We start from the raw sequence: 105,000 nt of genomic DNA on the forward strand, positions 1-105,000 counted from the left end.
AATAATATGGTAGCTTTGACGTTGAACAAGCGTTGAGTTTGATGAATTTAGAAAAATTGAGCATTTTGGGAGAGAAGAGCAAAATTGAAAATTTTATGAAAAAAGGTGATGACACAATGTAAAAATGTGGTGACAAATTAGAAGCGAGTAACTAATTAAGAACCATCTCGTCTTGCATGAGACCATTTCACCATGATATAGACCTATATAATTAGCCTATTTTTCTAAATGATCACTTTGAAATTTTATGTAATCATTAATGGACTAAATGTATGTGGGCCAGCCAAATAAATAATAATCTCACTATAAGATTGTCTTATTTAAGAATTTGTGATTAAGAAATGATAAATAATGAATAATAATTAGGACATTCTAAAAAAAGATTTTAAAATAAATTAGATAAAGTCGCAATTGAACTAGGTTAAGTCGCACATTTTCTAAGATTTCACCTCGCACATTTTGTGCGACTTGCCTCGTTTACCCCATTTTTTTATACAAACAAATGAAAAATTAGGATAGAAAAAATCTATTAATGTAGTTTACATAGTCAAGTTCTTAAATTTCCAAAGATCCTATGACATGAAATTGAAGTTTAAGCAACAAAAAAAAAAAAAAACAGTATCGACACAATTAAAGCAGCCTATCTTATATGAGGTAGTCGCACAGTAAAACAAAAAGTCCATAAGTTAAAAGTCTGTATTATTAGGTTAAATAACCCAAGTATGAGACTGTCTCATATAAGAATTTGTGCTTAGTTAACACTACAAGAAAAGTTATTTTTAGGAACAGAAAAAGTCGTTGCTAAAAACCTGATTTCGTTGCTAAAAATGATTTTTGCAACGAATTCCATTGTTGCGGGTACAGCCGTAGCTAAAGCTTTTAGCAACGACTATGGTGGTTGCAAAATGTATCTGTTATTTGCAACGAGTTCTATTGTTGCAAAAGAAGTATCGTTGCAATTCCTTCCAACGTTTTTAGCAACAAAAAAGCTCGTTGCCAAATTTTCTGCATTTTTAGCTACAACTGTTTTCGTTGTTAAATATCTGTTTTTCACAACAATTCAAGTTGTTGCAATACATGATTGTCAATCTTTTGCAACGACTTTACTGTAGGGAATACAATTAAGTAAAATTTGTTATTAATGTTTTTAGCAACAACTATTACCGTTGCAAAAAACATACACATTTTTCGTAACGACTTTGTTATCTTCTGAAACAACCTACAATCTATATATAAACTAGACAATTAAAATAATAAATAATTTATAACCAACTAAACTAATATCACCGATTATCATTATATATTAATTCGTATCCCAAAATATCACACGTCCCAAATATTATCGTGTGTCAAAAATATACGTAATTCATATACATGTAACGGATAACCAATTTTCCAAAATAATTCTCCTACCATATACAAGTTTTCATGCAAAAATTTACAAGTGAAATGCACTTTGATAAAGTCCAAAAATTTACAAGTGCACATATAGCTACTTCATAACCCAAAACATCGCGCATCTAAAATGCTTGTAGCTATCACCAACTTTGTCATTGACTACAAAAAATTTCCAACGAAGATATGTTTGCCTACACCAAATAATTTTGTTAGTAATTAAGAATCAAATGAGCCCCAATATTGAGTACTTTATAAGGAAAGCATTTAGCATGATATTCACAATCAAACCATCCCTACACTTTTTGTTGAGACATAATAAGCAAAGCATTTAGCATGATATTCACTAACAAAAGCATTACGTGTATAGGGAAAGCATTTAGAATTTAGCATCAAATTCACAATCAAACCATCACAATTTCAACTCAAACATAGCATGAAGCATATGCCAAAGACTAGAACCCATGACAACAAAATCCAACATAAGCAGCAATACTTCTAATTGGACTAAAATGCCAACCAACTAATGCCATTGTAACTAAAACCACAACACAAGCCGCCAATACTCCTAATTGGACTAAAATGCCAACCAACTAATGCCATTGTAACTAAAACCACAACACAAGCCGCCAATACTCCTAATTGAACTAAAATGCCAACCAGCTAATGCCATTGTAATTGGACGCAAAAGAAAGGCCAAGTATATATTAAACACATGTCTTTTTAACATGTTGTAAGCCTAAGTATATGTTAAAAAAATGCAAAAGAAAGCATCATTTACCTAATAAGCATTCATGACAATCATTGAACTTCTTTATTCTGTAGCTGTTGTAAGATGCTTTGTTTCATCGATTCAATTGCTTCTTGTTATTGTGCCTTATATTCTTCAAATTGTCGTTGTTGTAGCAACTGACTTTCCATCAAATCTTTAATTTGTTGTTGTTGCTCTTGAATTTTCTCTTGTTGTTGCTCCATAATCTTACGTTGTTCTATTTGTGCTTTGTCTTTAGAATATGCACGTACCCTTGTCCCTTTTCCATGTACATGCCCTGACTTTTGGCCCAGAACTCTAAGCAAAATTTCATCTTGTGTCATTGAATCCCCAGCTGATGCAACAACATCTTTCAACTTCACCTATTACATAAACAAGATATATATGATTGCATATTATAATAAAAAAAACCATACAAGGGTAACAAAAATATAGTTATAATGGGTTGTTGTACATACATGGATTTCTTTTGACCGCCTATCGTGCCATTCTAGTTTTCCTTGATCATTCTTACGAGTGTGTTGGATAAGCCAAACTTTATCAGCAGTTAGCTTCACATTAGCATTCTCTTTTGTCTATTGAAATAATACAACGTTATTAATATTATTTCAGACTACATTCAATAAACATAATAAAATAGGTTTGTCTTACCAATACATCTTCTGATTCAGGAAATGATAAATTTCCAGTCGTATGCTTAGTTCTCTTGTTAGAATTCCGATTTTTAGAGTCCCTCTCACTTATGACCTGCATGATGATTACAAAAGTTGATGCCAATCAAGTTCTTGCTATTATTGGTAATTCCTAAATGGCATCATTGACGAGAAGATACATCAAAAACATTTACGTTTAAACAAATGGATGTATCTATGCACGTTAGTTTTACATATACATCGGCTCAATGTTGAGTTGTTTACTTACATAAATAGTTCATAAATAGTACATAGTTTAATTAAAGAAATACCTTAAATTTGTCAGATCCGTAATACTTGATCAGATATTCCCATTGAGGTTGGGGTAAGTCAAGAGGAGGATTCTTTTTGCGCTCCTCGTTAGTTTTTCCGCATCTTGCACTTTTGTAGTAATTGTGCAACCTACACTTGTACAATATATATAAATGTTGCATGGTCTCTAAGACAAATGCATACATTCGGAAGTAGTCACTAGACTTATCAATTTCAAACTTCTCCTGCACAAAGAAGGTAAGATGATAAGTACAACCAAAACCAGAAAACTATAGTGCTAAATAACTGATATTAATAAAGAAATTAGTAACTAACATAACCTGTATTTCCTTCAACATACTTTCTCCAACTGCCTCAAATGCTTCTTTCCAACTTTTCACATTCAAGGGAGCTTTTGTCCTCACAACATGCCCACACTCATAAATCAAGTGACGAGCATTTTCTCCAATTGCTCGGTCAATTTCATCAGGTATTGTGATCTTCAATTTCGATCCTCTCCCTTTAATTTTCATGTCAACCACGTAACTCTTATACATTCCTCTCTTACCTCTTCCTTTGATCTTACTAGTTTCTAAGATAATACAAATGTTAAAATTTATCAAGTATGCCTACAATAATCAATAATCAATAATCAATAATATCTAAAAAAGTTGCTCCATCTCTCTTAACTACCTGTATTTCTATCTATCTCATCACCATTAACTTGCTCCACTTCCTTTCGAGTGATAGTTTGCGTTGGTTGCGGATCTAAAGCTTCATTCACTTGCAAGCCCACTTCAATTCTACTAAAAAAGTTGCTTCTTTTCTTTCTCTTACCATGTATGCCTACAATAATCAATAATCAATAATCAATAATATATAAAAAAACCCATAATTACAAACTAGAAACGTGAAAGTTGAGTTTTCAATAATGTACTTTCATCCATTAAGGTAATGACGCCTTCTGATGCTTGGTCATTCAAGATTGGTGTAGCAGTTTCTTCATAACCTTGAAGATCGTCTCCATGAATCAGTTATGGTCATTCAAGGTCGGCGCATCAGTTGTTGGCGATTTAGTTGTTGGCAATTCAATTGGTGCTGCTTTGTTTATATGCGCTTCATAAGTTGTTCGTTGCCTCTCCAAATCTACAAGGGTAAAGACAATGAAAATCAAAGTGAATTCAACAAAATAAAATTTAAATTTGTTGAATTGAAATAAAAAAAAAACTTACTTTTGCTAACTGCATGAGCAATCTCATCTGTGATGTGTGGGTTAGAGCTATTATTGAGATGATCAGCTACATTTTGCTTGCTAAACAATTGCGTCCGACTAGCTTGAACACGACTCATAAGTTTTCCGGGGGCAATACTTCGACTGCATATTTTCTTTCCCCCTCCTCTCCCAACCATCTTTTATCTATTCAGATATTTTAGCAAAATTATCAAACAAAAGGTAGCTTCAACAATAAACAATATATTTCAAGATAGAGCGGCAAAAATAAACAATAGTAGCCGAATTGTTCATATAGAAAACAAGAAAGATAATACTGAATGTAAATATTGTACAACATAACATAATCAAGGAGAAGAATCAAAATCAAATTTCTTCTTCAACTTCACTCGATTCCTCAAAGACTTCAATTTCACCATCATTAATGAAATTGTCATCTTCCAATATTTGTGTAACCATTTGCACTACATGTTCTCCTTTATAATCCATAAACATATTTGTAGCCAACGACGAACTAACTCTGAAATTGTCAGTATGTACGCAATTAGTACATTCAGCTTCAATATTAGCTTCCACCTCTACTTGTAGAAAGGCATCTACATCTATACCCTCCTTATCTAGATCACTAGCACTCATATTATACAAATCCCTTGGTTGTGCTTTTATAACAAATTACCAATTCTCATTGTTTTCATCTTCTATGTAAAATACTTGCTCCACTTGGGATTCTAGCACAAACACATCATCCGACTTTAAAAGTCTATTCTTATTCACACTAACCAAACCATGCTCATCTACCTTATACCCTCTACTAACGCTTTCTACATCAAACCAAATGCATTTGAACACAAATGCATGATTTTCTCCAGGATAACGCATTTGATATATATCTCTAAAAACGCCATAGTATTCCTTATTTGAAGCATCATCACCACGCACCATGACACCTGAATTTTGTGTTTCCCTATTTTCTGACCTATCACTGGTGTGGAAACGGAAACCATTTACAATATATGCTGTGTAATGCCCTACAACTCTAGAAGGACCACAAACCAAATTGTACAAGTCTTTATCACAGCGTCCAAGTTTATAAATTTTTTGTACCTAAATTAACAAATGTTAACATACTTTATTAGCAAATAATGAGCTCTGTTGCTTCAATTTGAAAAGAAAAATCTAATTCTACCATGACATCAAAACCTTACACCGTGAAATCATAGGCCATAAACGTACTTTTGCTTTAATCTTATCATCTAGAACTTTAATTTGAAGTAACTCCATCAATTTTTCTTAGCATTACTTTGAAAGAAGCTCACATTTTAATAAATTATCCATATAAATTAAAAGCAATCTCACCTTATTCAAGAAACGGCGTTTTATCCCCCTAAAGCCACTGCTAGCTAATTCCACATGAATTGCACTGAAAAAATAATAGTAATAAAAAACCGCAAGTAATTTCCCAATACAAAAAAACACACAAACATAAACCCCTAAAAAATGCAAGTAATCAAGCCCTCAAGATCTAATTGTAAATCCTCAGTGGCAAAGAAAAAGGTTAATCTATGTCATGAAATAGAACCCAACATTTCAAAATCATGAAATACGCATACATAAATCTGATAATTAGAACAAAGCCTAAGAAAAACACGAATTCCTGTTCCTTCACTGCCAAGAGGGTTAAAATTTGCACAACCCAACATTTCAAGCTGACAAAATACACATACATTAATCTGATAATTACAACAAAGCTCAAGAAATTCAAAGAACAACCCATAAATTGAAAGCAACAAGAAACAAGAACAAGAAATTCAAAGAAACAAAAAGGCAAAAGAAACAAACAACCTGTCGTGGGTTATTCGAAAGGCGTATGTGCAGAAGGCGGTAGCACCGGTGTGCTGAAGGCGGCTGGAACTCCGGTGTGCAGGCGGCAGAAGCTCCGGTGTATAGGCGGCAATCGCTAAGCTCCAGTGTGCGGGAATGGGGTTTGTGAGGGAATCGGGTATGGGTTTCTGAAAATGCGAGGGAGGGAAATGGGGATTGTGAGGGATTGAGGTTCTGATTTGAGAGGGAAATGAAAAAAAAATTATTAGTATAAGGGTTTTGCAATGACTTTATTGTATCTGTATATTTAAATATTTTTTGCAACAATACATACAGTTACGAATTATTTATTTAATTTTAACAACTAAATTGTTTGTTGCAAAAAATTAGGTTATACCGGGAAATTATTTTAAGGGGTGGGGAAGTTTTTTTTTTTTTTTTTTTTTTTTTTATGGCAACGATTATTTAGCAACAACAATGGATTTTGCAACAACTTGTATTTTTCGCAACGAAAAAATTATAGTCGTTGCTAAAACTTGTTGCTAAAAACAAGTTTTCATGTAGTGTAAAAATGGACGGCAAACAAGAAATGTGAAAAAAAATTAATCTAATAGTATCTGGCAAAAGGTTAATGTTTTTTAACAGTTTTTGTGAAAAATATTATGGAAAAATTGTCCTGAATAATACCATCTATCGTCCATCTGATGTAAATAATCCCAACCGTTGATTATTTTTAAATAATTCAATCGTTGTATATTTTTACTGACAACACTCATTGCCACATGTTAACCGACTATTGTAGATATCTACTAGTTGTTACACTCACTACTTCTTCCTCTTTATGCTTCTTGGTTGGTCTACCCCTACTTCTCTTTGGTACATGGGCGAAGCTACATTGGAGCTGGGGAGGCTCTGTCCCTCTAGCCCGAAAATGTGGTCCTTTGTATTTTTGGCTTTGTCCCCGTTACTAATACAATATATAGCTTAAAGAGTGAAAAATATAACAAATATTACTATAAGTCAACAGTTGAGTAACATATGTAATTAAAAGTTAAGGTATCAAATCCTAATTAAAACTATATTTTTATTTACTAATAAATTTATATTAAAATGCCATCAATCTTTATATATTTCATACTTTTATCTTTTGTTATTTACTAATAAATTTATATTAAAATGTCATTACTCTTTAGCTTTCATACTTTTACGTTTATCTATTTCAGTGTGTGTGTTTCTATTATCATGGGAAATTATCAATGGTATCCCTAAATTTTTGCACTTTATCAATGGTACCCCTAAGTTTTTTCTATTTGCAATGGTGCCCTCGTGTTATTGAACATCTTACAACCGTAGCCTTTTCTAATATTTTCTGTTCAAAATGGTCAAAAATCGTTAACTTTTTTTTCCTTTATTTTTCAATTTAAAACATAAAGGAAAAAAGAAAAAAATTAACGATTTTAGATGATTTTGAACAGAAAAAAATTTAAAAAGGTTACGGTTGTAAGACACTCAATAATACGAGGGTATCACAGATAATCGAAAAAACTTAGGGTTACCATTGATAAAGGGTAGAAACCTAAGGGGAACTATTGATAATTTTCCTATTATTATTATCTTAATTTTAATGGTGTTTTTTGGAGATTTACTAGACATATATGGAGTCAAAAACAATTTGTTCTTTTTTAAATGGATAATTATTGGAAAGCTTCAACTCCGTTTTAAAATTAAATTTTTGCTATGATTCAAGTTCGTCTCAGTATACATGGTTTTAAAATTTTCATAGTTTAACTAGTCAACTAAAAAGTGCTTTGGTGGTATGTATCTTCAATAACAATTAAAAAAGTGTCAAGGGATATTGTGAGCAAAAAATATATTCAAAGATTGAATTATTTAAAAATAATCAATAATAGAGATTATTCACAACAAATGGACTATAGATGGAATTATTCATGACAATTTTTTTAAATATTATTATGTGTAATTTCTGACTTTAAAAAAATCATTTTTTAAAGTTAGTTTTTGACTATTTTAATTTTAATTATAAAATTTACATTGCCCAAACTTCTTTAAAAAAGCACAAATGTGAACTACTCCCTCCTATTCTCTTTACTTGTTCCATTAGAGTTGGGCATGGATATTAAGAGTAGGGAGGAACGTGCAACAGCCAAGCTACTGTTGGGCTGATTACTATGATGATGATGGTTAGGAAGGATTGATTTAGAAGAGAAAGAAGGGAAAGACAAAAGACTGAATACATAATAAAGAAGATAGAGGAAGATAGAGTTTAGAAAGAAGATATGATGATTGATCTTATTACTTACTTATCACAGTACATCAATTGGGTATATATAACCCTTACATTACAGCTAAACAAAGGGAGGAATAATAACAACATTTCCCGCCCAAAGTAGCTAACTGAAAAACAGAATACAACTGTCATAACAAACAAACTAATACAAGACATCAAGGCACGAGCTGCTCACGTGACTAAAAACCAACTAACTCCAATAACATTCCATCCCCCTTAAAAAACTCTTGACCCAAGAGTTGGAAAACAAAATACAGACTCAAAGAGGCACAAACTGAGGGTAGTGTTGCTCCAGAAATGCAACAGGCTCCCATGTAGCTTCTTCAGGTGGAAATCCTTGCCATTGTACCAGGTATTGTCCCTGAGCAGCGTTTTGATGTTTCACCATTCGTTTATCCAATATGGCCGCTGGTATAAGCTTGTCATTATGCTGTTTATCAAGGAACCAAGGTGGTACATGAGCTAACTTTGGCAAGACCCCACTGAAAGACTTGAGCTGAGAAACATGAAATACTGGGTGAATTTGTGCTGTTGTTGATATCTTTAATTTATAAGCCACATGACTAATCACTGCTTCTACTTGGAAGGGCCCAAAATATCTTGGAGATAGCTTTTCATTTCCCCTCTTGTTTTTGATAGTCAACTGCCAGTATTGTTGTGCTTTAAGCCAAACCCAATCTCCTCCCGTTTTTGAAGTGATCTATCCACTGCTTTAACTTTTGTTTCCCCTGGGAGGTAAGGCATATGGAGGGGTGGAGGCTGATTGTATACTATTTCATATGGTGTCACTTGAGCTGAGGAGTGAAAATTATTTTTGTACCACCATTCAGCAAGTGGCAGCCATTTGTTCCAACTACTAGGACAATCCAGAATCATGCACCTTAAATGTGTTTCAAGGCACTTATTTACTACCTCAGTTTGGCCATTAGTCTGAGGATGATGAGCTGAGAACAACAATAAGTCAGTACCTTGAATTGTGAACAAGGCTTTCCAAAAATTCCCAAGAAAAATGGGGTCTCTGTCACTAACTATGGATCTTGGCCACCCATGTAATTTGTACACATTATCAAGGTACACCTGAGCCACATCAACTGCAGAGTATGGGTGAGAAAGAGTCATAAAGTTTGCATACTTACTCAGTCTATCTACCACCATAAATATCACATTACTATGACCAGCCTTTGAAAGTTCTGAAATAAATGCCATTGAAATGTCTGTCCAAACCTCACTAGGAATTGGCAATGGTTGCAATAAACCTGGTGAAGCTACTGCCTCAGATTTGGCAGCTTGGCAAATAGGGCTGCTTCTCACAAATTGAGTGATAAATGTTGTAAGTCCCTTCCATGTGAACAAAGATTTAACTCTCTTTAAGGTTGCATCCCTGCCAGAGTGCCCCCCTTGCGTAGAGGTATGTAACCATTGTAACAATGTGTATCTTAGAGTATTATCAGGTCCCACTACAATTCTTCCCTTTTTTTTTATTAGCCCTTCATCAAGGGTGTAATGAGGGATGAGGTGCCCCTGTTGTAGCTGCTATAGTAAGGTTTCCAAATGTGTATCCCCTATATAACTTTGCTGGAGCTTAGAGTGTAAATCAGATTGTATGACTGAAAGAGTGAGCAACATAATTTCAGACGCTGAGATCCCAGAGAGAGCATCTGCTACCCTATTTTCTATCCCACTTTTATACTCAATCCCATATGAAAAACCCATTAACTTGGATAACCACAACTGCTGGAACGGTGTGGATACTTTCTGTTGCAGCAGCCATTTAAGGCTCTTTTGATCTGTTCTAGTGATGAATTGTTGAGCACACAAGTATTGTTCCCATTTCTGAACTGCAGCCACAACTGCTAAAAGCTAAGCCTCTCAAGTTTACACCAAAGTAATTTTTCCTAGTATCTAATTAGAATTTTACTAAGTTTATGAGTTTGGTGTTAATTTTGTATGATTTTCATTGAATCTTGTTAAGGATAAGAATTTGATTGATAATTTGAATGTACTTATGAATTGAGTTTTTGAAAATGAATGAAAAGTGTTGAACTTTGTATTATTTTCATTGAATCTTTTTATGGGTAAGAGTATGTTTGATGAATTTAACATATTTATGACTTAGAGTTTGAAGTATGAATGAAAATAAGGATTGTGTGCTACTTTGATGGTGTCTTAGTACATGAGTAACTTTATTTGTGTTGAGTTTGGGAGTTTTGTTAGGTATGGTAATCTTAATTGGCCTTGTTGAAGTAAAAGAAATTGTTAATGTTGATTACAAGTACTCTTGTTAGGTTATCGAAGTTATAAATAAATGATATTAGTAAGGCTATGAACATAGTGTCAACTTGTTTAGAATTATTAAAGTTACTTTTTATGATGTCTTGATTTTAGTTCTTTCTAACCTTGGAGAATATAATAAATGATATTGCGATGTGATAACCTTAAGATTCGTCCTTGTCATATTAGCAATACATTAACATTGTGAGACTTAAGTGTGAATCGTCGTTTTATTTTAAGATAATGTGAATCGTTATAACTCAAAGTTAGTTGGTGTAATGAAACAGTTGACATAATCCTTTTATTCTTTGTCGATGGAAAAACTTGTGTTATTGTTGAATTGACAATTATGCTTGGTATTGAATGAGATGCATACGTGCTAGAAGTAATTGAAAACTTGTAGTTGTAACACCCCAGCCTCTCGGACCGCCGGTGACTACTGAGGGAGACTATAGACTAGCCCCACAACCCAACACAATTCTTTCCAGCACACTTTGGCCTCACTCGTGCGCGCCCGGGAAAACTTTCCAGGAGGTCACTCATCCTAAGATTGCTCCACACCAAGCACACTTAACTGTGGAGTTCTTAGCAAATGGGCTCCCATGAAAAAAAGATGCACCTTGTTGTTGTTGTTATTATTATTATTATTACTATTATTATTATTATTATTATTATTATTATTATTATTATTATTATTATTATTATTATGTTTATTTATTATTAGTTTTATATATTTATTTATTTTTATCTCGATTCATTTTCTTGCGAGACCCAACTAAGAGACTCACCTTCGTGGGTTCACACATTTTAATAAAATAATCTTTTTGATTCGAACCTCTTTATTTAAGAAATCGTAACTATATTTTTAATATATGTATATAAGTTAACATTTAAATTCGTATATGAAAGAAGTTTATTAAAAATAATTCAGAAATATTTTAATATAATTGTAAAATCTTTAAAAGCTATTAAAATATTAAATAATTACGTCATTAAAATTTTGGAGTATTACAGACTACCCCCTTTAAAGGAAGTTTCTTCCCCGAAACTGGAGTACCCAAGGTACAATTCATGAAAATTTATATTTCTAATAACTCAAGAAGGTGTCTTAACAATTTTAAGCCTAAGGAATTAACTCAAAGATCGTGACTTTATTGACGCTATTAACAAAAGATACTCAATCTATCTTAATATTCTTACATATTTCGTTTCGAGCATTCATAATCATCTAAATTAACTCAACACCCAATCGAAACATGTAAATGTCACACAATTGACTTAACACCACCAATCAAAAGCATGTAAAAAATCACACAATTGACTCGACACGATCAATCAAAAGCAAATTTGTAATAGGTCGGTATCATAGAGGAGAAAATACGTGCAAAACGCGCGAAATTTTATCGCATTCTACTCCCCTTAAAGACTTAGTTATGACTCTGTAAATTACTAACCTCAGGAAAAAGGTGTTGGTATTTCTCACGCATGGAATCCTCAGTTTCCCACGTTGCTTCCTGTGTGCGTTGGTTAGACCATAGAACTTTCACCATCTTTATATCTTTTCTCCTCGTACTACGCACCTTAGAATCTAAGATCTCGATAGGCTTCTCTTCATAACATAAATTCTCATCAAGATCTAAGGGTTCGGGATCTAGCACATGCGATTTATCGGGAAACCGCGAAATGTGAAACACGTTATGGACCTTACCCAACTCATTGGGTAATGCTAGTCTGTAAGCGACCTTTCCTACCTTCTCTATGACTTCATAAGGTCTTATAAACTTTGGACTCAACTTACCCTTCTTGCTAAACCTCATGACTCCCTTCATCGGTGAAACTCTCAATAACATAATCCTCTATGGCGAACTCATCAGGTCTCTTCTTAAGATCTGCGTAGGACTTTTGTCGATCCTGGGCCGCTTTAAGTCTTTCTCGAATCATTTTTACTTGATCAGTCATCTCCTCTAACATAGCCGGACCTAGAGTGACAGATTTACTAAAATCGTCCCAACATACTGGATTACAACAACGACAACCGTACAAAGCTTCAAAAGGTGCCATCTGGATGCTTGCCTGGTAACTATTATTGTATGAAAATTCCACCATGTCTAGGCACTCATCCCAAGATCCTTGCCTATCCAAAGCTACCACTCGCAACATATCTTCAAGTGTCCTATTCGTGCGTTCATTTTGCCCATCAATAGCCGGGTGAAAAGATGTGCTCCTAAGAAGTTCTGTACCCAAAGCTTTCTGAAATGCTTCCAAAAATTTCGACACGTATCTAGTATCACGATCAGACACTATAGATCTAGGGACACCATGATATCGTACAACATTCTTAAGGTAAGCTCGAGCCAATTGATCCATATCCCACTGATTATTCATCGGGATGAACTTAGCACTCTTGGTGAGTCTATCCACGATCACCCATAATCATTTCCCGACCTAGTCCTCGGTAAACCCAAAACAAAGTCCATGGATATGTCATCCCATTTCCATACAGGAATATCCAAAGGTTGGAGTAAACTTGAGGCCCCTTATGCTCGCTCTTTACTTTCTGGCAGGTCAAACACTTGGAAACAAACTCATCAATATCTCTTTTCATTCCAGACCACCAAAATGTTTTCTTCAAGTCTTGATACATTTTATCTCCTCCCGGATGCATAGAGTACTTTGAGCTATGAGCCTCTGTCAAGATTTTATCCTTAAACTATGTGCAAGTAGAAGGTACACACCATCGACCCTTGTATCGAACGCTACCATCCTCGAATATCGTGAATCCTTCAGTTTTTCCTTCTTTAACCTGTTCTCTCGTTTTCTCCAATAAGGAGTTACTCACTTGATTTGTTAAAATTTCCTCAAAAATTGAAGGTCGGATGGATAAGGCTGCTAATCGGGACTCTAGCTCCCCATGCTGTACAATCTCGAGATTCAATCATTCCATGTCTTTCTAGAACTCTCTAGGAACAGTCGAAGAAGCTACGTAATGATTGGTTTTTCTACTCAAAGCATCGGCTACCACATTGGCCTTACCCTCATGGTAATTAAACTCCACATCATAGTCATTAATCAACTCTAGCCACCTTCGCTGTCTCATGTTCAAATTTTGTTGTGTATACACGTAACGCAAGTTTTGATGGTCAGTATAAATTTTGCACTTCGATCCATACAAGTAATGTCTCCAAATCTTTAGAGCAAAGACAATGGCTGCTAGGTCTAGGTCATGAGTCGAATAATTGACTTCATGTGGTTTAAGTTGTCTTGATGCATAAGTAATAACCTTTCGATCGTGCATCAACACACACCCTAACCCATTTTTCGAGGCATCATTATACACAAGATATTCAGACGTGCTGTCTGGAAAGGTTAAAATTGGTGTAGTAGTCAATCTCTCCTTTAATGTTTGGAAGGCTCTCTCACACTCCTCAGTCCACTCAAATTTCTTGTCTTTCTTCATCAAATTGGTCATCGGTCGGGCAATCTTCGAGAAATCCTTCACAAATCGTCTATAGTAACCAACCAAACCCAGAAAACTTCTAATCTCGGTCACATTTTTTGGTGTAGGCCAATCCCTCATCGCCTCAATCTTAGTTGGATTCACAGTAACTCCCTCCTTGGATACAAAATGCCCCAGAAATGATACTTTTTCAAGCCAAAACTCACACTTAGAAAATTTGGCATACAATTGATACTCCCGAAGTATCTGCAATACTTACCTCAAATGTTGCTCGTGCTCTCCCTCATCCTTTGAATACACCAAGATATCGTCGATGAAGACCACGACAAACTTATCAAGGGATGCACCAAATACTCGATTCATCAAACACATGAATGCTGCTGGTGCATTTGTCAGCCCAAATGGCATCATTGTAAACTCAAAATGCCCACAGCGAGTCCTAAAGGCCGTCTTGGGTATATCTCTCTCCGCTATTCTCAATTGATGATAGACAGATCTCAAGTCAATCTTGGAAAACATTCCAGCTCCCTTTAGTTGGTCAAACAGGTCATCAATTCTCAGTAGAGGGTATTTGTTCTTCACAGCAATCTTGTTCAACTCACGGTAATCTATGCATAGTCTCATACTCCCATCTTTCTTGCGAACAAACAACACAGGTGCCCCCCAGGGCGAAACACTCGGTCGTATGTACCCTTTCTCCAACAACTCTTCTACTTGCTTTCTCAATTCTTCCATCTCTGCTGGTGCCATCCTATAAGGTGCTTTGGTTATGGGTTCCGTCCCTGGTACTAAGTCTATGGTAAATTCAAAGTCCCGAGTAGGTGGAATTCTTGGTATTTCGTCTAGGAAGACGTCCATAAGCTCATTTACGACGGGAACGATCTCAAGAGCCACAACCTTATCCTCTATCATGCGAATGTGACACAAGTAACAAGGTAATCTCTGTCTCACTAATCTCTTCATTCTCAAGGAAGATACCATTCTAGCCCATAGCCCCAAAGTACCCTTATTATACTTTACCCTTTTTTCCTTAGGCCCCACAAGCCTTAGCTCTTGTTTGTCGCACTCAATCTCTGCCTTGAAATGGCCTAACCAATCTATCCAGAGAATGATTTCTAAGTCATCTATGTCGAGCTCATAAAGGTCACTAGGGAAAACAACTTCTCCTATGGTTAAAGGAACTCCTCTATATAGCTTAGTACACAGGAACAACTCTCCCGATGGAACCGCTACGACATTAAAGGTGGATTCAGGGTTCCTTAATCCTAACTTCTCGATCTTTGATGTGCATACAAAAGAATCAGATGCTCCAGTATCAAACAATACTTTAACAGGTACAGAATTCACAAAGAACGTACATGTCACCACATCGCTCGCCAACTCTGCCTCCTTGCTGTTGATAGCTGTCAACCTCCCAGTAGTTGGATGAGTTATAGTTGTACTGGCTCCTCCATTGCCATTCCGGGTGTTGTTCCCATTCAGCCCTCCAGGCTTGAAGCTACTTTGAGGTGTGCGGTTTCCGTTTCAATCCCTCTGGTAGTTCAGCTTCCTACCATTGTGATCGTTCCCATCCTTGTTATTTCTGAAATTCCCCGGTCTGAAGCTTTGTTGCCCATTATGTTGTTGTGTTGGATGTCCATGCTTTGCAAAGCATTCATACTCTCGGTGTCCCAGTTTGCCACAATATTTGCACTCCACCAAATTTCCACCGCAGTCTTTCCGCGGGTGATTGTTGGGACACTTAAAGCAAAAAACGACTCTCTCCTTGCCATGACGTTCCTTGATCACCTTCCGATCACTGGCACCTCCCAGCTGAGGCTTGCCATTTCTCCCATTTCCGAGGTGTTGGTCATTAAAGCTTCGATGTCTCTTGCTGTGGTGAAAACTGTGTTGTTGATGAACATTCTCCTTCCTCTTTTCCCCACTAGGGGTTGCCCCACTACTAGTCTCGGGCCCTTTTCCCTTGTCCATCTTAATCAAGCTTCCGACTTGAGCAGTTCTCTGATACATCGCATCTAATGTGGTGTATCTGTCGCTATCAATGTGAACTTGCACCTAATTCACTAATCCCAATTCGAATCTTTGCATCTTCTTTTCTTCGGTGGGGACGTCATCAGGGCAGTATTTGACATATTCTATGAATTCCTTATAATATTCATCCACGGACATCTTCCCCATCTCAAGCGTAGCAAATTCATTAGACTTCTGCTTCTTGGTATGCGGTGGGTAAAACTTTTCTCGAATCATCGTCTTGAGATCCTTCCAACTCAGCGGATTATCGAGTTCACTCATCACACTATCTCTTGCATTCGACCACCAATAGTCTGCCTCTTCTTGAAGGTAGAATGCAGCCTGGTTTACCCTCAAGTTCTCAGGGCATTGGACCACGTTGAACAATTTGTCAAATTCTCGTAACCAACTTTCCAAAGCTGCAGGTTCCCCAGTCCCTGAGTATGTAGGAGGTTTATTCTGAGAGATTCTCTTGCTTATAGAGGAAGCTATCTCTGCGGTCGGCTTGGACTTTGACCTCCTTTCCTCAGCCAGTTCCATAACCAGCTCACGTAGTGCCTTGTTAGAAGAGCGTTGTCGCAAACGTTTGCTAGATAGAGGAGGCATTTCCTGTTAGCATCATATCCAACACGAATATAAGTTTATTTCTCCATCTATGCCAAAAAAGACGAGAAAGTGTGGTGTCAAAGATTTAACTCACAATATAACTTATCTACATGTGTACTCCTACCTCTATGATAATCCACCTTAAATAGTACTACGCTTATCTTCCTTTTCAATTGCAAACACGTACTGTATAAGCTTGGTTCAAAGAATTTCGTAAATGAACAGTAGAAAAACGGAATTCACATATAGGAAATGAATATTGTCATATATAGATTCTCAAGCACCCAATCACGTAACGCATTAACCTTCTCATACCAATAAGGTTCAAATTAACATCACATTTAAGCATTATTATACAAATTTAGTAGATTGTACCAAAAGCTTTACTAACACTAAATAATACTCAATATTGCAGAGAACGTAAGTAGCATCTGTTAAACAAACCCATGTTCATAAGAAATTCATAAGTATGAGCAACTTTATACTTATGAATCTAATATCAAATTACTTAACTTAATCTACTTATGCACATGCAATAATCACCACAATGAAAAATATAAGTCGTATATCTATCCCAAATCTACCCCAGATCTTACGCGTAACGTTAAGTTTAAACAATTCCTTAAAGACTTTAGAGTACGAGCGTCAAAGTAGGAACCACTGGCTCTGGTAACCACCTGTAACACCCCTGAATTTCCAACCCCTTAAACGAAACCAACAATCATGAAGGAATGGAGGAAATTTGGGTGTTACATAAAAAGAAAGGAATGAGATGTGTGTATGCTAAAGTAATTGGAAACTTATCTTATATGGATGATAGTGATTATTTGACATTTAGTTGGTATGACAAAGCAGATAACTGGACTTATTAGTTCTACTCATAACTTATATAGGTGCCCACTTCATAAGAGGAAAGTAGAACCTTAGTTGGGTGATTTTTGTAACTTTTGGTCGTGCAGTGACGCTTGCAGGTACGTACACGCAGTAACTAATTATCATATTCATCGTTTCAAAGTATTATCAATATTTCATGGTTATATGCATCGTATTATAATTATAGAGCGCCAGAAAGTAAACTATGCTAGCGAATAGTCATAATAGTGATATAGGCAAGTAGAATGAAAGCATTAAGAGACTATGAGAACATATTTCTGAATATTAGAGAACGCACCATGGTTGTGTGTGGTATCGAAGTGATTTCCTACTTATTGAGCCTTGATTATGATTAGTTGGCGTGACTCAACTGGATTTGTAACCGCCTCGAATTATGAAGGCAAACACTAACTGGAATTTAGTATTAATCAAGCGGAAGCTTACTTTTGCCAACACAATTAAGGGGTTACTTAAAGGTCAAACCAATGTTCAAGTATAATACTTGAACCAAACCAAAGCAATATAACGGAAGTTTTAACTATCCAAAATATAGGAAAATTACAACCAAATCGAAATAAGTCCAAAGTTCAAATTACATCCTTAAATTAGTCTAAATCTAAACTAATAGTCTCTCAAATACAATAAAGAGATCTAAACAAAAGGGGAGTCATACTCCAACTCGGGTTCATCTTCCGCTCGCATATCCATTCTCCGTCGAGGTGCCATAGGGGTTTACTCTAAAAACGAAACCATTGGAAAAAAACATACAAAGCATAGTATCAGCAAAAAGGCTGAGTATAAACACACTGGTGTCCGTCAAACAAGTTATTAAAACCTTTTTTTTGAGTAAATTCAATTTGAAATATGCTTTTTCATTTGATAAATCATATTATGATTCAAATCCAGTTCAATGGCTCTATAGTCATTTCAAATTCTCATTTTTCATCATAAATCATAAGATCTCAATGGATCCAAATCAATTTCAAACTCATATCATAAGTTTACATGGGTACTCTGTGAGTCATCCTGTGACTTGTTTGGTAGTCGGTCTACCGTTCGCGACATGTCCGGCAAGTGTAACACAATGGTATTGTGAGCAATACGCACTCAGCATTGGTGAGTCGTTTAATCATGCACACAACATTTGCTGTGGCATATGTACCCGCCATTTAGGCTAAAACATTTTTTTTTGTACATAATATATATCTTGTAATTTTAATAGCATTTGAAAGTCAAAAAAAAAATATTAACTTTTTCCATATAATAAACATCTTTTATTTGCACATAGCAAAACATACTTTATTTGCAACTTAGCAAAATCAAATCATAATATTTCCCACATGGGTAAAACATGCTTAGCATAATCATATCATTAAAAATAACCTTTGCACTATATTGGGGCATCACTAGCATGTATGGAAATGCATCGTAACAAAAAGTGATTAAAGTTCAATACGATTTTTTTTTAAGGAAACCACTAAAATGTTTTGTTTTAATCCTTCTTAAAGTAAATATAACTTAAAAGGGTTTGGAATTCATTCAAAACAACTGGAATATGATTCATATGTCTATAAAATCATTACGACAGAAGATTTCATAAAACACTATTTTGTTAAATACGAGATAGTTTTGCCGGTAATAAAATCGATAATTGATTTACAAAGTACATATTAATTCTCCAACAAGGCCCAAATTAATCAAGTCATTATAATACCTTATTTAAAATGAATTTAAGGTTGTCCTATCAGATTATATTTGGTTATGCGAATTTATAACGATCTTACAACTATTTTCGACAATTTGGGTATTTACCGTTGTTTAAATGGTGTCTTAAATCCGTAAAATTTATAAACCATCTAATTTAAACTTAATTTATACTATGAGGCAGTAGGTTATTAATATAATTATAAATTTTCTTATATAGGTCTATTTTTACCCAAATTTAATTAACAATATTACACTTTTTAATAAATAAACATTTTCTATTAATTTGATACATTAGTAAATAATAAATAATTTATTTTGTAAAATTATACCAAGGTTCCAGAAGTCATATAACATATTTATCAGGCCATTTGAACTTATAAAAATCATGTATGATGTTTTATTATTTTGTATAGATATTTTATCGATAAATAGAATAAAATAGGTTTAAAATTATTTGAGTTCGAATAAAATATTACAAAAATCATATGATATTCCAGAAGCTATTTTAAGGGGTATAAAATTTTAAATAACCATTAAAAATCATGTGGGGTATTTTTAATAATTAATATTGTTATTTTACCGATAAACCGAATAAAATTTTTTTAAGTCCATATATGGTCACGAAAATCCTTATAAATTTTTGAACATGTATCTACTCTTTATATAACTGTCTCATAAAATTTTCATGTCCAAAAGAAGTCATTTAGTATTTATTTTATATTTTACCGTTTTCCAACTTACCGATTATTAATAACAGAGTAAAAATTATTAAGGTCCTTAAATGTCAACGAAACCTTCCCAAACTTTTACCAATTTTACCTACCTTCCCAAAATTTCAAGTCCATATGTCTTTGTTTGGTAATTATTTTATATTTTACCATTTTACAATTTACCGTTAAACAATTTAACGATTATTCAAAAATAATAAAAAATTCCAAATTAAATATATTCTGGCCAGATCTTGTTGGAGACATTATAATATGTTTTTATTAATTATTTTTGATGATGAAGAGTTCATCTAATACCATGTTTTATAATAAGAGTATTTAACACCTTAAAATCCATTAAAATATCAATTTAACGAATAATCTCAACAAAAAAGTATCCAAGAAATTTTCTTAACATGTAGCTACTGAAAATTTCTTTTAAAATGAATTTCAAATATTTTCAAATTCATATAATCATTTCCATCACAAATAACTTTCACAAATTAGTGTTAAACATGCCGTTAAATATACAATAATTTATAAAATCAACATGCATGATACCCACAATAATAATACATGTAATAAATTATTCCATACTCAAATTTATCATTTTCACATCATTTTTTAAGATTTAAGAACTTCTCTTTGGAAATTTTATTTTTTTTTTAAAAAAAACAAGTTTATACACAAACTTTTCCAACTTGTTCTTAAATCCTTTAAAAATCACCCCATGTGACATACCTCGACTCCAAGCCTATATAATTATTCTGTAAGCTCCTACGCGTTCTTAGAATTGGTTCTAACTTCGGTTCCTTGCCCTTCAAGCCTCAACTCCAACTCTTCAACTTAACATATTGCATTCATCCAAAAATCAATAATAATTTTGGATTTCTAACATGCACTTAATTTTTCCTAGTTAGAGTTGTTAGACTAATACTTGTGATGATTTTAACATGTTTGGAGTATACTTATTATGTTGAGCAACATACTTAGTTAAGTCCCATAATTTTACTTGAATCCTTTAAGTAACAAAATTTATATGTTTGTAGAAATACATCTTCTTACTTTCTATTATGGCCTATTTTTATAGATTTATAAATGACGATTTAGTTTAGAGATAAAATACTCATTTTATAATGATCTTAGTTTATAGAAAGATTCATGTAAGAAAAAATGTTTTACATGAACAAGTTTTAACAAAAACTAGTGGAATAAAGAAATGAGCATAACTTACTCTATACTTGGTGGATTTCTTCAAGTTTGGTGTCTATGGAAAGCTCTTAAGATGAAGATTATTTTTATGGGAGATTTGAGTTTATAAACATAAATTTTCAGAAGTTTTAGATGGGCTTTTGAAGAAGATTTGATGAGAAAAGAAGGTGTTTTTGCTAGGAATTGTAAGATTGAACTTCAACTATGCTTATGGATGAAATAAGGAGTAAAATGAAGAGTGAAAGAAGGTTGATGGAGCTGAAAATATGGACAGAAAATATGTCTTGATTTATTATGTTTGCATGCTTGTTGTGATGGTGTTTTTGGGTAAGAACAATAGGGGCTTTGGGTAGAGAGTTTGGTGGAGTGTGCAAGTGAGTTTTGGGGCTAAAAGAGGGCTAGTATGGCAGCTAGGGGCTGCTGTTTTGAGGCTGATTTGAGGTGATTTATATCCTCAATTTGGTCTAATATGGTGTAAGAAAGGTTTATCTAAGATAGTTTAAGGTTTGGGTAAAAATTGTTGTACATGTAACAAATTATGTAACTTGTACTTCATGTTTAAAAATCACTTGTATATGTGTGAAATATTAATTTACTCCCATCATGGTTATATAATATGCTTGGGTAATAATTAAAATTTTCTTGAACTGTTATGGGTAGTTGCTCAACTTTAAGTTTTACCTCCAAAGTTTACGTTACTTGTTACGGTTCATAATCACGTTACGAATTAACAAGTTTCAAATCATTGTAGAGAACTTTCAAATTACTACCATCAATAATTAAATTATAATTAGTAGCGAACAAATATATAAGAAAAATTAGGCGCTAAAAACGACTAATGAAATCTCCTAATAATACGATTGTTTTAGGATTATATCCGGTTGATTTAGTAGTCCCCTAGGTGAGATCCGACGGGATCACCATAAGGGGGGTATGAACATACTTTTGTCATTGGGCGTCGGATGGCCGATACCTCCTCTTGACCGAGGTGTTACCATGCGATCCTTGCAAACTACAATATGGTAGCCTCTTCACTGGTTTAGTACTCCAGTGTGTTAGTTTTTACCGAAGGTAGGACTTGAGAGGGTCAGTTGGAGGGGGTATCAGCTCATACTTTGCCATGGGCGCCGGATGGCCGATAACGCCCTTGGCCGTGTCACTATGCCATGAATAGAGAAAAGATCCACTACCTTTGAGTATACTTCGAGAGATTAGTAGTTTGAAAGAGAAATTTTGAGTAAATATAGGTGTTTAGACAGATGAGTAGACTCGTTATTGCCATACTATATCGCTGTCTATAGTTTTGTTCAATGACTCTAATTGTTCTAAGTTCATTAATTACTGACGTGTTTGTGTTTGTTGTTGTTTGTTCATTACTCCCTATGATTTTCCTGTTATGACACATTTGACTATGATCATTATGTTGAGCAGCAGGATAGGTATAGGAGCTTCTTTTCCTTTGCATTGGGAGAAAAAGTGGAGTACGATCGTAACAATTGTATACAAGTTGCCTAATGCTTGTAGCTTCTATATTACTTGTAAAGTTTTCTTTTTGGGATTGCATAATTCCTCCGTATGGAGCCATGTGACTCATTGTATGATCAATAATTCTGCGGCATAGTTTCTGGATGTATAGTAGTGAGAATACTTCTTTGATATTCGTCAAACCGATGCGTTAACACTGGAACCACGATCCTCGTTAGAGTTGATGATTTGATAAGCCGACAATGATTCATTCCTTCGTGACATATTTTTGAAAGACATTAGAGGCCTTAAATTAGTTTAGTTATGTTATCCATTTATATATCCTTGTCACATCCTCAGTTTTTAGCAGAGATGCTGCCGAAATTTCCACTTACCCACCTTTTTAATTAATCTTTAGCGTTTATTTGAATTATTTTCCCTTTTCTTTTATGTAACACCCGAATTTCCTCCCTTCCTTCACGATTTCTAGTTTCGTTTAAGGGGTTAGAAATTCAGGGGTGTTACAAAGCTCTTTCTCATAAATTGATAATCTTTGCCACCTAGGCCCAGGGTTTTGCTTAAGTAAGCCAATGGGTGCCCCTCCTGAATCAAAACAGCTCCTATCCCAAAGTGAGATGCATTTGTTTCCACCACAAAAGTTTTCTGGAAATCAGGTAAAGCTAGAACTGGGGCTGTGCTCAGTGCTTGTTGAAGCTATTGGAAGGCTTCTTGTGCCGTTTCATCCCACTGGAAAGCCCCCTTCTTAAGCAATGAAGTTAGAGGTTTACTGATTAGGGCATAATGCTTGAACCTTCTATAGTATCTAGCTAGGCCAAGAAAACTCCATAGCTGTTTGATGTTGGTTGGTGGAGGCCAAGTTCTGATAGCCTCAATCATTTGAGGATCAGTTTCCACTTCTTCCCGCGAGATAAAATGCCCAAGGTATTCTACTTTACTCTTCCCTAAGTAACATTTGCTCATCTTAGCATACAAACTATGTTGTTCCACTAATTGAAAGACTGGCTCTAATAGTTGTTCATGGTCCCTCAAACACTTACTGTACAAAAGAATGTCATCAAAGAAAACCAAAACCCCTTTTCTCCGTAAAGGTCTGAAAATGTGATACATCTAAGATTGAAAAGAAGCGGTTGCATTAGTTAGGTCAAATGGCATAACTAAAAACTCATAGTGCCCATTGTGGGTCTTGAATGCAGTCTTGTAAACACCATCCTTGCATACCCTTAATTGATGATAGCATGCTCTTAAGTCTATTTTGCTAAACACCTTGCTCCCAGCTAGTTCATCAATTAATTCTTCCACTACAGGTATGGGAAATTTGTTCTTGATAGTTTTACCATTCAAAGCTCGATAATCCACGCATAATCTCCAAGATCCATCTTTTTTTCTCACCAAAACCACTGGAAAAGCAAAAGGGTTGTTACACTCTTGAATGATACCCTATGTAAGCATTTCATGCACCAAGTTCTTAATAATATCCCTTTTGCTAAAGGGTACCTATAGGGTCTTATGTTGACTGGGTTTGTTCCATGCTCCAAGGGAATCCTATGATCAAATAGGCCTCTTGCAAGGGGTAAAAATTTGGGTTCCTCAAAAATTCTCTTGTACTTGTTTATTAGTTTAGCCACAGAGTTAGGGATATCTGTATTTGCTCCTTCTAATTTCAGAATATGTAACTCCACTTCAGAACAACTCTCTAGTTCTTGTTCACAAAGTTGTAACATAAACAGCTACCCAAACTCCTGCAGGTCCTTCAAAGGTATACAAGAGCTGATGGTCTGTACTCTCTTGGCCACTGACCCTTTAAGCAGCTACACTTGTCCTTTATACTCAAATTCCATAACCTGATTTTTAAAATCCCATTTCACCACTCCTAATCTTTTCAACCATTGGATTCCTAACACAACATCACAACTTTCAAAAAGGATAACCCACATATCAGATTTGTAAGTGGCTTGATGAATCTTCCACTCAAATTCTTTGCATATGGCTAAACAAACCATTTGATTACCATCAGGTATGGTGATGCCCTGTTGAGGCATGTGCTCCACCTTTACACCTAGCCTCCTGGCAGCCACCGTGTCCAAGAAGTTGTGTGTGCTCCTTGAGTCAATCAAAATATGGATTGGTTTGTCCTTATAATATCCTACCATCCTCATAGTTCTGTACCCCTGACTACCACTTAAGGCATTCAATGAGATATAAGGTTCAGTGTCCCCCATTTTTTCCTGTATATCTTCCTCCTCATTCCCCAAATCGTCACTACTTTGTTCCCCCACACCAGGAATCTCAATGCAGAATAATTGGGTTTGCTTCAATTGGCAACTATGTCCCCTTTCATAGGGTTGATTACATCCCTTTTTTTGCTTTAATTTCCTTTCTACTTCTGTAAGGGTGACAAATTTTCTTCCTATATAACCCATTCTTTGATACCCTCTAGAATTATTTCCCTTAATTCTGTTTGTTATAGGATTTAGTTGGTTGTCAGTCACGTGAGCAGCTCGTGTCATAATGTCTTGTATTAGTTTGTTTGTTATGACAGTTGTATTCTGTTTTCAGTTAGTTACTTTGGGCGGAAAATGTTGTTGTTATTCCTCTTAATTAATCCCCCATTTAATCTAGGCTTGTTGCCCACCATTGCCTTCTTGATAAACCCCCCTTAAGCATGTCTATAATTTGCTTTCATAGCTAAATTATTTGACTCTTTGAGTCTAGCATACTCAACTGCTGATGCAATGTCCTTAGGATGGAAGGCTCTTACAAAGAGCTTCACTCTAGGACTCAACCCACCCATAAAACTATCTAGGAAATATGAATCAGGAAGTTGAGGGTTTCTTTGTATCATGAGGGACCTTAAATGCTCAAAAGAATCCATGTAATCATCAATAGACCCGTGTTGTTCTAGTTTATTAAATTCCTCCACCACATTATCTTCCAAATGTTCCTTAAAACGAGCACAAACATCAAGAACAAAATCCTCCCACTGTACCTTTTTTCTAGCAAGAAAATAAGAGTTAAACCAAGATTCTGCTTTGCCTACCAAGTGGATTGATGCAAAGTATACTCTCGATCATCAGGTATTTTACACAATGAAAAATACTTCTTTGCTTTCTTTATCCGCATTCGAGGATGACTACCATCAAAGTGAGTAAATTCAAGTTTTGGAACATACCCAAATTGTTTTTGGTGAGTATTTCCCCAAATGAGATGTGGTGGTGTGCCCAAGATGTTGTTCTTCAAAGCTCCACGTTCCATTCTTGACTGTTGGGCCATATGTTCCTCCAACTTATGCCCTAAAGAAGTGTGTTGTTCTTCAATCTTGCGCACTAAATCAAAGAGTTGAGTATAGCGCTCCTCCAAATTCTTAACTGACTCGTCCATTGCACGAAATTTTGGGACGGTAACCACTGGTTTGTTCTCCGCCAGGACTGCTCTAATACCAATGCAATAGCCAAGCTATTGTTGGGCTGATTACTATGATGATGATTGTTAGGAAAGATTGAATAAGAAAAGAAAGAAGGGAAAGACTAAATACAAAAGATAGAGGAAGATAGAGTTTAGAAAGAAGATATGATGATTGATCTTATTACTTACTTATCACAATACATCAATTAGGTATATATAACCCCTACATCACAGCTAAATAAAGGGAAGAATAATAATAACATTTCCAGCCCAAAGTAGCTAACTGAAAAACAGAATACAACTGTCATTACAAACAAACTAATACAAGACATCAAGGCACGAGCTGCTCACGTGACTGACAACCAACTACTCCTATAATAGAACGCAATAAAGTTGGTAGTTGGGGTATGAAACAATTTCTTGAAATCAAAAGAACATAAACTTAATACTAAAAACTCTCGTGGTGGAAGGTGTCGATTGAGAGGAAGATGTGCCTTTTTTTCAGCCGAAATCTGCGGTATTTCTCCCTTCTTCGAATCTTTCCCTCTCTATAAATTTCTTTCTTTTGTTTCATTGTAGTGAAAACATGCATTTCATGGAATCTAATCCCAGGCATAAACCCTAATATTTTTATCATCTTAATGATCATTTAGATTCATTACTTATGTACTATTGCTGATTTTAAAATTTTTGCGAAAACGTGTAAATATCTGTATCAATTGAATAGACATTAGGGTTCTTTTGTGTTTTGTATTTTGATTTGAAATTGATTCAAGTTTTATTTTAATTTATTGGATTGAATTCAATGATATATGTCTTTGTTTTTTAATTAGATTTCCTTATAATATTTTAATTTTTTTTTCATGAACAGTTGATTTACTTTTACATGTCTTCTTAGGAATTTGTTGTTAGCGTATCAAAAGGCCGACCTTAGCTTAGTTGGTAGAGTGGAGGACTGTAGTTGGTTAGCAGATTAATCCTTAGGTCACTGGTTCGAATTCGGCAGGTCGGATTTGGTTTTATGTTGTTAATTTATTTCGTTCCTTTTCCTTATAGTTTGCCCTATTTCAAATTGATGCCCTTCCAAAAAAATTTGTTTTGTGTAGGATCTGTATGAATGGACCTGGTAAATTGGTGGGATGGTGTGGGCTGGGCTGGGCTGGGTTGGAGACTTCTATAACCTAACAACAATCAAACATGACCCAATCCTTATCTGTATGAATAGACATGCTAAATGGGTGAGAATATTCAGAAAGTATGCAATTGATTCTTTTGGAATACTGTGGTGAGTGGTGACTTAATAAGGCACTAAAATGAACTAAATATTCATTCATATTCAATATGTTGATGGGAGTAGTTTTTTCATAGTCACCTGTTGGCATTGAGATAATGGAAATATGGAATGTGGTATTTATCTTGAATAAGTTCATCTCATTGGATGTACCTGCACCTACTACATCTGCAATCTAGAGTTATTACGTGATAGGCTTGCTTATAATTTGCATCGACATTTAGGTATTTGAAAGTTATACATATTGGTTTGTTCCACCATAATCTAGTAGGTCAGATTTCATAATGACTGATGTATGGATTTTTAGCTCATCATTGATCACTGTGAAGCATCATTAACTTATATCGTTATATTCCTTTCAAATAAAATGATATCGGTATGTGATGGATTTTCTTGAGTAAACATACCAGAACTGACCTAGCTCAGGAGGCAGGATTGTATTTTATTATAAGAATAGATTATCCTTAGGTTGTTGGTTCCAATTCGACATGTTGGAGTTTTTAGTCTATGGTTATTTCATGTTTGTTAGACATGTTTCTTGTCTTATTTGGTAACGTTTGACTTTTGACAACAATAACTATGCCTGATTGCAACTCTTAAACTCTTTCTTATATCTTCGTTTCGAATTTTATACTTGAAAGTATGCTCACTCATTCTTTGAAGCATTCACATTTTTGTTACTCCCTTCTTTTTACTATGATTATTTCTAAAAGCTCAGTATTCTGATTTGATCTATATAGTAGCGCCAGTGCAATAGTTGTTCGGTAAAACTTTCCCATTAACATCAAGGGCACACCTCGATCGCATAATGTTTCATTTCCAGGAGCTGCTCTCCATTTCTACCACCGACACTTGTTGGATGTACCCACTACTTTGCAATGTGGATCAAATATATTAATGTTTTATATATTATATAATATATTAATGCCATTATGATTCCATGTTGGGATATCATGTCCTCTTGAAATATCTTTCTATTGTTATATTGTAAATTTTATGTAGCCTTGTCTTAGCTCAATTTGTACTGTAGCTATTCAAATAGATTATCATTGCTGGTTCTTATCCGGAAGGTTGAATTTTGTAGTTGTTATCTACTTGCTTAGAGATTTTTGTTGTTGCAACATTGACCGTTGTTGTAATCAGTGGCGGACCTACCTTAGGGCGTGGTAGGTCCGCTGCCCCATCATTATTCGACAAAAGTTATTTTTTTTCTTTTGTAAAATTTATAAAAAAAAAAAAATCAAAAATTATATTAATAGATATACTTATGACAAAAAAAATCTAGATCTGCCTTTGGTTGTAATTTATTATTGGAATTATGGAACCATGTTGGGATATCATGTCCTATTTATTGAAATTTTGAAATGCCTTTTCTATTGTTAATCGTAATTTTTTGTACCCATTGTACTGTAGCCGGCCTTTGCGATTGGAGTTTGGTTATTGATGTTATATATATGTATTAGCTATTACTTTCTAGGGCATTATTGTTTAGGATCAAGGCGTTGGCAACGTAGTTATAGACATTACTTTTTTTTTTTTTTTTTTTTTTTTGATCAGGCATTACTTAATTTTGTATGGCTCTTAGTGTATGATTGACCACTATGATGCAACAGTAGTATTGTCTAGTTATGTTTTTGGAAACTAAAATTATATGGTTGTGTTATGAATTTTTCGTTGTTTTATCCCTGCCAAATTAAATTCTGTTGTTATATGATGTTTTATGTTAAGCTACAAGAGATGACCTTTCCACAAATTTTCTTACTTAGGCATACTTTTCATCTGATCTGGTGATGTTTACCTTGTAATTTGTTGCTTACAATACTGGAACCATATTCATTCGGAAGTAGTTTTGTTTTTATTTATATGATTTTCTGTTGATGTACATAAACCAAACTTAGCTCAGTTGGTTGTGCGGATTCTTAGGTTCGAATCTGGCAGGTCCAATTTGTTTCTCCTGTGATGTGGTAATGTTGACCATTGTTATAACTTATTAATTAATGAGAACTATGAATCCATGTTGGGGCAATGTGTCTCATTGAAATGGAGTTCTATTCTTATATATTTTTTTTTCTGTGTATGGACAGAAACCGATATTAGCTCAGTTGGTAGAGCGGAGGACTGTAGTTGGTCAAACAGATTATCCTTAAGTTGCTGTTTTGAAGGCAGCAGGTTGGATGTTCTTTACATTTGATTCTTTTTTCCCACTTTCTGCTCATGGTTGTGTGACTGTGTCGCATGCAGCCACCACAAGCCACCCTATCTATGCTGCTGACTTGAGGTATGTAATAGATTGACTCTGACCCCGTCCCAAACAGGAAGCTCACAAAAGAAAATTAAATGCAATTAAAATGAAACCATCAGTAGGCTGACTTTGAGTGCTGCTTTCTCCTTTGATCTGGTAATGTTGACCTTTGTTGACCTTTCTTATAATTTATTAATTATTATTCAGAGCTATGAAACCAGTTCAAGGCAATGTCTCATCCAAATGGACTGATATTCTTATTTTAACTTTCTTTTTTTTTTTTTTTTTTTGAGCGAAGGATTGTAGTTGGTCAACTTAAATTAATAATTAAAGTGTTGAGATATTTTATAAATCCTACATACCCATGTATTTTGTTATGCTTGCTTTATTTTGAGCTATTTTTTCAAGCTATAATCATACTATCTTTTCAATCTCATATAGTATAAAACTTGTTTTCTCTTCTTTTTCAACTAAAATTAACATTTTCTCTTATTCAAACTAATTGTTCCATATATTTATTCGGCATTATCCATCCAATAGCATTTGTCTTTATTTATTCTTAATTTTAAGTTTAAACAAAAAACAATGTTCGAAAGTGCTTTCTCGATCGTCCCACAAATTTTGCTACACTTATCTTTTTAGCCTGTCTCATTAAATTTGCCTTTTTTTTTATGTCATTGTCCATATTCTTTTTTTACTTTCATTTATACATTGAATTACTTTTCTTAAATCTGCACAATTTTCTTATTACTTCACAATGATTATATTTGTCTTGATTTCCACTATAAATATCTGTAAAATAAATATCTATAAAATAATGTTGACCTTAGGTCGCTGGTTTGAATCCGGCAGGTTGGATATTCGTTACATATCTTTGTTCTAGGTTTTAAATACTCCTTCCTATTCTAATTAAATGTCTTATTTGCTAATGCACGAATTTAAGAAAATGAGGAGCGAATCATATGGAACCACATGTTACACGTAAGGAAAAGTAACAATTTGATGACAATAGTGTAAGTAGTTGGATTCTATGACGGTATACGCAATAAGAAAATGAGATAAGAGAAAATAAGCATTACATGGATTTTCAGGTGATTTGTTGCCTTATTTTTTAGGCATGCTTCATGTTTGTCCTCTGATATGGAAATGTTGACCTTTGCTATAAAAGGTTTGACTATTTTTTTAGGATTTTCTGAGTTCTCACCTGAAACCAAAAAATTGCTCTTGTTGAGAGTCGAACTCAAGACCTCCCGCTTACTAAACGGGTGCTCTAACCAACTGAGCTACAAGAGCACATTGTTCCATATTATTTTTCTGCCTTTTCTAATTTTGCAGCTTTATGAATCATGATTCACCTGCCTAAAGGTGTTTATTCAGATCAACGGATTGATTTTGGGTCATGTGTTTTCGGGTCCGTTTAAAATGGGGTTTGTAGGGGTGTAAGTAATTTGGTGGAAAACCGAACACCTAACCAAACCAAATCGAATAAGTAATTTGGTTTGACTATATTTTAATTTTGGTTTGGTTTGGACTGAATATTAATTATAATTTGGTGTTCGGTTTGGACTCGGTCTAGGGTCCAACAAAACCGAAATGTTAAAGGCATGTTATATCTTCCATTTGATTTGTTTGAATTTTTGCCCTTATTTTTAGATTTTTGTTAAAAGTTTTTTACTTGTTCAAAATAAAACCCTAAAATTATTATTATCTATTTAGGAGCTTTAGAAAGAATAATTTTGAAACAATACATGCAAATTTGATTTCCGGTGCAAAATATTTAAATGGTGCAATTTGGTCTATACGGTTCAATTTGGATTGATATTTTAAAAATCAGTTCGGTTCAATTTGGATTATATATATTATGGTTTGGATTTGGACTGTAAATATCAAAACCGAATTTTATTCGGTTTAATTTGGATTTGTATCGACCCCAAACCAAAATCAAACTTTCACCCCTAGGGGTTTGTGTATAGTTGGTTTTAAAAAAATTGTAAATTCATTGTTAAGTCGGTTTGAATCGGGTTCGGTTATAAAATCGGGTGAATATTTGGTTATCACTTTTAAGTCTTGCGCTGGTGTCTAGTACTTGAGGTGATTCATCCTCAAATTCATGTTCCAAGGTGAAACAATAAGCTTGTGGACTTTGTGCGAGCATTAATGTTAACTTTTGCCTTAACTTTTTATCATTGTTTGGACTTTGTTTTATTTTACCTTCTTTTTGGTTTACTTCTTAGGCATCTTTTTGGAAAGAATGACCTCTGAGACTTTAGTTTTCCAAATAGTTTTGTGGGTTCGGATTTATAATACTGTAGTATAATTTCTTATTAAATTATTAAATTATGTACATATTTTATTTATGTGAAAAAATAGATAATGTTTATTATTAAAGGTTAATCGAAAATAAACTCTTTCTTAGCACTAATAAGTGTACAACAAAGATAAGATTGCGTATATAGGATCTTCAAAATGCACTCTAGGTGGGAGCTACTTAATGACAATGGAGCAATGAAATGTAAAATTTTAAGTCCGTTAAAATTACTATTTGATGTAGTTTATTGTAACAAATAGGAATGAAAAAATTTTATTATTATGAAAATTGAATAATGAAAATAGTGATAGAATAGATAAATTTGTAAATATTTGTTATTCTTTGTGTTAGTGCCTTTGTAACCCTATGTTAGGTTAGCTAAGGAAACTCTTATTATTATTATTATTATAGGAACTGGTTAAGCCCGAACTGTAGTCATGACCATCGTTAATTTATTATTGTTTTTAATAATTGGAAACCAATTGCATAGGTGTCTAGATAAGTGAAGTACTTTTTCCGTTTTGTTTTATCTGTTACATAAGAAATTTAAAATCAGTATCTTTGTGTTAAAATGACTATTATAACTTATATGTAACAAGCATTTTGAAAGTGTTAAATAAAGAAAACTTTATAATAGAATGCAGGAATTACATAAGAGTATAGTGTAATCTTCTGACACTTGACAGCAAATTAGCAAAAATTTATTTCTTTTACTAATATGTCAAGTTGAAATTAAAATGGATTTTAGATAAAATTTAATTTACCTATTGCTAACATCATAAAGATGGTGTCGTGGTGTAGTTGGTTATCACGTCAGTCTAACACACTGAAGGTCTCCGGTTCAAGTCCGGGCGACGCCAATTGTTGCTATTTTTAACTTGTATTTTTTTAGGGTTGTAGAATGTGCTTTAGGTATTTTATAGGCTCAGCATTTTGTTCATGCAATTTCAGCTTATATAGATTATAGACTAATATTAGGTGCTAACACGCTTTTTTTTTTTTTTTTTTAACTTGATTTTAGAGGCTTGTTGAGAGTTGGTCAGCCTTTTCTGCAAGCAATTTTAGAATTCAAACCAGTAACCACTAATCTATATCATTTGATTTGCACTACACGAGATAATTTGTAGTTGGTGAAACAATTAGGATAGAGAATTGAGTTGAAGACAGTGCCGTTTCTAATAATTTTTGGGTCTTAGGCGAAAAATAAACAAATAACCTTTATTTAAGTAAAGATTCGGTTATTTTTTTCTCCAGTAGTTCAGTGGTCATACGCTTAACTAAAACAATCAAATGCTGTAAGTTCGATCTATGATAGAAACTACTTATGCAGATACTAATTTTTAATTAATTATAAGGATTAACTTAATTTGGGCCTCTTCATGGGCACTAGGCAGTTGCACCTCAAAACTAATCTCAGGAACGACTCTAATTGAATTCCATTACTAAAAATAAAAAGGTGTAAAATAAGTAATAATGCTAAATAGAAATTTGGTGCAAGTTAAATGAAACGGAAAAGTGAAATTTGAGCTCCGAGCTGTGCATTCTTTATTAAGCTTGTTCATTAGAAGGACAAAAATTCCATGCCCAGGTTTCAAGCTTTTTTGTACATTCTATAATGTTATACTCCTATCACTTTAATTTAATATGTTAAGCATTTATCATTGTTTTTAAAAATTTGACAATATTGTAACATTTGCATGGTTTGTAATATAGATTAAAATGATTAAATACTGACTGATTTGATTTAGTGTAATAATCAAAAATAATAATTTTGCTCTTGTTGAGAGTCGAACTCAAGACCTCCCGCTTACTAAACGGGTGCTCTAACCAACTGAGCTACAAGAGCTTTTTGTTAAAAAATTGAAAGTTTTTTAACTTCATTCAATTAAACTGTTTTATTGGATCTAAAATTGGTTGTATTGGTCATTTTTTTTGATATATATATTTGAAGTCAAATTAAACTGTTTTGATATTAAATGTTGTACTAATAAGTGAGGAGAGTAGTATTTTTAGAAATTAGAGCTGTGGGAAACATGTATAAATGAGATGAAAATGTAAACTAAATGTTTAGATGAGAATTAATGAAATAGTACATGTTATAACCAGAAATAAAAATTAAGTAAAACTTATAGAATATACTAAAATGAAAAGTGATGTGAATTTAACGAAAAAGAGGAGAGTATATTAATAATTCATCTATAGGAAAATTCGCAACTATTCTAAAGTTTTTAATAATAAAGAATAGCATTAGGAAAAATGGAGGAATTATGACTTTTGATAATTTAAAATGAAAAACTGATTTATTAGCAATGAGTGACAATGTGAACGACTAATGAGTATTAGTTTTAACTTTTATTAAATGTTTTATCTCATATTCATCCTAATGAATCTATTATTCTCAATACATTTTTTTCTTCACAGTTTTTCATTATCATCAAATATTAATTTTTTAAATGGCAATAAATAAAGATGAATTTTGATGCCATTTTTACAATTTAATACAAGATCGATTCAAGTGGATTGCCATGAATGGACAAAGTTGCCTTCAACCGATAATTTTGAATTAAATATTAATTATGCCATTTTAATTTTCAACCCATTTGAATATTCATTTATTTATTTGGAAAATCCGATCCATTTAATATTTTGAATTATATATCTACATAACCAAAACCCACAACAACCGACCTTAGCTCAGTTGGTAGAGCGGAGGACTGTAGTTGTTGAAGTAGTTAATCCTTAGGTCGCTGGTTCGAATCCGGCAGGTCGGATTTTTTTTCCTTTTTCCAATATTGTTTTTTTCCCATATTACTTGACAGAAGCTTATGTTCAAAGCTATGAATATACAATCCAATAATAATATATTAATAGTAGTACGTTCTTATGTTTCACTAATTAATTTATGTTTTTTTGTTCCGTCTGGGCTCTCGAGAATCCCTAACGGGAAGACAAGAGGAAATTAACGCTTCGTATAAATGATGAGAATCAAACCCGTATACAAACAATAAAACATATATGAGGAACATTGGCACATTGCACAACTTACAAACACAATCCAAGTACAAACGGTTTTACTAAATTACACCTTATTTAGCAGGATGAAAAACATTCAAGAAACACAATTTAACCGACTTAAAAAAAAGACGTACATTGAGATGACACTCGCTTTATCGTATCCATTCATCGGTAGCTGCGGTAAACAGGACTATACATACAACTCTCAGCATACTTGACGAGGTTTTCAGGACGAGGAAGCCGACTTGCTAAACCTACAAAAGAACACACATTTGATGTAATATTGCCCACTTAAACATATTCAGTACCAAAAATCTGTCCGAAAGATAATTGAAAGGGTGGCGACTGACGAGAAGCTCACCTAGATCGTACGCTTTGGCAGCAACATTAGCAGCAATATGTGTCGATATCTTCCTAATATCGGAAAATGGTGGATATATCATTCCATTCTCATAATTTTCTCGTGTAACTTGTCCAGCCAAAGCTTCCGCTGCCAAAAAAATGAAGAGTTTACGTTATTAGACAAAACGCAACAATGAATTATTGTAGCCCGAGAATCTCTACTTCTAACTCAAATTCTAACAATGCGAAAGCTATATACACCCTTTGGCTCGGTTCAAATATATTTGTACCTTCGGAAAATTCTATTTTCGAAAGGCGAAAATTATGTGTTTACTCTTTATTTATACTAAAACGAGGCACTAATACACTTAAAGAAGTAATAAGTATCAATACTCACAAGCTGCTAGAAGCATGTCCTCGTGAGCTCGGATAGCTCCAGATATGACTAAACCGAGGCCAAATCCAGGGAAGATGTAGGCATTGTTGGCCTGTAAATGATAGTTAAAATATTCTGTCATACTCTTTACAATTACTTAATTTCCAATAGCACAAAGATAATGTTGTTTACCTGTCCCGGAACAAAAGTTTTTCCCTCGTACTTAACTGGGTCAAAGGGACTGCCACTCGCAAAAATTGCACGACCCTTTCATAGAGAAACAACAAAGAAACCATTCATAATCTATGAATCCCACATATTATTGGCAATGGGTGGATTTATAATCAAACCCCGGCAATACGTAAGACTGCTCAATATATGTTACCTTGCTCCATGTATAAGCCTCTTCTGCAGTGCATTCTGATTGCGTTGTAGGGTTAGAGAGAGCCATTATAAGAGGTTTCTAGATCATATTTGCATAAATAATTAGAGTTATATATAACGTAATTCAAATATCGGTTGCTTATCCAAAAAAGAATTAAGTAAAAAAATGTGTGTTAAAACTTCAAATCTATATTTGACTTATAAAGTGTGTGTGCACCTCGAGTTTCCCCGATAATATGTTGGCATTCAAAATAGGTCCAGTCTAATTTAACAAAACATGTAGACTCTTTTGGCATACATTAATTCTTATGCAATATTTAAAATTTACTTTCGGTGACCAATTAAGTGAGTACGATGATATTTTGTACCTCATTATAGGAGGCCATGGTCTCCACTGCTTCTTTTGTAAATGTTTTCCCTACTCCAGATGATCCAACCAATACGGTTGGCTTGATTACCTATAGATAAAATACATACAAGAAAAAATCCCCATCAAAAAGTAGAAAGATAAACCGTGAAAGTCGCTCGTTAAGTTAACATTTGCACCTTCACGGCACTTATGAGATCACCAAGAGGTTCATGTTCATGAGCCCAAGGCTTCTTAAATTCTTGAAGTGAATTCTTTCTTGAGCCAACAATCAAGCCCTACAAGAAAAATCTCACAATTAGTAAATAAACAGATTTCTACAAAGGTGAACAAGTATCTTTTATCAAGCTTCCGCAACCTTAGAGTCAACCAGCCAAATCTTCTTGCGCGTTTCTTCCAATGGTGCCTTTGTCTACAATAAGAAATGTCATCGCTATGTCATAATACGTCTTCCAAATGTCTTAAAGAAAGTGAAGTTTGCTTCCGTAAATTCCATACCTGTTTAGACATCTCTAGCGCAATAAGTTCAGCTATACCTGTTCCTGCCTACAATGTGTAACACAAGAATCACATTGATATTCATGGTAATTGCTAAGCCAGTCCAGTTTAACATAATTCGCTAGCGAAACTTTTTGAATTGTGATTCGCTCAAATTTGCCCAAGAGTAGGCCCAAAACCGAACATAATTTGCTTTTTTTGATTTGTGATTCGCGAGGAGATTAGCAAATCATGTAACACTGAGCCATGCCATAAGGTAGGATTCCATTAATGAATACGAGTAATGAACTAAAAGCACTCTCCATTGGAAAACCTAATATCTCGAGTTGTTAATCGAAAATCTTTCGAGGTCTTTCTGGTTTACCCCGCTTATTTGTCAAGTTTGAGGAAATGAAGTACAAACTAAGTTGCAACAGGTTATTATTCTTACTTCCCCTGCTCCAAGGAATAAGAATGTGTGTTCTGCCAAGGTTCCACCAACTAATTTCAATGCCGCAACAACACCTGCTAGAACGACGGATGCAGTTCCCTACATGGAAAACGACAAACGGAGCAAATTAATGTTCTCAAGGATCAATCATCAAACGGCGACACAAAAAATCTCGATATATACCTGAATATCATCGTTGAATACAAGATGACTAGTTGAGTAATTTGAGAGCAGCTTGAAGGCATTATGGTTTGCAAAGTCTTCGAACTACATCAATATATACAAGAAATACAAGTGTCAAGACAAAATAGACTGCTTCAGTAACAAAATCATCATTGGAAAAAATTTATAGATTGTAAAAACCTGTATAAGAACTTTTTCTCCATAGTTTTGTTTCACTGCACTCATAAACTCATCAAGAAGCTCGTCATATTCCTACAAACATTTGGTTTCTCGTAGCTTCAGTAATTGGAAACGAGTCAACACGGGCGAGATATTCTAATAACATATAACTGGAGTAACATTTTTACTCCTATATCCTTTGTACTTCACAGTCAAAACATATATTAAGTAAAATGGCTCATTAAATTATGTGCGCTTCTTATTTATGTGAAGCTGCAAATGATGTTGGCTACCATGTATCAGTCAGACACAACCTCTTTGTTATCACAAACAAGGGTAAGGGTGCATACATCTTATCCCCTCAAACCCCCATAGGTGGGAGCCATTTAATGGAATTGGAGGAACAAAATGTGGTATTACCTGCCCAGTTGCTCTTTTTTGTTTCAGACCAATGTAAAACTCATCTTTCAACAATTGTTCGTTGTTAGTCCCGACATCAATTGTTATCGGCAAACACTGAAGCAAGAAAACAAAGATGGATTCTTCTCATCTTCATTTTTGAAGAAATAGTTATCATCAAAAGACATAACGTAGAGAAAGCTTACAGCTGAAGGACGAACTCCTCCAAGTGCTGTATATAAAGCCAGTTTTCCCACAGGTATTCCCATCCCCTGAAACCATGTCATGTTACAACTACTGTTAAATCACATGAGCTCATCATGTTAAGATATTACTCTTAGGGAATATTCAGCACCTGACAACCAAGATCACCGAGTCCCAAAATTCGTTCACCGTCAGTCACAACTATAACTTGAATGGTTCTTTCAGGCCAATTTCTCAGAACTTCAAGAATTCTTCCCCTATGAAAGCCAATCATTTCAATTTGAGCTAAACATCCAAATATAAGAAGCTTAAATTTTCAAGAATTTAGGAAACAACCATACTTCTCTTTCAGACTAATATATAGACCCTGTGGATGCCTGAAGATACTTCCATATTTCCGACAAGCCTCGCCAACTATGGGTGTATAGACAATTGGGAGTAATTCTTCAACATTGTCGATAAGGAGCTTGTAGAACAATCTTTCATTTCTTTCCTGCACATAATGAGAAGGAATCAAAGAAAGAAACGATAATACAAATAAGCATCGAACATTTGAGGTCATTTTCGAGCTGAGGATCTCACTGGCTGCAACCTCCTAATTTTTTTTTGTAAGGATATGGTTTGCTATCGAGACCCTAATTATAGGGTCTATGGACAAGATATTCTAGAGTCCGGATATAGAGATGATGATGATGTAGAGGTTTACTTTGTTATTTGTTGTGTGAATGTACATCTTTTATCATTCTTGACTACGAATGCAACATCATGCAAGTCTCACTTACTAATTAGCTCGATTTAACATCGTGTTTATGATTATTTAACCAATATAGAAAAAACTATGGACAAATACCTGCAGGTCCATCAATGCCATGTATTTCTGCAATGGAACCTGATACTGGCGAATGTTTTGTAGTGTTTTCTTCTCCTGCAAGGAGATTATAATTAATTTGATGCACACAATATAAATTAACAATGTATGGTCTATTTCGATTAAAAAAATTGCTCAGCACAACCTGAAGATGTAGAGAGAATTCAGCTGGAGGTAAAAGACCGCGTAAATAGTGAGCATCTCTCTCTTTTTCGGAGAAGGCGAGTCCTTTGTTGAAATGTGGGTCCCTCAACAATGAATATCCACTACACCAATAGACAAAGAAAACATCTAAAAAATCTTTTAAGCATACAAGTTTGTATAATTCAGATTCCGAAAAAGAAAAAATTTCCAGTTCATATATTTAAATGGTTTGCTAACATATCTAATTGGCCAAATGTTCCATAAACAGAAAAATTCACACTCTATGCACAAAGACATATACTTTGTTAGAATGAAAATAAGGTTGTAATTGAAGTTATTAAACACGAAAAAGAAGAATTCTAAAACATAGTCACAAGTTCAGGCATGCACGCTTATCAAAAGTGAACTTTGAAGATCATTGATGATCGGATGTCTTGTTCAAGACACTTAGATATGTTAGCAAAAATTATTAAACACCAATAGGCTCTCCTTGTGCACTTCTTGCCTTGTTCAAGACACTCTGTTGGGATGAGTTATCCCACATCGATAAATTAAAAATGGTGTGCACGCTTTATAAGCTATTAGAGACCTTCTTCCCATTGCCATATGGTTTTGGGATGGTATATATCTCTTTGGCTTATGAAGTGTGTGCACTTGTGTCCCCCGTTAATATGCTGGCATTCACAATAAGTCCAGTCTAATTTAACACACTCTCTATGGACCACATTGATCACCTCATGAAGTGATCCAAACATCAATCCCCATGTCCCATTGCACACACTTCATCTTTTTCCAAAGTGCAAGCCATGAAATGGGCTATGAGATGATCAAAATCTTCTATACTAGAAGAATTGGCGCTTGCACTAACATAAAAAATGATAGTATGATATAGAATATCCATGAAAATTGAAATCATAAATCATAAGTACAACCAATAAACTCAAGGGAACATACTAAAGATGACAAAGTAGATTCTTACTTGACATCTTAGAAAGCATGGAATTAAAAGTATTCTATCAAAGTAATGCATCTAACTTATCTACTACCACATGCAACCCCTTGAAAATATTTATTATAAAGTTTTAAACTTTACATCTATAATATTCATACTACAAATAATAAAATTACCCAAATAAATAAAAACAATCACATACTTAAACATAAGAAAAATCATGATGATCACAAAATTCAAAATAAAAATAAAAATAAAAATAAAAATAATTAGGTAGTATACCTTGCTACAGATACTGTCCAAGGAGTGACAAGCTGATCCTCGGTGGCACAATCTTCACCGTACACGTCTCTAACACCACCACCAACGGTGGATTTTTCATCAACAATATCCTTAACAGAGGTATGTTCCATCGTCTAAACAACAAACACTTTCCAAATTCAAAGAACAGTTGATCAATTTTAAGTTTCTGGGTTTTTTTGTTTCACCAAATTCAGTACATGAATTATAATTAATTAAGTATAACAGCATGAAGAAGCGGTGCACTTATATAGGCTCTATTTTTCTGTTTCACATCATTAAATGACACAAGAAACAAACCCAAATGATGAACACGTCATGAGACCGTATATCATATTGTATTCACAATCTCATTAGAGACAAATTTATATAATTAATTTATTTCTTAGCTAATTACGTTAAGAGGGGATTTTTGAGGGTGTTCAAGGTAATTTATTGTTTAGGCTCTTTTCTCTCTTTTGTATATGAAAAAGTTAATAAAAAAAGAAATATGTCAAGTTTATTAATAAATATATATATGTATATATATATATATATATGCTATAAATAAGGCATAGAATAAAAGTTTTACACAGGTCCTTTATATTTTTTAAAACGGCTCTGTTAAAAGGGTGAGTAATCATTTAAGGTTATTAGTGATCATTTTTAAAATAATAAAAAGTGATCACTCTAATAACAGTGTAAAAAGTTATTATGTCAAAATTGTAAGTGATCGCTTTAAAATTATAGGTGGTCATTTTAAGACATTAAGTATTTTTGGTCGATCTAATAGTAATAATCTGACCGTAAAACTGTCCCATTTCAGAATTTGTGAATGATTAATAAGGAGAATGTATCATGTCAGGATATTTAATCATGAGTCATCTCATCACAATGTTTATTTAATTAAGGATGGCTAAGCCTTAAGTAACTACTTATGTCATAGAATATTCGTTCATCAGCCTAAAGTAAGTACTTGGGTACGATTTTCCGTATCCTCTCTGGCTCTTGGCCAAAACAAATTTCTACAATTCTACATGTATTTTATGAAAATTATATGATGATAATTGAGATTCTGATGGTTAAATAAGAAACTACCTAATTTATATGTTTTTTTTAAAAAATTATCTTACGTAAATTTTTTTGCAAAAAACTACCTTAAAAACTACCTAATATAATACAAATGTTTGCAAATGACAACCTGTTAACAATTATCGTTTGTTGACTGTTACCTTAACCCTTTGACCAGCACGTAAGTGTCACGTGACTAATTAAAACACTCCTTCTTCAATAACCCTTGATTTTCAGAAACTTTCACACAGCTAAATTCATCAATCTCCCATCAAAACATCCTTATTTCCCTTTCTTCATGATTTTCCTAATTAAATCCTTTAAAAAATCCTATTTTTTTCGACAATCATTCCGTAAAGTTTCTGAAAAATTGAAGAGTAATACTAAGTCTACTAAGACTTTTAAAAAGTTATTTTTAATTAAGGCAAAATTATAAGAAACTACCTAATTATTAGAAATGGATCGTGAAACCTCCAAAAGGAGTGATTGAGACAATTGGGTTGAATTCAATTGATTTGAATGCTGGGTTTTATTTGAAATACTTGCAAGAGATTGTTTAAGGCTTGAAATGGAGGTTTGAGATTATGGGTCATGTTGTTCTATTTCTACCTTTTGTTGAGACGTTTTAAGATTGAGAGAAGGAAAAGAGTGACTGAAAGGAGAAAGAATGAAAGAAGTAAAGAGAGTAAGGAGAGTGTAGGGAATGGTGGATTCTTTAAACAGGTTCAACAAAATGGAGGACATGAAAACGAAGAACAACTATCAGAAGAAGCCGCCATTGATAATCTTAAGTATTCCGGACTTTGGAGAAGATATTAGTTGCAAGAAAATTTGCTTTCTTTGAAGGATAATCGTTAATAGGAAGTAAAGAGGAAGATGGAGTTGTCTTTGATTTGCCTGTGTGAAAGTTTCTGAAAAATCGAAGGTTATTGAAGAAGAAGAAGAAGGAGTGTTTTAATTAGTCACGTGACACTCACGTGCTGGTCAAAGGGTTAAGGTAACAGTCAACAAACGATAATCGTTAACAGGTACTCATTTGCAAACATTTGTATTATATTAGATAGTTTTTTGCAAAAAAATTTACATAAGATAGTTTTTTAAAAAATGGCATATAGATTAGATAGTTTCTTATAATTTTACCAAAAATTATTATAATTAAGATTGGTTAATCACATCTATAAAATATTATAACAATAACTGTTCAATCATCATGATTTTATCCAAATAGTTTTTATTATTGTCGATAATTATCTTGACTGCATTTAAAAATGTCTTTAAAATATTATCTATGTTCATTTTTATTATTGAGCAACTGACTTTAATTCTTAATTAAAGCTTACAAGAATGATTTTATATTCTATGCGTTTATACTTATGGAATAATTAAACAAACTCTGTAAAGATGGTAATAAATTAAGTAATAATGTGGAAAATTCAATTTGTACAAATAAGACATGATATACTAATAAAAATGGTGAAAAATAATAAATATTATCTTAAAGAGCCTTAACAAATGAAATTATTTTAACGGATAATGATTAATCGCATAATAATATTTACCTAATTTAGAATTTAAAATTGAATGTATATAATTGAATCATGCATATATCATCAATAAATGTTCAATCATCAATGATTTTGCCTAAATAGTTTTTGATATTGTGATAAAATATCTTTGACTGCTTTAAAAAATATCTCAAATTATTATTTACATTCATTTTTATTATTCAGCGATCACTTTAATTATTAACTAAAGCTTGGAAGAATGATTTTATATTTTAAGTGTTTATATTTATGGAATAATCAAGTAAAGATGGGAATGTATAGAAAACTAATGTGGAAAAATCAATACTAACAATAGTGCGTCAGAGCATAATTTCGTGAAATATTTTTTTTCTTTTTTATTTTGACAATGTTTTTATTATACAATGTTTGTGTTGTTTGATTGTTGTTTAATTTTACACATTTAAATTGAATTAAGAGTTAGGATTCCAAATTAACCTTTTTCCTAATTCAATTTTAAGACTCTAATCATTAATCATAGTTATAATTAGAATTTTAATCCTTCAATTTTCGATTTATGAATTTTATGTTGATATAATATCTCTACCTACTTTTGAAAGTCTTAATAATATCTCGATTAAAAAGGTTTTTAAAGTTGCAAGTTCTTTTAGAACGAAGAAATCTTAAGATAAAGTCTAATAAAAGAGAGAAAAAAATGAGAAACGAAATTGACGAAATTTCCATTCTATTAAATTAGACAATTCATATCACAATAGAACTTGATTGTGATCACAACACACATTCAATTGGTTGAGCATAATTTCAAAAATTGCTTCAACTCATTATTTTGAGCATTAGGAACTCGATAAAACATGTTCATAAGTTGAGCTTACATGATTACTACATTTTACATTAACCTACTTTTGTAATTTGCAATGCATTCTAATTTCTAACGCATCATCTCCGAAAGAAGAGAAGGCGAAACTAAAATAGGTTTTTCACCCTTACTTTGCAAAACGATCTTCCATAAGACATCCCCTGCAACTTTCCAGGCAAACTGGCATTTCTTTGGGTCATTTACTTGTTCAGCAAAGTCATAGCAAACATGAGATATATTGCTATCGCCTCAAGTTGAATCTCTTTCCACGGTTTTTCACTCTCATCCAACGAATCAACACCGCCATAAAGTTCCTAGATATGATTTCGATTCACAAGCATAGATAACTAATGAGAGCAAAGCATTACAGAATATGCAGGCACGAAAAAACAAAAATCGAGTATGCACAACCTTTTGGTATTTCTGATAAACAGCATTTGCATTTTTAGATTCGGTTAAAGCATTCTTCACATCTGTTCTATAATTGTTATAACGAATTGTCCATGACTCCATGTAAATTTGCGGAACCTCCTCTTCAAAACATTTCAGCTTCCAAACTGACAAGCCAGATAAATCACAAAAACACAATTACCATCCAACCTGATTAGTCAATGCCTTCATTGATTCTTTTGAAATAAATTCAAGAACGGGATATTTTTCTACGTTAATCTCTAGAAAACTAGAGATAATCTAAGACTCTCCCACAAAACAAACCCCCTCCCCCAAAACATGGTATGTCTCGGAGGTTGTCCATAGTAGAATAGGGAGCGCATTAGAAGATCAAGAAGTAAAATCTAGCTCCAAAATGACACTTTTCCGTTATTTGATTACATGCAAATTGCAATGCTTTCCTTGTGCAATACAACTTTGCTTTGGTTTGTAGTCCCTTGCTTTCCTCTCATTACATGAGGCCTTTTCTCATCTCATACTCTCATAAGAACGGCTCCTATAACTTGAGTTCTCCTCCCGACACTCTAGCGAGTATTGAAAAACTTAACTGATGCACTAAAAATCAAATTCCTTTCTAATCGACCTTTAAAAATAAAGGAAATTAGCTCAAAAAGCTACAAAACGATTTTACATTTGATTGGAGCAGTTAATTGCTCCACTCTGTCATGAATTTCACCCAAATTAGATTTGGATTTATATGTGGAATGCTCTCCTCTTCCCATATGATGGGGAAATGTTTCTGGAATCAACTGTTTTGGAACCTCAACCTGATACCAAGTCACATGTAAAAAGAAAAGGCAACATCGGAGAGCAACAGAACACACATACAACAATTTATACTAGCAAAGGATGGTGTCCATCCCATAGGAACAAATAGAAAAATAAAATATATAGGTCATCAACTGTTGGTGGTCTAACAATGCGAAAGCGATAGCCTAAAGGTGCTAAAGAAATGTTGTAATCATCACTTAAAAGTGCACTGATGAACTTGACTAATATGCAAGCAATAAGATGATTTAAGCATGAAAAACTAATGCAAACAATAACACAAAGATTTATGATGGTTCACCAAATTATAGGCTACACCATCATCAAATGTAATGCTTCATGCATGAAGCGGACCATCATCAAGCATGAAAAACTAATGCAAAAAATAACACAAAGATCTAATGCGGAGGAAACTGACCTTTATGCCCTTTTTTGGTGCGTCCAACGCATCATAGTATATATCGATCAATTCGTCAATTTTTTGTCTTAAAACTGCTTTCTCATCTGTCATTTCATCTCCCAGTGTCAACAATCGATCCATATACATGAGCCAATAGTCTGCCGCTATACACATAGCCTTACTGATAGAATTTCTCAACAAGGCCAAATATTCAGACAGGGCAGATGGAACCCCTTGGTTGAAAGTTCTACAATCGGGGAATTTGAACAGCGATGGCAAGCGATCGTGAGTAAGTGGTTGGTTAGGAACAAAAAGGTCATTCGGTATCTGGCTGGAACATGGATTCCACTTAGAGAGAAATTTGTGCGTGCGTGGATGAATGATTGTTTCCACTTGGGTAACCAGACTACTAGCAGAGTTGAAAGCCAACACTCGTCTTTCAAGTATTACCTTGGTAGCGGTAATAGCTCATTCGATACCCTTTTTAAAAGGGCACACGCACAGATTACAAATCAGCAAGCCAGGATCCGACAAGCGCTATAGGAATCCATGAATTCTGTAGCAAGGTCGTTGCGGCAGTATTTCTTTAGACCTTTATATCGCCACGTATCTATCTATGCCTTGGAGCTGCTCCAGCTTGAGTATAATCCCATGTTAGAACTAGGTGATTTTGTACTAAACAAATGCGGTTGTGTACTTCAACAAACCCATGGATTATCGTGTGCATGCTATTTACATATGTGCATCGGTTCACATGGTGCTTTGTATGTAGATGACATTCATCAATTCTGGAGTCTTTTGAGGTACACAGAGGTAGGAGACGAGACCAACGAAGGAGTACGATACGCAAACGCCAATGATAAGGAGTACTTTCAATCTCTGGTCGATGAAGTCCTTAAATCTGATCCCGCTGTTATACGCCGAATGTCTCAGGTACTTGAAGCAAAGGTCACGGAGTAGATGCCGTATGCCGGTCGGAGAGCCTTGGCTGGTCTCATAGGAGCGGGGGGAATAGCCTGCACGAACTTGATCTATCACAAAGTCCGCTCCGGCAAATACACCTCGACGATATCAAAGCACGTGATACCCCCGATGATGGTGGTGCGTGGGTGCTCATTCAGCAATGCACTAGGAGCAGAACTGTACGGAGTCCATTCCGCCTGCATGCAGGCCAAGTTAACAAATAAGAATAATGTACCATTAAAAACACATGCATAACAAAATTAACTTTAAGTACAATACCTGAGTCTCCGTCATTGAGTCAAGAACCTTGCGGCAGTCCCTCAGCCTGTCCACCTCACGACATGGTTTCTTCGTTGACGACATCTCCGCCCTAGTCATGTTTGGCACATCTTCTCGGCAAGGATGAGGGCGAAAAGCGGGAAAGTACTGATAGATCCATGTCTGGAGCAATGTCAGGCATCCCGCAATGGTCTTGCATCCAGCCCTAGATGCCATTCCAAGCTGCCTATACAAGTAGGCCAAAGTCACCGCACCCCAGACCACCTCCTGCTAATCGACGTTCACGGTTAGTATCGGGTGAGGTCGCATGCCAATTCTGGTCTTATCCGCCAGCAAGGTAGAGCCGACGATAGCCATGTAGTACGCTGTCGTTTGGGTATCAATGGCCTGCGACCTATGACACAGCTGCATCAGTTCAGCAACGTTCACGCAGCCGCAGGTGAACGCACCCCTACACCGAAGCTCAGACATAGGCTCCCCGAACAGATTGGTGATACCAACGTGCCACTCCGCCTCAGAAGGCTCAGCCGGCAGAGAACCTTCAATAGAAATGCCCAGTATGCGTTGCACGTCGTGCAACATAATCGTCATTTCCCCCCATGGCATGTCGAAGGTGTTCGTATCCGGCTGCCACCTCTCCACGAACGCCGATATCAAAGCATAGTCGATGTGCTGGTGCATAATGTTCAGTAGTCGGCCGAGGGAAGTGGCAGGTAGAACATCGTTTAGCGCATCGGACATATTCCTCAGTCGGATGATGCACTCCACCGGCCTCTTTCTAATACGGCAATACAGAATCGGAGGCATACGCTCGAAGCCGTCGAAAATAAGTTTAGCTATGTGCCCGCCATAGCTAGGGATCAGTCGCGTATCTGTCGGCCCCCCAGGCTGCGGTGATGTGACTAACCAGTCCGTGTTAGCGGACTGTGAGGGCTTGCTCTCTCGTGGCGGCTCATTATCGACGAAACTACGTCCTGCGCACTCAGATGCGGCAGAAGAACTAGGGCCGCCATGTGCGAATTTTCCGTCGGGCCCCCGAACAACAGTCCAGTCTAATGGCGAGAATCGGGAGCTTCGTATTGAACATCATCAGCATCATTATCATCATCACTAGAAACCCCCCAACTACTCTGGATGCTGCTAGACTGGTCATCAAAAGGGGTTCTGACTAGGTCTAGCGCACTCGACCTTTGGGCAATACTGTGTCTGGCAGTGTCTTCCTGCCTAGCCCTCCTAGGAGAACCCGTTACCCCCCTCTCATGCGGATCCCCTCTGAGTAAGGTAGGCCTAGAACTACTACCTCTCAAAAATTATCTAAAAAAATCCTTTCATTTTCCGTGATTACCAGCCATTTACTACAATTTTTGACAATTTCATTAAATATTAATAATAAATGAACATAATCAAACATTACGTTACATTAACCAGATGAACAAAAAACAATATTAATTTTCTAAATTGACAATAATCATAAAAATAATAACAACATTAACAAAAGTAATAACATTAATAATAATCATAACAATAATAACACAAATAATAACAATAATCATAACACTAATAACAAAAAAAAATAATTATGAATAAAATTAAGGATAATATAATAACAATAATAATAATAACAACCACTATAATAATAATATAATAATAAAAATAATAAGAAAAACAATAATAATAATAATAATAATAATAATAATAATAATAATAATAATAATAATAATAATAATATAAATATAAATAATAATTGTTATTCTAAAAAACAAAATAATAAATGGAAAAAAAAACAAAAAATAAAACCAAACAACACCAATAATAAAAACAATTTTCAACACAACATACAAAGTTTATTAATAATAATAATATTAATTATAATAAACATATTTAAAATAATAAATTAATAATTAAAAGAAAAATAATTATTTAATTATAAAAATAATAACAATCACAAAAATAATAAAAAAATGAATTAATAATATCAGTAATAATAATAATAATAACAATAATAATAAAATTAAAAATAACAATAATAATTATCAAAAACAAACGAAAAAAAAAATTAAATGAATCGCCCAGATTTGGGCGATTCATTTTACTTTTTTTAAAAAAATTTAAATAATTTACATTCCAAAAATTAAAAAAACCCACAACAATAACAATAATAATAAAAACAATATAAAAAAGTTATTAAAAACAAAACATAAAAATATATTTAATGATAAAAATAATAACAATCACAACAATAATAACAATAATAATAAAATTATTAAAATAACAGTAATAAAAATAATAATAACAACAATAATAATAATAATAATATAATTAAAATTTATAATAATTATACAAAAACAAACGGAAAAAAAATAAAAAATTTGAATCACCCAGATCTGGGCGATTGGACCCCCGGTTCAATCACTATTTTATAGGCAATTGAATTGGGGTCCAATCGCCCAGATCTGAGCGGTTCAACTTCAATTTTTTTTTTCGTTTGTAAATTTAAATTAATTACATTCGAAAAAAATTACCTCGATTAATTTTTTGCGGATTGAACTTAGTTTTTTCTCCAACAATTTGCTTTTGTAAGTTGGTTTTTAAGTGTGGTAAGAAAAATTTTAGTGAGACTGTGAGCGTCTGCTCCCCCGTGGCGACTCATTATCAACGAGACTATGTTCGGCACGCTCAGATGCACCTGAAGAACTAGGGCCGGCACGTGCGAATCTCCCGTCGGCCCCCCGGACAACAGTCCAGTCCACTGGGCGAACAACAGCGCCTTGGTAGTCAACATCATTAGAAACCCCCCAACTACTCTGGAGGCTGCTAGCCTGGTCATCAAAACGAGTACGCACTTGGTTCAGCGTACTCGACCGTGGGGCCTCACTGTGTCTGGCAGCCTCTTCCTGCCTAGCCCTCCTAGTAGAGCCCGTCACCCCCCTCTCATGAGGGTCCCCTCTGAGTAGGGTAGGCCTAAAACTATTACCGCTTAACAAGTGTCTAAAAAAACCCTTTCATTTTCCTTGATTACCAGCCATTTACTACAATTTTTGATAATTTAATTAACTATTATTAATAAATAAACATAATCAAACATTACGTTAAATTAACCACATGAACAAAAGACAATAATTAATTAGCAATAACAATATTTAACTAATCATTATCAACAAATATAATGTAAGAACATATTTATTATTATTATTATTATTATTATTATTATTGTAATTAATTTTCTAAATTGACAATAATCATAATAATAATAATAGTATTAACAAAAATAATAACATTAATAATAATCATAACAATAATAACACAAACAATAATAATAATCATAACACTAATAACAAAAACAATATTTAAAAATAAAATTAAAGAAAAATTTACTAACAATAACAATAACAATAACAATAACAACAACAACAACTACTACTACTACAACAACAACAACATCACCAACAAAAATAATAAAAATAATATTTAAAAGAATATAAAAAAGTTATTATTATTAATAATAATAATAATAATAATAATAATAATAATAATAATAATAATATAAAAAAATTTAAAAAAAATAAATTAAATATAATAATTAAAACAAAAATAAAAATTTAATAATAATAATAATAACAATCACAATAATAATAATAATAATAATAATAATAATAATAATAATAATAATATAAATAAAATTAATAATAATTCATAAAAAAACGAATTTAAAAAAAAAATAAAATTAGGAAGTCGCAGGAAAACCTCGAGCCAACCGCGGTCCAGTCGCGATTTTCCTGCGACTGAACCGCGGTTGGCTTGCGGATTTCCTGCGACTGCCTATTTTTTTAAAAAAAATAAAAATAAATTTAAACTAATACGATTCGAATAAAAATTACCTCGATTAATTGTTTGCGGATTGAATTTCTTAGTTTTGCTCGAAAATTTTATGTTGTAATTTTGTTTTTTGAGTGTGATAAAGGAGTTATTTAATGTGATTGGAGTATATATAAGAAATTTTAAGTCTAATGGAAAATTTGTAATTTTTTAAAATTTAGAGGTAAATTCGTAATTTTATTGAGAGGTGGCAATAAAATGAAAAGGTGACAATGTTTAAAGAATGGGTTTTATAATGGCGCGTGTTGTACAATGATCACTGCTACAAAATCTTATGGAATCTTTTGGCTTCTCGAAGCTATTTGGATTGCATTCTGTGCACTATTGGTGTTAGGACGTACTACTACTATTCAGTATTGTTACATGTAATGTAACGAAAAATTTGACCAAACATTTACATGATTGAGGACTTTATCTTTATCTTTATTTTATTTTTATCTTTACTTTTATTTGTACTTTATCTTTATTTTTATTTTTATTTTAAATTATTTATACGATATTTTATTTATTCTATTTGTAAGTTGCAGGTTTCTCTCTCTTTAAAGACCAATCTTGAGCTGAGGGATTCTTTAACCGCACTCTTTCTATGGGTATGAGTTGTCGTCGTTCTTCCCTCCCCAGAACCTGATCATAGTTTTCTATGAGCGGGATACACTGGATATAATGATGATGATGTCTATCACGAGGCAATGTTAAGTTTAGATGGACTTATTTTTAATGTTAGGTGATTGAGAAAATACGAGATATACACTTCATAAGCCAATAAAATACCATTTCAAAATCATATGGCAATGGAAAGAAGGACTCCAATAACTTATAAAGTGTGTACATCATCTATCATATATTCGTCGATGCAGGATAAACAATCCTCTCACATGCGAACCTCCGTTAAGTTTGCATGTGGGAGTAATTAATTAGAGTAGGAACGTTATTCTTGGTCGGACTGTAATATCTGTAATATTTTCAAACAAAAACAAAAAAAAATAAAATTAAATAAAAATACAAAAATAAATAATTAATAACTTAAAAATCTAGAAAATTGAATTAAAAAATCATTGTTAAAATAAACTAAGTTATACATTTACAAAAATTTTAAAATTGTTGAAAGAAAATATGTTATTCATTTTTCAGAAAAGAAAAAAGAAAATTAATTTTAAATAAAATAAAATAAAATAAACCAAAAAATTGAGATTTAATATAAAAAAATTAATTAAATTTAAAAAACCAAATTAAACGATTACTACTAAAATCTCAAAACTTCGCTCACCAATGATTCATCCACGTCTTCACACTCTTCCCATCTAAATCTATTAACTACCTCATTTTATAACTATAAATTAAATAATTTTTACTCTAATTCTTTTACCACTTTCACTTTTCTCTTTTCTCCCTTTAATTCTTTTTCTCTCATAATCCTTTTTTCTTTACATCTATTATCAAGTTTTTTCTCCTTTATAGTATTTTTCTATCTTTAGACATTTTCTATCTACAAATAACAAACAACAATCACACTTCAAACGTCATATCTGTAGTCGAAGGTTCATAAGAGTGTCCATTTATATTTTACGACCGTTTTCACAAGGTAATTCTCAATGTCCATTCAATTATGACTATCTCGTTAGAATTATGTGCTAAGTGATAATTAATATTTTTAAACAAGATGCATAGCTTTGTTTTATATTATATTTTATATACTTATTACTTAAATTATTTTAAATCTACTACAACCTTTGTTTCCTAATGTTCTTCCCGTTTAGAATATTCTATTTTGGAGAGAGAAATTTGATTTAGAATTGTAAGACATATATAGATGATAAAATAAATCTATGTGAGATCTCTTTACACTTTTTATTATATATTTTTATAATTTTTTATAATGCGTATTTAGAGATATTAAGACTCAAAATTTACTTTGAAAACTGTGCAAAAAGTAAATAAGAAGAACATTTGGAATCAAAGAGAGTATTACTTTTGTTAAAGGTTTAATTTATAATATTATTTTGATGAAATTTATATTATTTTTTTATTTAAATAACGATTTAAAAATATGGTTGAATTTGAAAATGAAATATTTATAATATTAATTCTTATTGCCATCAATTGAGGTTAAAATGGTGATTTGACAAATGAGATTTTGATTTGATATTATTGAGATTTGTACTTGGATTATTTATGATCATAAAATAAAATACTCCCTTCTATTCATCTTAAGAGTAGCATTTGACTGTTCACGAATTTTAAGGAGAGTCAAAAGTGAGACCCTAAGGGTAAGAAAGAGAGTGATATTATGAGCTTTTAATGTAAGGGAGGAAAATTAGTATGGATAATGAAGGATATAATTGAAAATAGGATAAAGCTACTAAGGGCATAAAAGTCAAAAATTCATACCAAAAATAGAAATGGGACAATTAAGATGACTTGACCATAAAAGAAAATGGGACACATAAGCTGAATTGAAAATGGGACACATAAGCTGAATAGGAGAGAGTATATAATAAATGTTTGATTATATGTTTGTGTGCTCACGGCTGATTATTAAAATATATTAAATCACGTAAAGTGTAACACGAGGGAACTGAAGCTGTTATATTTGTTGTGATCTAAGTTTAAGAGTGATGAGCAGGTTACCCTATTCGGTTAGTATAGTTGCCGACAAGTTATTATTTCTGCTACGTGATATGATATTTGGTGTTCCTTCTATTTGTTGTGATTCATGTAGAAGGGGTGTGTACACTAGGGTTACATGAGACTACTCTGCTGGTCTTGAATTATTTGGGGTGACGACCTCTTGATGAAGTACATATAGGGGTAAAGCCTCAGCCTACTAGCGTTCTCGTTCCCTCAAATTAATAATTGGATATATGTGTTGTTATTATTAACTATCAAATTAATTATTGCTTTATGTGATATTATATTGTTTTCACAAATTGATTTTTAACTCAACTATATATTATTTCTAAAATTATTTTCAACTTGATTATACTTTTTTTTTTTAAACTATTCTTTTTAAACTTAACTGTTTTACGGGATAAAGTTGCAATCACTCAATTTCCTGATTTTGGGGGTTATTTCCCTTATTTTTCTTGCATTCTTATTTTTGCAGGTTATTGATCATGTGGAGATCATGGAGTAAGGATCACCCAGAAACATAGTTTTTATTAGAGTCATTTTTCAGTTTAAATTTAACTTCCAGTTGCTTAAGTTTTATATAGACATAAATTGAGTTTAAGTCTTTTTTATGTTGTAAGACTCTTTAGTTGATTTAATGTTATTAAGTTATTTCTTAGTCATTATGCCTTATATCTATTTTCTTAAAAATAAATGTGGTGGTAACACTCTGATACCATGTTGGAATAATGTTTCCGTTGTCTTTTTCCTATTGACAATGTGAGTATATATATATATATATATATATATATATATATATATATATATATATATATATATATATATATATATATATATATATATATATATATATATATATATATATATATTGTTGGCCGACTTTTTTAACTTAGTTTAACTACTCGCCTACTGTTAGTAACAGCGAACAATACCATATCTTAGGCTTGGACTCAAAGACGCATATATTGGAAATAAAAGTTCCTCAAACGTCTTGCTCTCTCGAAGTTACAATTTAGCGATGCCTCTGGAGGCTAGAACCCTGCAAATTCCCATTTCAACTAATTATCAATTCATTCTATCCCCTATTATAGAACAATAATTCACAGATATACTACTATAAGCCAATTCCATCACCTTTAAGAATTTACAATATATCAAAGGATTACATACGAATTCTCAAAAATTTTATTTTGTAACTTCTACAAATGTAAAATCAAATAAAAGAATCCATCGATCTAAAACAAATTTAGTTATATCAGTGTCGATAATAGAAACGAGTGTAGCAAGTATATAGTTCAAGTTCCACTTAGAATTATACGCAATCTTCATCACATCCTAGTATCTTCGAAAAAGCATACCAGGCTTTTGACAACCTGCAAGACTATGTATACATCCTTGAAGTACAACCGTAGAATAACGTATGCTTCGTCACTGTACAATGGTGCGATTTGCTGAATGCCATAAGAGATTGAGTGTTGCTGTTAGTCGGTTTTGATGGGTCAACTGTCGATACAACGAGAAACGCAAATAATAGTACACAACTTCTAGCACTCACCGTTCATTCTGACAGACGATATACAAGACTAGTAACTAACCAAACCAGTATTTTTCCACATTTTAGTTACTGGAGTAGCATTGACAGAGATTCCAGCAATTGAGCTCACACTATAATCATGGCAAGTTGGGTTGAGAAAGTCCCATTGATTGAGCGACTTCTCGAGCAGCAAAATCATCAGCTTGAGCCTAATAATTGACCAAAAGAAAGTAAGAAATCATTTGCATTTATGGTATCAGAAATGTTAAAACTGGAATCACAACTCCAATTCCAAATTGCCGTGAATGAAGTAGATTTGGGTTGTTGGGGGATGCAAGGAAGCCAACTCCGTTATGACCCTTTTTTCCCCTTGATGGGAAATATGTCGGGGTATTATTTTGCCATCTCTTCTTATTCACTTGCCCTTCGATTATAGAATTTGCCGATACAAAAGGCCGAGTCTAATCAAATTTCAGGCAGTTTAAATTCTTCAATGTAAACTAAAAACAGTGAACTGACCATGTCACATGCTATAACAGCCTCATCTTGTTTGGGGTAATTGTATACTCATGTCCTGACTCCTAAAACTGGCTATTCAGAAAGAGAAGAATTCTGAAAACATGGACATTAACCTTGAACGTCATATCCCCTTTTTTGAGGATGTTTATCATAATTTGGTTCACCCTCCTCATTTATGCTCAAAGTTATGCGTTGTAGAATTAGTACCCCGATATAAAAAAAGATAGGAAATAAATCTAAACATTGATACATTCTTTTGTAGGAATCAACCCTTCCCTGTTGACCATACCTGAAGACGGTGCAACAGATACATCAAGAACAGATGCACGAAAACCTGAAGATATATAGACGGCCATCAAGAAACTCATAAAATTGCAACCCATTAATGGACACACAGATATATCAAGATTCAAGTCTTACTAGATAAAATAGCAGGCCGACACGAGCTCTAGGATGTCGCCAGAGAATCCTCGTAGCACTGACTGCACCTGTATCCAAAAATTTTGCTGCCTTCCGCAACTGCATAGTTGATTCAGGGGAAAGAATGAGGAGAAAACCAGAAACGATTCAAGGATGTGACAAAAATATTGGTACAGCCAACAGGCGAAAAAGCATCATAAAGCAAAAAGAAATACCTGTATACTAGCGCCAGCCAAGTGACGTTGGTGTAATGGAAGAGGCCTACAAAGTACAAAGCAACTATGTAAGAAAATATTCTTAAGTACGCAACTGTGGCTTCTAGAAAGAAACGGGGCAAACGCATTCGAAGAGGACAAACAGAGAATAGAAATCCTGGCCTGTTTGACCACCCTCCAAAAGATATAGAGAGAAATCATGGTATCAGCCTTTTCGTGATCAGCACACCAAAGGTAGAAAAGAGTCTCCTAAAGCATCAAAGTTAGGGAAATTCAGGTATCTAATAAGTGGTTAAACATGGCTATATGACCCACTTGAGACTATAAAATTTATTTAATAGATTTGACATTGGAGAACTGTTACTATGGGGACTTTTGGACAGCTGAGGGAGGCCAAAAGACAACTTGGATGGTGGGTCTGAAATGATACGGATAAAATGGGCTTGCAATAGAAGATTCCATATGACATGAAAAGTAAAAAGACAATTTTTCTGGATCATCATAAGAGATAAAATCAAGGATCATGCAACTGAAGGATCTTTTAGATCAAACCTTTGACATTATCATTGTTTATATCATTATAACAATGAAGGAAATGTTCTTTTACGGAAAAATAGCATAACTATGTTAGCACAAAGAGGCAACATTGGTCCACTAGCTGAAAGATAATGCTAATATACAGCAAGCAATATGCTCAATAGCACATCAAAGAATACCTAACTTATCTCAAATGATACAAAGTACACTAGTTAATTCTTTGCCAAAACAAACATTCGACCCTTAAAAAATAAAAGTTTCCAAATGATTTCAGTCTACTCAATAGACTAGAGATATGTCAACAATATTACTCGCTACGATTAAACTCTTTCAGAGATGGATCCAATTTCACAACCAAAAAGAAGAAAGACAGAGTTTTTGCCAACTAACATTAACAATCCTCAATGCATTAGAGTATTTAAGCATGTCGAATGTTCTTGAGGGTTTTGATGCGTGGATCACTTTGCAAAGCTGTAACTCAGACAGTGAAACCTTTTGTTATTCAAAAGAAACTTCTTCAGGATTAGAATTGCTAGGCAAGACTCGTAAATGATCAATCCCCCCCTCCTCCCCAAAAATCACATGCACACATGAAAAAACAACGGTGCAAATGTGTTTTAACGGTGAAATACCATGCATAATTAACTTATTAGTTATTAGTTAATAATTTTGTTTAACTGAAATTATGAGTAACTGTGGTTTAAGTGATCTTATTAATTAAAGTTAATGGCTATTAATGAAATTTTTAACGGGGAGACAAATAACGTTGTAACGGTGAAATATCATGCATCGTTATATAGCATGATTTAACATCGCGGCAACTCTCAAACATGTTACATAACGGTCGATCTGTAATGTAACAGGGGAGTTTATGTTCCATGCACGCACACCAAGATATATTTTGTCCAAGGCAACCAAAAATGAAGCACATAGGACAAAAAACCATACATTATTCTTCTTATTGGACTACTTCAGAAATCAATTAGAAAAACCTTTTTCAGTGGGAAGAAACTAACTACAAACTAGAGACCTCATTAGCAGACAATAAGATCGACATAGAGAATCCTAGGGTATCAACACTTTACACTTCCTTTGATGATATAACTAGCACACAATATTGAGTAGGCAACCACCACCAATAGGAGTGGTTAATGGGGTGGGCGGGTTAAGGGTTGAGTTGAATTTCAAGGATAGCCAGGTGGGTCATTAACATACTTTTCTTAAGAGATTGAATAATTAAATTGGTCATCAAGAATAATGGGTCTTTCTCTATACCCTTTTCTTTTTTCCAATACACTTCATGTGAAGCATACCATATTACACCAACATCAAATCACCAATTCACCAGTATGTGGACACTCCATTATTGTTTCACCAATTTACCAGGGATAAAGCTTCGCAACTACTCTGTTTACCTCTCTTCTTCCTATTCATCCTTTCCCCAAGTTCTTCTCTATTTCGAGTATCCCCAAATTCTTGGGTTTTTCTCATTTTCTGGGTAAGTTCTATTTTCTTCCAATCTATTAGTTCATTCGTTTATTGCAATGATTTTACTCTAAAGCTTTTAAATACTTCAATTTAAAAATTTTTTTATTAGTGTTTATATTGTCAGTTTTTGGGTTTGTTGGGTTTTTGTTGAAATAAGTTGGGTAAATGTTGAGTAATCTAATGTAAATTGTTTGAATTTATGTGTTTTAGAGAGGAAGTTGATGAATTATTGAACGCATTTTGTATTTTTAATCATTTGGAATGTTAAATACTTAAATCTTTGAAAATGGCACCACCAATCAAATGAAAGGAAAATTCGTTTGTTGATTACTACATTTTAGCTCTATTTTAGAAAATGTAAAACAGAGGAAAAGAACGATTGACATCCCATCAAACGGCATTGTAATGGGTAAAGGCAGAGGATTTAGGTATCTTGACCCATCAATGACCCGCTCTAGTAATTATGACCCACGACATGCCCTGCGACCCGTGACCCACCCCTGACCCACTAAGATAGATTGCTGAGAAACATTGCTGAATCGCATTTGTCTGCCCAAACTCACCCGCCCCGCCCAATAATGGTTTCACATTTTGGATTACGTAGTTTTAGTAACTATCAATTTGGCGGTTTTTGTTCAGGCACATATATGTAACAAACATAATTGCGTCCAAAAATCTGGCAAATTGAGCATCAGAAATTGCAACTCTAGTAAACATAACAAAGATGAGTAGAGGCATACCCAATTTCCAAAATCATAGCAAAAATAAAGGCTGAGGAGATGAAAAATAACTGGGCATCTAAACATCTGATAAGCTGTTGATTATGACGTAAAAATGTAAAAATTTGTAAAATTAGAGAAGACATACTCAAGTTCTCTCATGTCTGTTTCATCATCCCATGTTGATGATGCGCGGCGAGAAATCTTGTTTCTTTCTGCTTCAGCCTGTTGACAGAGAGACATCATCAGATACAGATATCAGGGAGTTGAAAACAAAGACAACTAGACATAAGTACCTAACTGTGAGAGACCAACAGAAATGTGAGAACAAACCTGTGCTTCCTGAAGACGCTTGATCTCCTTCTCCAACTGAAACGCTGCAGCAGCTTTTTCACTTGCCATTGTTTCAAGCTGTGTTTGCTTGTAGTACTAAATTCAAGATAGTTTAGTAAGCTTTTCAATTTTCAACATTGTTCTACATGGTTAAGAAAATCAGGCACAAGATGTTAGAAATAATATACCAATAGATCAGTTAATTCCCGGTATCTCTTTTCAAGCTCCATGTGCTCCTGAAATCATCAGTCACAATACTAGGTTCATAAGGTCTTACTGAAAAAACATATCCAAAATCAGTAATATTAGAAATTTACTTGGATGATTACAATTATAAAACTTCAGCGACCATATTTACTCATGAAAAGCCACAAGAGCTGTTATTGAGATAAACAGAAAAAAAAAAAAAAAAACTATACGAAAGAGGTTCAAGGTCTTCAATTTATATCAGATTGGTGTATACTAGCATTAACCATGCAGATTCAATATCTTTCCTCCTAAAAATACAAACATTAAATTTAGAGGTCCAAGTCTGATTCACATACAAGGTACAGCCAAAACAAAGACACAACTTGCAAAGTAACCAATTATAATTTTCTATCTTAGCTTTCACTCATGTGTTAACCAGACAATACTTAGATTCAAGGGAGAAATATGTTCTCAGTTCATGTACACTATTCCACTTCAGTGAGGAAAGAGTAGTATTCTTGATCAATGTCCAATGATAAAGATTAGACTTACATTCACCACCAATACCTAAGGTTCAAATAAAGTTCAATTGATTTTGATTTTTGAGTGTTCATGACTTCATGTCAAGTAGAGAGCACAATATTGCAGCAGGAAATTTCACATCAACTTTACGCCTATGAATGAATCAATTTTAATTTTTAAACTATGTGAGAAGGAAACATAAAATCTAACCGGAAAAAAAGAAAGAGAATCCATTTTTAACTTGATTTTTATTCTGTAGAACTGTAGAACACAGTTCTTACTTCTTGCACTTTAAAATCAAGGGTCGGTGAAACAGAAAAAAAAAGGTAATGGGCGGGGGACAGCACAGAGGAACTAATGAAGTACTATAACGTTTAGAATTGAAATATGAAGTGCTGAAATAAACTTCTTGCTCCTACAGAGCTGCTGTAGAGGCTAAAAAATTTTGTGCCAAGACAACTCTGAGAGACGATCCAGATCAACTATCATTTGTTTTGTATAGGAGGTTCATTGCAAGAACTAGGATACAAAGGCACATGCACCAGCATTACAACTTTGTCATAAAAAATGTCAGTTGTCTACTTTGCTGGATTTAGCATGTCAATTTAACATTTTAACCACAAGATAAGCATCTGCAAAAGTTATGAATGATCAAATAGCTGACCTGACGTGAATAATGCTCAGCATCCCTTTTCATGGCAGCCATTTCAATTCTCATCTTTTGTAATTCAGCCTTAGAAAAAATAGTTTAAATTTCAATATGTGAGCATTTGAATGATAAAGGTAAATATATAAAAGAAAAAGCACATTTACAATTTAAAACAATGTGTTAATGGGAATGACACATCATGTTTTTGAGTGATATGTTGGCAACACACCTCAAGAGAAGAAAGCTTGATTTCTGCATCTCTTTGACCTTGACGTGCACGTTCTACTTCCTGTTGCCATGTCTGTATCTGGATTTTTAATAATTAATGCTAGGGTAAGGAGTCGAATAAACGAGGACATTAAGTGCTTAATAAATCATTGGCAAATTGTGCAAGCATATAGGATGCATCATAATTGAAATAGTAGAGCCTTTTGAACAAACTAAACAAAAAGTTACAGGTCCATTGTTACTTCGATTTATGCTTTCCGTAAAGTTCACCAGTATTTTAGTTCTTTTTACATGAAAGTGTAAAGGGTATTAGGCTATAAAAGAAACAAGCTACTTCAAACTGTGAAATTCCCCTGGTATAAGCTACTTCAAACTGTGAAATTCCCTGGTATGGTTTTTGATTACTACCTGAATCAACTGATTTGCATCTTCAGGCGACTTCTTTTGCTCACGACGGAGACAACCTTCCATGTCGTGCAGTTCTTGACTTAAAGATGCACATTCAGCCTTGAACAGATAAAGTTAATATTATATAGCGTATATGTATATATATATATATATATATATAAATATATATATATATATATATATATATATATATATATATATATATATATATATATATTTCAAAATACAATATTTTCTTCTAAACGAGTAAGTTATATGTCCTTTGATGAAATTGCATGTAAATAGCCATACCTCAAGCAATGCCACCTTCTGTTCAAGTTCACCTGCCTTCACTGCCCTCTCATCTGCCATTCTCTTAAGTCATACAGTAATCAGAAACTTCAATCAGAATCATATACCAACAGCTAATACACAAGTACGTATGTGAAAGCTAAAAAACATCCTTAGGTATCTGCATTATCAATAAATAAAAATCTGGGTGAATGAGCCATACAGATCTAAAAAGCCTAAAATATGGGAGCCTACACATACAGAGAATTTCCATCTATAAGAGTGTTGAATGAAAATGGAAACACAGCTTCATATAATGTACCGAACGAACAAATGACGATATAATCAGGAAATATAACAAATACTGAATATAATTCAAGTAACATAAAATATCCAAGGGCCAATGGCTCCTTTTTCCTTAGACTCAATTTCTATAAAATCTCGTTTTGGTAAAACTTGAATGCTAACTCTCCCCCGTACTTGCCTTGCTTCATCCACTATGCCTCCCCCACAATTATTTCTCTCTACTCAAAGCCTAAAACACCATAAACTCTACCAACTACATTCTCTATCCTTCCATGACACCAACTCAAGTTTCTTCCTACAAGACCACCATACGTTCCTAGTCCTCACGAATCACTATCACCATCATCAACCCTACTAGTGCAACACATACTCAATAGAAACCATCATTAATCAAAAATTAACATCCTCATACAAAACCACTACCCCATGCTGGTGGCCCCTCCTCAACTAATTGGAGTTCTTTATCATCTACCCACTCCATTTTCGGCGACTCTTCTTGCAGTTCCACCTCGTTCACAATAAGAACACTCAACACCCTTTCTTGCAAACATGCCCAATCCTCCATTTTTCATCACAATGAAAACACAATCCCCTTTCTTTTTGCTCTTTTCTTATGTAAGATGACGGGTTTGTATTTTTTGGGTTGGCTAAAAAATTGGGTTGGTTTATTTTTTTGGTAGGTTTTTAGGCTCCTTTTTGGTAGGTATATGTGCGAGTAGGGGTCTGGTTTTTTTGGGTAATTTTGTAAAAATAGTGGGATGCAAAACTACATACATCTTCGGGCCATTTGCAGCAGCCAATTTCTCTTCTATATGGCCTCCTCCTTATTACTTGGGTCAAGTACCCTTAACTCAGTCTGGATCTTCCGTTCTAATCCTCGAATGAAGTTAGCCAACAAAAATTCTACATTAATATCTTCATCCTTGAATGAAGTGTTTGGAATCTCAAATCCTCCTCCTTCCACGAACATCCCTGAATCCCTGGTTATGGAACCGTCTCCGGTGACTTATCCAAAACCTCTTTCTTGCGGTAATTGTTCATTACTCGCTCAAAGCCTTGACCTCTGCCATGAACTCATGGAAGCTTTAAGATTTACCTAATATTCCGAGATTTTTGCTTTTGTTTTTATTGCTCTACCACAAATTTCAATTGAGTTTCCTTGAAATAGTGCGTCATATTGGTAAATCTGTGAAGTTTGGAGTTTAGGGATTGAAGCCCGCAATGCTTACACATTTTCCTCCAAATTATCCAACCTACAATTCTGGGTTGGTGCCATGATCGATTTTGCTCTCATACCATTGTTATGATAGTGGGTGGATAGAGGATAGTTAAAGACAATTAGGAATAAGGAAGAAGAAGAATAAATATTAATTGCTGAAATCGGATGAAAATGAAAGAAGTAGAGAGAATAGAGTGCTTGTATTATGTATAGAGAGCAGTGTACTCCATGAGCTCTTAGAGTGGCTCGGTAACTCCCATGGTGTATAACCAACATACTAACTGATTTAAAATTTTTTTACAATGTATCACAATTTTACTCATTTCTAACTGATTTCTTTCCTCTTCTCAAATATACAAGCTTGATGTTGGCCATGGGCCTAACTTCGTCCATGGCATGATGGTGAGCGGTACTTCTAGCCTTCTAGGACATGGCATTTGGCAGAGGGGGTGGATAGTGTGGTGACACTGACTACACTTATTAAACCCACCTGCGTAATACACCTAAAAACTTGGCTAGAATTCAGTAAAAGTCAAAATACTTTAGCATGTGTGGAAACACATATGAGACAAATAAAAAGAATGAAGTGAGTAGCTCTTCTAGGAAAAGAAGTACAATTCTAAGATCACATATTGCTAAAATATTCCATTACTAAACAGAGATAGAACCATTCTTCTTGTAAATGAAAACAAAGTAAGAAAAAGTAACAAAATCATTTCCCCTGCCTATTCATTTCCATTAGTCAACAAAGATAATACAATTTTTTTTTTTGGAAATTAACAAGATTTTTTTATTAATCCCAAAACAGTTAAAGAACAAGGCAACATCCCATAAAAGGCTAAAAACACCCAAAAGCCTTACAAAACCCACAACAAAAGCCTAACAACCGGCCAATAACAAGGATCATCTAACAAAGGTAATATAGTTGACTTAATTAATAGCTCCAGCTCCCATCATTATTAACCACTCATGCACCCATCACTAGTTTAGCCAACCTCGAATGAGAAAAGGTCTGAAAAGCGCTCACCTCTATTTCTCCAGTCAAGAACAAGGAGTTTGGGTAGGTTACATCCAATATTCAGAGACCAACATTAGCTAAAGTATGTACTCTACTCCACATCTTAGAGTTTAACTTCCAACATTTTCAAAAATAATTAGATTAATACATGAGGCTACGTAAGCTGAAAATGGAAGACATGTGCACTTGTGGAAATTTCTATTTCCCCAATTTTTCATCCAATATAATTATAGCCTTGAAAATACAAACTCAAATAATCGGAATAGATACATGACTACTTCACTTAGCCAAAAATATAGACAATTATAATAATAGGAGTACTCAGGAGGCTTAGGACTTATGAGAACTCCACTATCACTAAATAGACATTTAGCATTGGAAATAGTGAAGGACACATTATGTCATAAAAAAGGAAAGGATAACCACTACCATGTGCCTTCTCTCTAATTACTTTACTGATTTGAAGTACACATACTCACATTAGAAGGGCAAAAAGTATTAAAAAAAAAAAAAAGTTAATAGTGCACAGCTTGTGAATGACTGAATGAGGATGACCACATCAATCAACAAAGAAAAAAAGACAAAAACAAAAATAAATATTACAAAAGAAAAAACTTTAGGAATAAGAAAAAGAATCTTTACTCTTTAACAGAAAAGAGAGGGGAGCGAAAATAGGAAAAAAGAAGAAATAAAGAAGAGAAAAAAGAGAAGAAAGAAGAAAGGAAAATAAAAAAACGTACAATATATGAGAAATAAAAAAGAAAGAAGAAAAGAGAAAACTTAGGTTAACTGTAAAGAATGTCGACACTTGAAGAAGATTCAGGATTGGTGGCACTTGAAGCTTGAAGATGGCAACACTTGAAAATGGCTAGTTTTTGTCTTCTAAATTAAGTAGATAGGCTAACTTTGAACTTTATTGGATGTTATTAGGCAAAAAGGCTTAATTTTAATCAAAAAAATTTTACATAAAAAAGGCACGTAAGGAGGGGGAGGCGAAAGGCGCATATAAGGTGTGCATTTCCTTCGCCTCCGTGTATGCGCTGCACTTGGACTCATTGAGGCACGCCTTTTAAAGCAAAGATGATAAGATCTTCATAGAGACAAAAAGTCTCGAGCTCTCAGCTTTAATGATTCTTCTGCCCAAGTCTTTCTTCAGTATTCATCACATGAGGTGTATTTCTTACTACTATTCATAATGCCTAATGAACTAAATATTAAATGCTTAGATGTTTGCCAAAGTTTAGGCAAGATGAATTCCTAAAGAAAACATCATTGCAGCAGGTCTTTCGTTTGACAAAATTCGAAATATCTGACAAAGACATACAATTCTCGCCATACCTGGAGTCTAGCAAGGGCAGTAGAGGCATCAACAGCTCGGTGTTCTAATTCTACTTCCCTTTCCATAGCAGCCTGTTGATTCAAATGCATAGTATTCAGCATTAGGCTAGCAGATCAAGCTAGGGGATAGGGGGAAGAAAAATTGGGATATAACCTATAAGAGTGATGAACAAACCTTTTTGGTGGCATTATGAGCTACACGCTCTTCTTCTGCCCATCGTTCAGCCAAAGCAAGCTCCTCCTTTAGAGCCTGGTTCATTTGCATGGAGTTTATGATTAATATAGGGTATATACAACAGAACAATGCCAAAGCCTTAAACCCAACAATATGGGGTCTGACTACATGAAACAAAATATATCAACGTGTAATATACTTTATTCGGCCTTATGTACTACTCATCAATTCCAATCATATAAGGGTAAATAGAGATGCCAAATTTATCCTTACATGTGATATCAATGAATAGCAATAAGAAACTAAATACATCATGATTCATGCTATCGAAATGATATCATGACAATCAAGTTTGCCAACTTACTTGCATCATCCGTGTTTCTGTTAGTTCCCTGTTTCTCATCAAAGTCTCCATATTTGCCTGACGAAAAGTGGAGTAACGAGTCAAAAAACCTTGGACAAACTAAATTAGAAAGACATTTTTCCAGCAGAAACATACAAGGACAGAACATAACAGTTGCTCAGAAAGATACAACTCAAATTAACAAATGAGCTATGACCTCAATCCCACACAACAGTAGTGATGAGATAGCAAACCAAAAGGCTTAATATCCAGCCTTTTCAAATTCTAAAGTACTATGTGCCAGGCTAAATTTTGAGCTGTAACAGGTACATTGACACCATACAAGAAAAAGAAATCTTAAATCTCAAAAAAAAAAAAAAAAAAAAAAAAAAAAAATCAAACCTGCATAGATGCGATATTCCCTTCAGACAAAGCAGCCTGCTTCTTCAGAGCATCAAGAGAACCAACAAGTGTCTCAATTTCAGAATTTTTAGCAGTTAGTGCTTCAGCCATAATTGACTCAAGCCTGTTTGCTTCAGCTTTAGCAGCAGATAACTCTTGCTGCAGTTGCTTTATGCGACCCTCAAATGATTTGCTGAGCTCCCTCTGCCATGGAAAACTTCAGAAATATAATAATACATTGTATAACATATCTAAACAAAAAATTGTGTTGAGCCTAATAAAACCTAAGTGGAAAAGGAGAAGTTTTACTTCAGCAGTCAGAAGCTCTTCTAACTGAGCATTTTCAGACTTGTATTCCTGAAGACGGGATGAAAGTCCAGCACAAACCTGAAAAGAAATGTCCCATTTTAAACAAGTGTCCAGTTTCTAAAAACTATATACATAGAAATGTTACTCTGCAGTCAGCAAAAGTAAGGTAAGGATGTGCAGAAGGCGGCCATGATTTTTAAAAAGTTAATCATGCAAAGTGTACGGAAAAAGATGTACAAAATTGCCAGTAGGAATGCATTTTAAAGCTAGTTTATTCCTGTCAAACTAGCAGTTCAATCTCCACTGCACAATGTTCAACATTTGTCACGATTTAGCAGTATTTGAAAGCCATGAGCTATAGTTTTGGGTTCAAGCATTTTGCTACCTTATCTACCTTAAACCACTTTAAGCACAGTGCAACCTTTCTGTTACGGATCGACATTCAAAGATGATTTAACACTGTATTAGGCAGAAACTGTAGCAATATGTAGCCATGATTGAAGAGCAATGTATGTAAATAGCAGAATGTCGATGTCAAACGTAGATGATGGTATGTAAGAATGTGTATTGAATGTAAATGTAAATCGTATGATGAACTGTAACCTAAAAGGATTACAATGATAGTATAAGCTTTCAAAAGGCTTGTGACTCTCCAATGCGAGTAAAGCAACTCAGACTAAATCTGTTACAAAAAAATGCATCCATTCTCTTACCCTTCTCCTATTTATAATACAGTCTCTCTAAATCTTAGTCCTCCAATTAACTAATTACTAGATATTAATTACTAAGTAATTCCTAAATTACCTCTATTAAGCCATTCATGACACTTTCACCCTAAAGGACGTTGATATTGCAGGCGCAACGCAAGCCTTGAGGATATCTCAGAACTATGCAAAGAGATTTTATGGCTTGTAGTGCACCAAACCCTGAGTTACAGCCTTTTTTGGCTTGGGTTCTTGAAAGCCATTCTCATTCAAAACTATGCTTGTCCAGAGGAGGCTTGTAACTCTGTTTTATGATGATCAGGGGTGTCGCACAGCCTTAATATCTTTATGAATTGGCACGTGAAGCCTTCCCAGGTCATTCAGAAATCAAAGATCACTCCAGGAAACACATGTTCATTCCACTCTAAGATTAATGATCCTTGGACACAGACCCTTGAAGGATAATTGGTGAACTTTATCCTTTAGCTTAGGCATGTGGCGTAACATTGGCATATTTCCACCAGTGCATATCTATGGTCATGGCAGCTATTTGTAATCGAAGATGACCAAAAGTTCAGCCTGTTTCAGCGTTTTCCCCTGATGGTCCAAGACAGCCTTATATAAGTGAACTACATAGTTTGTCAATTAGGCCTGACATAAACAGTCTCTAAACCCAAAAGTTACCGAGGATCAAGATGGCCTTTTAAAGACTGCACATAGCATACATAAATTCAAGATCCCTACATCCTAATTGCGTTCTCAAGTTATTCAACCAAGCAAGTCACTTTAATTCGAGAAGTAGTATCTTCTTTTGCCAACGACAAAAGTCTACACCCACAAACTTCTCCAACTTCACGATGTTATATATATGACAACAAGCATCATGAAGTTGGATAAGTTTGTGGGTGTAGACTTTCGTCGTTGGCAAAAGATGCTATTTCTTAGAGCTTCAAATGTGGCCTATGTCATAAGCACTCCAAGACCAGAGGAATGTGAAGGGGAAACAATGGAGGAAGTCTGCAAGCGTGGCAAGTGGAACAATGATGATTTCATATGTCGTGGACACATCTTGAAAGGTATGGTTGACTCTATGATGTTTATCAACTCATTGAATCACTAAAGTACTTTGGGATTTACTAGAGGGTAAATATATGGCCGAAGATGCAACTAGTAAAAATAGTAGTTTTAATGACTATAAGATAGTGGATTCAAGGCCAATAATGGATCAATTTCACGAAATGCAATGTATGTATAGTAACTTAAAATAACATGATGTAAAAAATGGACGAAATTTATGTAGTTTTAAGTATTATAGACAAACTACCACAATCTTGGAAGGATGTTAAAAAGAATCTTAAGCATAAGGAAGAAGACATAAATCTTAATCAATTGGGTACTCATCTTCAAATTGAAGTGAGTATCCGGGCACAAGAAAATGGGGGAAACAAATTCCCAACACTTCTACCATCAACATTGAAAAGATGCTATATTAGAGTTCGAACAATGTGTTTCAAACTCCAATATTGCCAAGACCGAATGTATGAGGTTTTGTGACAAACAAATTAAGCTGTCAATGATGTAGATGTTCGTAGGAAAAAGTAATGCAATAAAACGACACAAAGATTTAACGAGGTTCACCCAACTTAGGCTACGTCCTCCGGTGTGTAGTATCTCTTATATTATCAAAGGAGTTCAAAGAACTCCCAAATATGGAGAATTACAATAGAGAATAGATATAGGCTAGTGTTTGGCTTGGGGTGTATTTTGTGGATGTGTTTGGATGAGCAAATGAGCTCTCTATTTATAGGAGAGATCACATTAAATAACATTGAGTACATTAAAACTATGAATAAATGACAATGAAACAGCCCTAAGCACTTAAAGAGTCAAAAACAGCATCCTAGGAGCATCAGAGACATCGCTCGACCAAAGCAGAGGCTCGCTCGGTCGAGCGGGCTACAGGAAGTTTCTGGTTACATCTGTCTGCTCGCTCGACCCATTCTAAAGCTCGCTCGATCGAGCGAGCTGGTCGAGCGGCACTTCAGAGAGCTTCTGACAGTTTTGCTCGACTTTGCATTATAGAGCATCTTGAATTAAACCTTTACACTTCTTCATTAAGTCCCATAACTCCCATGATTAACTCATTAATTCATACTTTAATTATCATCATAAATGACAAACATTAAGACAAAACTTAATACACCCATTCATGATATCCCTAAGATTCCATCCCATAAGTCACCACATGAAAGCACCCATCAAATGTGCACTCAAGTCACACCATTCATAACAAACATGGTGGAGAAAAAGTCTGTCAATCATGGTACAAAGCATAAGAACAACCATGCTAGTCGTTCTTATAAAAGGAAAGTCTGCAAAAAACACAAAACCCGACAACAATGGTTATTGAATATGTGGAAAGTCGGGGCGCCGTAAGGATTGCTTCATTTACAAAAGGAAGATGAAGGCTTATGAAGAGAAGCAAGGTCATGCTTCAACAAGAAAAAGGTAATTCTACACAACTTGATTTACATCAAAATGATTCATATGTTAATGTTGTGTTGGATGTAACTTCTTGATGGATTGATTCGGGGGCTTTGAGACATATATGCAAATTAAGATATTGGTTCAAGACCTTTAACAAGGTTGTAAATGGAATCACTTTAGATGGCAACAATGGCCTACTTTGAATCACTTAGGCTATAAATTAGTATTTGAAGCCGATAGGTGTATTATTTCTAAGTGTGGTGTGTTTGTAGGACATTGTTATTTGGTGTGTAACCTATCTAAACTATCATTGAAGCATATGTATGATAATAGTGTGTTGAATCTTAAAGTTAAAGTGGATTCTAATTTATAGCATAATAGATTAGGTCATGTGAATTTTGTTATGATGTTTCATATGTATAAAACAAGAAATTATTCCTTCTTTTGTTATGATAATGAGAGATGTCACACATGTCTATTAAATAAAATAACAAGAACTCCATTTTAAAGTGTAGAAAGATAAACAAGTTTATTAGAATTAATTCATAGTGACTTAGTGTTTTCATTCTACTCTTAGGAAATAACAGATACATGATAACATTTATCAATGATTATTCAAATTTTTGTTATGTGTATCTTTTGCATTCTAAAGATGAAGTATTGGAAAATTTTAAGATTTATTAACGTGAAATTGAATTGAAACTTGATTTGCATGTTAAAAGATTAAGAATGGATAAAGGAGAAGAATACTATGATCTAAGTCATTTCCAGTCAAATGGTATTATACATGAAACCACTACAGGATACACACCACAATCAAATGATGTAGCGGAAAAGAATAGAACTGCTCAAGAAATGATTGTTTCTATGTTATCTTACTCGGATGTGAGTGAAGGATTTTGGGGTGAACCCATGTTGACCGATGCCACATATTAAATAGGGTTCCCACAAAAGCTAATAATCATCTTCTTATGAATTATGGTACAAACAGAAACTAAACCTAAATATCTTAGAGTTTGGGGTTGTAGGGCAATAATTAGAGTGCTTTGGTAATAAAATAAAAAAATTGGTGAAAAGGGCCTAGAGTGCATATTTGTAGGTTATGTGGAATATAACAAAACCTATAAGTTCTATGTTATTGAACAAAATGACTTTATATCGGTTCATTCCATAATAGATTCAAGACATGCAATCTTTGATGAAAAACGATTTTCATCAATTACTAGACCTAATTTACACCCACGTACCATAACTAAAGAGGTTGATTTTTCTATTCAACCAAGTCCTCATAATGATCACATGACTTTTAAGGAAAGGAGGAAAAGGAGTAAGATACTCCTAATTTACGTAGGAGTAAGGGACAAAGAAAAGAAAAATCTTTTAGACCTGATTTTGAGGTTTATTTAATTGAAGATACAAGAGATAATGTTTTCTCTAGTGTTCCATATTTATATGGTGTAGAAGGGGATCTGTTGACTTATAGTGAAGCAATGGCTTCACAAGATTCGAATTTTTGAGATTAAGCTATTAATAAAGAGATGGAATCCATCATGGGAAATAATATATGGGTCGTAGAAGATTTACCTCCAGGATGTAAGCATATTGATTGCAAGTGGATTTTCCGAAAGAAAATGAATGTTGATGGTACAATTGACAAATTCAAAACCTAGTTAGTGGCTCAAGGCATTCAACAAAAACATGGTGTTGATCATTATGACACATGCAACAACAGCAAGGTTAACCACAATTAGGCTATTGAGGCAATAGTCACATCGTTCAAGCTAGTAATTCATCAAATGGACGTAAAAGCAACATTTTGTATGGAGATCTAGAAGAAGAAATTTACATGAAACAACCCGAAGGGTTTATCATTAAGGGACAAGAGGAAAGGGTGTGCAAGTTAGTAAAGTCTCTACTCTCTATATGGACTAAAAACAAGCATCAAAGTAGTGGCATCAAAAATTAGATGAAACAGTCTTGTCATATGCATTTAAGTTGAATTAATCGGGTAAACATGTATATAGAAAAATTGGTAATTAAAGAAATAGAGTTATTATTTGCGTATCGGAAAACCTATCTAAGTAAGTTTGAAGATAGCCACTTTAAGAAGTCAAGATGGGCATGTAGACTTTGGTGAACTTCTGAATAGACACTGGCTTTAAAGTGTCAAGTCGAAAGAATAAGTGAAATGATTTTGTATGTACTTTTCTCTTGGTGGATGAATATATTTCTTTGATTCAATCAAAAGAGACATCATTGAAATATTTCCATTTGTAGTGAGTTGTACTAGGTGCCAATTCAATCTATAAAGACATTAAGCATTGATGTACAAGATAGAGTTTAATATTAGATTATGTAGAGATTTAATGATACTCTTAATAAGGGAGGATTGTTGGACATTTAGAGTATTGTGAGCCAAATATTCCGAGTTACGAATAGTTATCCAAAGTATTGCATGAGGAATGGTTAAGCAAATATTCCTTGAGGAGATGTAATGAAGGGATGTGTTGCTTTGAGGAGATGTACTGAAGAGATGTGATACTTTATTGCATTGTTTCAAGTCTTTCAATAGAGACATTAGGCCTCATTTGTAGATACATTTTTCAAAATTCGTATTCCTATTTTCTGAATTTCTCATCTCTTCTTTACATGTTTATGATCTTAGAATCTTGCAGACTCTACTTTGAAATTCTGAAATTACTTCTCATACAAACACATTTGTTTCTTCACATTGCTACTTTATACAGTGCTTATATTGTAGTGCAAACAGTTGTACCTATATAGCGTATTGTCGAAGTTCAACCCAAGCACCATTGAGGGCAAAATATTGCTACAAGGAAAGCATCTAGATGTGCCTCGGTTTGGTATGAAGTTTTTGAATACTTAGTGTCTAAATGAGTTTCCGAATAATGTTAGTTTCATAAGCTTAAGTGTTGTAAACATATAACAAGCTATGACAGAGGTATGTCTTCATCACTAAAATTTCAGAGACAGTGAACATATACATACACTAAGCATAAAAGGATTAAGCACAAGCAATTACTTGTCTGATAAATAAACAAATCATGTGTAACATATAAGTCCTAAACAGATTATTATATCAAAGACTGCCACATTCCTTTTCAATGCTTACAAAAAGAACAAAGATTCTGATTGTCAACCATTACACAAAAACATACTTAAAGGCATCGTCAAGGCAACCAACTGTACAACAAAAAATAAGGAAATAATAACATTATTTGTGTGGCAAGTTGAGAAGGTTTGTAAAATCTTCAAACAATGAAGTTCAAACTTCCTCCACACATCAGCTCTTGGTGGTACACAAATTAGAAAGAAAGGGGTGACAACAAATGATGGATATATACTATATATCAAGGGAGGGAAAGGTGGTCGAATAGAATGGAATGTGATACTGTCGATATGGACAAGTTTGTCAACTAACCAAAAAACGCCACCCAAAAGAACAAAGCATGCATTTGGGAATTTCCTGAAAGAGAACATAATGCACACAATAAAGAATAAAGTATATGATACGAAGGTGTAACCTTACCCGCGCTAACCTCGCCTCTTTTGATTGACCAGAATAATTCGTTGACTTGAGTAGACCTTGAGCCTGTATATTTGACAACAATAAGTTCAGTCGATGCCAATTCCTCCATCAAATGTATAATAGAATTGATTTGTGCATGTTAATCCATTTTACCTCCTCGAGTTGCTCTTGTACTTTGTTTGAAGATGTTCTTGACTTTTCATCCCCCTGTTTCGAGGACTTGGAGATAGGTTCAGGTGTGGCATCAACAGTGCTTATCTTTTTCTTGTCAGCAGACACTGGAATGGGTGTAACATCAACTACGGATGATGATTCATCTTCAGTACTCTTCAAAGAGTTATCTTCATCTTTTGAACTGATACTTTGGCCAGAATCAATTGGATGATTGTCAAGGCTCACCTCAGACCCAGTGACACCAGATTTGGTAGCAGGAACCATATCATTATTAAGTTCACCATTTAAAGATGAAATGACCACTTTATCACTTGTATCAGCCTCCCCCTGCCTATCACCAGGTTTGCTCACTTCAGATGATGAGGGTTTAGATTCAGCACCATCCACATAAGAATTATTATCAGTCCTGCCAAGCATCTCAATGTTGGTTTGGGCTGTTGAATGACTTCTGATCAGCCCAACATTGTCAACTGCTGTGACCTCCATCATTTCATCAGTTATAGAATTTGATACTGATAGTTGTAAGCTACTTTCTTCCTGCACGGTGTCCTTCTTTTTCACGTGTTCCTCCACAGAAGCTCTCTTCTGAGATCAGAAAGATCCTATTATTGAGATGAGTACTAAGAGCGCGGTATCCATTGATGAAGTAGAAAAGCTATATCAATGTCATATGATCAAAGGAATTACCTTTCCCTTTGGCTTTGACCTTTTCCCTTGAAGACCCTTTCCGTTAGAAACTGACAAAACATTAAATGACATCAATAATAACAATATATTTATGAGAACTTTAGAACCGAAAATCACGAAGATTGCTTTTAAGTATTAGACAACGCCATAACCCTATCTAGAGGATCTTCAAAGGTCCACATCCACCAGTCAAGGGCTACTAGAGAGCTGCTTTGGAGCAACCCACAATGAAAGGAAATTCTTTAATATAGGACACTGTACTTTGTAAGCGAGATCTTAAATTGCTAAAAAGTGTATAATATTCACAAGTAGAAATGTAAACTACATATTTTCCATGATTATAGTGGTAATGGCTATAGAAGCAATTAGCAATAATAGAACAAAAACAAATACTATGAAGTTAATAGGCTTGCTATACAAGAGCAGTCAGCCACACAGAAAAACACAATCGTAGAATATAATGGAGATCATGAGAAAGATTAATATATCGAATCACAAGTGGGGAAACACGAACAGAGAAGCACATAAATAAGGGGTAGCGAAAGAAAATACACCTCATCTACATAGCCATCCTAGGAGGAAGTTTGACAGGATTTAGGTGAGGGCGGGGGGCAAAGTATTTCATATGGATTCACAAAAAGGAATTCATGTGGGTTGGAGAAGGGGAGGGGGGCAGAAAAAATGACAGGATTCAAGAATACGTGAGCAGTATTGTTATGACAGTGAAACCAATAGGTATTGTGAGTTTAACATGGAGTTGAAAAAAGATTTGACGACCTAATGGACCAAATGTAAAACTTACACTAATTATTTAGGGAGGGTCGTGGCTAACCATGGCCCTAAGGCTCCCCCTCTGTCAAATAATGACCTACTTTAACAACCACTCAGTCCTCATTAAGGCAATGTCACCCATGAACTTTAAATCAATCATATCTTATCTTAAAATCGCAAACCAATTCCTTGTAGGCCAACCTCTTCTTCTACAATCCAATATGAATTATTTCCACATCTTGTCATCTCAATATCTAAATCCCTTGTCAAATGTCAATATACCCAACCCATTTAATAGAAGTTCCTGCCCTCATCTCTCTCCATTATTCGTAATTTCTCACTTATGGTCTAGCCACACATCCAAAGAATCATCCCCATCTTTGCTCGAGCAATTCGCCCCAAGCATTTATATGATGAGCAATGTGTCCGGTCTTCGTTAAATTGCATCACTAATGTTTGAAATACTTTGACCTCAATATAGGTTATACTCGTCCTAATCACGATGTTCACACAATAGTTGTTCCAGCCTTCCTAACATATTATGAGTTTGTCATTTGATTTCACTCACGTCAAAGCCCTTCATCTCCTAGGTATCTCCTCCCTTTAATTACATATTTTGTCACATGCACAATAACGTAAAGCACAAAAAGTCCATATTGCCTTGTTTTGGCCAAACTCGTTCATAACAATTGCGAAAGACACTGAACATGGAGTTGATTTTTGGGTAGCGCTACAATAAAGATAAGGAGCTCCAAAACTACAGCCCATTTTACACTAGCATTGGCTTCCCCGATAAATGTAATTGCTCAAATATAAGTAAAAAGAATCCCAAGGCCTTCAAAATCTCAACAAGACCTCTATACGAGTTTCTAAATACAAATCATAAATCGTCCCCATGTCTAGGAAAAGCATATGTAATTTCTCATGAGATGTAAGGCTCCCATTGCAATCTCATCAGTACAAACTGAAATTGATGAGCTCAAATAAAAAATGAGCTAACATCTTGCTTACATATACTGCTATGCTAACAAAAAATTATTGTACACGTTTTTTTTCCAAAAGATAAGATCATATATGCCTGATGTAAAGAGTGCAAATAATCACGAATAGAGCCATGCATCTATTGCATTAACAAAACATGTTCTCATATTGACTGCATTCAGCTTCCAGTCATACAAAAAAATGAATGCTACATTTTTTCTAAATAATGGCCAAGTAAAGGTGTAAGGCCTTGAAAACAAGCTCAAAAAAGAGGGGAAGGGGGGAAGAGTGAAACGGCACCAACATATATAGGGCTTATCCTTCTTATGAAGGGGACATAAATAGAGTAGAGTAGTAGACACAACAATTTTCTTAATCATCATACGTCGATAACATGAAGATAAAGTCCCAATCAAATTCATTTTCATCTAACTTGAATGTCTTCCTAATCCTTAAATAGACACACAACAAAAGCTAACAAAATAATATTGATTAACTAGATTGGGCCCTCGTGATAATCTTGCAAATACCACTGCCAAAATATGGATTTACCTTAGTACTTCCTTTTTGCTACAAGGAATTAAACCTTGATAGTAACTTGACTTATTGAATATACAATCACATGTCAACCATATTACACTTGACATGACTTCATGGACACTTAAGGAGAATAATTTTTAGCAATTCTAATAAAATGACGCTAAGGCATCGTCGCTGACAACGGGTCACTTTGATTTGTTTTTATCATGTAGTGCGACCCCATATTGTTGTGATTATACTGTGATCATCCATCACAAAAAAATAATTTAAACATCTTCTTTGTCCGATTAACACACGGTTTATTTCAAATTCTGCTGAAAACCATCATATACAAAGGAATATTAAATTTGGTATCATTACTTTGATTTGAAACCAACGAAATCAAGTTCCGACCTTAATAGTGTGGGTCCAAACCTCACGTCTTTTTTGCACTTAAGGCTTTAGTAAACGTAAATATTCATTATTACCTTAAACAATGCCTGTTAGGCAGTTCCTATGCGTACAAGCATAACATTCTAGCGTCTCCGATAACAGCAAAGCTATGAAAAAACGTGAAACTTCTATACCCTCCCAAGCACCAAATCCTCATCTTCTACCTGTCAAAATAAATAATCAAACCCACTTCTATTCTACATAAAGTGCATCGAGCAGGTGTTCTAGTTAATAATGAATTCAATCCCCATAGCATTTTCCCATAGGTCATTTCCATTCTACCCAAAGAGAGTCATGCTCATAGTTCCATACTTTTATCATTACAAGAAACTTCAAATTACATCCCTTTTAATTTCCCCAAGCTTTAATTTTCCACAAAACGCTTTTAAAATATTTGCCCACATTCACAATACCACATTCCTCTAGGATAACTTCTGTCTCCCTAAGCCAAATTGTCTTCTTTTCTTAATTTGCATGTCACCAAGAAATAATGCACTTAAAAAGCATAGGAGGTGCATTACAAATTTAACCAATAGATATCACTAGTTTATCAATAATAAGGAGTCAGCATGTCATATTATACAAGGAGTGAAAATGCATAATCCTTTGGTGCCTTTTGGTACACTATACACAAAAAGTTCACTTTAATTGCGCAGTATAGCAAATTCAAGGGGACAGGGAGTAAGAATTAAATGGATAAAGATTTGAGTAATTTAATAAGGAACTCCATACCTTAAGACACATGTGCCTCAAAAAATAGGCATGTTAAACGCTTTTAAGGAAATCAATGGCTAATTGTGAGTGTAGTCACTGTGCGTCAAACAACATGCACGCCTTAGCTATAACAAAAGTGTTTCTAAACCTGCCATTACTTTGGTGAATGGTGACTCAAGTCTCAACTCACCCACCACATGCAACTACAAAACCAATCTAGAAAAGCAATAATTGTAAGCTATAACAGAAGTGTTTCAAGTGCACTTTGCATATATATACTTTATGTTTGGTAAAAAAGATTAATATGCCATGGGCCCATGACTGGTGTAATGCAAGCTGACTTCACGAGTTTGCTCACATTTCTTTCTCTTACATTTACAGCAGCTACTGAAAGGATAGCTACATATGCCTAACACAGTTATAACTTATAAGCAATCGATTAGTTTACGATCATAAAATTTAAAGATAATTGAAATCCATACCTGCTGGGAGACTATTGGATTGCTCATCTGTAAGTTCATTCGCAACAAGTTTTGCCCTCCGATCAACAACTTCAAACAAATCTAGTCCACAAAACAACACATTTATAAATAAAGTGAAAATGGAAACAATGACACATCATGAAGAAATACAACTCTACCCATTCTATTTGAAACAATAATTTAAAATGTTATAATCGTAATATCATAGGTGAAAGAAGTAAGTATTCAAATCGCCATTCCATATTTGAAAGTAGCCCCTTCCATCAATTACCGAAAAAAAACCATGAAAATTCAAGAAAAGGCATAATTTCCCTTATTGAGGAATATACGAAAACCATTCTTGTTCAAAAATGCAAACAAGCATACTATTTTTTATTCTCCCACATATAATGTCTCGAAGCACAAACAACTATCATGAAACACAATTACACTGAGTGCTTGTTTGGTATAGAATTTTGGCTCTTTGGTAACATAATCAATTAAAGTTATCTATTACCAATTGTTTGATTTGATGTGAAAATACGCAATCTCATTTCTAAAGGTTAACTCATTCCTCTACATTGTTATCGCTCACATGTGAATGGAAAAAAAAGACATTTTCTTTACAGTATCTGTATCGTGAATGAGTCATGAGTCACGACCTTCTCTACTCAATTCATCTCTCCATTCTCAATTTGTCTTCTTCACCTTCTCTACTTATCTCATCTCTCCATTCTAATTTTTTCAATTGATTTTGATCTTTTCATTTGCGGTGAATGTGAATACAAGAGAAAACAAGGGCGTTGTGATTGTTGCAAGGTTGTTAGGATTGGGTTTCTAAATAGGATCGATGAAGGGGTAGGATCGAAATTGGTAACATCAAATCGTAGAATTCTACAAATAAACATTAATACGCTCTAGATAACTGATTATCAATTATATTTGTTATTTTTAAAAGCTCTAAGGTGTAAAATCAAAATTTATATGACTTCATCTATTGTTAAGAAAAATAATACTTTTAATAATCATTTAAACTGCAAATCAAGAAATACTTAATTTTATAGTCATATAGCTATGATAATTTTACATAATTTATATATAAGTGACATCTAGATTATAAGATATTTTTTACAATCGAGACTAGCCTTGTAGGATTAGATTGCTGAATCCTAAGATGGTGGAATTGTATTATGATCCTACATATTCTTAACATAAGTAGGATCGTACGATCCTACCAAGATCCGGATAGGTCGCCTATTTTTGGATCGTAGGATCGTATAATCATAAATCAGGATCGAGATTCTAATAACCATGCTTGTTGCTAAATAGCGATGATCATATCTGAATTTTATGTTTTCAATTTTTTTATTGATTGATGATAAATTATGAATTTAGATTATTTTTTCAATTTTTATGATAATTTTCTGGTGAAAACATAAACAAAGCAAGGGACCCAAGGAGAGAGTTGATAATGGGTTGAAACATTATTTGTTATTAGTCCTTCCACCTTTTTCAAACCAAACAACTGATAACAATAACACTTTTCATTACTCCTTCTCTTCCTTAACAAATACCATTCCACTACATTTCCGCTAAACATACCAAACGCCCCTTAAGTGTATAGAGATAAAGATTCGGACAAAAATGCCAAGTTACTCCTTCATACCCTAAATTTGCTACATTTTTCATGTTCGCTTGTCCCACTTAGTTTTCTATTTGGTCCTTTATGAAAATGATCCCCACCACTTTTACTAATTCTCATCCACACATCTCTTCGCTCCTTTAATATCATTCACACAATTGATTTTTTTGTAGATTTTTCCAACAATTAAAGTTCTCCTTAATATTTGTGCAAAGCCCTTTGGGAGTAAACTCAAGAAGTATGCCATAATCCAAAACTTGGAAGCAGCACAAATACTAAGTCCACAAACATTTTCCCATGGTGAGCACGGTAGATTATTAACATAAATACATAATCAAACAAACTGAATCACAAAAACCTTATTCTAGTGTGGCAGTGACAGCTCAAGATCACAAAAGAAACCTCATATTTGGAGTCATATAGTAGTCAAACTCGTAACCACAGAGTTACAGAAATGGAATCAATAACCCATCATAAGCTTCATTGTGTCCCAAGGGAATATAGCTCAAGCAAGCTAAAACAGCCTACCATTGATAATTAGCCTCAAGATCTAAAGAACCATACACTTTAATAGGACAACATAACATTGGATCATAAGAACTAATTAGTGATCAGATTTTATGTTACATCTCTCATGAATCCAAGTCGCATCTCATTTCTCCTCATATCACTCTATGTCTTTGATTCAACAACTCATCCTTGACCCTCAAAACATCCTAACACAAAGGGAGTCCCAACAATCCAAAATAACATAAATTCACTAGAAATGAAAGACAATTACACCCTCACATAAGTTTCAAGAACAATGGTGGAACTGCAAAGGCCAGCCACTGTCCACCCTAAAAAACCGCCTCCTATTGGTAATTAACCTCAAAATCTAAAGAGCCATACACTTAAATAGGACAACATAACATTGGATCATAAAAACTTATCAGTGATCAGATATTTGGTCCACAAATTATTGTTGGTCTAGCTGTGTCATAACGGAACTGTTCAAATATTCTAAAATCCTGTTATTTTTTACCACTCACATCCAAAAGATATTGACGTGAAGTTTTCGGCTCCTCCACCTAAAGTCTTGGCTTCGCCTAATAATTAACTCTAAAATGTCAATAGCTACATCGGTGCATTTCACCTAAACGTAAACTACTACAAGGCTTTTGTTCCAATAATACAATCTCCCTGCTTACATATTATTAATTAACACACTTGAAACTAAGGTACAAAACCCTTCTCCAGAAAAAAAAACGTACAAACCCCAATTCCGATTTCCAAAACCCAACTGAAATAACTCAAAACCTACCCTTCAAGCTACAATTAGCATCAATAAAATTACCCAACAAATATTATTGTTCATTTGTCGGTGCTAAATAGATGGGAATTGTTCAATGCAGGTAGATCCAAAATGAAATACAATAATTGTGACCCACAAAATATGTCAACGAGATTGAATTTTCGGAAGTAAATTCATCAACATTATTGTTACCAGAACCAATAAATTGAGAAAAAGAGTGAAGAAATTACCTTCAGCACGTTTGAGCCAAGAATCCATCGAAACTAATAGTGTCACGAGATCAGGCGATCAAGTGATGTAAAAACTAATGGGATTGCAGTTTTTTTAAAATTAAGAAAAAAAAAAAAAAAATGATTTCGCAGATCAGTTGTTTGAATTGAAATCTGATTGACGGATTATTGAAAAATTAACAGGAGTAGATCGTTATTGAAAAAGAATATTGTAGCTTCCGGGTAGAAAGAAGAACTGCATAAGCAACATAAGCCAAACGTTAGTTAAAATGTGCTTGTCAAATTTTTACCTTCCCACTCCAATACTCCATAACTATTGTCCATCGTTTTATTTTAGCTTAAATTGATGTCTTGTTTGTCGTTCGTTGTCAATAATAAATAAATTTGAAAAATTTCATATGGTAATGCGGTGGTATTAGATATTTGATGTGTTAATTAAAATTTTGTCAAAATTCAAATCATAATTTTGAGATTCACCCAATTTATTATCTGTGACCTTTTTACCAAAAAAATATTTAGAAATGTTAGTTTAGTAAGGATAACGATTATTGTACGCCTATTTAACCATTTTACCATATTTTATTATATCAGAATCTTATATTTCTTCCAAAATATAAATCCTAATTTTTCCATCTTTCACCCAAATGACATTTAAGATTTATGTTTAGGAAGTTGGGTGGAAAATTATGTGCTAGTAATAAGTACTTAATATCGCTAAGTTAGAATTGTGATATTATGTGCTAGTGATATTAAGAATGTTTCAAAATTTTTGTGTTAGTGATATTAAGTATTATTTATGTTATAAAATAGTGTTAATATGTTATGAGTTATGTAAGAATGTTATTTAATTTAAGAATGGTTATGTAAGAATTTTTGTTAACATGTTTATGTTAACTTTGAAACTAGTTTATAAGGTAATATGTTATTTTATGAACGTATTTTTGTTAAGTATGGTTATACTAAAAATGTTGTTATTATGCTTTATTTTGATATTAAAGTTTATCTGTAAAGTTATAGTAAATTTCTAAGTTATTGTGTAAAGTTTCTATTTTTTTTAAGTGATTATGTTAATTATTTAAATTTAGGATTTACTTTGATAAATTAATTAAGTTGTTATTAAGTGAAAAAGGCCCTAAAATTCTCTTTGGTCATTCGATCACTATTATATTAAAAAAGGGTTTGATTTACTATTTTAAATTTTTACAAGTTATTTTTGTGAAAAATAATAACATAATAATTTTAAAATATATTTTTGAGAAATTCTATAAGTTATTAAATATTAAAACGTTTTCTTGAATGTATGAAATTTTATCATAAAAGTAACTTTTGTATTATTAAATAACTAGGTTGTACAAAATATTTTTTTAGTTAATGATTTAACCAAAATTTATGTAAAAAGAGGTAAATGTGTTTTAATAAACTTGTATTTTAAAATTATGTGTGAAATTTCAATTTTAAGAAAATATTAAAAGATAAAAGTGTTGCTTGTTTTATAAAAAGGAAATATTGAATTTTGTGAAAATACAAATTTTACAAGCGTCTTCTAGTCCAGACCTGTAGTTTGACTTTGTTCGCTGTTACTGCATTCTAGTAAAAAAAAGTCAAGCTTTTGTTCGTTGTTATTTATAGCGAATAAAGATAGATCATACCAGAATAGAACAGATCAAAAATATTCAGACCAGATAAAAAAGATTCAGATTAGATCAGACTGAAATAGATCAGATAAGATAAAAGCAGACCTTAGTAAATTCAGATCAGATTCAATCAGATCAAACGAAGAAAACAGACCCTAAGTCATTTTTGGATCAAAGGTCAACTTTTTCTAATTATAACCTATCCAGTTTTTTGGTTGGATTTGATGTTAATTTAGATGAGATCAAAATTTGTGAGGTTAGATTTTATATTTTCTCCATTCCATTATAATTGCTACATTTGATTTTTAGAGCAATTCAACGCATTAAACTGATCATTTATATATTGAATTGTGTATAACTCAATATTATAAAAGTTAATAGGAAAAATTATCCAAAATAATCAAACCTTTCATTGATTCTCATGCAATAATCCTAACTTTTAATTAACTGCGAATAATCCCATTTTTGGAGCACTTATCTAGGAACATTGTAAGCCGAAATGGTGACCGATTTTTGTAGGTTAATTACTATAAAAAATAGAAAAAATAAAATAAAAAATCATAATTATTAAAAATTAATAGTTAAAATCAAAAAAATAAACTTGATTTTTTCTTTTATGCTATTTAATTTTTATTTTTTTGATTTTTTTATAATTTAATTTTATATTTACTTTTTTATTTTTTTATGCAAAATAATTTATTGTATAGGTAAGAGGTTTCTTTGGTGCATTCTATATTGATAGGCTCACTCCTCAGTTCACCCACTTAGTGCTCTCTTTTGTCTTCTCTTATCTTCTTTAGGACTTATTACTGATAAGGGTATTATTGACATAGCTCATTATGATGATGATATATAAATAACACTAGTTGCTTATCTTTGTATTTTCTCTTAAGCCTTCTTTTACAATAATAATAATCAATAATAATAGTCTCTCTCTCGTCCTTGTTCTTCTCTTCCCCTTTCCTTCTTCTTCTTCTCTAAGACAATTCTTCAGTGAATCAAAGAATTGTATCATGGTATCAGAGCATTCGATCTACTGATTATCACACGTTCCGCATAATTTTGTCGGCAACCGCTAGAATTGCATCAAGATTCTGATCAAAATCAGAATTCAACTTTTCCTTTCTTTCTTTCTTTTTCCTTTCTCGTTTTCCAGTTCGAAGTTCTCAGAATGTTTGAATCAAACTACGCTTCACAAAATTCCATTCAAAATCCAATTGCAGATCCAAATTCTGTATATTACATTCATCCGAATGAAAATCCTACTGTTTCTTTAATCTCAGAGAAATTTAATGGTGAAAACTACGCAGATTGGAAGAGAGCTATGATTTTAGCTTTGTCTATGAAGAACAAGATTGCTTTTATTGATGGAAGCTTGATTAAACCTGAAGTCGCTGATCCTGTCTTCAAAGCTTGGGACAGATGCAACAACATGATAATCTCATATTTACTAAGATCTGTGGATACCACAATAGCAAAAAGTGTTTTGTATTTCTCCACTGCCTATGAGATCTGGAAAGATCTTGAAGATCGCTATTCAGTGATATCTGGACCGCAATCATATTCTCTACAGTAGAATTTGAGCAAGATTTGTCAAGATGATAGTTATGTTGCTGTATTTTTCACAAAGATCAAAGGCATTTGGGATCAGATCAGTGCAGCAAATCCTATACCAGTTTGTACATGCAATGGTTGTTCATGCAGTTTAACCAAGAAATTTCTCAAGAATCAGCAAGATGAAAGATTAGTACAGTTTCTTATGAAATTAGACGGCAAACACAATGCTGTTAGAACTAATATTCTGATGATAAATCCTCTTCCACCTGTTTCTGTTGCCTACAACCTACTGATACAAGATGAGAGACAACAGGAGATAGAAAAAGTATACAATAAGCATTCTACCATGGCATTCACTGCTGGTGATGGACTCAAAGGAGAAACCAATAGATCAACATTCTTCAAGAAAAATAACTTGTTCTGTGATTATTGCAAAATGACAAATCATACAGTGAACAAGTGTTACAAGCTAAATGGCTATCCAAAGACTGATAGGAACAGCAAAGCAACAAGAGGAAAAAGGGTGGCAGCTATGGCTTGTGAAGATGAGTCAAATGATGAACAAGATCAGGACGCTGTTTTGTATAAAAAATTGGTGAATTTGATCAAACAAAGCAAGCATGAGAATGATGATGTTGAGGCTACAGGAAGGGACAACATGGCAGGTAACAATGCTTGCTTAATCTCTTGTTCCAATTCAAGATGGATAGTAGATAGTGGAGCCACTGATCACATTTGTTCTAACCTAGCATTATTTGATAGCTACTATACATTTGACAAATCACCTAATAAGATAACAGTGGCTGATGGAAAGCAATTAAAGATTGAAAACATTGGAACTGTAAAATTTGGAAATGGTATCATACTCAAAAATGTGCTTCATGTACCAAGATCACAGTTCAACTTGATTTCAACATATAAATTGTGTAAGGACATGGATTGTGACATAGTTTTTACACAAAATAAGTGTATGATCCAGGATCATTCACAGAGAAGTACCTTGGTTCTTGGTAATCTGGACTTAGGACTTTATGCAGTAGGAAATAATGATGTCAGGACAAAACATTCCGTCAATGTTGCTGCTACAGAGGAACTGAAGTTGATGCATCTAAGGTTGGGTCACATACCATTCAATAAGTTGCAGCTTGTTGATGATAGCTTAGCAAATAAAAATTGTCTAGACTGTGTTTGTCAAATCTGTCCTAGAGCAAAACAAGCTAAAAGTTCATTCCCCAAAATAGGAAGTAGAAGTAAAAATTGCTTGACCTGTTACATATAGATGTCTGGGGTCCTTACAGAGTTAGAACTCATAATAATTATAGATATTTCTTAACAATTGTTGATGATTTTTCAAGACATACTTGGACCTTTATGATGAGAAATAAAAGTGATTCAGTTGAAATTCTAGACTTTCTTATTGCAATTATACATAATCAATTTGTTGTTACTGTGAAGACAATAAGGAGTGATAATGCTAAAGAGCTTTGTGAAGGAAAAATTTTAAATGTATATAGGAAGTTTGGGATTTTGCATCAAAAAAGCTGCACTGATACTCCACAACAGAATGGGGTGGTGGAAAGGAAGCACAGACATCTTCTTGAAACAGCAAGGGCACTTTATTTTCAATCAAAGGTTCCACTACAGTTTTGGGGGGAATGCTTGCTTACTGCTACTCACTTGATCAACAGAATGCCTCTAAGTTCCATAGAAAATAAATCACCTTATGAAAAGGTGTATGGAGTGAGACCTAATATTGATCACTTGAGGGTCTTTGGCTGCTTGGTTTATGCCTCAACTTTAAAAGCAAATAGATCCAAATTTGAATCTAGAGCCATACCTTGTGTAATGATGGGATATGAGACAGGACAGAAAGGATACAAACTTCTAAATTTAGAAACGAACAAACTGTTTGTTTCAAGAGATGTCAAATTTCATGAAAAACACTTACCCTTTCACCTCTCTGACTCCCCTTAAACTCCTTTAAATCCTATTTTTCTACCTAGCCATACACCCTTCAATCTGCCAGAAGACAAATCATTACCAGATGCTTTCATTTTCCCAACAACAAACACAGAACCTCATACAGACACCATACCCATCATACCTAAAACAGAACAGCACATGCAAACACCTAACACAGACACCTCTCTTACTCCAAACATACTTGTTCCACAACCAAACCCACCAACTCTTCTCACCAATTTACCTGATAAAAGACCACATAAAAGGCCTGCTTGGATGAATGATTTTGTTTGTGTTGCTTCTAATGACACACAGCACTGGTGTAACATTGTTCAGTTTGCAGATATACCAGCATCTTGTAAAGCCTTCATATCTCAGATATCCTTTCTTTCTGAACCTACAACCTACCTTGAGACTGCACAACATCCTGAGTGGGTAACAGCAATGCAGAAGGAAATAGAGGCTCTCATTGCAAACAACACTTGGAAAGTTACAAACCTACCTAAAGGAAAAAAGGCTATTGGATGTAAGTGGGTTTACAAGGTCAAACTGAAGAAGGATGGCTCATTAGAAAGGTACAAGGCAAGGCTTGTGGCAAAGGGGTTTACACAAAAGTTTGGAGTAGATTATGCAGAGACTTTTTCCCCTGTAGTCAAAATGGCTACTATTAGATGCCTATTAGCCATAGCCTCTGGTAAACAATGGCCCTTGTACCAACTTGACATAAACAATGCCTTCTTACATGGATCTCTTGATGAAGAAGTCTACATGAAAATGCCACATGGTATTCCTAATTCAGAGAACAAAGTATGCAAGTTGCTCAAGTCTCTTTATGGGTTGAAACAGGCTAGCAGACAATGGTTTGCCAAATTAGCTGCTGAATTGCAACAGAAGAATTTCACATTGAGCAAGAATGACTACTCTTTGTTTATATACAAAGACAATGTGGATCTGTGTATCGTTGCCGTTTATGTCGATGATATCATCCTCACAGGCACAAATACAACAACTCTTAATGACCTCAAGTCACACCTACATACTGTCTTTAGCATCAAGGATTTGGGGGAATTGAGTTCTTCCTTGGTATTGAGGTCTCCAGGGTAGATACAGGAATCATATTGACACAAAGAAAGTTCACTAAAGAGCTCCTTGAGCATTGTGACATGGATGTTTCTAAATCAGCAAAAACTCCTATGCCTATTAACCTCAAATTATTAGCAGATGAAGGAAATTTTTATCATGATCCGGCTCAATATAGATGTCTAGTAGGGAAATTAAACTTCCTTACACACACAATACCAGACATTTCCTTTGGGGTGCAAACACTTAGTCAATTTCTTCAAAGTCCTAGAGTTCAACATGCTAAGGCTCTTTCCCATATGTTAAGATATCTAGCTGGGTTTATAGGTCAAGGTATCTTACTCCAATCTGGTAATGAGCTATCTCTGCAAGGATTTTCAGATTCAGATTGGGCCTCTTGTCCAAATACAAGGAGATCTGTCACAGGTTACATCATGCTCCTAGGAAAGAGTCCTATATCTTGGAAATCTAAAAAGCAGTCTACTGTTTCAAGATCTTCCTCTGAAGCAGAATACCGAGCATTAGCCTCAGCCGCCTCAGAGATCACTTGGCTAGTACGTTTGTTGTCTGAATTGGGTGTTCAAGATTTGAAACCTGTTAAACTCTGTTGTGACAATCAATCAGCCATTCACTTGGGCAAGAATCCAGTTCATCATGAAAGAACAAAGCATATTGAATTGGACTGTCACTTTACTAGAGACAAAGTATTGGAGGGCTTATTGGAGCTTGTCTATATCCCTACCACTGATCAGCTAGCAGACATTTTCACTAAGTCTCTTGCTTCTCCCCACTTCAACAAGTTGCTTTCCAAGTTGGGTGTTCAATCTGTTGATTCAACCACCAGCTTGAGGGGGGTATTACTGATAAGGGTATTATTGACATAGCTCATTATGATGATGATGTATAAATAACACTAGTTGCTTATCTTTGTATTTTCTCTTAAGTCTTCTTTTACAATAATAATAATCAATAATAATAGTCTCTCTCTCGTCCTTGTTCTTCTCTTCCCCTTTCCTTCTTCTTCTTCTCTAAGACAATTCTTCAGTGAATCAAAGAATTGTATCAGGACTAGAGCAATCCCAAGGCAATACAGCCATGCAATAGCGTCGATTAATCTGCAACAAGGGCGCTATGACTCTACTAACTAGCACATAGGTCAGTTTTGCATTCAGGGGCGGATACAATCATACAATCTAACTCAATGCTGTCAACTGACAACATTTAACTTATACTTATTTTGGGTTTTAATTGTTGCTATATTTCTGTTTTCACGCTCTTTAATGCACAATTTTAATATTTAATATATTTAATTTCATATGATAAAAAATTTTAAAAAGTTAATATTATGAAATTATGCATTAAGATGAATTACATAAGATCCTACATTTTCACGTGACTATGTTTTACATTATACTCCCTCCCGTTTTCATATGTTCTTTTCAAATAAAATTTACAAATTTTAGTGTCAAACTTTAATTACGATTTCTCATCTATTTAGAAAAAAAAATATATTCATATAGGATCTTATTAGATTCGTCTCAATTAAAATTATTTGATTTTAGAATTTTAGAATTTTAAATTTTTAAAAATTCAAAATTAAAATTATTTGATTTTAAAGTTTACATTGAGATTTGCAAAAAAAAATAAATGGCAGAACATTTAAAAACAAAAAGAGTACATAGAAAATATAACCAAATAAAAACAATTAATAAATAACAATTATTATAAAAACTGTAGGCTCTGTAGCAATTATTAAAATTCCGATAAAGTATACAAGCCCCATATTCATTAGCATATTGATAAGTTAAATGTGTTAGTTTAATAGAGATTTTAGTGATTGATAACAATCACCTGAGTTCCTCAGTTTCCTCCTTCGCTCCTCACAATTCTGTTCTAAACCAAGTCCTAAAACCTTCATCCACTGTGCCGTCCCACGCCAGCCTCCAGACGGCAACCACCAAAACTGCTGCAGATGCCAGCCTCATCAGGCAGGCACCACCCACCACCTTCAAAATATACTTATTTTTTTCTTCTTATTTCTTTCCCTAAAAGTTTTGATTTCAATTGTTAATTTGTTATAGATTTTTTATTTCTTTGAATGTTAACTGTTAAACATTATTTGTTGACTTTGTTCATTCATGATTGATGATTATACAATACCTCAAAACCATATTTGTTAATCAATTTACGATTTTTGGTTTACTTGGTGGTAAATTTCCAAATTTAGGGCTTCATATTTAATTTCTTAGAATTTATTAGACTTTTAGTTGACTAGTAATTGAATTCTATAATTGATTAAGGTAATTTGTTTGAATTTCTTGAAATTTTTAGATAATTGATTTAGGGTTTTTGGTTATACATTTTCAAATTCTGGATTAGTAGTGAGGGGTTTTTGCCTATCTGGGATGAGGGTAATAGCAAAGTGGTCATAGGAAGGCAGTAAATACTTGGGCATCACAGAATAGGGTGTGGCATTGGCTTGTTCAGTTTTATTTTTTTTTAAATTCTTTTTGTTTGATTCTGGCAAGTAGCTTACATAATCAAAGAATAGAAGTAAAGAGCAACATTTTTTGAATAACCTTACTTCTCTTATAGCCAAACCAGAGCAAAATATTTCAGATGTTATGGATGTTTCCGGAATCCACTGATTCTCAAGAACTAATGCCCATTTATGGATTACCACTGGTTTCAGTTAACACTTTGATTTATATGGCTATATGGGTAGTGTTAATTATTAAATACAAGAATTCCTTGTCTAGTTGTTTGAAGGCTATGTTAAGTAATGTTCAGTTGGTTGATTGAATGACTTCACTTTGTGCTGCTCATTCATATGTTGGCATGTAGAATGCAAACAAGGGACTTTTACTGAAAATTTTGAGTCAGGGACTTAATTGCATGTATATTGAGATGAACATGGTGGCTCATCGTCTAACGTTTATGTTGGAATCAATATTTGTGTTGGGTAATTGTTTAATTGGCTAATGCACTATAATATTTCAATTGGCTAATTGAAACCAATATTTTAATTGAATATGTGTTTGTGTTAGAATTAATATTTTGAAAGTGATTTGTTTCAAAATTTTTCATATGATACAATTATGCGTTGTTTTCAAAATATTAGAGCTAGGCATGGACAATACCATAAATAAAACACGGTTAAATGTAATTTTATTTTTATTTAAAATATTGACGGTATTTAATTTTTTTCTGGATCCATCACTGATTGCATTTGCTCTTTTATTAAGTGTTAATGAAGAAATAATAATATTTATTTTTACTATTTAATGCTAATGCACATCTTTTTGTTTCTCTAGTGCACGTTTGTGTGTGTTTAGTCTCTGTAGCTAATGAGAGAAAGCTTATTGTTTCATTTCAATGCAACTATGGAACTTATCACCTCAGATTGTAAATGAAGTTGCCATCTTCGTGAATGTATATCATTTCTTATTCAGGAAACTCTTTTATTCAATGATCCTCATGTTGCCTGTCATTGTAATTGTCAACTTCCCTTCCTATCCCAAAATTACAAACAGCCACACACACTCACATGCACACCGCTAACCCCTCTCCCCCCAATCGCACACATGTTTCTCATATTTTATTTGGCTAAATATCAAAAATGTTGCAAATATCATGAATGATTCTTGCAAGTTACTTCTGACCTAAGGAAATAATTGTTTTGATCTAATGGATCTGCTTTACCCGCCTTATGTTTTAGGATGGAAATACACCTTTGGATCTAAGCTTAGCGTATGGAAAAGACTTTGAATCGTATGATCTAACAAAGTTGTTGAAGATTGTAACTGCCAACAGAGATCGATAAGTGTTGGAGATGAACCTAATTTTGTAATATCTTCCATGTTCATTCTCTAGAAGTTGAATAATTTAGGATTATATTCCCTATTTCTGTATAAAAACATAATAATGTTTTCTTTATTCCTTCTTTTTCGCTTTTCTTTTTTTAGGTAGGTACGAGGGGGCGTTGCTTTAGGCTATTATAGACTATAGTCTTCAAGACACTAAACTAGAGTTGTTTTGAGTGCTGCTTAGACAATGTAGACAAACCAGAAGGCACCATATTGGATTTGATTTATGTGGTTTGGTTTGTATGAGTGTGCCGTCAAAATTCATCTTAGGAGGCATTAATTGCTTCAAATTACAATATTGAGAGTAAGACTTGGACACCTCAAACACTCATGTTGAATCCTCTACACTCCTAATTTTGAGAAGTACATAGTTTCAACATTCCTAATTCTTTGGTAAAATGCCTTAGAGGTGTTTGGCAAATTAGCTTATTGAGCAATTTTAGCTTATTTTGATGTAAATAGAGGGTTGGGTGTTCAAACCAACTAATGCTAGTGTTTGGTGAACTAGTTGGTTGAAACAGCTTATTAATATGAATACTTCGTTTTTGAACAAGCAGCTCATAGCAGTAGGTTCAAAATCAGTTGGTCAAACCAGTTAATAAAATCAGTTGGTCAAATTAGCTACTATAATTAGCTATCAGTCGTTTGCCAAATACCCTCTTAATCTAGGTTATCTAAAGAAGGAATTAATCAAGCACATATTTATACTGCATATAAAGTACTAGAATTGTATAAGGGCTTTATTATTCTATCAAATAGATTATAAAATTACATGATACAACTTTCTAGGGAAGAATACAAAGGGAAACACAGAGTGAACCTGGCAGCAAGCTGCATAAAGTCACCTCATCTCCTTTGTCTTGAAGCTTTCTGCACTCTTCTCTTGGGCCTATGTCTTCCAAAGGTCTCCATGAACCATTCATTGTACTTGTCAGTGATGTACTGTTTCCCAATAACATAACCAACTATGCAACCACTAAGACACCCAAGTAATCTGATGATCCAATCAACCAGTTCAGAGTCCTGATTGCCTTCATCAATTGTGTCTTTTTGCAGTGGTGCATTACCTATATTGCTACACTTCTTGGATATAAGACTTCCACATAATCCTAAGTTCCCCACATAAGAGTTAGCATCAAATGTACTGAATTGGTTTGCTTCTGGTATTGGACCTTCAAGTTGATTGTACGAAACATTGAAAACCTCGAGAAATGTTAGTTGTAACAGTCCAGGAGGAATTTCTTCCGAGAGAATGTTCATGGAAAGATCCAATGATTCAAGGTCAGTTATATTGGCTAGTGAGGATGGGATCCTTCCATTGAGATTGTTGTTGGATAAGTTGAGTGCTTGTAGCCCTTGTAGATTCCCAATTATGTTAGGAATCCTGCCTGTGAAGTTATTACTAGACAAGTCCATGACTTTGAACAATTTTAAAATCTTTACATAAAGTCTTTCATTGCCTTTGTTTGTTAAAGTAATGGAGTATTCGAGTATTTTTTCATTCTCAAATATCTTAGGACCCACCTTTGAGAAAAAAGTTATCTTGGTATATGAGTAAGTAGATTGATCTTCCTTTGAGACACACATTTCATGAAAATTTTGAAGATACCTAGATGGTAGATCACCGGTGAGAAGATTGTGGGACAGGTCAAGAATACGCAAGAAGCGAAAATCAAGATCAGATTCTGGGTCTACAACACTTCCATGAAAGCTGTTATGGCCCAGAACAAGAACTTGCAACTTTGGAAGTCTCCCTAACCATGATGGGAAAGTATCATTGACATGATTTCTCCCTATGTCAAGCACCTCGAGCATTGAACAGTTAACCAGTGATCTTGGGAGCTCACCTTGTAGTTGGTTTTGGCTCAAATTAATCATCTTCAATCTGCAGGACGAAGAAAATGCTTGCGGGATGGCTCCATGGATATTGTTGCTTCGTAAGTCTAACACTTGCAGATGGTCACCAAGCTGGCTTATGATGCAATATGGTATTTTCCCACTCATTTTGTTTTTTGATAAGTCGAGTGAGCGTAGAAATCTTGCATTGCAAATTTGGTTGGGAATATCTCCGCTGAACAAGTTTGATGACACGGAATAGTGCTTTGTAGATACTGGCGGAATAGGGAGCTGACCTTTCAACTTATTAAAGCTTAGATCAACTACTTTCAAATTGTTCCATGGAAGAACTATTGTAGGTTGTTCAAAACCTATCAAATTGTTTCCAGAAAGAGTGATTATTGAGAGGCTATCTTTAGTTATGTCCACGAACCATTGCGGTATTCTACCCCATATGTTGTTATCGTCAAGTGACAAGTATTGCAATCGATTTTGATAACGCAGAACTTGTGGAAATTCGATCAAGTTGCATCGAGAAAGTTGCAAGTTCTCGAGTTTTAGAAGAGAGGAATTTGTCTCGGAATTAGGAGGAAAAGATACCTTGGTACCAGATAAATCCAGATCAACAAGATTTTTTAGGCTAAAAAATGTGTCAAATTCAACAAGCAAGTTGGTTTTGGATAAGTGTAGTAAATTAAGATTAGTGAGGTGGGATACCCACTGTGGTATTGGACCCTCTAGTTCATTATCATTCAGATATAAGTCAGTTAACTGAGTCAGATTAGCCAACCATTTTGGAAATGGACCCTTTAAGTTAGTATTTCCTAGATCAAGAAGTTGGATTTTCGTAAAATTTACTAGTAACGACGCGATCTCAGAGTCTAGTTTCAGTCCGGAAAGGCCTAGGCCGGTCAGTTTATGCAACTTATGCAACTGTGACAATAGTTCACCAGGCCTTACATTGAGAGATGGTAGAACTAAGAAGTGAAGGTTTGTTAGATTTGTGATGGAGAAAGAGATGTCACTTTGGAAATTATTGTCGATAAGATTGAACATAGTGAGCATTGTTAGGTTCCCAAGAGAAGACGGAAGCAGTCCTGAGAATTGACAACGTGCTGCTTCGAGTATTTCTAGTTGAGGTAGTTTCCCAATTGAAGGCGGAAACTCTCCTGAAAGTGCTGTGAAACAAAGGTGAAGTTGTTTGAGAGAACTACTCCATTGGGAATGAGGAAGAGATCCAGTGAGGTCGGTGTTGCCTCGCAAATTTAGGATTTCAAGCTGAGGTAACCGAAAGATCTCTGGTGGAAGCTCACCATACACATCACATAGTTCTAACGACAACACTTTCAAAGAGGTGAGGTTTGTGAGGATGGTCGGAAATGGGGAGGATATATCAACTTGTTGCAGGTTAAGTATTTGTAAACTAGTTAGGTTCCGAACTAACATGTCGAAGGTGGGATCATCGAGTCTCAAATTAAAATCACTATAAACCGAAAAATCATCATTGTTCGAAAGATCTAAGACAGTGAGCTGAGACAATTTTGAGATACCTAATGGTATTTGCCCACTAAATGCTGAATTAGAAAGGTTAAGTCTTCTTAAGTTGTGAAACTTGTCAATTTTAGAAGGGATTTGAGAATAGTTGAAATGATTATCAGCAAGATTAAGGTCTATAAGATAAGTAAGCTCAAAGAGGGAACTCTTTGGAGGGAATGTGCCATGAAGGCAACTGCTACTGAGGTCAAGCCCTATCACATGACCTGTTTCTTCATCGCACTTTACTCCATCCCATGAACAACAGCCGTCCCCTTTGTCGACAAGGCTCCATGATCTTACCTTAGGACGCGCAAAAGGAGAAAACTTATAGTTACAATCAACGCGGAAACTCTGTATGAACTTATATAACGACAGTCGCTCATGATCAGCGCATGAGGGCTGCAAGTAAGACACTGAATTACAGCGTATGAATAATGCTATAATTGAAATAAGCAAGCACAGAAATGACAGTAACCCCATGTTTTTCTCTTGTAGATAGAATAGGATACTGAATACTGATACTTTATAAGTTCAGTTTTTAATACTATATATGGAATATGAATAGGTGTTTTGTACTGGTTGTTTCAGTTGATTTGGAATTGTATATATAATATACTTTTATCTTTGATTCCTCATACATCAATAGTCACAAACTTCTTAGTCAAATGGGGAGTCTCTTTCTTGCAGCGTGCTGTTAAGGAAATGTTTGAATTAGTATTTGTATTAGTATAGGTGTTCAAAACAGACTTGATGATCTGAAATATATCCGACCTTACAACCGAATCCGATTTAACCCGACTTTAAAATGATGTAAAAACAATATGGACACAAAACCCGCTTTTAAACCAACCCGAAAACCTAACCCGAAATCAATCCGATGACCTGAATGAACACCTCTACATCTTTGGATATATTTCGTATGTTCCTCTGCAATGGCACCATTCGACTCGAAAATTTTATAGCTTTTTATGTCAAATGTTGCTATTTCAAAGGGGCAAAGAGAATATATTTTGTTGTAATTAAACTTTTTTGTGCAATTTTTTCTTTATGTTTATGTTTAAGATCTCACTAATTAGTTCTTGCGGTCTGTATAGAAGAATTTGTTAGCTAATTCTGTCAATATATGAGAAACTCTTGTGTCGCACACCAAGGAGACTAAGGAGTGTTTATTAATTAATTATATAAAAGGTAAGAGTGCAGGTTAATAGAATTTAGGCCACAATAAAGGGTGGCACACAAAAATTAGTGTTCACTAAGTGCATACTACAATTTATCCTAAAACTAATCAAAAATGTTTTTCCAGAGAAATGATGCAAGACCCAAAATGATTTTCGCCTTCAGTCTTCTAAAGAAAAGTGTAACTCCTTGGCCTACATATACTATATAATAAATTATAATTTTAAAGTTTTGGACTTTTGCGAATTATAGTCTTTATGTTTAGTTTTTATGAATTACAACCACCTAAGTATTAAAGCCTATGGCATTTAGGGCCCAATCACAGAATTTCGACCACTTAAACTAAAAATCCGACCATTAAAATGTTCGGAATCCTGATATTTTAGTGGTTGTAAATCACAAAAAATAAACATTAAGGATATAATTTGCAAAAGTGCTAAACTTTACTGCTATGATTTGTAATTATTCTCTAATATCTAATATAATATAATATAGTATATCAATTTTATTTTTTTTTGAATATGGATACTTTGATCTCATAAATCAATGCTACTTTTAGTTCTACTAGCAGATTACAATGTGAGACCTGCAAAATAGTCATATGGGTTACATCATTATCATGCATAGAAAGTATGATCAGACTCTATAAATTAATAAAAGACGATAACTTATATTCATAAAAGAGAATGCGGTTCAAATATTTTCCAATTTAAAAACAACCGCCAAATAAAGAAATTCTTACAATGAGAAAATAGTGATTGATCATTATTTTCATGAATATTCATAGGACAAAACGTTATCAAGTCAACGGAGGTGATAGACCGGCGTAACACTTGCATACAAGTTACAATCTACTTGACTTTTTGTCCAAAATATTAATAATCCATAAGTAAATACTTCCATAGTCAATTGAATAAGATATATTGAGTTGACCACTCCCTCCGTCTTTAATAAATTATAGGAAAAATTACAAAAAAAAACTATTTAATTTATAGCACTTTTTCAAAAAAATACTTAAATTAATTTTTTTTGTAAAACAATGTCTTATATGATATTTACGTTTTGAGAATGACTACCAATTAACGTTCTTCGTATATTAACCGATAATATTATATTTTGATTACTACGTGGGGTCATGTCACTTACTTAAGTAAGTAATAGTTATTGACCAGTACGTTTTAACATTTTTTTCTCTTTGAATTGTATTTGTGATTTTTTTATTGAATTTTTGAGTAAATTATTATGATTGTAGGAGTAGAAAAAAATTAATTTGTCTTTTTCTTTACTTTGTTCAAAGTTATTTTTCAGTTGATATTCTGCTAAATTCGTTGCAGTATTGCAATATTAAATGTGAACGCCTGAAATTTTCTAATACTTGCATAAGTCAATTAAATTTGAATTTTTGCAAAATAATGGTTGAAAAGACTTGTAGTTGATAAAATTCAATCCATTAAGTATTTTAATTAATGGTTGAGTCGAATGACATTCTAATAACAATGTAAGCTAATCCTATCTGATCTAACATATAAATAAAGTTTTGATCGATGATTATTTAAACATTATATTATGTATAATCATATTTTCAAGGTATATAAGTAATAAGTACACATAAAATTCACAATTGACTTAATTGAAAATATCGTATTCAAAACGCGTTTGAACACTTGAAATTCCAAATGTACAATTATATATGTACTGAGTTATAATATTCATTTACAATTAACTCTCAATAAGTATTTTTATTTTAAGTAGAATTCGCTAGTGGCTTGAAAGTCGTTACTATTATGAGCTTACATAGTGTAAAATTTAATATTATTTTAAAATATATCATAACTAGAGGTTTGAGAATCCGTGTTTGAGAAAAGTCGGAGGACATGAAATTTGAGTCCAAGTCGGAGGTGAAAAAAATATTCATCTTTTATTCGGAGCAAAGTCAAAGCGTTTATAATCCGATCCGTGTCTGATCTGTTGTCATCCCTACTTTTAACTCTATTAAATAGAAATAAGTTCAAACGCGTGGGCCACGTGTGTTATTAATATAAATAATCTTTATATAATTAAGAGTTAAACAAAAAAACAAGCACAACAGATATAAAGCCTTTTAGAGACAAAGCATTTTTGTCGCTTATTTTGTCACAAAAGGCATTTGGCGACAAAAAAGGCGACAAAAGCCTTCGTCGCTAAAATGTTTGTCGCTAAAAAAATTGTTTGTCTCCAGCTTGGCAAGAAAATAAAAAGTTGTCGCCATTATTGTCGCTAAATAAATTTTGTATTATAAAAAAAATGAAAAATTATTAATATTATTTAATAATAATAACAAATATTCTATTTTTTTCTATAAATAATATTCAAAAATCAAACATAAAATAATAAATAACTAAAATGAAGTTTAAAAATAAAATTAATCATTAACTAAATTACATATATTACAAAAGTTACATTACCATAATTAATCTATATACACAAATTAACATATTTTTAATGTTCAATAAAAAAATAAGTGTTCAATTAAAAACTAATCTACAAATTTTATGATAAAAAAAAATAAAAAATAACCTTGAATAGAATTAACACTATTAGGTTTTAAATGCAGAAATTGAATCCCTCTTTAAGGAACTTAAACTCTCCATCTCAAAATTTCAAACTCGAGTATAATATCAATAGACATCATTAAAAAGAAGAGAGATACTCCCCAAATAGATGGATTTTGGGTGAAATGAGAAGAAGAAAGTTTAGATTTGAGTTCAGATAATTAGGAAGATTTTTCAAAATGTTTGAGATGAGAGAGAAGATAAGTGTCCTTTTTAAAGGAAGGATAGTAGCTTCTATTAATGAAGTGATTAAGCTTTTTAAAGAGGAAAATTTGTGGGAGTTTAGGGAAGGAAAAGAAATGTAGAAATATGGAGATCAGAGTAAAAAGATAGGAGATAGAGAGATATATGACACAATACTTAGCTTATAAAGGAGAGAGATTTTGGTGACAAAATGGTTTTGTCACCAAGTTTGTCACTAAAATTAAGAGAGATAAAATGGCGACAAAGAATTTGTCGAAAAAATATTTATACTGTTCAATCAAACTTATTCCACCCAATTACTAAAAAGTAAGCCGTTTAAAAATTTTAAACTACAATATTAGCGAAAAAAATGCTTTTTTGTCGCTAGACTTAGCAAGCTTTTTGTTTGTCATCAAATTTCATTTTTTTTGTAGTGAAGGTTATTAGAGGATAAAAGAGAAGTTAATTATTGTCATGAGTGATAAATTTTTATAAAATAATAGAGGAGGAATTGAATAACTAGACCTCTCATTTTGGGAATTGATACCCTAGCGGGATGGAGGGGTGATTTTTTCTCCTTTCAAAAGAAGATGATAATTTCCCTTTCTTCACCCTTATACTTCATCCGATCTTTATTAGTTGCTACAGATAGTGATATCTTGTAAAGAGAAATGTCCTTTTAGAATATAAATTTTTTTTACAAACAGCCTTCAAATTACCAAACACGACATCAATATAGTCCCTTCACTAGATGACCTGCTAAATGAGCGATGACCAAGGTAAGTGACCCTTGACTTTTAATTAAATTCATTAATCTAACTTAATTACCCAATTACCCCTAATTAAATCCTTCTTCTCCAACCTTTTTCTACCCCTAATCACCACCATTCCCCTACCCTAACACTACCACCATCACCACCATTAAAGCCCCTCTTTTAATAACAACCCTATCAAAAGCCCTTTTTTTTTTTTCTCTTACTAACAACCTCTCTCTACTTCTAATATTACCAAATCATTCTTACAATTGTTATTAAAGGAGGGGTTAATTCACCAATCACCAATGTTTTAATTGTTAGAAGCTTTGAAGAAGAGAGTTAGATCTTGAAATGCGGATTTTAGAGTAGATAGCAAAGGATTAGTTTTAAGAAAATGGGAAGTAGAATGAAAAAGTGGTAGTAAAAATGTCTTTTATTTTTTCTTGCTGCTTTAAAGAAGGGGTCTTCTCTTTCACTAATTACTGGAAATTGAAATCATTTGTAAATGGAATTTTTGAGAATTTAAAAGTATGTATAGATTTTGAAAAGAAGATTATGTTAACTTTCAATGATTAGTTTGAAGGTTGGATTAGAATAGCGGAGAGAAATATAGATTTGTGAAGTTAACAATCCAATTTTACTTTATGATTGGTTTGAATTAACAATTTTGCAGTGAATCTCAAATACTCAAGTGAGTCACAAAATTCAATTTTTTTTTTGGGAAGAAGATGGATGTTTATAGGATGAAAAATACCAAACTCAAGAAATATAAGAATTGCCCCAGTATCACATTTTGTGAGAAATTTTTCTCCTCAAAATGTACTCTTTTAATGGTTGTTAGTAAGAGAAGAAAGAAGAGACTTTTGATGGGATTGTTATTAAAGGAGGGGCTTTAATGATGATGGTGGTGGTAGTGGTGGTGTTGGGGTGGGGGAATGGTGGTGATTGGGGAAGGGTAGAGGAAGGTTGGGGGAGAAGGGTTTAATTGGGGGTAATTAGGTAAATAGGTTAGATTAATGAATTTAATTAAAAGTCAAAGGTTATTTACCTTGGTCAACGGTCATTTAATAGGACATCTGGTGAAGTGGCTGTATCGATATCGTGTTTGGTAATTTAAACGTTGTTGTTTGTAAACAAAGAACTTTAAAACTGTGTATTCTAAAATGACAAAACTTCAAAGTTGTAGTTGGTAATTAATCCTTTAATATATATAGTTGAAGATATCAACAATTGAATTAATACATAAAATAGCGTAAAAAAGTAAATGTAGCAAAATCATAAGATGTGATATATATACTACTATTCATCCATGGTGGGTAAAATTTTTTACACTTAGTGTCCATCTACTCTATACCAAACTTTTATTCATATTCGCTTCAATTTAGACAAATACAATACATAACTGTAAATTTTACCTGTCTTTCATTCCTACCCTCTTCCCAAAAGGTGAATGGGCCCTATGCTTCACATAGGAAATAAAGGATGAGAAACTAGGCGAAGCTACCTCAATAATTTATATGCCCCACAAGAATTAATTGTCGAAACAGTGTCTGTTATCCATAATGTTATACTGCAATCTTTGAGATTGGTTATCCTCAACTTCACATGATTCATGTTAATGCTCTTTCTTCCTCTGAAAGAAGCCAGAAAAATACTACCTTCGTTTCAATTTTGTCCTATTTGGTTTTTTGACACTAATCACAGTTCACTTTTAATTTGTATTTTATTTTTAATCTATAAATTATAACATAGTCAAGTGTGATATTGTTTGATTCGTCTCAATACAAGGATTATAAATATTTATAATTTTTAGTTATGCACTGTTAGAGATATTAAGACTTCAACATATATTTTGACAAACGTGTTCAAATGAAATAAGACAAAAGTATTGAAATGAAGAGAGTAATTTTTATCTGAACAAAAATCATGAACCAACAAGATAATAAGAATTTGCTCAGTATTTAATCAAGGTTTTCTGAACACCAGATCATGTAGAAACGTGGTAAAAGTTGCAATTGCAGTAACGGAAATGATAATGCGGTATAACGCCTAAATATCAGTCGAAATTATAAGATTTCCACTAATACGGCCACAATGCGGTTTTTTATCCTTTACAACGTAAAAGATATTGATTTGTTGTTTTTGAAAAACTTTACAACGCAAACAAAACGATGCGATGCAGCCTTATTTTTGGCCGAGATTCTACAAAATTTTGGAGCAAGTTCCCCTGATAAATATAAGAAAGTAAAGAAATTAAAAATGTTTTTGTACTGGAGGAAGAGAATGAGGAGGTCTACAAGAAGAGATGATGAGATTATTACTACAACTAATTTTGGGTAGTGATGGAAAAGAAGTATTCCTTGAATTGTTTTTAGAAATGGCAGGTTTTGGACTGCACAATTTCTTAGTGTCAAAACCTCTACAATAACTCCTGCATAATTTTATCCTTTTGTTGTAATTGTAAGGATTCTTTTTCTTTGGTAGATCTTCTAAGCTTTCCACACTTGTTAGTGATGTAAATGACTGAGATTTCCCTTGGTAGTACTTTGAAAGTCCTCTCCTGCACCATTCCAAACATTTAAACTTCCCTCAATAACTTACATCCTTTGGATTTTAAACTATAATTTCTGCAGTGATTACTGTTCATCAAATGATATTAATTATTATATATTTCTCCATGTATAATATATAATATAGTCAATTGGGATTTTGTTTGATTCTTCTTGATGCATATTTTCATAATATTAACTTTTTAGAATTTTTTATCATATGAAATTAAAGATATTAAAGATTAAAATCATGCATTATTTAGCATAATAAAACACAAGTGTAATAACTATTAAAAATCAAAGCTTGAGGAAGTATATCACTTCCAAAACCCAAAAAATGAATTTAAAATAAAACATTGATATGATACACAAATATTTGGAGATTTTTAGGATCCTATTATATGCATATTTAATTTTTCCCAAATATTTCTAGATTTTTAGACAATATTTTTATCCCAAAATACAGAGATTTTCTTGGATGATATTTGATCCTATTATATGTTTACTTGATTTATCCCAAAAACTACGGAGATTTTTTGGACGATTTTTTATCCTACCATATGTTTGCTTGATTTGTCCCAATTATATTGGATAATATTTGATCCTACCATAGGTAAAATACTAACAATCCGTTTAATAGATGGTAATAAAGTTGATAATGGGAATGAAAAACTAGTTTAATTTTAGTTGAAAAATATTTTAACTACCTTCATGATGATACGTTTTCAACTTCAATCATTTCATTTTCTTTCTAAAATTCCTTTCAATGCATTACTATAAAGAAATGTGGTATTAGGTGGTAATGAAAATTTATTAAAAAAAACTTTTTTATGATTAAAGTTTTATTACCATGAGAATGATATGAAACTTTTAATGAAATTTTACAATATAAATAATTCTCATTACCACAGTACCACTATTGAATGCCATTAATCAAACGAGCCTTAAAAGTAATAAAGTTGTAGTCTTGTAAACTCTTTCTTTTCTCATCAATTTTTTGAGGGGTCCAAAAAGTAGGGAATTAATTTAGAGAAAACCCAATTAATAATACTACCTCCTATTCACACTTATCGAAATAACATTTTAACATTTAATATCTCTAATTATTCTTAATTAAAAATTATAAAAAATTGATAATAATAATAATTTTTGTATTGAGAGAAATTAAATAAGATCTTACATGACTATGTTTTAACTTATAGACTAAAAATAAAATACAAATTAAGAATGATAAGTAAATAGTGAAAAAAATAAATGGGACTAATAGATAGAATAGAAGGTAGTATTATATTTATTTTTTTTAAAGATTACACTTTTTTTCTTTACTAGTTAATATTTGTTTTTTATTTTTGGATAGCAGAAAGATAGATAGGTATTATTAATTTAGGCAAAACCCAATCAATGATACTCCCATTTTTTAAGATTTCCCATTTTCTTCGCTGATTAGCTATTCCTTCCATTGGTTTGCAACATTGTGAGAGCATTTTGTTTAGCGGATTGTTGTAAAAAGGCGAATCAAGATACTAGAATAAGATTATGCGGACCAAACATTAACATCAATAGTTCCTATCTCACCCAATTTAATATACTAATTTATTATGATTTTAATAATAACTCCAAACTTGACCCGGTGGTAAAATCATGCTTAAATTTTTTAATGAGTGCAAACTCAAAAAAATAGACGAAATAATCATACAATATTATAAACATATTGGGAAATTTTAAGCGTCATTTTCTAAATAGGCATGACAAATATAATTATTTTAGTAAATATAATTGATTACATGATAATATTTACCTTTTTAAAATTATAACAATTCTATATAACTAACGTACAATTTAATATCATTAAAAAAAACATATAATTTAATATTTTTTTTGATGGGTACAATTTAATATATTTAATTGAATTAAAATCTGATGCATTTAATAAATAATTTTTTAAAAAAAAATCAGTATTTAATTTTTGTTTTAAAAAAAGTAACATATTCGATAAATTTAATCACGATGGTATATATACTTACATAATTCTTTAAAGTTATATTTTTATATATTTCATGCTCATAAATTCGTACATTGCACAAGTATTTATACTAATATATAATACTAATATATAATAGACAAATTAAAAAAAAAAAAGGTGAAATTGAAAAGAATAAACTTACTTGATGGGAAGTTGATCCATAAGATCTGACAACTGAAACAGAGGTCCATTTGAAGATGAAGAAGCGGAAGAAGTAGTAGATGATGAATTTGCATCCTCCATTAAATCTGAAGATGAAAAACTGGTGATAGAACTACTTGAATTTTCCTCTGTTATGTCAATATTAACACCTTTCTCTGTTATAATCTTTAAACAATTTTTCTGATAATTACTTCCTTCAATCAGTTTCTGGGATGTTGGAGACATTTGAAAAGTGTTTATGTTTGTACTCCTATCTTCTGCTTCTTTTCCCATTTCAGATATTTCTTTTATATCATTCTTGCATAAAATATCGTGTGACATATAAATGCTTTTTATTTATAAATATTAAGTGATGAAGTCTCACAACATTTTTATTGGGCCACTATAATATACATTTACGTCATGTTTGATAGGTGGTAATAAACAGTAATAATAGAAATGAAAATTAGAGTAATTTTAGTTGAAAAATCTTTTAGCTACTTTGATACCCTTGTTTGTCTAACTTCAATCATCTCAATATTTTCATAAGTTCCGTTCCAGTGCATCACCATTTGGGGATGTGGTATTAAGTAGTAATAAAAATTTATAAACATTTGTTATCAAAGTTTCATTATTATGGGAATGATATGAAACTCTTTTGATAAAATTTTACATTACAAATCATTCACGTTACCATCATTTAATATCATTAACCAAACGAGCCACTATCGTCTTAATTTGATTATTTATAGTTTTTATGTGATAATTTTTTATTTCTTTTTTATTAATCCATTTATAACCTTAAAATAATTATTTATAATTTTAAAATGCTCACTTATACTTATAA

At 33.4% G+C, this 105,000-nt stretch overlaps 6 protein-coding genes, 1 long non-coding RNA gene and 4 other non-coding genes across 13 annotated transcripts; 3 read left to right on the forward strand and 8 right to left on the reverse strand.

Moving 5' to 3' along the window:
- Positions 1-16,254: 16,254 nt before the first annotated feature.
- On the reverse strand, positions 16,255-16,815 carry LOC130823359 (uncharacterized). The gene has a single exon (XM_057687980.1). It carries the CDS (start codon positions 16,813-16,815, stop codon positions 16,255-16,257), a length of 561 nt encoding a protein of 186 aa, XP_057543963.1.
- A 6,677-nt stretch (positions 16,816-23,492) lies between these two features.
- LOC130823360 (uncharacterized mitochondrial protein AtMg00860-like) lies at positions 23,493-23,906 on the reverse strand. The gene has a single exon (XM_057687981.1). It carries the CDS (start codon positions 23,904-23,906, stop codon positions 23,493-23,495), a length of 414 nt encoding a protein of 137 aa, XP_057543964.1.
- A 7,047-nt stretch (positions 23,907-30,953) lies between these two features.
- TRNAT-AGU (transfer RNA threonine (anticodon AGU)) lies at positions 30,954-31,027 on the reverse strand. Its single transcript has one exon. It is a non-coding gene; the product is annotated as a tRNA-Thr (tRNA).
- A 1,801-nt stretch (positions 31,028-32,828) lies between these two features.
- Positions 32,829-32,902, forward strand: TRNAV-AAC (transfer RNA valine (anticodon AAC)). The gene has a single exon. It is a non-coding gene; the product is annotated as a tRNA-Val (tRNA).
- A 912-nt stretch (positions 32,903-33,814) lies between these two features.
- On the reverse strand, positions 33,815-33,888 carry TRNAT-AGU (transfer RNA threonine (anticodon AGU)). Its single transcript has one exon. It is a non-coding gene; the product is annotated as a tRNA-Thr (tRNA).
- Positions 33,889-34,725: 837 nt separating this feature from the next.
- On the forward strand, positions 34,726-34,813 carry TRNAY-GUA (transfer RNA tyrosine (anticodon GUA)). Its single transcript is given in 2 exon segments — positions 34,726-34,762; positions 34,778-34,813. It is a non-coding gene; the product is annotated as a tRNA-Tyr (tRNA).
- Positions 34,814-34,985: 172 nt separating this feature from the next.
- LOC130824640 (NADP-dependent malic enzyme) lies at positions 34,986-40,902 on the reverse strand. Its single transcript, XM_057689727.1, has 19 exons — positions 40,646-40,902; positions 39,413-39,533; positions 39,250-39,324; positions 38,741-38,892; positions 38,551-38,656; positions 38,402-38,467; positions 38,217-38,312; positions 37,818-37,889; positions 37,638-37,721; positions 37,455-37,553; positions 37,025-37,072; positions 36,885-36,938; positions 36,706-36,804; positions 36,528-36,617; positions 36,161-36,238; positions 35,968-36,042; positions 35,797-35,887; positions 35,419-35,547; positions 34,986-35,311 (listed from the first exon to the last, which is right to left on the reverse strand). Exons 1-19 carry the CDS (start codon positions 40,774-40,776, stop codon positions 35,223-35,225), a joined length of 1,755 nt encoding a protein of 584 aa, XP_057545710.1. The 5' UTR covers positions 40,777-40,902; the 3' UTR covers positions 34,986-35,222.
- Positions 40,903-54,565: 13,663 nt separating this feature from the next.
- On the reverse strand, positions 54,566-81,613 carry LOC130824641 (golgin candidate 1). Of its 3 annotated transcripts, XR_009046751.1 has the most exons (22): positions 81,265-81,613; positions 78,120-78,200; positions 74,200-74,249; positions 73,492-74,097; positions 73,339-73,401; positions 66,598-66,675; positions 66,289-66,492; positions 65,908-65,964; positions 65,544-65,618; positions 65,369-65,440; positions 61,509-61,571; positions 61,218-61,316; positions 60,811-60,888; positions 60,597-60,665; positions 59,410-59,457; positions 59,222-59,317; positions 59,037-59,113; positions 56,145-56,190; positions 55,930-56,028; positions 55,799-55,843; positions 55,012-55,199; positions 54,566-54,907 (listed from the first exon to the last, which is right to left on the reverse strand). XR_009046751.1 is itself a non-coding variant. In XM_057689728.1 (21 exons), the coding sequence occupies exons 1-21, from the start codon at positions 81,290-81,292 to the stop codon at positions 55,128-55,130; spliced, it is 2,106 nt and encodes a 701-aa protein (XP_057545711.1). In that variant the 5' UTR covers positions 81,293-81,613; the 3' UTR covers positions 54,566-55,127. The 3 variants fall into 3 exon arrangements, 2 of the variants coding, with proteins under 2 accessions (XP_057545711.1, XP_057545712.1); XM_057689728.1 differs by having other exon boundaries at positions 54,566-55,199; XM_057689729.1 differs by lacking the exon at positions 81,265-81,613 and having other exon boundaries at positions 54,566-55,199; positions 73,492-74,114; positions 78,120-78,202.
- A 7,668-nt stretch (positions 81,614-89,281) lies between these two features.
- Positions 89,282-91,431, forward strand: LOC130824643 (uncharacterized). The gene is made up of 2 exons (XR_009046752.1): positions 89,282-90,929; positions 91,216-91,431. It is a non-coding gene; the product is annotated as an uncharacterized LOC130824643 (long non-coding RNA).
- Positions 91,432-92,209: 778 nt separating this feature from the next.
- LOC130823362 (receptor-like protein 7) lies at positions 92,210-95,215 on the reverse strand. Its single transcript, XM_057687982.1, has one exon. The coding sequence runs from the start codon at positions 95,213-95,215 to the stop codon at positions 92,210-92,212; it is 3,006 nt and encodes a 1,001-aa protein (XP_057543965.1).
- A 6,165-nt stretch (positions 95,216-101,380) lies between these two features.
- Positions 101,381-104,529, reverse strand: LOC130824644 (protein OXIDATIVE STRESS 3-like). Its single transcript, XM_057689730.1, has 2 exons — positions 104,155-104,529; positions 101,381-102,000 (listed from the first exon to the last, which is right to left on the reverse strand). The coding sequence occupies exons 1-2, from the start codon at positions 104,493-104,495 to the stop codon at positions 101,694-101,696; spliced, it is 648 nt and encodes a 215-aa protein (XP_057545713.1). The 5' UTR covers positions 104,496-104,529; the 3' UTR covers positions 101,381-101,693.
- Between the last annotated feature and the right edge of the window lie 471 nt (positions 104,530-105,000).

This window comes from Amaranthus tricolor, chromosome 9, assembly GCF_026212465.1.
Source record: "Amaranthus tricolor cultivar Red isolate AtriRed21 chromosome 9, ASM2621246v1, whole genome shotgun sequence".
NCBI lineage: Eukaryota > Viridiplantae > Streptophyta > Magnoliopsida > Caryophyllales > Amaranthaceae > Amaranthus > Amaranthus tricolor.

What these genes read in the sequence shown, in the direction of transcription:
- LOC130823359 (XM_057687980.1), bottom strand. Translation starts at nt 16,815, where the DNA reads ATGCCTCCTCTATCTAGCAAACGTTTGCGACAACGCTCTTCTAACAAG.
- LOC130823360 (XM_057687981.1), bottom strand. Translation starts at nt 23,906, where the DNA reads ATGTATCACATTTTCAGACCTTTACGGAGAAAAGGGGTTTTGGTTTTC.
- LOC130824640 (XM_057689727.1), bottom strand. Translation starts at nt 40,776, where the DNA reads ATGGAACATACCTCTGTTAAGGATATTGTTGATGAAAAATCCACCGTT. An exon ending in ATCTCATAAGTGCCGTGAAG is followed by an intron (nt 36,618 to 36,705) that starts GTGCAAATGTTA and finishes TTTTATCTATAG; the next exon opens with GTAATCAAGCCAACCGTATT. An exon ending in TGCCAAAGCGTACGATCTAG is followed by an intron (nt 35,312 to 35,418) that starts GTGAGCTTCTCG and finishes GTTCTTTTGTAG; the next exon opens with GTTTAGCAAGTCGGCTTCCT.
- LOC130824641 (XM_057689728.1), bottom strand. Translation starts at nt 81,292, where the DNA reads ATGGATTCTTGGCTCAAACGTGCTGAAG. An exon ending in CTGCCCTTGCTAGACTCCAG is followed by an intron (nt 61,572 to 65,368) that starts GTATGGCGAGAA and finishes GTATGACTTAAG; the next exon opens with AGAATGGCAGATGAGAGGGC. An exon ending in TCGGCCTGCTATTTTATCTA is followed by an intron (nt 55,844 to 55,929) that starts GTAAGACTTGAA and finishes ATATATCTTCAG; the next exon opens with GTTTTCGTGCATCTGTTCTT.
- LOC130823362 (XM_057687982.1), bottom strand. Translation starts at nt 95,215, where the DNA reads ATGGGGTTACTGTCATTTCTGTGCTTGCTTATTTCAATTATAGCATTA.
- LOC130824644 (XM_057689730.1), bottom strand. Translation starts at nt 104,495, where the DNA reads ATGTCACACGATATTTTATGCAAGAATGATATAAAAGAAATATCTGAA. An exon ending in ATGGATCAACTTCCCATCAA is followed by an intron (nt 102,001 to 104,154) that starts GTAAGTTTATTC and finishes GGAATGGTGCAG; the next exon opens with GAGAGGACTTTCAAAGTACT.